We start from the raw sequence: 123,760 nt of genomic DNA on the forward strand, positions 1-123,760 counted from the left end.
TTTCTGAATATTTCACCGCAGTGATCTTGGTTTTCCCATTTGGGGGAGGGTAGACGACACACGAACACAGACATCACCTGTTCCCTCTGGGCTCCCACGTGTACTCTGCTGTTCCCCTCTCAAACTCTTTGTTTGGCCCATACATCCCCTTTTGCTTTGGTCTCTGTGTCCTCCTCCCGGCTCTGTTTCCTGCACTATGTGCAGAAGGATTTGTATCTGTCTTATTCAATTCTTTCTTATAACTAGACAACATTTCTGAGATTCCAAAGCCAAGAAAAAGGAGGAACAGAAACAGAACAACAACAAAGGCATTTTGTGCTTAATTGTGTCACTGCTTTTTGTTTTCCTTCAGTTTTTGTTTTGCCTTTTTTTTTTTAAGATGAGAATTCAGGAAATTCAGGAAAATGGTAAAAATCCATGTTCTTGGTTAGAAGACCCAACATGAAGTAACACCTCTGGTGTTCATCAGTTCTCTGGTGTGAAGAAACCCCCATCCCTAGTAGTCATGGTGTCCTTACAGGGCCAAACGTCCTAACACGTGTGTTTTTACTGAAAGGGTAACCGGGGTTTTAAGTCGTCTTGTGAATAGCCAAAAGGTACAGCTAGAACCTCTAGAATTTGGACTCTGCCACTCTTGCCTCTCTGACATTGGAAGTCTCTGTCCAGGTCCCACCCTTGGGTGTGGCCACTCCTATTAGAAATTGTTGCCAACTCTGTTACCAGTCGTGGGACTGTTCTTTCTTTTCACCCACATTTACTTTACTTGTAAATTACTCATAGCTTGGCATTTATGTGTTGGTTTTGTACGTTCTTCTTCTGTTTAGCCTGTTTTCAATGACTCCTCTATGAATTGGTACTCTTTCTTCTTTTCTATTCTTTGGTTTTTTAAGATTTGTGTCTTTATAAACTCTTCCTTTTGGTTATCTCTAAATTTTATATGACCACTTATTTTTTAAATCACCTTTATATGTTTTCCTTCTTTTTCCTTTTACTTGCAATGCACTAAAAACTCTTTTGATTTCAACTCCTTACATTTTTATCATTTAGTTTAATTTAACTTAAGAGTGTAATAGGATAAATACCCTTTTTTAAAGATTTTAAGTTTTTGGCTGTTACTTTTCCCTGTCATTTCTACCATTTATTGTAACCTGCTGTTTTGCAGGAAGAAACTGCTATTATATTTTATTTTTTTTTCACAGCCAGATTCCAAGCCAAGCTAAGCTCTTTCTTCTTCTTTCTTTCAGGAAGGTGGCTTGTATCCAATGAGCCTTTTTACTGACTCATTCCTTTTGCTGTTTGGGCTTCATTCAGGGGTCTCAGTTCTGATGACATCTCATGGAGCATAAGTCAAAAGCACTACCTCCTATCCTGTGCTGCCTTTAAAGACCAGTTCTTTGGGGTAGAAAAATCATCAGAGTTCCCGTAATAGCTGTAGTTTGGGATGATCGCTTGTATTTCCATCGACCTCCTAAGTTTTGGTCCCTCCTGATTTTTATCACTTTCTTATTAACTTGGCTGTACAGTGAAAACAATGTTATGCCTCACTACATTTTTTATTGAGGTGATATTCACACCTCATGAAATTAACCAGTTTGATGTGTCTGTTTGCATGCTGGGAATCCTCCCCCTGCACACGTACATGCGCTCTCTCTCTCTCTCTCTCTCCTTCTCACTAAAAAAAAAATGAAGTGTACAATTCAGTGACATTTAGCACATACACAATGTTTTGTAACCCCTCACCCCCTCTATCTACCACCAAAACATTTTCATCATCCCAAAGGGAAACCGGTACCCAATGAGCAGTTCATGCCCCTATTTTCCGCTCTGTCCAGCCCCTGGCAACCACCATTCTGCTTTATGTCTTTATGAATTTACCCATCCTGGGTACTTCATGTAAATAGTATCATACAGTATGCAAGCTTTTGTGACTGGCTTCTTTTATTTAATGTAATGTAATGTTTATTATATTTTATCTAGAGTTTTTAGCTGTTTTGTATCAGGAGAATTTTCAGGATATCTAGTATATATGTCATTTTGCTGGAAATAGAAGTCCCATATCTGATTATTACTTAATGTTACTATGAGTAGGAAATTAAGAGGTCTTACTGAAAATCCGTTTTGGCTGCTGTTTATTTTTCAAAGTTTCAAAATTTTCACACAATGCTTTACATTTAAAAAAAAAAAAGCAAGGAGGGGTGCCTGGGTAGCTCAGTGGGTTAAGCGTCTGGCTTTGGCTCAGGTCGTGATCCCAGGGTCATAGGATCGAGTCCCACATGAGGCTCTCTGCTCAGTGGAGAGCCTTGCTTCTCCCTCTTCCTCTGCCCCTGCTCCTGTGCTCTCTCTTGCACATACTTTCTCTCAAATAAATGAATAAAATCTTTTTTTAAAGGATAAGAAAGTTTTCTCTAATATTTAGTCAATAATTCCCCAAAACAATAGACATTCAAAATATAAATTCATTTCAGAGCACCTGTCCCAAGATCTAGCCCCATATCTGGCTCTCTGCTCAGCAGGGAGCTTACTTCTCCCTCTCCCTCTGTCTGCTGCTCCCCCTGCTTGTGTTCACTCTCTCTCTGTCAAATAAATAAAATCTTTAAAGATATATATATATATATATATATGTATATATATACACACACATACATATATATACATTCATTTTATCTTTATTTTGAATCCCGTGCTAAATTTTACTTAATAAATTACTAGAAAGATGATTTTTTTTTCTAACCTCACCGTAGGAAAAAACAATTTTTTGAATCAGGAAAAATACATTGTACATATATCTTATTGCTTTACTTTCCCATAGGGATCAATTCTTTTCTTTTCCGTAAGGACCAATTCTTAATGAGTTGGAAGTATCAAATGTTTCTCAAAGTGATAAAATAACGTCTCCAGGATAGGACAGCCAGAGGCAAACCGTATGGGACCTACCCCGTTTTGGTTAAGATGATCTTGAGTGCACAAATTTCCCAGGGGCTTTTGAACTGATAGAACACAGCCTTTGTCAACTGAGGACAGTTACTTCTTAGGAGGGACTCCAGATTGTCAAGGGTCTTTTTCCTTTCCATTTATCACGGGTAATTTTTCTTCTGCCCCAAATTGTAGCTGTAGAAGCATTTATTAAAGATAATCATCCCTGTGATTAGCCAGTAATGAGTTGCCTTTCATTGTCGGGTGTACTTACTTCAACAAGCGAGCCTGGCTGAGGTTGACCCAGGACCACTGAAGTCAGGATCTTTGAAGTGAACATGTGTGATCTCTATGGGGATAGTTCATCATTTGCCTTTTCATCATCCAGGACTCCTGTCTGAAAGCAGTTTTATTCATCTTAGAGACAAGCTTCTCAAATGCGTAGGCTTTATTTGTTCAAATTACCCCTTATTTGCCTCAGTCGGGTAGGAAAAAAATTACATAAGTGACTTCTTAGACATCCAATTCAACTGGTACAGTGTACTTTCATCGAGACTAATGGTACTCAACAGGGGGGTAATTTTTCCCTCTCAGGGGACATTCGGCAAGGTCTAGAGACATTTTTTGTTTGTCACAAGCAAATGGAGGGGGGCAGTGGTGGTCCTACTTGTATTCAGTGTGTGGAAGGCTGGTGTATTAGTTAGGGTTCTCCAAAGAAACAGAACCAGTAGGATGGAGAGATAGAGACAGGGTCAGAGATAGAGATAGAGAGATATATAATGAGGGATTGGCTCACACACCTGTGAAGGCTGAGGAGTTCCACCATCTGCTATCTGCAAGCTATAGACCCAGGGAAGCCAGTGGTGGAATTCTGTCCAAATCCAAAAGCCCAAGAGCCAGGGGAGCCCATGATTGAAATTCTAGTCTGAGGGGCCAGAGATGAGATGAGGTGTCCCAAAACAAGCAGGCAGGCAGGAAGCAAGAGGAGCAAAATCCTCCTTCTCTGTCTTTTGCTCTATTTAAATTCTCAGTGGATTGGATGAAGCCCACCCATGTTGGAGAGGGCAATCTGCGTTAGTAAATCCACCATCTCAAATGCTTATCTCCTCGGGCAACCCTCTCACAGATACAGAAATGTTTAATCTGGGCATTCTGTGGCCCATCAAGTTGACACACAAAACTGACCATCACATCAGGAGTGCTGCTAAGCACCCTACAGTGCACAGGACAGCCCCCATAACAAAGAATTTTTCTGTTCAAAAAGTCAACTGTGTAGAACTTGAGAAACTCTGATCTAGCCTGAAGCAATTTAAGAGTTTATTTTTTATTTTTTTAAAGATTTTATTTATTTGCCAGGAGAGAGTACACAGAAGCAGGCAGAGAGGCAGGCAGAGGCAGTGAGAGAAGCAGGCTCCCTGCCAAGCAAGGAGCCCAATGCGGGACTCGATCCCAGGCCCCCGGGATCATGACCTGAGCCGAAGGCAGCGGCTTAACCAACTGAGCCACCCAGGTGTCCCAATTTAAGAGTTTAAATCTTGTTCCTTCTTGGTCTCGGATGATTTTAACTGACTTAAAAAAAAAGATTTTATTTATTTTTGTGCACATGCGCATGCACGAAAGAGAGAGAGAGAGAGAATGAACACAAGGAAGGGGAAGGGGCAGAGGGAGAAGCAGACTCCCGGCTAAGCAAGGATCCTGATGCAGGATTCGATTCCAGGCCCTGGGATCATGACCTGAGCTGAAGGCAGAGGCTTAAACCACTGAGCCACCCAGGTACCCTTAAATGACTTTTAAAAGTGCATTTGAGGGGGCGCGTGGGTGGCTCAGTGGGTTAAGCCTCTGCTTTAGGTTCAGGTCATGATCTCAGGGTTCCGGGATCGAGTCCCACATCCAGCTCTCTGCTCTGCTGGAAGCCTGTTTCCCCCTCTCTCTCTGCCTACTTGTGATAGCTCTCTGTGACAAATAAATAAATAAATAAATAAATAATGTTTTAAGTGCACTTGAAGCCTGCCAGGCCAGAGAATAGCCTCTTGATTCTAACGCTTTCATATCAAAATATTAAAAATCAATCTGAGGGGTTTGAAGTGGCGGGGGAGTGGGAGGTTGGGGTACCAGGTGGTGGGTATTATAGAGGGCACGGATTGCATGGAGCACTGGGTGTGGTGAAAAAATAATGAATACTGTTTTTCTGAAAATAAATAAATTAATTAAAATTAATTAATTAATTTAAAAAAAACAAAGATTCAGCTTCTTACTTTTCATTTTCCCAGCTCAAGAAACTTTACTTATATCCTAGTTGAACATTTCTCAAAACACAGTCCTTGGGTCACTAACGGGTGAGAAGGGTTCCCCTGGAGAATTGTAAATAGACCTCCAAACGTGTTTCTAGAAACATTGCATGGAATTCTGTAGACTTTAATTTTGTTTCCCTAGTTCTTTTTCTGCGGGCAAGTACAACGACTAGCATCAGGGGCTGTGAAATCTTATGCTTTGCTTAAGTTGCTCTCAGTCACAAGAAGTTGGAGAACTACTGTTCTTGGAGCTCTTCTTTGTAATAGCTCCCCCTGGGCAGCCCCTGGTCAAGTTGGAAATGTTGCATTCTTTCTCATAGCAACCCCTTACCTACAGACCTGGGCCTTCCTTCAAGACCCATCTGAAATTCCCCTCCCACTGGTTGATGCATTCATTTCTTTGTTCGTTCATTACATACATTAAGCAAACATCACTACCACTGTGCTAAAGGCTGAGAACATAGGAGAACCCCGCAAAGAACGAGTCCCTTAAGTAGCTCATTGTTAGAGGAATTCTGGCCTCTGTTAACTTTGCCCTTTCCTTGTACCCCACAATTGAATACTTGTTCATATTCTACTATGCATTACTCTGAAATTGACTTCTTTGTGTTGATTTCTCCTCCTGAATCAGAACACAGTATCCTTTCTGGCTAGGGTTGTCAGAGAAAGTACAGAACATGCAGTTAAATTTGAATTTCAGATAAACAACTAATATTTTTTTTTAGTATGAGTATGTTGCACATGTTGTACACAACACATTTATATGAAGAAAGTTTACTTGCTGAAATTCAAATGTTAATTGGGCGGCCTGTATTTTTAATTGCCAAATATGGAGACCTTGTTTAGGGCGAAGGTTTGCTTAAATTTTCCTTATATCTCTGAGGACATATGAGAGAAGCCTGGATGTGCAGTCAGTTCTCAAATAAACACTCTTCTGAGCAACTGTTCATTACTTTGAGGCAGACAGAAAGGTAAAATATTCATCCTGCAAAGGTAGGGACAGTGAATGATGTCTTCTAGCTGGAACTCGCAGCATAGTTAAATCATTTGTGATCTGAAGCAGGAGCTGGCTTCCAAGAAATGGTGGAGTTTAGGATTTAACTTTTAAAATACCAAATCAGGACAGGAAAGAATCCAGGCCCTAGGAAAATATTTTTCCCCCAGGAGGATCAGGTGGGTGAGTTTGTCTTTTAGTCCTGAACATCTCAAGCCTGAATTTCACATGGGGCATTGGTCTATTGATAATGCCAGGGAATGACTTGTTTCCATCTCAATTATTTGGATAATTAACCATGGAAATTTAACCCTTAATAGTATTGCTTTATCATCTAGCATTTTGTTATCGATGAACCTTAACACTATTGTGGCAAGGTTACAGGGTTCTTGTGTTACGGAGTCGAAGAATGAATCTCGAGGTTATAGGGTGAAGTAAAGTGCAAGTTTATTATGGGAAGGTGAGGACAGAAAGGAAAGCTCTCTAGAGTGAAGGGGTCCCAAATGGGTAGCCATCAAGGGCTTTTATGGTCAGACTTTTAGAGAAAACTGACCAGGGAGCTTGGTAACCATGTATAATATTTAAGACAAGCAAGGTGCATTTGTAAAGGTTATGCAACGAGCTGGTCTGTATTTAAAACAAGCAAGGTGGACTTGTTATGCTCCCTTCTCTCTGGTTATTATGTTGTCTATAACATTTCTCCACATCTGGTATCTCTGTAAGCCTGGTTATGAAGCCCCCTCCCTGTCTCTCTCCCTACCTAGACTCGCTTGTCCCTTACTCGCTATCTCTGCAGCAAAGAGTGTGAGTGAATATACCAGGAGCTGCTCTGGACCAGCGCTGCTGAAACGATCTGACTTTAATGCCCAGACAACTTACACAGCTGTTGCCAGATGGCATTCATCGTGATCCCACTGGGTCAAAGTTTTCTATTTGCAACATCGGCTCCAAGTATTGCTTTTTTGGAGCCTGAAAATGCCCGGCTATGTGGACTTCATCAGTAAACTAACACACATAGCAGAATCTTCCACAAACAGGAATTGTAGTCGCACAGGATGCCATGGCAACTTCAAAACGTTTGAGCTTTTTCATACTTGCGTTTCATAACCAGGAGCCCTGTGTTCTAACCTCGCTGTAAAAAAAAAAAAGTGGGTGCTGTTGGTTGCAGAAGGAAGGGGTTTCCTATGCATGTGTAATAAATATTTGAATTACTATATTCAATATTTTGGTCAGAGATTTGCTCAGGTTTTCTACCTTTTATAATACACATCACGTTTGTGTGGTACATTGCCCGCTTTTTACTTCACTTATTTTTTTTTTGCATTTTTTATTTATTTAAGTCATCTCTACACCCAACATGGGGCTTGAACTCACGACCTTGAGATCAAACGTCACATGTTCCACCGACAGAGCCAGCCAGGTGCCCCTACTTCACTTATTTTTATAGTTGTCCATAGATGAAAGCCTTAAAATGTCTCAACATCCATAATGAAGAATAAATTTTGTTCTTAAACACCTTCATTTCAATCATGTCTATAAACTGGATTTCTGTTATTCGGAAGACTTCAAGTCAACTCAAGCCCCAGTTGTTAGCATCATTTTGTAATGTGTAAACCACTGGGAATCCTCACTGGGAATGTGCCTGCTGTGGCAGTCATTAGTAAGGGGATCCTTCTTCTCATCTGATTTCTCGGAGTCCCCAGATTCTTGATTGCGATCGTCATCTCTAATCTGTGGGACACAAATATTTATTTATAAGAAAACATGGAGAGATGATTTCACTCAGGACTACATAAAGATAATCAAAGGATTGATTCTGCATCAGTGACACCCTATGAAATTAGAATCATATACATAAGACTAATTAATTGAAAATAATGCTGTTCAACAATCCATAATTAGTATCCAGTGGGGCTCTAATAATAGTTTCTAATTTCCTCTTCCCAAAAGAATTTGTGAAAACCTCCACCCCGGTGTTCTTGGGAAATGTCTCTTCTGATTGTCTTTTCTTCCTGAACAGAATATTTTTGCTGTTCGCTCTTCCTCTGTGTGTCCTGCACGGTCCTCGCCATCATCTGTTCTAATATGTCAAACCTTATATAACAAAGGGTTTAGGAGCCCTATTACGATTTGTAGAGATATTCTTAGCCTCAGCAGCAGTCATTGTAAAAAAATCACTTTGGGTACACTGGGCTTAGCACTTCTGTTGCAAATAAGTTTTGTTTGTTTGTTTGTTTGTTTCAACGTGTTTTGCAATGTGTCTAGAGCTATGGCCTCTACTTTCCTGAAGTCTTGGAGTTTGGTGTCTCTGTCAAGATGTCTGTCCCCCTTTGTCCCTGCCTTGCCTGTGCTATGGAAATTAGGTCACTGGGGAAAGAGCCTTACTCTGGTTCTTTGGGCGGGAAGATTCATTTCCCTTCCATCTCAACCTTGACTCAATAAGGCAGCTTAGCACATCCTCAAAGCTATTGGTCTGTCAAGGCAAGTCATGAGCATCCACCTGTCACCTGGCTTGCTCCCCATGAACTCTACTCGAGCCAGTTCCTGACCGATCCCCTGGCCCTGGGACAGGTCTTTCCTTTGGCATCTTAAACCAGCCTCTGTACCTTGAGGTGGATCTCTAGCTTCAATCTCAATGTCTAGTGAAAGGCTCTGACTTCAGTTGAAGTCTTGGGCTGCTTGAGGCTGCCACTCCCCACCAAACAAGTCGTTGAGGTCAAAAGCAAGGTCTTGGCCTGCTGAAAGGGTGCGTCTTACCTTCTCATTGTCCCCAAAGAGGGGATTTGGGTGCTCTCTGATTAATACCCAAGCTGATGTCTGTTACTTCACTGGGCAGACCCAGAGACCCTGTAACATTTAACAATTGTTAAATTGCAATTTAACATGGTCAAAGAGCTGTCCTGGCTGCCATCATTTGATCCCTGGGTGTATGTTTTTAAAAAGAGTAACAAAGAAGTTGGGAAAAAGAAACCCGTAAGCTCTAGATCTCATTTTAAAACAAATTTTCTGACCCTTGTCAAACTCCCAGTGTTCAAAACCAGTGAAATGTACAATTCAGATAATATCTGGTGACTCTGTTCTGCACAGCCTGCTTCTTTATTGAAACCTCCTATGGCATCATAAGAAGCTCACCGAAATATCCGTTAATGAAAAGCTGGACAGCAAGAAAGAAGTAATAAGGACATTTTATCTCTTTGGCAGTCTTCTAATAAAAAAAATGAAAGGAAAGTAAGTTCCTTTTAATGGACGAAACACGGATAACATCAAGTTGGAAAGGCAAATAAACACTGCTTGGAGCCAGCGACACTCCTGTGTGCTTCTTGGGCTGAGGTGTTGAACTCGACTCCATTGTAGCACGACTTGGGTTCATTAAAATTGTCCGGTTTCATGGTTGTCTTTTCGATGATTAGCATCATTTCTTATTTCTAACGGCGTCCTTCCCGGTGATGAGCCTAGCGCCTGACACAGACTTGGTGCTCAATAAATCATTCTTGGATGGATGAATAAAGGAGAACGTAAAATCTCTCTTTCTGCAGGAATTTATTATCAATTTGGGAAGAGAAGACTCAAACAGGCGCAAAATTAGATGGCGCTTCCTATCATTTCATTGGTTTATTTTTAACCATTCCTTTCTTATTTTTCACCATTAATTTCGTGGTATGTGTAACAAGTCCGAAAGGTGATCAAAGATGGGCTTAGGACACTGGGCTGTGTCCAGTCCTCCCACTGCTCTGGTCTCCACTCTCCCTGGTGTGGTCAGCCTCAATAGCTGATTCACCCCGGTTAGTCCTTCAAGTCCCAGCGGGAAAGCCATTTCCTCCTGGAAGTCCTCCTTGATTGCCTGGGCTAGGTTACCTAGCCCTGCTATGTGTTCCAGAGCAATATTCAAAATCACACCTGTGATTACTCTTCTTGGATGTCTTCTCTGATGGTGTGTGAGCCCCGAGAGGGCAGAAGGCAGGGGCAGATCTTCTCTTGTTTATCCTGCCCCAGGCCTCAGCAGAGCAGGTAGGTATCCCATAAATTCTTGTCTAATGACAACCTCTTCCCCTTAGGACCACCTTGAGATAGGTCAGGCGCTCTGGACTGTGGAGCTGGTTCTGCAACCATCGGAGAGTAGAGGCCTGGAGTAGAGGACAACGTGCCCAAGGTGGGTGGTTCATGGCCCAACAGCGCTGGCATTCATTACTGGTTGTTGTCAGGGTGGGGCAGTGGGGAACCCATGTTCAGGCGAGGAGTTGGTTTATACCAAAGCAGGAGAGATGGGGGTTTCTAGAAATCAGGTCAGAGCAGGATCAAGACTTCTGCCACAGGTGACTTAGTCACAGACATGCCCCACCCATCTTCTAGTCTGATGACAGCAGAAGCTCAGAATGCTTTGGTAGCAGGTGGATACACAGATTGGGTGGGATGAGGTGGAGGTTTGCCTCAGAGTTCACCAGACCTGGAGCCAGCAACCCCTTCCCCTTCCCACCTCCAGTCCCACAGCTCCCCTACCCTGAACAGAAGCACTTCACACAATTACGTCCTGAAAAGCCACCCTACATTGCTCTTTTCCACTTTTTGAAAGGTGACTTTCCAAGTCTCCTGAAGAGATACACCTCCGTCTTCTTGGGCCATCTCAGCTTAAACACCTACAATATTGTTGAAACATCCCTATGTTTGGCAAAGCCAAGGTCCCCAGATCCACATCCTAGGGCCACAAATAACTCTGCTCGCTGCTTCACTCTTGCTGAGTTCATTGCGGGCCTGAGGGCAGGGGTGAGGGGTAGGGGAAGGTGGGTAACTGGAAGCACTATGAGAGGGGCTGGGAATCCTTCCCGGGATAGTGATAGCACCGCGGGGTGGATCAAAGTGGGTCTCAGAACCACCACGCCTTTTACTTTCTTTCCTTCTGGCTTTTTTTTTTTTTTAATCTTGCCTTCGCTCCTCACTGCTTTTATCTCGCTGTCCTCATCTGTAAAATGGGTTGTTGGAAGGATTAACCGGAATCATGCACGTAAAGCGCTTAATGTGGTGCCTGGGATCTGGAAAGCGCTAGGTGAATACCCGCTATTATTTGTATTGCTTTATTAGGGGACCAGGTAGGGGACTGGAGGAAGCCATCCCCACGAGCCACCCTCCCAGCGCCCCCCACCCCACCCCTGGAGTTCCAAAGCACACTAGGGAGGCTGATGCGGAAATACAGACTGTGCCGGAGGCTGGGGGCTGAGGGCCCCCCGGGAGGTCCCCCCCCCCGCACCCCCCTCCCCCATCCCACGTGCAGGCACAAGGTGATCTCTCCGCCCCCGGCGCCCGCCCTCCCCAGGTCTAGGCGGCGGAGCTGCGGGCGGGGGCGGGGCTCGGCGGCGGGGCCCGGGGCAGGCGATATAGCCGCTGGGCGGCGGCGCTACTGTGCTGGGGTAGCGGCGTGGCGGGCGGGGGCCGAGACCCAGACTGCCGAGCAGCGGGCACCCGGGAGGCCCGGAGCGAAGCGAGCGCCATGAGCCGCAAATGCGACGTGGTCGTTGTTGGGGGCGGCATCTCAGGTCAGTCGCGGCGGCGGCCCTCCTTCCTCCGCGCCCGGACAGGTGGCCGCCTGGGGGGCGGGGGGTGGCGCGCGGGCGGCTGACGCCCGAGGGCCTAGGGCCTTGGGGCGGAGGCTGGTCCCGGACCCTCACCCCAAGACTCCCCAAGACTCTCCACGCCCTGGCGGGCATTTCGCGGCTCCCGAGCTCCGCGCACGATCCTCCCTCGCCGGCGGGATATGGTGCGGTCCCAGACAGAAGCGGGGGCTGAAAGTCTGTGGAAAGGCTGGGGCCAGGCTTTGAACTTCTCCCTGCGAAGGCTGCCAGGCCTGCGCTTGGGGGAATTTTAGAGGCGAGGAGAAAGGGGGCCGGTAGATGAGAGATTTCTACAAGGGGGCGACGCCAAGGGCCGTCACTTTTAACAAGCAAAGGTCAATCCTTCGCTCCAACCTGACCTGGGCGCTCTGCACCTTCTCTGGAAGCAGGCGTGCGCCACAACGTGTTGTAGTTCTTGGTCGCGGGCAATCGCGCTTGAACATCTCCTGGGTTTGAAAGCAGGGGCCGGATGGACCCTGGGGCGAGCGATTGTCAAAAACAAACAAACAAACAAACAAACAACAAAACAAAAAACAAAAAAACAAAAAACAACCCCCCCACCCCAAAAACAACAAAACAAAACAAAATGATCCGGAGCCTGCTTCTTTGTGTTTCTGTGATTGTCATGGGTCTCCCTGGGGCAGCGGGGACTTTTGGGCAAAGAGCTCTTCTCCTCTCACCACCTCTTCCCCGCCACCCCCTTAGAGCAGGATTAAGAAGCGGGGTGAACAAGTCCAACAGGGCTGGAATGGAGAAACTGGACTCTGGCCTAGCCTATATGGAGGGTTGGGGACAGATACCACCCTCTCAGACACGGGGATGCGACAGTGCACAAAAGCTAGAGGGAGGGATGGGGTCAGTGGGGAAACTCACCTTCTGAGGACAGTAGACTATATGGGGTGGGGTTAGTGGGAATAAGCAGTACTCCTAGGACAGCCTAACAGATCCCTGCAGATAATTTGGCCCAAACCCCAGGGTCTCCTGGTGGCTGCGAAGTAATTAGGACACTTCCCCAAACCATGGATGTGTTGGGCAACATTCGCCCTGGCCAGGTCTCAGGAGCAGGCTTGGCCCTTGCTCCCCGGGGGTGGGCAGGATAGAGGTACCTGGTGAATAAACCAAGGCCTTGGATGCCGGGTGCTGCTCCCTCCACTCTACCCCTCCTCACCTCTGGGTCAGATCTCAGACTACCACTTCTGTTTGTGGGGCCCTCCTGAGCTCACTCATGCCAGGCATTGTGTCGGGTGCCGCACGCCCACAGATGCCTAGGCACAGTGGCGTGCTAAGGTGGGTCAAGCCTATATCGATTCTGTTTCCCTTCAGTATTTTTGGCATCTTTTCTCCTCTAGGAACATGGACTTTAAAAGCATATCTACCTAGGTGCTTTAGAAAATATTATTCAGTGCTTTTAGTTGCTGCCTTGCATAACATCCCATTTTACAGAAGCTGAAGGTTTTCTTGCCAGGCCCCCAAAGTCCTGTTTTTGCCCCACGTCTAATAGATTCAGATTTTTCTATTCTGCGCCTCCCCCCCTTATTTTGCCCTTTCTGATTCATACTCCAGACCTTCAAGATCACTCAGATTAATCATGTTGGACTCATTCGGGAAGAGTAGACAAGGGTTTGGCTTTTTTTTGCAAGCAGTGGTGAACCTCTGCCTTCTCCCTCAAACTCTCAAAAGAGGGGACAAGTGAATAGATCTGCGTTTTCTCAAGAACAGTGCATGGAACAGGCATTATTCTGGAAACCAAGAAAGCAGGGCTCCAAGGACTTCACTCAGTTGCTTTATCTGCTACGCGAGGGCAACACCGATTAGTCATAGCTAGATTACAGGGTCATCGCAAGAATGGATCACATTGCTTTTGCCCTGGAAGACTTGTCCATCTAGGAAGGGAGATGAGATACCCAAATAAAGACTATACAGGGTCGAAAATGGTATATGCCACAAGAGGAATCCGTTCGTTAATTCATTATTCATTCATGCAGTGACTTCTTACTTCCTGTTCCACATCCTATCCTGAAAGGAATAAAAGACGAATTAGACAGGGGTGTTGCCCCAGGGGCATTCAGTAGCTAACGTGGGAGACACGTGAGAAACATGTCCTGATCAGTGAATACTCATGACCTCTGATAAGATGCTTCAGTGCTGCAGGCACAAAGTCCCAGGGAAGGTGATTGGAGAGAATGTCAAACTCTGCCTGAGAAAAATCTGGGCAGACTTGACAGAGGAGGTGACATTTGAAGCAGGCCTGAAAGGATGAATAAGGGTTCAGCTGGAGACTAGCGGCAGGAAGCAGTTTGAGCTAAGGAACAGCTGATATAAAAACACAAATATGTGAAAGAATATGGTAGCGTGCTTAGGAAGCCTTGAGAACTTCAGTGTGGAGAGTTGCGGGGGTGGGGTCTGGTGGGATGAATTGTGGGGAGGCTGGTACCTCAAACCAAGCAAGTTTAGTTCTTTGTGTGGTCAGTGAACGGCCGCTGAGGGTTTTTCATTCACAGAGTGATGTGTGTCAAGTGAGAGGGATATGGTGACGGTCTTAGCAAGAAGAGGGGTGTGAAGGGGAAGAGCAGGTTTCAGAGGGGCCCGGAGGACACCGGGGAGAGATGTCTAGCAGGTGGGATGCAGGGAAGAAGTTGGGCTCACTGATGAGCACGGCGGTGAAGTTTTAACTGAAACCTGAAGCAAATGAAATGAATGGAACCAAGAGAGAAAAGGGAGGAAGTCCAGGACAGGCTGGAAGTGGGGTGGGGTGGAAGGGAGGAAAGTTTCAGTCGTTCTCTGTAGTTTGAGGAGGAAACAGATGCTGTAAGACAGTTAACCTCACATCCTGGCTGAGATATCATCTCCCAGGACTGCCTCCCCGGATCTCCCCAGATTGGATTAGATGCCTCTGTTTTACTCTCCCTTGCCCCCTTGTTCCTTTCCAGGAGTTTGTAATGGCTCACTTTCCCCTCCACTGGGGCTGTGAGCCCCTGGAGCCCAGGGAGGGGACCTTTACAGGACAAAGCCTCAATTGATTGGCCCCAAAACTCACGGGAAACTCACATTTACTGACTACCAAGCCTTTTTGCATTTCCCGCCAAATCTTATGGGAGGGCAGGAGAAGGGATCAAATCAGAATTTTAGAATTAGTAGGTGACTGCCATAGTGATGTATGTTTAGAAATGCCTGAATTTGACTCTGGGTTTTAAAATGTGTTAATTATTAAACTTGGGACTTTTTGCTAGCTCTCTGATAGTTTTTTAAGCCATCAGCAAGTTTTAATTGCTCCCTTTAGGATAAACACAGATGTATGGGAGAGGCAGCTGGTTAATGTGCAACTTTATTTTTTGATGTGTGAAAAATTCTAGGGCAGTTGTGGACTAGCTTCTTGAGAAACGTGCGTGGCCTAGAAAGGCACACCTCCTGAGATCTCCTTTGACCAAGGGGCACGTGATCTCTGGAGTTTTGACAGAATAACAGCGTTTCCCACATGGAGCTGGAGGGCAGCATACTGTTTCTTGTTCTGAGTCTCAGTTTCAGTGTTTGGGTTGGTGAAACCATGGAAACTTATCTTCTGCCATTCTGGAATGGCTCTTGCTCAATCCTCAAAATAAAAGCTGGGGAAAAAAAAAAGTAAGTTCTAAGTAGAAAGGAGGATGTCTTTGCCAGGCTTGAGAGAGGAGAGTCGGCCATCTGAGGTTGGTTGGTACTCGGCTGAGATCCTGCGATAGTCGGAGGAGCCTGGCTTGTGATCTTTTGTGGGCCAGGAGAGCAAGCCTGCTATGGGCTGGTGGGCCCGGCCTGGGCAGGGCCTATCAGAGTTGGCCCACGGGGGATCATAAGTCGAGGGACGCAGTAGGCAGATGCGGCATGTGTGTTCATGGTAAAACTTCATCTTTGCCTTTGTTGAAGAAAGGTGGAGGACATCGCTGGTCTCCTAGAACCCCTCTGAATGTTCTGAAAAGTAGTAATGATCTAGAAGTACTCGGCAAACTGTCAATCCCTGTCAAAGAGAGGCTCCAGAGAGAAAGCCAGTATGGCAGTGTGATAACAATAGCCACTTTAGGGTCAAACAGACCCATTACGGATCCTATTTCCTATCCTTCCCTACTGCGTCACCATAAAAGCCCCATCACTCCCCCTGCTCTCCCGCGGCCTCATCTTCTATATCAGACTCTTAATGCCTTTATCGGTAAGAGGAGGTTATTGCTAGGATTCAAAAGAATGTACCTGCTGGCCATTACGGCTTCAGTTTATGCTTTTTGGAAAATAGACCCTTGATGAGCCGCTAGGATTTTTCAGTCTGTGGGAGGAGAAGCAGGCATTTCGGTGTGATCACTTCCTCCTGTTCACACACTAATAATTTCTCCTGCTGTGCGGCTTTTATAAGATGGCAGCAGGGGTGGGCATCAGGAGGGGCCTTCCTGATTTCAGTTCCCTCCTGCCCCACCCCATCCCTTTACTCCCTCCAGTGAGGGGCCTCCAGAGCTCAGGCTCACATCGGGCTCTGGGACTCTCCGTATTCGTCATCAGGAGAAACTTCGGCAGCCCCAGATCTGGGTACCAGCCGCTGCCTAGTCTGGCTCTTATTCAGATTCTGACCTGGGCCTCATTTCCAGCCACCTGAGTCCTGTTTTCCTTATAATCACAAGTGTATGATTAATACATGCAAATACTATTGATTCACGAAAGGATTAATTGCTTATTAATAATAAATAAGGGGCGTCTGGATGGCTCAGTGGGTTAAAGCCTCTGCCTTCGGCTCAGGTCATGATCCCAGCGTCCTGGGATCGAGTCCCACATCGGGCTCCTTGCTCAGCAGGGAGCCTGCTTCTCCCTCTGCCTCTGCCTGCCACTCTGTCTGCCTGTGCTCACTCTCTCTGACAAATAAATAAATAAAATCTTTAAAAAAATAAATAATAACAAAGAGCTGGCATTCCGAGTGCCATCCTCATGCTGGGCAAGGCTTTAGGAGCTTGACTTTTTCAAGAAGCTCTGTGAGGGTTAAGAACACCAAAGCCTTGTACCTCCTGCTTGGTTCTAGTACATAGGGCACATCGCTGGGAGGGGCCTGCCGGGTGGGCCACGTGGGCAGAGCCAGGTGCCACGAGAAGCGTGATTTTTAAATCCTGTATCCTCCAGGTTTCAGGCTCGGCTTGGCCATTATCCGTGGCAGCAATTTCCTTTGTATCTGGCAGGACTCTGAGGTCTAGCCCATCCCCCCCAAAACCTGCCCTTGTTCTACAGGGCAGTGCTAGAGCCTAATGTTAAGAGCGTGGCGTCTGCCTTGGTTCCACCACGGGTTAGCTGTGCCACCTTGAGAGACATCGGTAACTTTCCCAGGTCTTGGTTTTCTCATGCAGAAGAGAGGGATAAGAATGGTATTCCCTTCGCAAAGCGGTGGAAAGGATTAATTGAGAAAATGCAGGCACAAGGCTTGGCATCTGGCAAGCACACAGTGAACACTGGCTACTATTGTTCATCAGGCTGACAAATGGTCACTGACCACAGATGGGTCTAAAATGGCACCGTGCCAGCTGACTCCACTGTCAAACTTCGGGTTGAGGAAACAGTTAGTGGCTGGGCGTGCAGTCACACACACACACACACGCACACATACACACACAGATTCATGGACTATCATCCCGTCTAGGGATGCTGCCTCCCGCCCTACTTTCTTGGCTTGTATATGATTTACTCACATAGATGATATAAGAAAGCCGGCAGCAAAATTTGAAGAAAAAGCTTAAACTCTAATTACTTTGAAAATATATTGAAGAGGAAAAAGCGTGAGAAATTCTGACTGCAGAACGCATGTCTGTTTTATGAACACTTCTCATGCATTTGGTGCCCGGCGGATGTTGATGTTAAGATCAGCCCCCTGTTGTTCATTTCGACATTTGTTTCCTTGTTTGATTTCTTCTGCTGCCGGGTGAAAATGTCCTTGCAGAAGCAGCTAGTTCTGGTCTGTTAACCTTCGCCCATCATCAGAGTGGTCCACTTCCTGTGTAACATGAACTTGGGATATGTTTCCACATCATTTGTTCATGCTCCTGTGGCTGCAGAGACATGCACACCGAGAGGATTTTAGCAATGCGGCTGATAACGAAGGTCATCCAAATTGGTTTTTAAAACACTACAGCTTGTAACTGAAAATCAGCTGCTTCGGTGATTCCTGCATTTTTTTTTTTTAAAAAGATTTCATTTATTTGGCAGAGTGAAAGAGAGAGAGCGCGCACAAGGAAGGGGAGCGGCAAGCGGAGGCAGAGGGAGAAGCAGGCTCCCCGCCAAGCAGGGAGCCCAATGTGGGGCTCAGTCCCAGGACCCTGGGATCATGACCTGAGCTGAAGGCAGCACCTTAACCGAGCCACCCAGGTGCCCCTCCTGCATTTTTAAAAAAGATTTTACTTATTTACTTATTTATTGATTTGAGAGAGAGAGAGAGAGAAGAGAGAAGAGAGAGAAGAGTAGAAAGAGCATGAGCAGGGAGGAGAGGGAGAAGCAGTTTTCCTGCAAGCAGGGAGCCCTGGGCTCGATCCCAGGACACTGGGATGGTCCCTCTGGTCTAATTTATCCTATGAGCGTGAAGAGCTCATTTAATTTTAACTTACTTATTTCTCTAACATTTGGACCCGACTCCCATTTCCCATGTTCCTTTGACACAGTAAAGCTCAGGAAATGTTTTCAGGCCAACTGCTACTTCTCCAGATATCCGTAATGATAAACTAGTATGTCATCGCCAAGTTTGAATATGCTAGTACCTTTCTTTATTCCCGTCAAGACTCACACTTTATATGCATATGTGCTTGACTGATTAATATGGAATTTGTACTTCTACAGTTTGAATAACATTTAAAATTAGTGACTCTTGGGGCACCTGGGTGGTTCAGTTGGTTATGCGTCTCGCTCAGTTTTGGCTTGGGTCATGATCTCAGGCTGGTGAGGTTGAGTCCCGTGTCGGGCTCTGTGCTTGGTGTGAAGCCTGCTTAAGATTCTCTCTCTTCCTTTCCCTCTGCCCAACCCCCCATGCTTTCTCTCTCTCTCTAAAAAATAAAAAAAGATTAGTGACCATTAAATTATTACAGGTGACAAGACCATAGTCTAATGGCAGATGTCATTCAGCCCCTGGGACAAATGAAATGTGTACAGTTGCTGGTGCCCCTGAATCAGAACTACCACTAACCAGGTTCATCTTTGGATTTAATGACTATTTTACTTAGAGTCTTATCAGTTTTAATTTCACTGACCTGTTTAAGCATCTGTGACCCCTCATCTGACCATAGGCTGCTCAAAATCCAGTACTTTGTGTGGTTTATGTTCCCATCTCTGGTATTTAGAAAGGAAGTATGCCCGTTCTAGCTCCCCGAAATGGAATCACATTGGGAGAATCCCTCCATCAGGCTCATGGGTCCTCCCAGGCTTTGGACCCAGAGAAGGTACACCCCACAGCTAGAAACCTACAGAAAAAAATGGAGTAAACCTTTCACCTTCTCGAGGAAGCGGGGTAACCCAGAAGTTAAATGCAAGGACTCTGGGGGCCTAGGGCTTAGGTTCAAATCCCCACCCCTTGTCCCTAACTGTGTAGCTTGGGTTATTACCTATTTCCCCAGAGGCTCCAGATCCTTGTTTATAAAGTGCAGTGAGGGCCCTGGGACTAACTCCTGGAAGGGTCAGTAAGTGTTAACTCCATTTTTACAAGTCAGTGGGTGGTGGTTTTTTTGTTTGTTTGTTTGTTTGTTTGTTTTGAAGAGATTTTATTTATTTTAGGGAGAGAGAGAGAACACGAGCAGGGGAGAAGCAGAGGGAGAGGGAAACAGTCTAGAAGACTCCACCTCAGAGTTTGTGCTGAGTGCCGAGCTGGTTGCTGGGCTTGATCCCAGGAAGTATCACAAAAATAGTAATTCATGTTTTCCCTCGGAGGTTTTATAACTGGAATTGAAGGACATGACCGTATTTAAAATTTCCCTCTTTTTCAGAAAAAAAAATTAAAGAGTTTTCTGCCCAAGGGCTGTGACCCCGCTTACTCAGTAACAAACACACACGTCTCAGGCAGTCTCAAAGTGAATAGTTCATCCTATTTGTTATGTCAAAGTAGTCACCAAAACCTACTGTTTTGTGAGAGAAAGGACAAAATCAGAATGTACCTTCAGGTAGGAATGACCTTTCAAATGTTAGTGATGTTACCATGGTCCCTGTTTAATGGTATCGTAAATGGCATGTTCTAGTTAATTTTCACATTGTGTCAGAAGGTTAAGCTCTTGACCTGGTGTTCGTCTTCTCTTCCGTAGGACGTTTCTTACTCTGGCCACAGCCTCCTCAACATTTATCAGAATTGCGCAATGAGGAAGGTATCCTGCTAGGTCCTTTTTAATTTGATTTGCTGTCCTGCCAGGGTGAATAACCACTCCCCTTTTGGTTTACAGCTCAAACATTTCCAATGATTCCTTGATGCTGAATTTGGAATTTTGACCTCATGCTTTGGAGTTGGAGCTACTTTTTTTTTTTTTAAGATTTTATTTATTTATTTGTCAGAGAGAGAGAGAGAGAATAAGCAGGCAGAGTGGCAGGCAGAGGTGGAGAGAGAGCAGGCTCCCTGCTAAGCAAGGAGCCTGATGTGGGACTCGATCCCAGGACCCTGGGATCATGACCTGAGCTGAAGGCAGTGGCTTAACTGACGGAGCCACCCAGGCGTCCCATGGAGCTACTTTTTTTATTCCTGTGATTCCAGTTGTGTTTCTGTCTTTAACTGTGTCTTTTTATAATTTTGTCTTTAATTCCATCTCACTGCTTTGGGTTGTTTTTTGGTTTTCTACATTAAAAACAGTGAGCTCTTGGGAAAAGCTTTTGTTGTTCAGCAGGGCCCTTTTTTTGTGTGTGATTTAAGATAAAGCAAAGAATTAATAAGCAAATAATTTAATAGCCAGAATATCCTCAAAAATGTTTTTGAGGGACGCCTGGGTGGCTCAGTTGGTTAAGCAGCTGCCTTTGGCTCAGGTCATGATCCCAGCGTCCTGGGATCGAGTCCCACATCGGGCTCCTTGCTCGGCAGGGAGCCTGCTTCTCCCTCTGCCTCTGCCTGCCTCTCTGTCTGCCTGTGCTCGCTCTCTCTCCCTCTCTCTCTGACAAATAAATAAAATCTTTAAAAAAAAGTTTTTAAAATTTTTTTTAAAGATTTCATTGATTTATTTGAGAGACAGAGAGAGCATGAGAGTGGGGTAAGGGGCAGAGGGAGAAGCAAACTCCCTGCTGAGCAGGGAGCATGGTGCAGGGCTTGATCCCAGGACTCTGGGATCATGACCTGAGTCGAAGGCAGACGCTTAACCAACTGAGCCATCCAGGAACGCCTCCCTCAAAAATTTTAAGAAGAAAGGCTATTGATGTAAATGAAAGATGAAATCACAGGGATGCCTCGGTGGTAGCTCAGTGAGTTGAGCATGACTCTTGATTCCGGCTCGGGTCATAATGCCAGGGTCCTGAGGTTGAGCCCCACTCAGCAGGGAGTCTGCTTGTCTCCCTCTCCCTCTGCCCCTCCCCTGCTTGCACATGCACACAGTCTATCTCTCTTAAATAAATAAATCTTAAAAAAAGAAGATTCTATCTCTCTCCCTTCTTCTTCTCCTCCCCTCCACTCAAGCATGAGGGCACATTCCCTATCCTTAAAAAACAAACAAACAAACAAACAAAAACAACAAAAAGGAAATCACAAAAAAAGGAAAAAAAAGAAAGACGAAATGACATTTTTTTCTTGGTGATTTATAGATTTAGGAATTTTTTTTTTGCGACATGGGAACATTTTTTAATAACACAGATTATAGAAATAGTACATATTTACTATGAACATCCATAAATTGCAGAAAAGGACAAAAAGAAAATGAAAATCACCCATAATTGATCCCCACCAGAAACACCACTGTTAACTAACGCCACCTATATATATGTTTTTTTCATGTCACCTATTGGATCTGTTTGTTTTTTAGTAAATAATAACACCACTGCTTAATCATGTCTTAACTGCTCTTTTCCCATAAGATCCTGGTTACTTTATTATATTTCTTCATAGGATTGTATTTATTTATGCAACTGTCCTATTGCTGAAGATTTACATTTCCAAACTTCTTTTGGAAACATCATTTTTGAAACTTCATTTCAAACAATGCTATTATGGACATCTTTATACCTAAACCATTGTGCGTAATTCTGATTATTTCTTTAGGAAGGTTCTAGAAATAAATGATGGGAATCCTTTGAGGGCCTTTAATAATTATTGCAAAATTGTCATTCCCAAGAAAATTTTACCAGTCTACTTTATGGTGGAATTGTAATAATGGACTTCTTAGTTACTTCAACAGGCAACCAACAATTCTCCCCATTCCAGCACAATACAGAGAAAACCTTCCCCAGTTCGTAGTTGTCACTTAATGAAGATGTAGGGACTAGAAAGTACAAATGTCTTCAGATTTGTAAAATTTCAGTAGTGGCAAGTAAATTTTACTCTCTGCAACTGTTTTTTGCAATGAGTACTTTATGCCCATCATTATTATGTTTTTTATAGTACTTCCAAGTTTTTTGGACACTATTTATCCCATGCATCTAGAAGTTTGTGCTTCAGTGCAGAAAAGGAAACAGCCCTGTAACAAATCATTTTCTATAATTTTCTATGATTATTTTTACCCATCTAGATAAGACATGGGTATAGCCTTTGTCCAGTTTTTTTTTTAAAGATTTTATTTATTTACTCATTTGACAGGTAGAGATCGCAAGTAGGCAGAGAGGCAGGCAGAGAGAGAGAGAGACAGGGAAGCAGGCTCCCCACTGAGCAGAGAGCCCGATGTGGGGCTCGATCCCAGGACCCCAAGATCATGACCTGAGCCGAAGGCAGCGGCCTAACCCACTGAGCCACCCAGGTGCCCCTGTCCAGTTTTTTATAAGAGGATCACACAGCTGTTTCGTGTTTTACATTTTAATGTCCTTTTTAGTTTGCCTTCCAATCTGTGCCAGATTTCAGTTTATTTGGAGGTCCTGTAAGATACAGTCAACTGTTTCAGAATAGCCCTTTCAGGCTATGCCAGTTAGTCAAAATCAAACAGGCCTTGTTAAGCACTGATGAGAAGTACAAAGGTGTACACACACACATGAGCTCCTCATTTCACCAAATGTGTTTTCCCATCCTATTGTTTCTGCCAGGGAGAAAAAGAAGTCAAATTTGCTCATTCCTTGATGAATTCATTTATTCAATAAATGCTTATCGAATGCCGTATTTACCAAGCATTGGGCTGGCGTGGGAATAGACAGATGGGTAATACAGGTTTCCATCTTTGAGGGGTACGCCGAGCAGAGGGAGACACATATAGCCCCACACAGGTGAATGCTCGGGGTGGGGGTGGTGGGTGCTGAGAAGGATAGGTTCATCTCCAGAGAGGAGAGGAGGATGAAAGCGTCACCTCAGGGCCTCAAAGAACCTGAACAAATATTTAGTGAGAGGATTTATTGGAGAGTTAATTGGCCAATTCAAATATTTTTCCTTAAAATATAGCTCTAAGTGGTTGAAATTTAAATCTGCACTCTAATATACACAGGCCATTGAAATTTCAGTTTCGCTCTTCTTGTTGTTGGCCCTAAAATGGCAGCGTGGTGGAGGCCATTTGGCTGCCTAAGCCCCCTTTAGGGCAGTTATTCCCCCACCTGCTGAGGAGGCTGGCCACCTGCTGGTTCACTGTGGAGTCCCTCTGTGGAAATTGCCCTTGACTGAGGGGAGCTGACTCACCCAAGAACATACCCCTTCCTTTGGGGGCACCCTGCAACAGATGCGGGGATACAGAGGCCTGGCCCCCTTGCCTCACTTCAGGACAACTCTGATGGGCCCTCTCAGCTCCGGAGCTCCCTATGGGATTGACTGAGGCCTACGTTGTGACTGCATCTCAGTTCAGCCCTCTGTCCTGCTCCCCTTGCTTCTTGACATCTATTGAACCCTGATAAAGCTCCTACGTGTAGATCTGCCTCAGAGGCTGCCGACTGTGGACCCTAACCTAGACAGACAAGAGCTGGACGTATTTTCATTCTGTCCATCACAAGGCTTTCTAACCATGAAGTTTGTGTCAGTTGGAGCAGAGGCCCAGGGAGAGTGCTGAGCCCCATCAGTTCTGGATCTTTTAGGTGCCCTGTGCCCCCAGAACAGGGTGGAGGGTGGAGGGTGACCTTTACGTTGGCCGCAACAAACTCCAGGGGATCTAATTCTCTTAACACTCTGGGCTGATTTAGAGCTGAGATTCATAACCTCTTATCTGGAATTGTTACAAACATAGTTCTCTTCCCTTATTGAAAACATCTGTGGCAGTGTAGCCAAGGGATAAATAAGGAACAAACAACCATAATCTGTGAGCACTAGACATACAAGGTCATGGACTGTCCATCTATCCCAGGCTACCATTTTGGGTCCAGCACAGATTCTGGGTTCTTTTTTTTTTTTTAAGATTTTATTTATTTATTTGACAGAAAGAGAGAGAGAGAGAGGGAACACAAGCAAGGGGAGTGGGAGAGGGAGAAGCAGGTGCCCTACTGAACAGGCAGCCCAATATGGGGCTCGATCCCAGGACCCTGGGATCATGACCTGAGCTGAAGGCAGACGCTTAATGACTAAGTCGCCCCGCCAGGCGCCCCTAGATTCTGGGTTCTTAGCAAAATAGTACTGTTGGTGCGTACCCCTCTTCTTTCCATAATCCTGCTACTGTTTTATGCAGCTTCCCACAGGATTTCTCACAGGGAACTGAAGATACTAAAAGTGGTTGTAAACATGGGCAACAGAATCCAAGATGGTTGAGGGAGAAAGTGAGGGAGCTGGTCGGTAGCGTTTGAATGGCGAGGTAAACAGGTTGGTGGGCTTTGGTCAAAGGACATTCGTTAATAGAGGGATCTGACAAATGAACTAGAAAAACAAATGAACTAGAAAGATCGTGATCGTGAAGGCGTGTGTTGAAGGATTTTGACAGGTAACCTTTTGACTATACTTCTTGGAAATAACTGCTGATAGCATTTAAATGAGTTATAATGTTTTGAGTTGGCATGTCCAAAGTTCTATCCTCTGTGCACTTGAACAGATGATTTAAGATGGAGAGAGAGAGAGAGAGATAAAGATCCTGTTCTTCCCATGCCCCACCAAGCCAAACTTTACAGAGCTAGAACGTATTACGATGATATTAACACTTTGAGGATTCTGTTCTCTGACTGAAAGACAAAACACCTTACTTATGGAGAGATCTATAAAAGGAAATGGTAGGCTAGTTTCTAATCCTGTGAGGGAGCCCCTTATATATATTGCTGTTTACCTCACATCCTGGCTGGTAGAAGGCCAAGCTCTTTCTGTGTGCCTGTTGTTAGCCTTTCATCTAGAAAACATGAATGAGTGCCTTCTACGTGCTAGGTGCCAGGAATGAACATCAAGAAAGAGTTCCAGCTTAAACACATGCACATACACAAGAAATGAGGTGAAATTACATTTCCTGTGCCTTTTCATTGTCGACTTGCGCATAAAAAAAAAAGTCCTTTTTAGATAAAGGATGCCTCCTGTGTACCTTTACAGAGCTCACCTTTGGGCCAAAGTCAGAATGGATGCTGAGATGACTCCGGTCTTGGTTTCTAGGTGCTGTGTCATCTGCTAATTTTTTTCAGGCTTATTCATAGGTGGTATGATCTTTTTGGCCTCCTGAGGGGTGAAATATCATACATGCCTTTTATTTCATCGGAAATCGGACTGCACGCAGCTGTGGTCAGAGTCTGAAAGGAAATCACATGGTCCTAGTTGATAAAACACAGAACATCCAAAGTACACTGCCTGTGATCTGCTTTTCTCCTCTTGTTCCTTTCTCTCTGTTATCGTGGAGAATGTGTCCAAGGGGAAAATGAGTTTTCTGTAGATAATTCAGTCTGCTGGTCCGCAATACTGAGCTTCCAGCAGACACGTCTGAGAAATGGGAAAAAGTACAAAGAGGTTAAGATGACTCTAAGGTGTGGCGGGGGAAGTAAAAACAGTTTGTGTGCAGAAGAAAAATCGTCTGGGACTTGGGCTTGCTTTATTCCTGGGTTTTAGTTGGCGAACAAAAACTCTGAAAACCTGGTGAAAATGACCATTTTTTTTCCTCCTCCCATGTTCTTTTAAAGGTGTGTTTCAGGAATCCTGCCTTTTAAATCTGGTTCCCTTCCTTCTGGATGAATTCCTTTGGAAGGAATTTGCGGGTTTCAAGATCGCTGGGGAATAAGTTTAAAACCAATCTTTAAAATTAAAAGCATTAGCGAATTTAAGCTTCCAGTGAAGATATATATGTGCGGGCTAAGATGTATGTATCCTTTTTCTTTGAAGACAGGGCTTGAAAAAAAAATGTGAGCACTTAGAATTTAAGCCTGTCCTCAGCCATGCGTTTTATATACAAACTCTTGGCATCAGTTTTAATATTTTTCAAATATAAGGAAAGCTATAGTGATGATGAGAAGGGACATCTGCAAATAACTTGCAAAAGTGGGATCTTATTCAATTGCTGCTAAAATAATTGCAGGTATGGGCGAAGAACAAACAAAAAACACAGATGCAAAGTGTAGTAATAATATTTGACCGGTATTTCTCAAGGTCCTTGGTTGCGTGTAATTCTTGTGCACATGAGGAAATCAATATTGGATTTTTTATTCTCAACAAATCCATGCTTCTTATAAGGTGATATGTGCAGTCCTTCGATCTGTGTAATTTTACATTAAGTGAAAGGTCGGAAAGAGATGAGGAAAGGAAACGTAGGTCGAGAGCTTCTATTTCTCTCACACTGTTATTTGTCTGGTTGGATATCATTCGCTACATCTTTGGTATCTGAGCTTTATGGTACAGAATAATTCAGGGTATTTGGCCCCTATAAACACTTATTCAACTAATAGTGTTTTCCAGAGTAGTGCCCACAGTCTAAGGCAAGATTTTTCAGCTTCTCGTGCTCTGTATTAACTGGACATTTGAAGATATCATTTATTTTCTTTTTTAAGAATTTATTTATTTATTTGAGAGAGAGAGAGAGAGGGAGAGAGACAGAGCACACAAGCAGGGGGAGAGGCAGAGGGAGAGGGAAAGCAGGCTCCCTGCTGAGCAAGGAGCCTGATACGGGGCTCGATCCTGTATCTTAAGTTTCTTTTCTTTTCTTTTCTTTTATTTATTTATTTGACAGACGGAGATCACAAGCAGGCAGAGAGGCAGGCAGAAGAGAGAGGCAGAGAGAGAGAGAAGGAAGCAGGCTCCCCGCCGAGCAGAGAGCCCGACTTGGGGATCGATCCCAGGACTCTGGGATCAGGACCTGAGCCGAAAGCAGCGGCCTAACCCACTGAGCCACCCAGGCTGTTCAGCCACATTAAGGACAGCCACACTGTTGTACAGCCATCACTGCCATCCCTTCCCAGAACTATTGTCATCACCCTAAACTGATGTCCTGTCCCCATTAAACATAGATTCCGCATTCCTTGCTCTTCTTAACCCCTGGCAGCCCTCATTCTGCTTTCTGCCCCCCGGCCTCCCGAATTGGACTACTTGGGGAACTTCATATGAATGGAATCATACAGTATTTGTCCTTTTACATCTGGCTCATTTCACTTAGCAAAATGTCTTCAGGGTGTATCTACCCAATCCATTCTTACACTAAAGGAAGAATAATTCAGTTTTAATGAGGAAAAAAAATTCAACTTTTAATATTTTTAAGCCACAAAAAGTGTTTATGGCCAGAAATGAGTCAAATTAAGTTGTTCAAAGACAAAGCTAATTCACCCCATCCTAACCCTCCTGAGGTGACTCTTACTAATATTTTGGCATATATCCTTCCAGACTGTTCTCCTGGCAGGGCAATCTTTCTAAAATATAAATCTCATGAGTTCCTCCTCTGGTTCAGACCCTTTAGTGGCTTCCAGGATTAAGTCCAGAATAATGGCTGTGGCGCAGACACCGGAGGCCTGACCCCCGCCTACCTCAGAGACCTCTTTGGCCACCAGTGTCTTGTCTTGGCTCTGCAACCACACTAGCCCACGTGTTGCAAATTCTCGAATAATCCACCTCAGGTTCCCCCCACCGGCCACTTTGGTGACTCTTGACCATCTTTCAGAACTTACTTTAAAACTCATTTTTGGTGACGCCTGGGTGGCTCCATCGGTTAAGCGTCTGCCTTTGACTCAGGTCACAATCCTGGGGTCCCGAGATGGAGCCCCCACATCAGTGTCCCTGCTCAGTGGGGTGTCTGCTTCTCCGTCTGCCCTCTCCCCTTCCCCGCACAACTCCGGTGCTCTCTCTCACTCTTTCTCAAATAAATAAAATCTTAAAAAAAAAACCAACCTCGTTTTTTTAAGATCTCCATATCTGACAACCTTGTGCAAACTACACTGGGCTCCCCAGTTCTACTCTCCCATGGCATCTGGTTTTACACCTTTCCTGTCTGTAAGGCCCGGGAGGGCAGGCACTCTGTCTCCCACACCACACTGGAAGGTGCTTCTACCTGATGGATTCACAGTCAGTATTAATTTGTTTATTGACTCTTTCCTTAAGAACTACATGAACAACTTTGGTTTTAAATTGCATTTGTATCTTTCTGTGTTACCCACCTCTTCTGAATTACTTCAGTACGATTTTTATGATGGTTGTCTACTCAACCCGTCATGCAAGTATTAAACCACCTCGTTGTAGGAAATTATCTTTTTCATGAAGGGGGTGTCCTTACTTGCCCTGAGTTTTCGTGTCTCGTTTTCGACATCCGGGTCCTCAGCACTTATCTGAAAGCAGCTAGTTCTCGAATCTACCATGCTTTAGCACATAGTTCCTTATCTGCGCTGCCCACATGCCCAGAACACTGAAAACTGAAACTGTTCTCTCGAGCTTTCAGCAAAACCTGGCCAGAACTGATGTGTTGTGTTTGCTTTTAGTCATATGTTTGACTGCGGACATAATCGGGTGATTTCAAAGCAGTTGTCCCAGCTGTCACTAGGACTTTCCCATAATATATATCTCTGTACTGGGTTGTCTCTCTAAAATCGGAAAATAATTGAAGTTCTGAAATGACTTTGTTTCCAAGGGTTTCAGATCAGGGAAGCCTTTTTTAAGGAATACATTTTTTTTTTAAAGATTTTATTTATTTATTTGACAGAGAGAGATCACAAGCAGGCAGAGAGGCAGGCAGAGAGAGAGGAGGAAGCAGGCTCCCTGCCGAGCAGAGAGCCCGATGCGGTCCTCGATCCCAGGACCCTGAGATCATGACCCGAGCCGAAGGCAGCGGCTTAACCCACTGAGCCACCCAGGTGCCCTCAGGGAAGCCTTTTTAAAATAGAAAGCATAAGGGTGGCATGCAGTCAAAACTGGAATACTGAAAATGAGGCGGCCATATACTGTTATGTTCATCATGAAGTTTTTGTTAGCTGGTTGGCAGGTTGTTGGTAATGCATGTGGCTCATTGTTCTCGGAAAAGAGACTGTTCTCTGACTATTCTCACTGAACTTTCAGCAAAAAGTTAATGCCTGGGAGTGCCAATAAATTTTCCCAGTTTTAAGCTTTTGGTACTTTTATGGCAACGTTTCCATGGTGTCTGCTTTTCTGCCCCTCTGAGTAGGGCCATCATGTAAACTGAACCCCAGGGATGCCTGGATGTTTCAGTCGGTTAAGCATCTGTCTTCGGCTCAGGTCACGATCTCAGGGTCCTGAGATCAAGTCCTGCATCTGGCTCCTTGCTTAGAAGGGAGTCTGCTTCTCCCTCTCCCTCTACCCCCCTGCTCATGCTCACTCACTCTTTCTCTCTCAAATAAATAAATAAAATCTTAAAAGAAATAAACTGAATCACAGAGAAAAAACTCCCTGTTTAAGATGGGCCACAGTTATTATGGCAATTTAGGGAGAAATTGGCATTATTTGTGAACACTTTTAGTCAACAAGATCTAAATTCTAAAGCCATCTCTCTGTGTTGGCTAAACATAACTGCAGAAATCTTCTTTTAATGACTTGACCAATTATCTTTTCAAAGCTTTCTAGTGGGGCAAGGTATGAATATTAGTTGAGAAGGGAAGTGTGAGGTGGCCCGTGAGCCTGGAGTTACGGATCAGGATGCCAAATTCAATCCCTTAATTGTTGAACAATAATTACATTGCATTCATCAGTTTAGAAAGCACAATATAAATAATGTTATTAACTTCCAAATTTCACGGAACAATTTAATAAAGATGTATTGGTGGTGTTGAAAGAAAAAGCAATTAAGGGAAACAGCTCCCAAGTCTTGAAAAAATAATGTACATCCTTCTCTCCCTTCCCCAATCTGATCACTCGGTTGTAATTGAAGTAAATTATATAAATAGCATGTAGTTCATTTTATTTTTATTTGGTTTGATATACAGTTGACCTTGCGAAAACAATTCTATCAATGGGCCTGCATAGAATTTTTTTTCTGAAATCCAGAGCGTTAGAGGCAATATGAAGGAAGATAGATGTGATTTATAGACAGTTTAGGCAATTGTGTGAGTCTGCTTTATTTTAGGTCTCTAAGAAGTATAAATTTATAACAAAAGTAAATCATTTATGCAGCGAATCCTGGAAATAGTCTAGTAAATAAAACTACTTGCATGAGTTCATGACTAAATAAGTTATTTTTTATACTACTTCTGGATGAATTGTCTGGATGAGTAATTTCATTTTTTAAGTCCTAGCACCCAAAGCAACCTCTCTCAGGACACCTGGGTGGCTCAGTCGGTTAAGTGTCCAACTCTTGATTTCAGCTCAGATCTTGATCTCATGGTCAGGCATTCAAGCCCCACACTGGGCTCCACACTGGGCATGGAACCTACTTAAAACAAAACAAAACAAAACAAAACAAAACAACTGCTCTTAGTAGTTTGGTGTATTTTCTTCCAGCCTTTTTTTGTGCATTTGTTTTCTCTATGTGTGTGTGTGCGCACACCTGTGCCACACATTTATATTGATTGTCATATTACAGACACAATTTTATATCTCACCTGATATAAAAACACAAGCATTTTTCACAATATTGCAGTCTTTCTGAACATAATTTAATTAATATCGAATAGGTGTGTCATAGCTTACTTAACCAATATGAGATTATTGGACATTACATATTACATGTGAGTTATTATAAATGACATGGTACTAAAAATCTGTGGAATAATAATTTTTCTATGTGTGGTATTATTTCTTAGAATTGAATCATGGAGTAACAGTTTCTGATTTAAAGAAATGGGCAGTTTCAGGCTTTTGCCAAATTGTTTTTCTCAACTGTTTTACTAATGATTATTTCAGCCAGAATTTCCCCATCACATTGTTGGTGGCATTTAATATCATAGCCTTCTTTTTTTTCAGTCTTGCAAACTGAGAGCAAAAATGGTATTTCTCAGTGTTTTAAACTGAGAGCTGAAAATGGTTGTTTTTCTTTTTTAATTACTAGTCAAGTTGAAAATTCTTCCTAGGTCTATTATTCAATTATATTTTCTGGAAGGGCTATCTTTAGTTCAAAGTTTTTTAAAGATTTTATTTATTTATTTGTTTATTTGACAGAGAGAGAGAGAGAGAGAACGAGTGCACAAGCAGGGGGAGCAGCAGAGGCGGAGGCAAAAGCAGGCTTCCCAGTGAGCAGGGAGCCCAAGGTGGGGTTGATCCCAGGATCCTGGGATCATGAGCTGAGCCGAAGACAGGTTTTTTCTCAAGATTTTATTTATTTATTTGACAGATAGAGATCACAAGTAGGCAGAGAGGCAGGCAGAGAGAGAGAGAGGGAAGCAGGCTCCCCGCTGAGCAGAGAGCCCGAAGTGGGGCTCGATCTCAAGACCCCGAGATCATGAACTGAGCTGAAGGCAGAGGCCTTAACCCACTGAGCAACCCAGGTGCCCCTCGAAGACAGATGCTTAACACACTGAGTCACCCAACCATTCCCAGTTCAGTTTTTTCTTGACTTGTGGTTACAATATGGGGTGGAATCCATTCTTCTTCTTTTTTTTTTTTTTAAAGATTTTATTTATTTATTTGAGAGAGAGAGACAGTGAGAGAGAGCATGAGCGAGGAGAAGGTCAGAGAGCGAAGCAGACTCCCCATGGAGCTGGGAGCCCGATGTGGGACTCGATCCCGGGACTCCAGGATCACGCCCTGAGCCGAAGGCAGTCGTCCAACCAACTGCGCCACCCAGGCGTCCCTCCATTCTTCTTTTTGAGTGAGCTGGTGTTTCTGTATCTGAACGGATAGGCAACTAATACTAGAGACATTTTAGCCAAGAGGTTGAAGTGCTCATGATGCCCTTGTAATGCATGTAGTCCTCTGTGAGCCCCTCAACCCCTTTTAGTGCAGAGATCTCACACCCAGGGCTACGGCCATTAGCACATGGTGATTCTGATATTGTAATTAAAATGGCCTAATCCAATAAGGAAACTTTCTTGAACATGCTTTCCTTGTGGTATTATTCTATGTAGAGTTTGTGTGGTGATTCAACAACTTTTAAAAAACTCTGGGGGAGGTCGTTGGTTTCAAAACTCACCTGTACTAAGGTCACATGCAAATCTCTGTACACTTTTGGCCACATCAACATACAGGAAGATAAATAAACACTGGCATTGTGTTTGGGTTCATTAGGAGAGACAGAAGGAATTGGTGTGGGGGGTGGATCATGGGCCTTGTAAGACGCAGAACTAAGAATGAATGTGGAAACACTGTCACAAAGATCAATACAGAGGAAAGGAACCCCGGAAGCTAGGACTCATGGAATCAAACAGAAATTCAGAGGAAAGAAAAGGTACAGAAAAGCATGACATGACAGCATAGCTTTCCAGATTTAAAATCTGCTACTAAAGGCTTTTATTTATTTGAAAGAGAGCAAGAGACAGAGAGAGTGAGAGAGCACGAGCAGGGAGGAGAGGGAGAAGCAGACTCTATGCTGAGCAGGGAGCCCAACTCAGGGCTCAATCCCAAGACGCTGGGATTGTGACCTGAGCTGGAGGCAGAGGCTTAGCCAACCGAGTCACCTAAGCATCCCTGTGCCACATCAGTTTTTGTGTAGAAATGCGTTCTGATGAAGCCACTGGAGTAAGTCCTTTGTGAAATGAGCCCTTCTTCATCCTTCGCCAATGAGCTCATTGACTTGTCTGAGTTCTTTCCCACCAGTAACCATTATTTCTTGAGGAGACCTACATGCAAGGGGTTCTCCCAGGTGCTGGGGATAAAACAGGAAACAATAGAAGTAAGATCCCCATCCTCACAGAGGTTATAATCCAATGAAGAAGGTCACACAATAATAGCAATGACTCAATCAAATAAATACTACCTACTTACATACATAATACATACATAATACATACCTACCCACATACATACATACAAAGTACCAGCAGGGGTAAGTAGTCCATGAAAAATAAGAGGGAGTGAAGGAGCAGAGTCAAGGAATGCCTCTGCCTTAGAGGTCAGGTAGAAGCCGAGACACGAGATGTTGAACATGTAAATATCTGGGGGAAGAATATTACAGGAGATGGGAACATCGGTGCAAAACCCCTATGTTAGGAACAAGTCTGACATGTTCAAAAAGTGGAAAGAAAATCAATATGGCTGGAGTGGCATGAGCAAAGGGTAGTACGACAAGATAGGTAGGCGGGGATGAGGTCCTCCAGGGTCTTGTAAGTAAAGTAATGCCAGGATCACCTCTTTGCAATATAAATCACTGGCAGTTTTGAAACAGGGAGGTGTCATGAATTTGATGTTGTTTTAAAAGATATTCTGTGGTTTGTAAATTGGGAAATCAGAGAAGTAGGAGTGGAAGCAGTTGCAAGGTTATCACAGTAGTCCAGAGGAGAAATGACATCATCTTACACCAAGGCGGTAGTAGGAGAGGTGCTAAGAAACAGTTGTATTCAGGTAGAATTGACCAGTGGGTGATCAGAGGGTGTGATGGTCAGGTAAAGAAAGATACGAGCCCGGTTCTTGAATTTGGGGCCCGAACAACTGAGGGCATTGTGGTACCATTACTGAAATGGAAAAGACTGGAAAAGAACCAGTTTGGGGGAGGGGACTTGAGCTCTGTTTGAGCTATGTTAAGTCTGAGATGATTACAAAATAGCTGAAGGCACTATGAAGTAGGAAATTTATATATCAAGCTTGATGGTTCAAGGGAGATGGTTAAGTGAGATCACCCGGGAATGCTTTTTTTTTTTTTAAAAGATGTTATTTATTTATTTGAGAGAGACAGAGATAGTAAGAAAGAGCGAGAGAGCATGAAAAGGGAGGAGAGGGAGAAGCAGACTCCCTGCTGAGCAAGAAGCCTGATGCGGGACTCGATCCAAGGATCTGGGGCTCAAGACCTGAGCCAAAGGCAGACGCTTAATCCACTGAGCCCCCTAGGTTTCCCTACCTAGCTATGTTAAAAAAAAAAAAAAAGATATCCAAGAACTGAGTTCTGGTGCTCTTCCAGCATTTAGAGGCTGAAAAGAGAAGGATCCAGCAAAAAGATCTGAACAGGAGTAATGAGTCAGAGAGAAAGAAACTCAAGGAAGTGTGTGGCCCGGATGCAAAGTGAAGACAGTGGGTCAAGAAGGATGAGATCAGAAGCTATAAAGAGAACCGGTGATTTGAGGACAGAGACTTGACCGATTGGATTTGGAAATATGAAAATCAGTGGTGGCCTTGACAAGAGCAGTCTAGGAGGAATGGTAGGGATGAGGGCCTGACCAGAGTCAGGTGCGTAAATAGAGACAATGCAAAGAACTCTTTGCAGAAGTGCAGAGGGGAGGGGCTATAGGCAAAAGGAAATGTTGGGTCACAGGTATTTTGAAGACGGGAGATGCCAGAGCAGGTTTGTGCCCTAATGACTGTGATCCAGGCTAGAGGGAGTGGGAGAAGTACAGGAGCAGCGGACCAAACCCAGGAGGGGACAGGATCCAGAGTGGGGGAGGGTAGGCTCCCTTAAAGAAGCTGCTCATTTAAGGCATAAGAGGTAAAGTAGCGCAGAGAGACACAGGCGAAAGTGTCTGCGCGCATTTATTGTGAAAAGATGAACGAGTTCAATACAAAATGAAACAGAGTCATCAGCTACAAAGGGCTGGAGTGGGTGGTGCCATGTAGGGAGTTAAAGAAAAGGTATGAAATAGCCATTTTGGACAGTGGGAAAGTGTACCCTGAAGTTCAAAGGCATCATTCATTGAGTTACACGAAGCGATCTGTCAGATCATTCATCGAATTGCAAGAAGGGATCTGTCAAATACAGCGGTCTTAATATTAGCCAAGAGATGTTCAAATATTATTTCTGGTGATGATTAATCAAAAGATACTGCTTAGATTGCACTAGGTGCGCGATAAAAATGTTATCAACAGAGAAAGAAAAATCGCTTTCCCTCCTCTCTGCTGCGGTCCGTGCACATTCATCCAGCTCCTGATATAATTTATCCAGTTGCTTTGTTACAGGTTGAAAAGAAGGTAGTTTAAGACCGGGTCATTTTGTGTGTGTGTGCTGCACAGTTTGAAGAAATATTAAAACCTAGGAGGTTATGCTAATATTGTAAGACATGGTTTATAGATAAATCATCTTTACTGAATCAGAAGTTGATGAGATGTTATAAAAAGCCTTCAGGGCCAGTCAGTGTTTGTAGGGCGATGGAAGGGAAGGAGAAATAGAGGCATAACCAGTTTCCAAGCCCAGCCTGCCTATCACCCCATAGCAACAGCAGGCCAAGGATATGCAAGTAATTTTGCCCACACCGTCTTTGCATCAACTCCTCCTGCAAGGTATCATCCTGTTTTGGAACCTGAAATTAGGAGGAATTCAGAAGTTCATTGCCCAAGACTACAATGTCTCAGAGACCAAGGGCTGGGGCTTAATTCTTCCAATTTCAAAGCCAAGTACTTCCCAAAGATGCTGGACTCATTGATTTCCTGAACAGACATTGTTGGGTATTTACCATGCAACAGGCGATGGGCTGAATACCTTACATATTTTGCCTTAATTTCTTTTCACAACTACTCAGTGAGGTAGGGGATAAATATTTTTATACCTTTTTACAGAGGAAGTTGAGGTTTGAAGAAGGGGATAAATTTGATCATCTTACTAATAGCAGATGCAGAATATGAGAGATGTTTAATTTTGCAGAAAGAGTAACATTTCCTTTTTTGAGGGTAATATGAAGCAATTTAACATAAGGAATTAAGGCAATTGGATTAGAAGGTGTTGGGGCGCACCCCTCAACATGGAATCTGGCTAAAAGTGCCTGAATTTGTTTTTGATTTGGGGTAGCTGAGCAGATGTCCTAAAATGAATGGGAAACTGGATCCCAGTTACAGACACCCCTGAAATAATTCTCCCAAAAAGCAACAGATATTTTGTTTTTCTGTAAATCTTTGCACCAGTGTTAATTTTTATGTGGCGGGTGCTCTTCTCATAGTGACTCTGACAATTGAATGCAGGATTTCTCACCGAGATTTAGACTGTAATTTTCCCTGAAAAGGATTGAATCTAATCGACATGTAAGTAATTTCATCTGCGTTCCTTCTGAGGCCTTATCTTCACAAACACTGCCAGCTTATTTTGGCTTTCTGTTAAGACTTTCATCAGGCCACAAGCTGGGTTTTGGCCGGACCTGAAGAGCTTTCAACCTATCTCTGATCTGTTGCTTTGCTGTAACAGAAAAAGCCTCTGGAATGGCGTCGATGGGATAAAGGGCCAGGAAAACTCAAGGATGAAGCCCTGGTTTTAGAGCTGACTCCTAGGTAGATGACTGGACCCAAGTTATAAGCCAGAAAAAAACCCTGGGAAAATGGGTAGATTTTGATCATTCATTAGTTTCAGGCTTGTCAATTATCCTTACATTGTAAATATGAGGAAAGCTAGGAATCTTCTTAGTGGCTTGTTGAAGAGCCCTGCTTTGGAACAGGGAGGGCCACCATCTTTGAAGCCATGCAAAGAGCTGAAGTACCAGTGAGGACCCAGGAAAATGGTGCCATCTGCTGAAACCACATCCTTGTTAATGAGGCGAGGCCCAGAAAGTAGCTTATAGCGAGGTCCTGAGCTGGTAGCCCTCAAGCCGAGTCTTCCACAGTTTGGGATGGCTTTCCAGTGTTTTAAAATTTGAGTTTTTTGCAGATTTTCACATAGATTTTTTTTCACATAGATTTTTATTTATTTATTTGAGGGAGAGCCAGATTTTTAAATTTTTATACATTTTTACTCGAGATTTTTTTAAAAAAAATTTATAGTTTTTTTTATTTACAGATTTTTATTTATTTGAGAGAGAGAGAGAGAGAGAGAGAGCGCCAGAGAGAGCATATGTATGTCAGAGAGAGAGAGAGAAAGAGAGAACGAGTGGGGGGAGCAGAGGGAGAGGTAGAAACAGAAGCAAACTCTCCCCTGAGCAGGAAGCAGAGGAAGAGGTAGAAACCGAAGCAAACTCTCCCCTGAGCAGGAAACTCTCTCCATCCCAGGACCCCGGGATCAGGACTTGAGCCGAAGGCAGATTTTTAACTGACTGAGCCACCCAGGTTCCCTTAAAATTTGATTTAAGTACTTTGATTCAACACACACAGTCTTTATCTCTCCACAACCCTTGGCCCTGTCTCTTATGTTACATCTTCCCACTCACACTTTGCCTACTCTGCCCTCTTCCCCCACTGCTTTTATATTTTCAATCCTTGACTTGGAATGAAAAGAAAAGGCAGGATCTTGCCAGAACCTCGGTATCCATAACTGAGAAGCCCAGGCAATGTAACTTCCAGGGGATAGCACTTGGGAGGTGTGAGGTAGAAGTAGTTTACCAGAGCATCTGGGAATGTGAAAGAAAATTCTCTGTAGCCACATCAGCAAGTACTTTTTCTTACTCAGGAAGGCAGAGGCCAGAGTGATACAGGACATGTTTTGGGAAAGTGCTTTTGGGCTGTTAGCTTTGCCTGGAGTTCAGTTTTATGTTGAGATAGTCACAGAATGGGCAGCCTGTTTTAAGATGCTGGCAGGAACTTTCTGATGGGGGGGATGCTGGTCGTAGGGGAAAGGCTCTGGATCCAATGCTTTCTATTTTAAAGGAAAAAACCCTCCACATAATTAAAATTTTAGTAAAATGAGACAAATAAGAGAAAATAGAGTGAAAGGACATAAAAGCTTGATGGAAAAGCTGCTATCATTGAATTTTTGAAACACCAGGATTTCAACAGGGTCTTTTATCAAAATTAAAATAGTTGAATTTTTTAAAGGATTTAAAGTACATTAAAAAATATCCTGTAGGGGTTTTTCTTTCCTCTTCTCCCTTCCCCTCCCCTTTCCTCTCCTCTTCCTTTTTTTTTTTTTTTTTTTTTTGAGGGCAAATTCCTGAACCCTAGGTGAGATTACCTACTCTTCCTGGTGATGGAAGATGTATTTTGTCTCCTCAGTTGTAGGCTGCTGCCAGAGAAGCCGACCTTGGGCTGATAAAGCAGGAAGGGTTAGCTTCAAGGCTAAAATGTGAAAACAGCTTCTAAGAAAACACGCCTTTGCCCTTTGCCCTTATTCCTTCCCACCGGCACCGATCAGCTCACACTCCCCACAGGACACCTACCTTAATGGTGCATGCCAGGAGAGCCATACCTTTTCGTTTTTCTCTATTACTCCCTGCTTACCGGTTTGGAATTCCAGATACAAGGACCGTTTGAGTTGAGTCCATTACAAAACAAAACAAAGAATGAGGACAGTAGCTGCGTGCTGTCTCCCTATTTTGGCAAGAAGAGTGACATGCAATTCCCAGTGACGGGCAGCTTGTGCCCCTCTTAGCTCTGTGTCCGCCTGGAACCCTAGCCTCACACTCCTGGTCACGTGTGCTGTGCAGGTCCAGTATGCATGGTCACGTGCGAAAATGCCGGATGCCGAGCACACATCTGCGTGCTCCGGTGTGGGTCTAGGTTTACACACTCTCAGGATACGACTTACAGTCTTTTTTTTTTCTTAAAGATTTTATTTATTTATTTGACAGAGAGAGATTACAAGTAGGCAGAGAGGCAGGCAGAGAGAGAGAGGAGGAAGCAGGCTCCCTACCGAGCAGAGAGCCCGATGCGGGACTCGATCCCAGGACCCTGAGATCATGACCTGAGCCGAAGGCAGCGGCTTAACCCACTGAGCCACCCAGGCGCCCCCGACTTACAGTCTTAACATGAGTTTTCCAGGTTGAAGTTAAAACAAAACAAAACAAAACCAAGAATAGGCACCTGGTGGCTCAGTGGGTTAGGCCTCTGCCTTCGGCTCAGGTCATGATCTCAGAGTCCTGGGATCGAGCCCCACCTCTGGCTCCCTGCTCAGCCGGGAGCCTGCTTCTTGCTCTGCCTGCCATTCCCCTGGCTTGTGCTCACTGTCGAATAAATAAATGAAATCTAAAACAAACCAACAACCCAGAACTTACTTGGCCTGTGACATTGAGGTCAATGTTTTAATGCTAGAACTGCTTTCTCCACCCCTCTGACTTCTGTTTGAAAGGGGTTGTAAAGACCTAAAAGGACACAGTTTCCCCCACACTCATTTCTGAATGGCCCATTTCTGGTTAAGTTCACACTCTTGGCTTGCCGCCATGTTTCCATCCCTCCTGGTCTGAGGGCCCAGAGACCAGGAGCACGTGATCGGGCAGGCGAAACTTCTCGTATCTGAGCCGTGGGCCATGGCTCTTCCTTGGCTCCGAGAAAAGCAATGAGATTCTGAAGGCAGAATTTTTCTCAGGAAGTTGAATCGTTTCATAAATGGCGTCGACCATCATTTAATTTTTGAGTAGAGTTTAATGACAGATTTAACATTTGGCATTCTAAAAATACTACGGAATTTGTATGAAGCGCAGAAATTGTTTAACCTTGGCAAAGCGAATTTCTTAACTCCTATCTCAGGAAGTTCCATTCATCGCCTCGGTTCTAGGTGATTGACACACCCGGATTATTATTTACTGCTCTGTGTTGAATGCGGCAAGGCCTGTTTTTTATTTTGCTGCTTACAGCTTAAAGGCTGAAACTCAGATCCTTAAGCTCTGTTACCAGGAGACTCACCCAGGGGCTGGTGCCCCATTTCCCAGGTCCTGAAATAGAGCGGCTGGCCAGCTTCCCTCCCTCTCCACCTAACCCCTGCCAAAACCCCAGGGCTCCTCAGCACGTAAGAAATGCCAGCCTGGCATGGCCATCTAGAGCTTTTATTGCCATGGTATCCCAAAGTAAGTTCAATGAGCAGTGATGTTACCTTAATATGGAAAAGAAAATTTCCTGTGTGTATTAGTTTGCTAATGCTGCTGTTACAAAGAACCACACACTGGGTGGCTTAAGACAACAGAAGGGTATTGCCTGCAAGTGAGAACCCAAAAATCAAAAAGTGTCAGCAGGGTTGTTCCTTCTGAGCCCTAGGAGGGATAATCTGCTCCATGTCTTTCTCCTAGCTTCTGATTGTTTATTGTGATCTGTGACAGTTTGCTGACCAGAAGTTTCACCTTGACCTCTAGCTTCATCCTCTCATGGTCTTCACTGTATGTGCTTGCCTGTCACCAATTTTCCCTTTTTATAAGGACGCCAGTCATACTGGATTAGGTCTTACCCAAATGACCTCATTATAACTCAACGATCTCTGTAACAACCCCATCTCCAAATGAGTTCCCATTCTGAGAAGTTCTGGGTGTTAAGACTTCAACATATGGATTTCGAGAAGGCGCAGTTCAACCCCTAACACCATACTGCCCCCAGATTCCCTCATCCCATTGTCCTTTGTCTAACTTACAAGACCTGAAAGGTGGCAGCCCACTTTCCCTCTTCTCCAAGACTCTAGCTGCAACCCTGCCCCCAGGCCTTCCAGATTCCTGGATTTCCCTTCTCTTTTTGGCCTGCTTTCACCTGGATGATCCTTCTGCACTGCATGTCCTAAGAGAAGAAGGAGGAGGGAAACTTCTATTTCCTATCTTGGTAGGATACTGTCTTTTTCCTTCTCTATTCCACCATTTTCCACTTTCCTATAACTTGGTTGAACCAAGTACATGCCCACCCTCCCCAAGAAGCTCCCTTTCCAAATACATTGTAGTCACCATCTTCCCACCCCACGTTGGTGTCTCTCCTGCTAAACCTTGCCCTCTTCTAGAAGCAAGTCCTACTTAGACATCAGCTCCTTGAAAACATGCAGCCCAAGGACAATGGTGTAGTTGAGAATATTTGATTTTTTGAGGGAAGAAGGGAGGAGCTTTATTTATTTTTTTATTTTGTTGTTTTTGAGAGGAGGATTTTCTGACAGACCTACCACCAATTGTAGCCACACTGACCAAGTGGACTAGTGGCTTTAAGTAGTGTCTCCAAAAATATGTAAGGAGACGTTTCTGCCCTTCTAGAAAATCACTTCCATCCACAGTCCCCCAATAAGTTATAGAGATGAAGAATTGACAGAAATAGTATCTCCTGATGGAGACATGCAGTACATTAATTAAAGTCTCTGACAAGTCCAGGTGAACAGAAACTGGTTTAACTTTGTGTGTGTGTGTGTGTGTGTGTGTGTTTATTTTTATTTTATTTTACAGCAGCTTCATAGCACATTGCTAACAACCATCATTGCTTATTACTGACAACCACTGTTGATACAAGAAAGGTCAGCAAACATTTGTACTTGAACAGTGTTTCATCCATCTTTAAACTGGGTAAACCTTAGTATTTTGCAATTAAAAATATATATAATCTAGGAAAATCCACACATATCCAATTTCAAATAACCAGCTTCATAATTTTGATTTTATTGGACAATGTTTTTTTAAAACATTGAGATGTAATTAACACATATTCGTTTCAGGTGTACAACCCAATGATTCAATGTTTGTATATATTACAAAATGCATCACAAATCTAGTTAACAGCCACCACATGTAGTTAGAAAAGCTTTTCTCTTGTGATGAGAACTTTTAAGATCTACTCTCTTAGTAAGTTTCAATATCAGTCTTGTATTATTAACTATAGTTGCCATGTTGTACCCTGGAACTTATTTATTTTATAACCGGAATTTGTACCTCCTGACCACTTGGCTTAAATTTCTTTTCCAGAATTTTCTTATTATGAAAATTTTCAGAGAATTATATAGTCAACACTCACATACCAACCAACTGGATTCTATAGTTAAAATTTTTCTATTTTTGCTTTTTTCCATTGTAACCATCTATCCATCTCTCTCTCTCTCTCTCTCTCTCAATCTGTCTTATATTTTGATGGTAGGTCACAGGTATCAGGACCTTTTCTCCAAAACTACCTTAGCACACCTATCCTTAACCAGCTTTGTTTATGAATTTGTGTGTCATCCCTGTGCAGGGACCATGCTAACCTCCTCTGTATCGTTCCAGTTTTAGTATAGGTGCTGCCAAAGCAAGCACTAATCAGCTTTGTTTAAATCAGCATTTCCTTGTCCCCCAGGAGCACAAAAGTCACATGTGGTTTTTTTTTTTTTTAAGATTTTGTTTATTTATTAGAGAGAGAGCACAAGCAGGTGGAGGGACAGAGGGCAGAGAGAGAAGCAGATTCTCCACTGAGCAGGAAGTGAGATGCAGGGCTCAATCCCAGGACTCTGAGATCATGACCTAAGCCCAAGACAGACGTTTAACCGACTGAGCCACCCAGGCGTCCCTAAAAGCCATGTGTTTGTTGTCACAGTAATATGATTAATCTCATCACCTCTTGACACCTGCTGATGTCACCCAAATTTCCGCAGGAAAGCCTTTGGACGCGATGCTTTGGGGTTATGAAATCTCAGCTTATTTCAAATCATTGTCTTGTCTCAGTTAGATTAATCACAGAATGGGAAGGACCAAATTTAATCACAGATGAGGAAAACGAGGCCCAGAAGGTGAGGACTCTTGTCCAAGGTCAGTCATACAGCCAGGCCGAGACCTATTAGCCTTAGAGCTTTTTCTACAGAATGGTGGTGTCCTGCCTTGTCCTTGAACCTGGCAGCATTCCACTTTGGTCATTGTAGACTGCTGTAGTTGACTTCATTCATCTTTGGGTCACTGGAGTGTTTCAGGGGCAGACAAAGTAAAGCTTCTGGGCCGGGCTCCACACTAGGCTCCCAGAAGATGAGGGGAGAACCAGACTTTGGCATAGATGAAGGAGTCCTTTGTAACTTCATTTCTTCCAATTACTTCTTACATCTCACCCCGATTTCTTTTCCCTGCCATGCCCACATTTTATCCTCTCCTTCCCAAATTCCTAAAATTCATCATCTCGTTTTTCATGAAAAAAGTTTTTTTTAATTTATCTTATTTTATTTTTTATTATGTTCAGTTAGCTAGCATATAGTATATGAAATATATCAAGGTAATCTACAGCAAGCCTCACCCTCTTCAGGGCATTTGTAACACCTATTTCTTTCAGAGACTAGGCTCTAGGGAGTGGGTGAGCCAAAGGGTTCTGAATGATAGCTCTCTGATTTTATATTCCACCTGAAAAAATGTTTGTGATTCTAAAACTCCATAGGAGGGCTACTATCACAGCAATGAGATATGTCCTCCTCAAGTTACATTTAAGGAAACTATCATGGTATTCTGTGATTACCCTCTAAATTTAAAAAACAAGGTCGTTGTTTTTTTTTAGTATTTAATTTCTAGCATACTGATTAGATATATCTCAAGAAAATTGCTCTTATCAGTCTAAGATTTCTAGTGGTAACTATTGGTTCCATAGTACTAATCTCCTAAATTTTTGAGGATAAGTACATTTAACTCCTTGTTTTCTGCTACTGTTTTCTGATACAAATAGTATGAAAACATTTCTGGGGCATCTGGCGGGATCAGTCAGCAGAGCACATGACTCTTGATCTCAGGGTTGTGAGTTCAAACCCCATGTTGGGCAGATAGATTACTTAGAAATTCTTCTTTAATTTCGTCTGAAAATTCTGTTCTTGATAATCATAACTGTTGGGATCTCAATGATCATAACATATTAAAGAACCCATAATTATTGAGTGGTTACTATTGATTGATTGATTTTAATTCCAGTATAATTAATGTATGGTGTTCTGTTAGTTTCAGTTGTACAATATAGTGATTCAAACACTTGTATACATTACGCAGTGCTCATCACGACAAGTGTACTTATCGTGATAAGTGATCTCCTTATTTATACATATTTCATGGAATTTCCAAAAGGATTCAAGGCAGGTGATTTAAAAGTTTAGTTTTCTATAACAAGTCTGTGTATTATATTCTTCATTTTAAAAGCTGCAATAGACAAAGCTTTAATTTCTGGTTTTGCTTTTTTTTTTATGGGCCTCCATACTGAGGTGAAGTGAAAACAAAGTTTGTCTACCCTGATTACAATACACAAAAGCTGTCCCACTCCTTTCCAGCAACAGACAGTAAAGACAAAAGCTTGCTTATAAAATAAGATTTATTCTGATTGCTGACATTTTAGGAGAATGTAATCATTTACATATAAAGCCATGATGAGGAAACAGTTTTTATGGCTTTAGACATATTCTGAAAGGCTTTGGAAGCAATCTCCTTCTGGTATCATCTGGAGAAAGGTTTCTATGGCAACCCACAAACGCTTGATGTTTTTTATTCTTTTCAAGAGCATTAATCATCCCATGGCCTGAGGCTTCGGCAAAGGTCCCCTTCATTTGAGAAGCGACTGTCACTTGGTTTTCTGTTATATATTTTGTTTGTCTTGGGGAAAGCAGAGCAAAGAGCTACCAAAAAGGCTTGGAATCTATCTTTCTCGTATTTGGCAGCAAGACGTGAATAGTATGGGCCTGGATGTTGTTTCTCAGTGATTGAAATGTTTGGTTTATGGGATGTTGTCTCTCTTTTCCCAAGAGTTGGGTTGATGTGTTCTCCGGAAGAAGTCAGTCCTTACTTAAGGAGGAAGAACCATTTGGCCAAAGCACTTAAGCAGTAGTTCAGGGGAGCTGACCTCAAAGACACTGCATGTGTTCCAGAAGCTTTCAGATCATCCTGTAATACGGGCTCAGAGCTTTGGACACGGACAGGCTGCAGGTGATTTTTATCCCTGTATTCTTTCCAAGAGAATGAATGAAGATATATTTTAATTTTAAAATTTGACATGCTTTGGAATTTTTTTTTTTTTAACACAGCCATTGTGTATTACAGGAAGTCATGCGACTAATGAAAAACACACAGGACCTAGAAACAGAACTGGATTTGAGATCTGGCTCTGATGTAGCTGGTTGTGTAAAGCTGAGCAACCCCCAACTCTCTCTGAGCCTCCAGTTCTTAACCTAAAGAATGGGAATAATAATGCCAGCCTCACAGGTCATGTTAAGGACTGAATGTGTGTGAATCTAGGAAACTACAATGCTATAAAGATTTTTTTTTTTTATTTATCAGAGAGAAAGAGGGGGAGAGAGCAAGCACAGGCAGACAGAATGGCAGGCAGAGTCAGAGGGAGGAGCAGGTTCCCCACCGAGCAAGGAGCCCGATGTGGGACTCGATCCCAGGACGCTGGGATCATGACCTGAGCCGAAGGCAGCTGCTTAACCCACTGAGTCACCCAGGCGTCCCAAACTACAATGCTATAAACTAGAAGGTGGTTAGTATCAGTAGGCTCTTTCTTTCCAACTCTTTCCCTTTGAAAAAGTCAAAGGGGGGCGGCGCCTGGGTGGCTCAGTGAGTTAAAGCCTCTGCATTCGGCTTGGCTCATGGTCTCAGGGTCCTGGGATGGAGCCCCGTGTCTGGCTCACTGCTCAGCAGGGAGCTGCTTCCCTTCCTCTCTCTCTTCTGCCTCTCTGCCTACTTGTGATCTCTGTCAAATGAATAAATAAAATCTTAAAAAAAAAAGAATGAAAAAGTCAGAAGTATCCTTTACCGTTTCTTTTTTAAAGACTTATTTATTGATTTGAGAGACAGAGAGAGTTGTGTGCAAGCGGGAGGAGAGAAAAAGAAAAGCAGGCTCCGCGCTGCCAGTGGAGCCCGACACGGGGCTCGATCCCATAACCTGCGATCACCACCTGAGCCAAAACCAAGAGTCAGACACTCAGCGGACTGTGCCACCCAGATGTCCCCCTTTACCATTTCTGGGGCGACTAGAGGAAATCAGTTTCAGTGTGTGCAAATATTTTAGTTTCTTATGCTAAATCAAATATACTATGTTTACATAGACACCCTTATGGCCGTTTATTTATTTATTGACTAAAGTAATTAAATGTCATCTTTGTTGAAGGATATTAAATGAATTCATTCCATAATCACCTAAGCGCCACTGTGTCCTAGCACTGAGGAGACAAAGAACGGATAATTAAATTCTTATCATCCAGGAAATAAGTTTTTTGAGTTTCAGGGCACAGCATGATCGGTTCAGGCAGGTGTCCTACACAAGGTTGCCTGGCTGATGGCAGTGACAGAGAGGGTGAGGTCCAGCGCACATTCCACCAGCCAATCCATTTGCATGGTTGTGTGCTGCATTCCCCCGAAAGGAAGGGCACCATTTTGAAATTTAGCTAAGGGGTGTGTGTGTGCATCGTTTTTGTAATTTACACAAGGGCAGAGAATGTGCCGACAGTGACCCTGTTGCTTGCATGGTCCGTGAGGTTTACTGCAAGGCCCCCAATGCTTCACCCTTTAGTATGAGGAAAGCTGCTGGGCATGTTTGTTATCTGGAGTCAGAGTGCCTGGATTTGAATACCGTCTCTGCCACTTTTTAGCTGTGTGACCTTGGACATGTGACTTGGCCTCTCTGCGCTTTACTTTTTACATCTACCCTCTTCACAGTGTTGTTGCAAGGATAAATTCTTATATGTAAAAGACTTCAAAAGAGAAGCTGCCATATGCTCAGTGCTCAAAATGTTAGCTGTTTTGCGACGTTTTTACCTGCCTCTCTACTCTCTGTTGAAAAGTTAACCATCGAATTCCATCTACAAATACCACTTTCCTTTAATGAATTTATTTCACACAGGGGATATTTTCATCTTACTCAGGTCCTTTGTGTGTGTGTGTGTGTGTGTGTGTGTGTGTGTGTGTGTGTTTGTGTTAAATAACTAAAAGGCATTCTCTTTGGAGACATCAAAGAATCCCAGTTCTTTGATCAGAAGGTCACTTGGTTGTTTCTAGAAATTTCTCATAAAACCATTGCTTTGTCAGAAGTGACAGAGGTGTCAAGGGCTATTTGCAGATTTTTGGCTTTCATCCTTCCTGGGGGAAGGCTTATATCTTTTACCAGGATTATAAGGTTAGAGATGCTTTGAGGTACAGTGAATTTCTTTGTCAGCCTTGGTTAACATGATACTTTTCTGGGGATGTGGGTAGCTTTAGACTAAGAAAAAAAGTCCTTAAGTGGTATTGAAGTACTGATGTTTCATAATGTTGTCAAAACAATTAACTTTGCATTTTAAAACTCTGAAAAATTTTGTTAAATCTCAGGTTTCAATAGGAAGGACATGAGCCAGAATTGACAAAGCAAAGCACGAGGTGAGACCCGTGGTGATAATGATTTTTCTCTTCCCTCCCTGTCCTAATCCCTCCATCAATCCTAAGATGCCTTGAAAAAAACAAAACAAAACAAAACAAAACGTTTTGTTTTCAGTACTTTACAGTCTTCCTGTCTCATCTAACTCTTGGGTCGTTTTCCATGACACGGCAACTTGGAAGTTTTGAATGCTAATAATTCGACACACCACTGATTTTTGGATATTTAAAATAATCTGGATGTCTTTTGCTGTGTGGGTTCCAAATCAAGATACTCATCACTTTGATGACATCTTTTTCCAGATAAACTGCCTGAGAAGACAGATGCAATATTTTTATGATTTCATGGCATTAGGCATTAGCCGATCATTATTCACATGTGCTGGACTCTGTCATTCATCCAAGGAAGGCTCTTTGAGCCAAAATACCATAGCCACTGTACCATCTGGAGTCAACAAATGAGATGATCTTATCAGGGACCTGTCAGGGCCAGAGAAGGGCTGTCCCTGAATGTGCCAAGATAATTCGGTTGTGAAATATTAATTGATCCTGCATGATCGGCTCCAGTTTAATTAACTTTTCTAAAGTACAAAGTGATTAGAAGCTCATTCCTCAGTTGCTTACCGAAGTTCAATATCCATCGAAGAGAACACCTGGCACTTGAAGGGTCCTGTGTTTAGATGGAGAGCAGAATGTTTTAAGATACTTTGCATCAATCAGGGTAATAGGGTTGCCGTATTTTTAATTTTTCCTCTTTGGTCCAAGGGTAGTGGCGAAGAGTTCAGGTTTGGGGTTAATCTGTGACCTGCCATTTACTGAGTGTGTAATCAATGGCAAGTCAGTGAATGTCTCCAAACCTCCGTTTTTGTTTTTTTTTTTCTTTTTAAAATGAGGATAATAATACCACTCTGCATGTTGGAGACCGGAGGAGCTTTGCTTGTAAAGTGCTTCTTGGTCCCAAAACAAGTGCTCATTGCTTTATGACGGCGGCTATTACTACTGTGAATGTTTTCTTTTTAAAAAACGGCTATTGTTTTTTCACTTGTGTCTGGAAATGATTGCCTAAGTGTTTAAACAGTACCAGTCACGTTACCTAGTGTTTTTCAGGCAAACGTATGTCTGCTACTTTCTGATTTGGGGTTGGTTCTTTTTCTTTTTTTCTTTTTTTTTTCACTCTACTATGGCATTTTAAAATTCCCAGACTTCCCAGAGAAGGCATCATCCTTCCTATTTTTGTTCTGTGACAAAATGAGGTAAAAGTTCCCAATAACTGGCAGAGGAACGGACTCTTGAGAAATTAACCCTGTTGTAAGCTGGGGCGGCTCTGTGGAGTCCAGTATATGCGTATTCTTCCATCGGTTAAACCATCATCCTTTCCCCAGTCATCAGTGACGAACCTCTGGTGAGCTACTTCTCAATCTTTTTTTTTTTTTTTGTTTAAGATTTTATTTATTGGGGCGCCTGGGTGGCTCAGTGGGTTAAAGCCTCTGCTTTCGGCTCGGGTCATGATCCCAGGGTCCTGGGATCGAGCCTGCTTCCTCCTCTCTCTCTGTCTGCCTCTCTGCCTACTTGTGATCTCTGTCTGTCAAATAAATAAATAAAAATCTTTTAAAAAAAGATTTTATTTATTTATTTTGAGAGAGAGAGCGAAAGAGAGAGAGAGAGATGAGTGGTGGGGGAGGCATAGGGAGAAGGAGAAGCAGACTCCCCACTGAGCAGGGACAACCCCCGCCCCGACGCGTTGCTTGATCCCAGGATCCTGGGGTCCTATGACCTGAGCCAAATTCAGATGCTTGATCCACTGAACCACCCAGGCGCCCCTTAATTTTAATCACGTCCCGACCAGACTCCAAGTACTCAGTTTCTTAGGTTCTCTGAAACTCCTTCCTCCTAAAACTGCAGTGACTTTCTTAAGCCCCCATATATGGACCGGTTATCTTTCAAATCAGTTTTTGCCCCTTGATGTCCAACAAGCCTTTGAACACTGCTCCCCACACCCCACCCTGTGAACAGTAGACCAATTGTAGGATATGTCCAACCACATGGTCTCATTTTGCCCCATTTAAGGCTATTTTTGTAATTTTCTGTGTATGATCTTATAAGGCACCTGGGCATGGAGAAGTCTCTATTGAATGGTTTAATAAGATCCTGGCTTGTTTTAATAACTGTTCATGTTTGGCATCAGATACTGTTGGGTAACTGTGCAGAAGAAAAGACAGTGCCTTTTGTGGACTACAAAATGCTAGTGTGCATGAGCGATGTCGTATTTCATTCTGAACCCCCTTTGTTTAAGCCTCAGCGTGCTTAGCAGGTCTGTCTGAGTTCCACGATAACAGCAGTTACTACGGCTGCATGTTATTTCATATTTCATTTGTCAAACTGATGCTTGATAAGAGAAATGGCATTGAGTTGTCTACAATTTTGAATCTAAATAGAAATGTTTAAAAAATAGATGAACGTAAAATTTTTCTTTTTTTTTTTCCTCATGGAGGTAAAATTAGCACTGGAGTTAAAAATCCAAACCTTATCTTTCCAAATGATCGGTTGTGCAATGCTGTGTACACCATGTGTGGGTGGCCAGGGGCTCTGGGACCCTTACCCTGCCACCAGCTGAAAGTCCCCTGCCCAGCCTCTAAGGACAGGGCTCGGAGAGACAGATGAACTTAAATAATGAAATGTCAGATCCGGCTCTTTTAAAAAATGGGTTTCCTCGGTTAGGATCGCTGATAGAACAGTGAACGAAGCCTGGGCTTTTCGCTATATCTTTTGCGGTGGGCTCCTGTTTTCTGTTAGACGGGTGCTTATCAAACTGCAAGATACAAGTGTATTTTCAAAACACGCTGAACCAAATAAAGTGCAGATGATCTTCTGAAGTGTAATTTCCCCCTGTAGTAGAACGTGAGAGATGTGATCTATGAAGATGATGGTTCCGAGTCCCTGTGGAAAGCAATATGTGTGGTTTATGAACTCTGAACCTGGACTGAGGCTGCCTGGCTCTTGTGAGAGCTTCTGTGTTTCATTCTCCTCGACCATAAAATGGCAGGATCAATAGTACCCTTTCTCAATGGGTTGTGGCGAGATCTCACTGAATTAGTATATTAAAACAGAAGAGCATCTCAAATGTAGTGAGCACTGAATGAGTATTAGCTCTTTTTATAGGAATCTCTCTTTTCTTTTACTTTTTTTTTTTTTTTTGGACTTGGGGGAGAGCGTCTAAAAATCCCAGAACTATTATTTTTTAAAGACTAAGCTAGAAGCTGTTTCATTTGTCTGTAAGGCCCAGGGTCTTGGCATTCCTTGATTTTATTTGATCCCATCAGGCAAATGATAAAGGTAATTAGAATGGAGGAAATTCGGTTATCATGGTGAGAGTTCCAGAGATTTCCTGTCTGAGAACCATCTTACGCAACTCTGTAAGAGTGGTTTTGAAGATATAGAATTTTAAGATCTCTGAGATCAAAAACGTCACCTAGGATGCTTTTATACCCAAAACGACACATACAGATTCTATAGTAAGCTTTATACCTTGTCAAAACTCATTGAACTCATTGAGTAAAATTTACCATATGTAAATTCACCATATGTAAATTTTCCTCAATAAAACTTTTTTTTTAAACTACATTCAGGGTGGTGAGAATGTTCAGGCATTCGTTAAATATTTTTGACTACATTCATAATTAAATAAATGAATGCACAGGGTCATTTCATTCTTCGGTGATGGGTCACATGGAGAACTAGGACACAGGGTGGGGTTGAATTTCATGTCCTTGGTTTTGAAACTTTACAACAACTTCCAAAAGTTCATGTTGACAAAGAATTTAACAATTAATTCTAGGTCCTCTCAATTGCTTTGAAGGCATACTCTCCCTCTGACTTACTGAGATTTTTTTTTTCAGATTTACTGGAGAATAAAGTCAATTGGCTATGTTTGGTCTGGTGCCTAGTGGGGCTTATACATTTCTCTGAAGTGTGGCCTTTTGTTTTCATTTGTGTTGTCCAGACACATAGTCATGCAACTTAGACCTTAAAGATAGACATGCTGATATAGTAACCAAAGATATTTTAAAGGTTTGGAACATTTATCAGAAATGAAATCCCTTGGGGCTCCTGCGTGGCTCAGTCGGTTGAGCGGCGCCTTCAGCTCAGGTCATGATCGCTGGCTCCTGGGATCGGGCTCCCTGCTCAGTGGGGGAGCCTGCTTCTCCCTCTCCCTCTGCCTGCTACTCTGCCTAGTTGTGGTCTCTCTCCATCTCTCTAATAAATAAATAAAATATCTTAAAAAAAGAAATGAAATCCTTCTTGTTCTTGCTAGAAATAGCAGCTGGTTTCCCAGACTTGGAATCTGGGCCTCTACTGAGAAACCCTAGGTATGTGTAGGGTGAAGGTAGCAGTAGGCCATGGGAGTGAGCCAACGTGGACCTTTCTCATTGGGGTTAACGTGAGGGGCTTACCTGGAGTCCCTGTGCAGTGTCTGATTGTGGTCTCTTATTGTATTTTCCCCCCAGGCATGGCGGCGGCCAAGCTTCTGCATGACTCTGGCCTGAATGTGGTTGTTCTGGAAGCCCGGGACCGGGTGGGAGGCAGGACTTACACCATCAGGGTAAGACATGAAGGATGGGGATGAAGAAATGGGAGGCTGAAGCGGAGTATTTTTTTTTTTCTTTTCTAAAAGTCTTGAATTTTGTTTGACTCTTAAGAGAGTAGAAATTACTTTGAAATAGGCTCTCTTTCAATTTGCTACCCTTTCCAACATTTTCTTCTGTCTCTTTGTTTACCTAATGGTGTTTGGCACTTGCCTGATGAATTATTGCACCAATTAAGAGGTGTTTAGAATACATCAGTGAATAGAATAAAGATTCCCACCTATGCAAAACTTTGGTTATCTTTGGGGGACAGAGGAGCTAGATGACAAACAAAAAACAGCAGAAAATGACGGACCCCTGACTAATAGGTATCTGGTTATGCTTGGACACCTTCAGGCATAAGGAGCTTTTCTAGTCCCTTCTTCAAAGATCGGTCCTTAGTTACTGGAAGTGAAGCCTATTTGTAAGCATATAGAAAACTTGCTCATGAACATATAAGAACAATTTCAAAGATTCAGATTATGGCCCAATGTTCCCTAATGCTATCTTTCAAATGTCTGGATTAACCATATAGAAGTGATCATTTCCTTTCTTGGTTTTCTCTAGCATTAAGCATTTTAAAATTAGCCTGAAGTACCAAGTAAAGAGAAATTCATCAATTCAGAGCTTACAAAAAAAAAAACCATGATGTGAAAGATGTTGTAAGCGATAGGGTTCAGAAGTCTGTTGCCTATTTAAAGTGCAGTCCAATTTGCTTTAAAGAATGGTTTAATAACTAAGTCACATGAGGGAAGTACCATTGAAAACAGAATCCCATTTTCCATGGATACACCTTAAGGTGTGTCTATAACCCGTGAAATGACAATTTGCTTATTGTTACTATCGTTATTATTATCTTATTTCAGAGCTCTTTATATTTATCTTAGGAAGAACATTTTCACAAATATTTTTATTTTTTTCTGTGGGAAAACAGAACCAAAAGGTTAAGTACGTGGACCTTGGAGGATCTTACGTTGGGCCAACTCAGAATCGTATTTTAAGATTAGCCAAGGAGCTAGGATTGGAGACCTACAAAGTGAATGAGGTAGAGCGTCTCATCCACCATGTAAAGGTAAGCCTGGGCCAGCCTTTGGAGTATTTGAAGACTTCTTTCTCGGTCTTTCCATATATGAAGTCCACCTCTTGCCCTCAGAGAATTTATTGCATTACTGAATATCGCATATGCATTTCATACGTGTATTTCAACCATTCTTAGAATGTTTTCACTGTCATTACAGGAGAGCTAAGTGAGAATTCTAACCTCTTTGGGAAGGTTTTTGACGAAGTGGTATTGCCCATTTGGCAAAAAGTTGAACAAAACCAATAGAGAAAAAGATGTTTGTGACTAATTTATTAAATACCTCTATTTGAATAGCTGGGCACTTTTATGTGACACAGAAGCAGGTGTACAGTTTTATAAATACTTCCCTAGACTTCATATTATGAAGGTATTTGTAATATGCCTAACAGTATTTTGAAATTTTGTTATTGTATCCTGTATATCATCTAAGGTTACTGTTCTTTGGAGAGTAACATGAAAGTGGCTCAAGCCCTACATTCCATTTTTTGTGGGGAAGCTCCATTGATCTCCCCAAAATTTCTTTGAGTTTACTGGGTCTGCCATTCCCACGATCATTTGTGGCTCATGGTTCCTGCTTCCATGACACCTATGCTCATTCACATCTTATAGACTGTGACCCTTGTCTTCCCTTTGATCCATGCCAACCTGTGTTCATATTCACCTCTTTATCTTGATTATCTTCAGACCATCCCAAGCGTTTGTGAGCCATAGACTTGACTGAAGTTTTGAGCAATATGGGTGTGGGGGGGTTTAATTGCAGAAACACAAATAGCTTAGAACTGAATACTGGACATTCTTACTCTAATAAGCATTTATTTATTTATTTATTTTTAATATTTTATTTATTTGACAGAGAGAAATCACAAGTAGGCAGAGAGGCAGGCAGAGAGAGAGGAGGAAACAGGCTTCCCGCTGAGCAGAGAGCCCGATGTGGGGCTCGATCCCAGGACCCTGGGATCATGACCTGAGCTGAAGGCAGAGGCTTTAACCCACTGAGCCACCCAGGCGCCCCTCTAATAAGCATTTAGATCAATGAGCCCCCTGGGGATTTCTCACTGGCCACACTTCTCCGTGGATCCAAGTCACCCACCATGTTGCTGTCTTCAGGCTCCTCTCATATCTCCCTGATCCTTGTTTTCCGAGCAGCATTGTCTTGGTCCAAAAAGTTACTGTTGTGCTCTGAGAAGCAAAGAGTCACCTACTCTGGGTCCAACCCTGGAGTCCCAGAGAGAACTGGCAGAGGTTTTGAACTTGAGCTTTTCCTCTCTTCCATACTTGCCTTTTTTGCAAATGGAAGTGAGCAGTATAAAGACATACTTCTCATTGGTAGAAAGCATCCCTTTTTAAAAATTTTTATTTATTTATTTGAGACAGAGAACATGAGAGGGGGAAGGTCAGAGGGAGAAGCAGACTCCCCGCTGAGCAGGGATCCTGATGGGGAACCCGATCCTGGGATTCCAAGGTCATGACCTGAGCCGAAGGCAGTCATTTACCCAACTGAACCGCTCAGGCGCCTTTGAAATCATCCCTTTAAGGAAGACAGAAGAAAGTAGCAGTAGTCTGTTTTGATTTATGTTAACAATGTTGACACCCTTATGTTATTTGTGAGTGATAATATCCAGAAGGACATATAACAAACTGTACATTATGAGTCATTTAATAAAACAGGAAATAAACATCTATCTAATTTGATACAATAAGGTTAATAGATTTCCTTAATTTATACATAAATGTTTTGGTTGACCGTCAGATTTTGCTTTCTAAGCCTTTCTACCTTGCTTCCACCTGTGTCTAGCAGAAAAAGAGACAAACGAATTAGAAATGAAAGTGTCGCATGGCGATAGTGCAATGTCTTGCACATCAATCATCAGGCTTAGTAAACATCCTTCATTGGATTCCTTGTTTTAAATGTAGGTCACGTTGACCTATTTCTTTGTCTTCCCTGTCCTAATATGGAAGACTTGCAGAGAATGATCCAGAACACTGGGCTCTCTTGTAGGTTTTTCCAGACAAAGGATATGACTAGAGATTATATTCATGTCTCTGTCTTTGTGTGTGCCGGGTTTCTTGGCCGTCAGAAGCTATGCCCAGGATGCTTTGTTCCTCTGGTAATCTTATGGCTGACATTAACTTCCTTGTGAAAGCGACTATTTGCAGTCATCAATTGTGGAAATGATGTTATACTGGCTACCTCTGCCGCTTTCTTAGACAATTTCAAATAATCTATGTGCAGCTAAGAAAAAAATACAGATAATTAAACATTGTCTCTGACTTGATACCGGGTAAATACATTATGCCGACAGTGCTCCTTATAAAATATCAGATAAATGTCATTGCTTTTTAAGGAATACAAAAGGAAAAATAGAATTAGAAAATGTGGTTAAAGAAAAACAATTTAAAGACCCTTCCATAACCCTAGCTAGAGAAAATCACTGGAAAATACTTTGGGTTGGTAGATTTTCCTATTTCTCTGTTGCTATTCTCTGACCTCTACTGGAGGAAATGAGAACTATCAGTGCAGTTAAAAATAACAGGTAGAGGGGCGCCTGGGTGGCTCAGTGGGTTAAAGCCTCTGCCTTCAGCTCAGGTCATGATCCCAGGGTCCTGGGATCGAGCCCCACATCGGGCTCTCTGCTCAGCAGGAAGCCTGCTTCCTCCTCTCTCTCTCTGCCTGCCTCTCTGTCTACTTGTGATCTCTGTCAAATAAACAAATGAATCTTTAAAAAAAATAACAGGTACATACATATATACAGATATATATTTGATATACTGACTTACTCTGTAATTAATTCCTACTACCAAGACAACTGAAACACTAATGAGTCTATGAAATAAATGCCTGTTGCAGTCTCGACAGAGGGGTTAATTTGACCTCCCATGGTCAGATCCGCATAATAAATAGCGACAAAGACACGATGCCTAAGAAGTCCTCCCCTAACCAAACACTTCTCCTCCGCTCTCACTGCCTGCATGTGTTCTGCTCATATTTTCTTTGGTTTTAACCTGTGAAAAGCATTTGGGATAGCTGCATCCGTTTCTGGAATTAACGATAACAGCTCTAGCTTTCTGTCTCCTTCTACATGCCCAAGAATGCAGTTCGTAAGTTTTTTCCTCTGTCGTGGTAGGCAGTCTTGTAGGCATTTGGCCATTACTCTGTATTGCCTGTTTCTTTTCTTTTCTTTTTTTTTTAGATTGTAAGTATTTATTTGACAGAGAGAGAGAGAGATCGCAAGTAGGCAGAGAGGCAGGCAGAGAGAGAGGAGGAAGCAGGCTCCCCGCTGAGCAGAGAGCCCGATGCTGGGCTCGATCCCAGGACCCTGGGATCATGACCTGAGCCAAAGGCAGAGACTTAACCCACTGAACCACTCAGGCGTCCTCTATTGCCCATTTCAATAACTACTGCTAAGCACAAAATGTAGTTCATGCAAATCTATGATATATTCATGCCTTGTTTCAACAGGAGCCCAACGTGTATTTTTTTTTAAGATTTTAAGATTTTATTTATCTGTTTGGAAGAGAGAGAGAGCACAGAGGGAGAAGCAGATCCCCCACTGCAGGGCTCGATCCCAGGACCCTGGGATCATGACCTGAACTGAAGGCAGACACTTACTGAGCGCCCCAAAGGCTGTGTTTCTTAAGAAATGATGTCTCCCAGTATCACCAGTGTCCTGGCAGTTGTAGAAGGAACAGTTGGCTGATAGATGGGATGTGTTCATGCCGGCCCCGTAACTAGCATCCAGAAATCCTTGCTGTGTGCTGTGATACATGGAGCCTCTTTCCTCTTTGCCTGTAGTGTGTCAGAAATGGTTATCACGACTCAGTGACATTCATTTTTAGAGCTAAGGATGATCTGTCTTAGGTTGCTACAGTGTGGTTTTCCAAAGCCTCATTCCGGAATAAAAGATGCGATACCAAGCTACATTGGGGTTTCATTGTTGGTGGGGAAAGTGATCACTTCAGCTCAAATCTTTATTAGTTCAGAAGGTGTATTCCTCATTTCTGAAATCCGTGATACCTCCCTTAGAGCTTCACAGTCCTGAAATTTTTCATCTGTCTTGCAAATAATCATGCTAATTTCTGCTAGTAGAGTACAGAAGGCAGCTGTTTAGGTACCTTGAAAGTGACTTAGAAGCAGTGTTCTCTTTTAAGGACTGTCTCATAATTAAAGACGGAAAGTCAAAACTTCCTAAGGAACTTCACTACATTTTGATTTACACCTCTTTCTCTTCCATCTAATTGTGTGTGTGTGTGTGTGTGTGTGTGTGTATGTGTGATCTCTCATTTATTTTTTACTCTCTTGAAGAAAGTGGAGAACATTTTTGAAGTCTGGTACAATTTAGGCTGTTGGCAAATAGAGTTTCTCTGTTTCGGAAGCTTTTATGAGTCTGGAGTATGGAACTCGAGTCTAGTCAAACATGAAACTGCTTTAGCCCAACTTCACACTGATAATTATTTACCAACTTCAGCTATCTGGAGAAACTGAGGGGGAAAAAAAAAAAGAGTTCCTCTGGTCTTAGTCGGCTTCCTGGCGGTTAGAAGCCAAGCTCATTGTTAAAGCCCCTCGTGTGTCTCGATGTGGTCAGTGCTTGAAGAGGCCTACGAATGAGGAGACCTGTCTCAAATATATTGGCTGCCCGTTGCTGCTACAACGTCCTTTGCTCACACAACCTCTTGAAGGAGGTACTGTTTGGCTCACCACCTCCGTTCGTTGAGAACTCCAAAATCAGCTGAAAATCCAGTATACCGAAAGCCTGTAAAAGGGAGCGGAAACGAGGTCTCTTGCAACAAGAGCTGTTGGTGAATTTTGAGAAAGAGATCACAGGTGCTTAATTCACTCTCTGGATTAGGGAACAGCAACAGAATGAGAGCCCAGATATCAAGACATAAAATATTCAAATTACAATTGCATTTGTCACGCAGGACCTCAGCGTCCCCCAGAAATGAGCAAATCAGTGATATCCAGTCTTCTTCAGGCTCTTAATATCCTCTAATATCCTCTTCCCCACACCTCTGCCTCCAGTCCTGTTAATCCAGGGAAACTGCTGTTGAAGTCCAGGTTGCTCTTGCTTCTCTCTTGATGACAGAGGTCCCCCAGGAACAGGTTAGGCAGACTCTTGCATTGGGCCCAGGAGCAGCTGCCAGTTTCACATGAATGTCACATGGGCCACACAGAGCTCACTGGCTCCGGGAGTCTGCCCTAGCCCAGATGAGCTTCGTGAACCTTCTCTTCCCCTCCCACCCACATTCCACGACATTTTGTATTTGTTGGAAACAATTATCTCTTATCATTACAATTGGTTTTGTTTGTTTGTTTGTTTGTTTTTGTTTTTGTTTTTTTTAGTGTGGGGAATAGTAATTTCCTCTTCAGAAGTGAAACCCATTTGTCTAGGGATCATTCTAGAAACGGAAGTGCTCATTTGTGTTCTTTAGAAAACACAGGCAGCTTTCGGGCATGTAATAATTTGCCAAAAGTTATGCCTTCAATGGCTGGATTTGGAGCAATGTTTTGAGCTAGGAGATGAATTTATTCTCGGCCTTTGAGTTTTCCATTTGGAACTTAATTTATGATAAAATTAGGAAGCCTCTCCTGTATGTGCGAACACACACATACACACATCTGGATAAACTCGACAGTCGCTAGAATTGCGGGCAGCACAGAGTCAGTTTTAAATCACGCTGAAGGCGGAGGGCAGAGACTGTATAGAATTCGGTTACAATGAAGAAAAAAAGAATTCAGTTACAATGGTGATGTTCACTAAAGGAAATAGGCCTTCAGCTTCGGTCTTGTGCCAGATTTGACAGGTCCTGTAACATGTCATCGTGGGATTCGGCCAAGTAGTCCAAAGAAGATGCAGTGAAAGGGGCGCTTGGGTGGCTCAGTTGGGTAAGTGTCTGCCTTTGGCTCACATCCTGATCTCAGGGTCCTGGGATCGAACCCCGAGTGGGGCTCCCCACCCAGAGTGAAGTCTGCTTTTCCCTCTCCTTCCGCTCCTCCCCCCTGCTCATGCACTCTCTCTCTCACACACACATAAATAAATAAAATCCTTAAAAATAGAAGAAGCAGTGACAGGCTCCCAGCTCACCAGAGGCTAATAAGGGCAACCAGGTAACAGTTGGTCAGAGAATGTTAGCAGCCTGCGGTTACTACCAGGGCATTGTCAGGAAGTACAAGAGGGCCTGGAATGTGTTGGCCCACCTTGCCACCCTCTCGGCAGCAGCCCCCGGAAAGGCCGACATGTGGATTCCGAGTCTGTTGCTCACGGAGTCCTTGCCTTTCTCCTGGCCTTTGCAACATCTGGCAAATGATAGCAAAAGTGACACTCCTGTGGCATGGACATCAGGATCCTACCAAGCAAGCGCTTTTCCACATAACATCTTACTTGTGAGTTACTTGGTTGTGAGCTAGAAGTTTTAGCCCCATTTCACAGGTGAGAACATAAAGGCTATGGAGAGATTGATTGCAGAGGGCAGGAAGCGATGGGGTCAGAGCATGATCCAAGGTTTGGGGTGTCAAGAATACATGGAGACCATGCTGTCCCCTAGATGAGACGCTTTGCGTCACTTCCTTCTGAGCCCCAGCACTTGGCTTGACTGCTCTCCTTCCTTCCAAACTTACAAGGTTGTGTCTTGGAAAACTCCAGCCCAAGATTCTCCTTTTTGTTAAAATGTTCTGCAGTTGGAGTGCCTGGGTGGCTCAGTTGTTAAGCGTCTGTCTTCAGCTCAGGTCTAGATCCCAGGGTCCTGGGATTGAGCACCATATCTGGCTCTCTGCTCAGCAGGGAGCCTGCTTCTCCTCCCACTCCCCCTGCGTGTGTTCCCTGTCACTGTGTCTCTGTCAAATAAACACATAAAATCTTTTAAAAAATGTTCTGCAGTTGACTACAGTTATCATCCTGGCTCCTTCCCAAGCCCTGTATCCTCCCCACTTTCCTGACGATACCTTGTCAAACCTCGTCTGAAAGTAGGATGAATGGTGTTCCATTATGTGTACTTCAAGATCACACACACACACACACACACACACACACGCATGCACACACAGCATATTTTGTTTATATTTAACATTCTTGGATTCCTATTTTTATACTTTCACAATTAAAGGTTTTTTAGGTCTGCTTTTTCACACATGACTATTTCATAGATACTCTCCAATGTCATTAAAAGTACTTTGTTTAAAAAAAAAAGGTTCTTTATAGATCCCATTTTAAACAAGTATATAAAATTCTGTTGTAAGAACACTCCATAATATAGAGGACATTTTGCCAATCAGTTACTTTCAATAAGGTATCTATACTCTGTTCAAACAATCTGACATTTATTAAGCATCGAACATAGGTCACTAGCATACAAGGTGGTAGGCTACATAATTGAATTTGAGACAGTTTGGGCTCTAGCCAGTGTCAGATTTGTGAGATCAAAGTTCCCCTCGTCAGTATAAAAGGAGATTAACCCCCACACCCAAAAAAGAAAAAAATGTCTAAGTAAAATACAGCAAACAAAAAAGCAAAACAAAGATTTCCACGCCCCAGTCAAACCAGAAAAGATAGCAGCCTCCGATCATAAAATTTGAGAATTGATGGCAAGGAAAACTTTTTAGATTTCTAATACTGGCTGCTCAAACCCTGAGCTCAACTGTTGCTGAAAGCAGACGTATTACACGTGAAAGCCAGCGATCAGGAGCTCTTCAACAATTTCCCTCAGCGTGCCAAGACTGGTAAGCACTCGGTGTGCCTTTCAGATTATCCAGACAGCAGTCTGGCCAATGCATTCCTACTTTCTCTGCCTCTTAATCCTGTGACATCTCCTTCCTGGCTACCTGCATGCTGTCCGCTAAGCCAGTGGCACCCTATTTATTTATTTAAAAGGTTTTATTTTCATTCTGGTTAGTTAACATGCAGTGTTCTGTTAGCTTCAAGTGTACAACAGAGTGGTTCAACACTTCCGTACATCACCCAGTGCTCAACACGACAAGTGCCTTCTTTAATCCCCATCCCCTGTTTCATCCAATGGCACCCAGTGTAAAATTTGGTCATAACAGCACTCCACTTCAGAGTGTCGTCAGATGGGGACTCCAAGAACTCGGGAATCGAGAAGCCTTGGTAAAACTGTTTTTAAACAGTAAACACATTTAAATAAAGATTTAAATGTAAAGAATAGGAAGAATTATGTTTGGTACTACAGAACCAAATACAGAATGTATTTTTTTAAATTTTTATTTACTTATTTAGAAGAGAGAGCACGCGAGTGGGGAAGGGACAGAGGCAGAGAATCTTAAGCAGCTTCTGTGCTGAACACAGAACCCACGCGGGAGGCAGTCTCATGACCCCAGGATCATGACCTGAGCTGAAAACAGGAGTCAGACGTTTAACCGACTTTGCCCCTCAGGCGTCCCCGGACTATATTTCTAAAACAACCTTTATAGGGTTAAAAAAAGAAAAAGAGAAGAAAAGAAAGAATGTCATCTATAAAATCAGAGTGTGAGGAAGGTGAGAAGAGAAGAAATGTAAGCAAATTGAGTACTAGTGACATCTTCTTTCATAGCATAGAAGCATTCTATACCAAGATTAGACTTGGAGCCAATAAAAAAACCACAGACTCAGATTACTTCATGGTTTTATGAATTTTTTTCACTTTTTTTGCTACAGGGATCTTTCAGGAACCAATATTTCTTGGGGTCATGCAACATTTATTTGAAATTTAAAACTTCTTCAGTTCACTTCAGTGTGTGTTTCTTCCATTAAATTCAAGTAAATTTAGGTCATTAAAAATAGCAAATATAGTGTGATTTGAGTCTCAGATACTTGCATTTCTTTTCTTTGCCCCTTTTTCCCTCCCTACCTTCTCCTTTCCTTCCCTCCTCCTTACTTTCTTTTTTGTTTCCTTTCTCCCTCTGTCAGTCATCCATTGTGCATTTATCCATCCATCCATCCATCCATCCACCTACCCACCCACCCACCCATCCATCCATCTTTCTGTCTTTCAGATGCTTGTAAAGGGGTCTGGAATGTCAGGCACCAAATGCTATAGATGTTTTTTAACCTGAATGGTGTAATTTGAGATAATTTGCTTTCTGCTTCTTTGAATGTTTTAATACTGCCAGAACTTTTTTGTAAAGAGCTCCTCTTGTTTTTATTTTTAAAAATATAATTAGACTCAAACTCTACCTTTTGGGAGCTCATGAGAAGAGGTTCGACTCTGTAACTCACACCTGCCCAGCAGCGATCTCCTGGGTTATATATCCGTTAACAAAGACCAGACTGCTAACAGCTGGGCTTAGTGACTGAGCTTCAGCGCTTTGAGTTTAGACAGTTTAGATCCCAAAGCAACTGTCAGAGAATGCAGAATGTCAAAGCCTCTTATCCTATTATCAGTGGGTTGCAGAGTTTTCCCAGTGTCTGATACACACACACACACACACACACACACACTTCATTGTTGACCCTTTGTGCCACCTTGGCAATGGTCTTTATGCTTTTGTGCCCTGATGTCTCCATTTGCAAAAGAAAGGTATTTGTCTTGCTTAGTGCTTTGAGCTTTGAAAGAGAAAAGAGGCTAACAGAAAATAACTGGTTAACCTTATCTTTGCCAAAGAGGCTGCTCTGACGAACTGAAGTTACTAAGAATGTTTTGATAGGAAGGTGAGAGTCTATTGACTTTTGCTTTTGAAAAACTTCTCTAACGATTGTGTGGATTCGTAATACTAAGTAAGAATTTGAATGGCAAGGGCACCAAGGAGGATGAAGCTTCTTCGTCTTCTTTTTTTAAAGATTTTTATTTATTTATTTGACAGAGATCACAAGTAGGCAGAGAGGCAGACAGAGGGGAAAGGGGAAGCAGGCTCCCTGCTGAGCAGAGAGCCCAATGTGGGGCTCGATCCCAGTACCCTGGGATCATGACCTGAGCCGAAGGCAGAGGTTTAACCCACTGAGCCACCCAGGCACCCCGAAGCTGTACAGATTCTTACCTAAAGAGAACCAGGCCAGTATACTCATCCTGAAAATATTTTTACAGGCTCCTTATACATTGAACTGTAACTCTTCCTTTTAAACCCAGGCTTTTCTCCTTTTTTAAAATTATTTTAATTTTTAATATTTTATTTTGTTTTTATTAACATTACCATATAATATATTATTTGTTTCAGGGGTACAGGTCTGTGAATCATCAGGCTTACACAATTCACAGCACTCACCATAGCACATATCCTCCCTAATGTCCATAACCCAGTCACCCCATCCCTTCCCCCAACCCCCCCAGCAGCCCTCAGTTTGTTTCCTGAGATTTAGAGTCTCTGATGGTTTGTCTTCCTCCCCTTCTTTATTTGTGTCTCATATTATTAATAGGCTAGGCCATCAGCATTTGGCTACAGCTAAACTTACATGCCCAGACCAACAAGAGAAAATAGATAATAGAAGACAGAAAATAAAATCTTTCCTGGTTCTGTTTACCTTCTACGTTTCCTTCAGCTCTCCTCTGCGACAATGTCCATACGCGACAATGTTATTGCTAGACCCAGCGAGGCCCTTGCTTCAGGTTACCGAGTGGCAATGCTAGTATTCTTCTAGAATTGTCAGGAGATAGTAGGCATGTCAGAGTTTACTAACCTTTAAATAACCCAAGGTCAGAGAACCAAAATACATTAATATTTTTTGTCTTTTTTTTGACATGTATGTGAAATCTGGGAATACTCACCAAAATAGCTTAAAACAGCACTGCACAATAGAAACAGATGTGCCACATATGTCATTTAAACTTTCTAGTAACTAGGGACACCTTGGCGGCTCAGTTGTTTGGTTAAGCATGTGCCTTCGGCTCAGGTCATGATCCCAGGGTCCTGGGATCCAGTCCTGCATCGGGCTTCATGCTCTGCGGGGAGCCTGCTTCTCCCTCTGCCTGTTGCCCCCCCCCCCCAGCTTGTGCTCTCTCTCTGACAAATAAATAGATAAAATCTTTTAAAAACATTTAAGAAAATAAATTTTTTAGTAACCGTATCAAAAAGTAACAAGAAAGAGCTGAAATCAATTTTAATAATATATTTTACTTAACCCAATATATTCAAAATAGTGTCCTCTCAGCATGTAGTCAGTATAAAACATAATAAATGTGGTGTTTTACATTCTTTGTACCGAGCCTCTGACATCTGGTGTGTATCTTGTACTTGTAGCTCATCTCAACTCAGGCTCGCCACATACGAAATGCTCAATAGCCACGTACAGCTCGTGGCTACCGTACTGGGCAGCACAGACCTCATAGGTCTGTGTATACAGGGTCCATGTATATGTGCCGCCATTTCTCAGACATCTTCAATTAAAAAAAAAAAAAACCTGTACCAAACTTACGCCTGGATCCTACATTATCAATCCTTTATCATGCAACAGGTTACCTTCCCTTATGCAACTTCAGATATCTGGCATCACAAAAAACTCGGAAGTAAAACAGAATGATATTCCCTCTATGCATTTTGCTTCCTCATGGCAAACCAGCTTTGAATCACATTGGAAAAACTTCTACTAGGGATGCCTGGGTGGGTCAGTCTCCGTTAAGCGTCTGCCTCGGGCTCAGGTCGTGATCCCAGGGTCCTGGGATTGAGTCCCGCATCGGGCTCCCTGCTCAGCAGAAGTCTCCTCCTCCCTCTCTTTTCTCTCCCTTTGCCTCCCCATCTCTTGTGTTCTCTTTCTTTCTCTCTCACTTGCTTTCAAATACATCAATGAAATCTTTAAAAAATAAAAATAAAAATTCTCTTAGGTGCACAGGGAGGTGTCACGTGTCTGATGTTTTTATGTGTGAGGCAGTAAGCAAATTGGAACTCAGTGAGGTCAAGGTGGTCAGAGATGCTGCCACGGAAAACTTTTTGAACGCTTCTCAAAACCTTGAAGGACATCGCCGAATAAATTCAAGGGAATAACTTCATGGAGCGTGTAAAGCCTTTTTGTAGAGCGTCATTATTACAGTAAAATTGTCAGATGATCCCTAACTCTGACTAACTCTGGAGCAACCATGGAACTGGCCCAAAGTCCTAGAAGTGATTATTGTCTTCAAACACATTTAGAGAAGATTCCCACAAGCTCGGAGCTCTGGAGAAGGGTGCAGTTTGGTGGGACAACTTACTTATCTATGTGTTTCAGCTTTGAGTACAAAGGCTCCCCGCAAAACTCGGAGCAGAGACGCTGCCGAGTGGCCTGGCGCCTTTTACTGCTGACATTTACTGTTTCCTCTGTTTATTTGGGTTTTTTTTTGTTTGTTTTTTTAAGATTTTTATTTATTTGACAGAGATCGCAAGTAGGCAGAGAGGCAGGCAGAGAGAGAGGGGGAAGCAGGCTCCCCGCTGAGCAGAGAGCCCGATGTGGGGCTCGATCCCACGACCCAGGGATCATGACCTGAGCCGGAGGCAGAGGCTTTAACCCACTGAACCACCCAGGCGCCCCTGTTTCCTCTGTTTTTAAGTTGGCATATATTAAGGGCCGCTGCCACAGACAGTGTCTGGTCACGTGCAAACCAAGAAAAAATCGTAATTCATAGTCCCCGATAGTTTAGGCTCTCATGTTGAACCAGACACACATGGGCCTTGTGGCCTCTGGCGGTTCAGTTAAAGAGTGAATTTAATAATGACAATAGCCAACGTCTTTTGAGATTTCTCGATGTACCAAGCACTACCCTAAGCATTTGCTATGCGTTATCTCACTGATAACTCAGAGAAGCCTGATGGTTATGATTCTCCCTTATTTACAAATGAGGTCATGGAAGCACAAAGCCTCTGGGTGATTTGCTCAAGGTCCCCCAGGTGGCAGGTGATGGAGTGTGGGGTCTGCAACCCTGATCCATCTCACTCCAGAGTCATAGCCAAGGTGCTGACATGGGCAGAAATCCTACAGAAGGGTGGGGAACGTCCAAAGAAAAGAAGAGAAGAGGGTAAGGGTGCCAAGAACTGAACTCTCCTCTTCTTTGTGATCAGGTTCTTGCTCTCTCCTGCTGCTCTCTTCTGTCTTGCGCCCCACTGCTGATGTTCGTTTAATCCTCTCTTGACCTCCTGGGACCTACCTGATATCCTAGTGGTATTAGGAGCTCATGGAGGCCACTGAGGTGAACTGTCCTTTTGGTTAAATCAAGGGCTATTGGGAGACATCGAGTCATTCTAGTTCATTCTTAATCCAAACATCTTAAAGTGTATTAAAGGTGCTCATTCTGGGGAAACTGCTAGAACTCTGTGCCATACGAAATAAATATGAGAGTAGACAGCCATACACATATCTCAGGTTCATTTCATTTTTCCATTGCAAAGTGTAATCATAGTAAGGTTTTAAGAAGCATTGCTTTCTATACAGCTTCAACCTTAGGCAGGAAAGAGAAAACTCTATATTTAAGGGTGGCCTACGTAGAGTAGTTGTCTGGCGGTCGAGTGATATTCTTATGATACTTGATGACATTGATCCTTTGGATTAAAAAGGATGGAGTCTCTCTAAAGTCAACAGGTTGTTTTAAGCTACTACTGCTCTTTCTGAGGCTGGGCTGGTTGTGCCACTGCTATTTTAGGGGCCTTGTATCTTCCCTTCCTGGTTCCAGGCATTTCTCCCAGATCACTGTTGACCTCTTGTCTACGTATCTAGGCTGGAGCCAAGGTTTCTTGACTGTAGAACCATAGGACCAAAAATTTTTAAAAAGGCAACAAAAAGCAATTGAAAGAAGGAATAACTAATGTTTTATCACAGCCTCCAAGCACCTATATGATCTACCCCTACCACCCTCGTCAAGCAACACTTTAGTCTTGCCACTCAGGATTCTAGTATGTCCAGTACATTTCTACCCCAGGGCTTTTGCACATGGAGACAGATTAAAGATGGCCACAAATTCTCTGATGTTCCTTCCATGAAGAGGCAGAAGTGGGTTCTGTGCTTCCCTTTGAATCTAGGAGGGCCCTATCATTGCTTTGACCAGCAGAGCATGATTGAAGTGATGCTCTTCCAGCCTGGGAGGTCAGGCCTTAAGAAGCTCTCATGCTCCACTTCTTTCCTGGAAAACTCACCCTTGGAAACTTGAGTGACACTGTGGAGAGACCCTGAGAGTACCCCGCTGGAGAGGACACAGAGAAGCCCACTGGTTACCTGGCCCAGTTGATTCCAGCCTTCAGGCCATCCCTCCCAAGGCACTAAACTAGGGAGCAGAGCTGTCTCGGATTTAGCATAGTCCAACCTTCAAATGACTCCAGCCCCAGCTGCTGCACGAGTGACCTCCAGCAAGCACTGCCCAGCTGAGCCCGGTCAACCCACAGAACTATGAGAGATGAGATGAGATTAATGTTTTAAGCCGTGAAATTGTGGGGTTAGGTCTTTCTGCAGCTAAAGATAACCAAAACACACGTGCTATTTCCTCCACTTGGGATGCTCTTTCTCTGGTCTCAACTCAGACACCTCCTCCTCAGGGAGGCCTTCCCTGATTACTCGATCTTAAGGAGTAGCCTCTCCCCTCCCTCCCCCCCACCCCTCGAACTTGTATTCTCTATCCTGAGTTTGTCCCCTCCCTGCTTCATTGTTCTCTCACAGCACTTACAAATGCTTGACGTCACATCATACATGTGTATGTTTTTTTTTTTTTTTTTACCTGCTTTCTCCTGGTAGGTTGCAAGCTCCATATGGGCAGAAATTTTTTTTTCTATTTTGTCTACTGCTGTATCTCTGGCACTTGGATTGGGACCCAGCATACAGTAAGCTTTAGATAAATGTTTTTGCATGCATTATTGAAAGAATGGGTCTTTGCCCCTATGTGAGCCTGTCCTTTTTAGAGCCCAATTGAGCAGACCTAGATCTGGTGTTGCTTTTAAGGCAAAAGTAAGGACTGTGCTAGTCCTATAGAAAAATAAGTGCCTGGGATGCCTGGGTGCGTCAGTTGTTTGGGGCCTGCCTTTGGCTCCAGTTGTGATCCTCAGGTCCTGGGATTGAGTCCTATGTAGGTTTCCTTGCTTGGCAGGGAGTCTGCTTCTCCCTCTGTCTGCTGCTTCCCCTGCTTGTGCGCTCTCTCTCTGAGAAAGAAAGAAGGAAAGAAAGAAAGAAACGAAGGAAGGAAGGAGGGAGGGAAGGCAGGGAGGAAGGGAAAAGAAAGGGAGAGAGGGAGGGAGGGAGGAAAGGAGAGGAGAGGAAAGGAAGGAAGAAAAGAAAAGAAAGGAAAAGAAAAGAAAAAGGAAAAATAAATGCTTACCTGGTACGATGTCAAGAGACATGGAGTGCCTCCCATCTCAATACACCCACCATCAGCTCCCACCAAAATTCCACAGCTGACGATTACTTTCTTTGTCCACAAGGTTAAATGACAAACTTACAAATACAGAGGCAAACAACACAGAAAAATCCTCATCCTCATGTAACTTACATGTTAGCTGGAGAGGACAGGCAATAAACAAACAAATAAAATACACAGAAAAAAACAACTTTTATACCTAAGAGAGAATTAGAATTAACCATGTTTGATTTTATATTGCTTTTCACTTCCACTAACAGATACAATGAAGAAAGATGGTAAAGTGCGAAATTAAAAAATGGATGCTTAAGATGAAGTTAATTCAGATGTACCAAAAATTCATAATGCTTTCTCTGAAACTTTTAAAATGTTTTTGTTTTACCCTCTCAACTCTAATAGGTATATGAGTTCATTTTCAAATGTATTTTAGAGTTAAAATTCAGTTAACCAGAATTATGCGAAAAGCTTTGGGTCTTAAAGTCTGTTACTTTTTCCATGTCAAGGTTTAATAATTTCTACAAGGGGTTGAAACTTTTTAGCCAGATCTGTTAAATCCCTCATATACATTAAAAATGTGCAGTAAAATATCCACTCAGCCACTTTTGAAAAAAATATATACGGTTGACCCTTGAATAACACAGGCTTGAACCATGTGGGTCCACTTATATGTGGATTTTTTACAGTGCAGTGCTGCAAATGTATTTCTTTTCCTTATGATTTTCTTTCTTCCTTTAAGAGAGAGAGTTTACAAGGTTGGGGGGTAGAAAATCTTAAGCAGGCTTAAGATAAATATATTCAGCATGGGGCTTGATCTCACAACCCTGAGATCATGACCTGAGCCCAAATCAAGAGTTGAACACTTAGGGACACCCTGGTGGCTCAGTTGGTTAAGCCGCTGCCTTCAGATCAGGTCATGATCCCAGGGTCCTGGGATCGAGTCCCCCATCGGGCTCCTTGCTCAGCGGAGAGCCTGCTTCTCTCTCCACCTCTGCCTACCACTCTGCCTGCTTGTGTGCTCTCTCTCTCTCTCTCTCTCTGACAAATAAATAAATAATTAACAAAATCTTAAAAAAAAAGGAGTCAGACACTTAACTGGCTGAGCCACCCAGGCTCTCTCCATTTAAGATTTTCTTTTTGTTGTTGTTAAGATTTTATTTATTTGACAGAGACAGATCACAAGTAGGCAGAGAGGCAGGCAGAGAGAGAGAGGGAAGCAGGCTCCCTGCTGAGCAGAGAACCCAATGTGGGGCTCCATCCCAGGACCCTGAGATTGTGACCTGATTCGAAGGCAGAGGCTTTAACCCACTGAGCCACCCAGGTGCCCCCACGTATGATTTTCTTAATAACATTTTCTTTTCCCTAGCTTATTTTATTGTAAGAACATAGTATATAATACATAGGACATACAAAATATGTGTTCATCAACTGTTTACATTATCTACTTCCAGGAGACAGTAGGCCATTAGTAGTTAAGTTTTTGGAGTCAAAAGTTATATGCAGATTTTCAGTTGTGTGGTGGTTGGCACCCTAACCTCCACATCATTATATAAAACCAGAAGGTCATGTGTGCTTTGGCGAATGGGGGGGCTTTGGGAGTGGTGTGAGAAACTGGGATCCTGTTTCAAATAGAGTAGTCAGAGAAGAGGTGACATCTCAACAAAAAACTCTCTTCAGTGGGGTTTGCTTGGTGTACACACCAACTTCCTGTCACTGGATGGAGAGCTGAGGGATGAGCACAGCTGGTTCTCCTGAGCCAGAATGCACAGGCCCCAACACAACACGGGAAGGTCAGGTAGTTGGCATCCAACACTAAATGGTAGAGGGTGTGTAGACAATTACAAGAACATTGGCTTATATGCTAAGTGATAGGAGAAGCCATTGGAAGGTATTAAGTTTGCTCAGGAGCAAATAAATATGGGGGTGTGTGTGCATGCACACACACACGTGCCTGCACACACATGGAAATGTGTGTGTGTATTTCGTCTTCAATGTTTTACTTCACTCCAGCCACCATTCTGCTCTTTTTTGGGGGTAGACACCCAAGAAGAATGTACATCCTTCCGTTTGAAGAGCTGATCCTCTTTCTTCATTCATGCCTTTCTCTAAGAACCCACTAAAATAAAAACACCATATGTAATCATGGTTTTTAAGACTCTGTGGCTTATTCAACTTGGAGCTTTTCATAAAAGTGAGGTTCAGCACATGTTGGGAAGGCTTACATTGTCATCTCAGTTCGTATATAATACTTCATCTCATTAGTTGGTGATAGAAGTATTCTTAGGATCCTTCTCTGAAGCTCATAACATTCTATTCAAACTGGTGTGTATGCATTTAGGAAACTTTAGGGTTTTCGACAGATCATAATTTTGAAGAGGAACATTTTGAAACTATGCTTAGACCACCCTGTATTTTTCATTGCCATGGTCAGCATTTAAACCAACTGTAAGTCACCGTAAGGTAACTAGCACCCTGTGGCCTACCCTGGAATTTGAAGGGATCATATGATACAGTATCCCTGAACAACATTTTAAAATTGAAGTTGTGCATTAGCATGGCGTTGGAGTTCTTTTAGGAAACTTCTTTTTTTTTTAATTTATTTTTTATTTCAGCGTAACAGTATTCATTATTTTTGCACCACACCCAGTGCTCCATGCAATCCGTGCCCTCTATAATACCCACCACCTGGTACCCCGACCTCCCACCCCCCACCCCTTCAAAACCCTCAGATTGTTTTTCAGAGTCCATAGTCTCTCATGGTTCACCTCCCCTTCCAATTTACCCCAACCCCCTTCTCTCTAACTCCCCATGTCCTCCATGCTTTTTGTTATGCTCCACAAATAAGTGAAACCATATGATAATTGACTCTCTCTGCTTGACTTATTTCACTCAGCATAGTCTCTTCCAGTCCTGTCCATATTGCTACAAAAGTTGGGTATTCACCCTTTCTGATGGAGGCATAATACTCCTTAGTGTTTATGGACCACATCTTCCTTATCCATTCGTCCGTTGAAGGGCATCTTGGTTCTTTCCACAGTTTGGCAACTGTGGCCGTTGCTGCTATAAACACTGGGGTACAGATGGCCCTTCTTTTCACTTCATCTGTATCTTTGGGGTAAATACCCAGTAGTTCAATGGCAGGGTCATAGGGAAGTTCTATTTTTAATTTCTTGAGGAATCTCCACACTGTTCTCCAAAGAGGCTGCACCAACTTGCATTCCCACCAACAGTGTAAGAGGGTTCTCCTTTCTCCACATCCCTTCCAACCGAATCGCTAAGGAAATGTTGAAAAACAAAAATAAAATGGGGGGCATCACGTTACCTGATTTCAAGCTTTACTACAAAGCTGTGATCACCAATACAGCATGGTACTGGCATAAAAACAGACACATAGACCAGTGGAACAGAGTAGAGAGCCCAGATATGGACCCTCAGCTCTATGGTGAAATAATCTTCGACAAAACAGGAAAAAATATACAGTGGAAAAAAGACAGTCTATTCAATAAATGGTGCTGGGAAAACTGGGCAGCTATATGTAGAAGAATGAAACTCGACCATTCTCTTACACCGTACACAAAGATCAACTCAAAATGGATAAAAGACCTCAACGTGAGACAGGAATCCATCAGAATCCTAGAGGAGAACATAGGCAGTTATCTCTTCGATATCAGCCACAGCAACTTCTTTCAAGATACGTCTCCAAAGGCAAAGGAAACAAAAGCGAAAATGAACTTTTGGGACTTCATCAAAATCAAAAGCTTCTGCACAGCAAAGGAAACAGTCAAGAAAACAAAGAGGCAACCCACAGAATGGGAGAAGGTATTTGCAAATGACAGTACAGACAGAAAGTTGATATCCAGGATCTATCAAGAACTCCTCAAACTCAACACACACAAAACAGACAATCGTATCAAAAAATGGGCGGAAGATATGAACAGACACTTCTCCAATGAAGACATACAAATGTCTATCAGACACATGAAAAAATGTTCATCATCACTAGCCATCAGGGATATTCAAATTAAAACCACATTGAGATATCACCTTACACCAGTTAGAATGACCAAAATTAGGAAACTTCTAAGTTAATTGCTTAATTTGAGAAAGTCTAAACGATACAGATCAAAGAAAAACAAAATACAGGTACAGTGACAGACTTCCTGAGCATAAATACATAGGGTTGCATATGGAAAAGGCGAGATAGTTGAAAAGAATTTCAGGAAGGAGAAAGAGGTAAGTGCTTATAAATTTAACAGAAGCCTTGAATTATATCTTAAAGAGCATCTCTCCCAGCTATGAAAGAGATAGCCTTTTTTCCAGTAGTGTTTGCTGATATCTTCCAGCAGCGCCAACATATGTTGGAATGATCATATCAAAGCATCAAAGCTTCTCATAGCCTTAAAAAAAAACTATATATATATATATATATATTTTTTATACATATATATATGTTATCAAGTGTATTTGGGGGGGCAGTCAAAAGGCAAAACTACTAGTCCATCTTTAATAGTATAGAGATTGAGATCATAGGCTTAGAACCCAGAGGCCTGGATTGAAATTTCCGACTCACTACTTTATTAACTGTGTAATTGGAGGCAAGTTTCATAAACTGTACCTTTTTTCTTCTTAATCTAAGAAAATGAAGATAATAATAACAACACCGTCTTCGTACAGTCATTGAGAGAGAGAAATGAGTTAAATTTGTAAAATCTTGAAAGATTCCCTAGTACCTTGCAAGTATTCAGAAAGTGTTAGCCATGATGATGATGGGGGTAGTGGGGGTAATTACAGAGCTTCCCTATCACAATCCTTATTTTTTTTACTCACTTTCTTCTAGCTCATGACTTATCTTTTGCAATGCTCTTTTTTCAAGAACATAAAATATAATGGGGCGCCTGGATGCCTCAGTTACTTAAGCATCTGCCTTAAGCTCGGGTCATGATCCCAGGGTCCTGGGGCTGAGCCCTGCTTTGGGCTCCCTGTTCATCAGGGAGCCTTCTTCTCTCTCTCCCTCTGCCCTCCCCCTACCGCCGCCAACACTTGCACTCTCTGGCTGTCTTTATCTCTCTGTCAAATAAGAAAATAAAATCTTTTAAAAAATAATATAATATATAAAATAAATAAATATTTTTAAAAAAGAATATGGAAGTCAATCAAAAGTACCATTTCAGTGAATTTCTTTGAAAATGCTTTCTTCCTGAAAATAATAGTCTCAAATAGGCAGATGCTTCTGGGATAATCCTTTCATCTCAGTACAGTTCATCACGTTTGAATTCCTCAGTGGTCTCTTGCGTGTCTTCCACATACAGCTCACAAGTTGCCCCTTTGCCAGACCTGTCTCTTCCTTTATCTGAATCTCACTCCAGATTTCTCCTGCCACATCATCTCTTTACTAGACCTCAAATGTCCTCTAACAGATCTGCCCAGCGTCCTCCTCACTGTCTCAATAAGGGATTCTCCCTTAAATCAACACAGTTTCACTGCAAGGGATTAATGTTCATGGAAGCAAAACTCCTCTGGGGGCCAAGGAAACCCTTCTATCTGTGCATGGAGTCTCTTTCAATGTATTTCAAAATGGAGTTCTTCCCTCAAAGCGTTGAATTTCTCTTGGGGGAATTTTCTGACTCATCTAAGCGAATCATCATTTTGGTTTGTACCATTAGAGAAAGTAAACATTTTCCTCAAATAATGTATGGAGTGAAAGGTTGGTATGTGTGCCAGTATTGATCAGAGGCTGACTTTGTAACTGTGTGAGTTACGCATTGGAGAGGACAGAGCAGGTTGTAGAGACAGTCAAGGATCTGAAGTTCCATCTTGTGAGAACCTCTCCGTAGAGAAATACAGACTAAGCCTGGAGTCACAGGCCTCTGTCAGAGTTCTGGGCTTTTAGGAAATTCACCATGGACCCTTGCCATGTGTAGTTTACTGCTTCCTAGAAACCTCAGTTCTTAGCGTATAATGTGGAACGATTAGTTCCTACCTCCAAATCTGGTCATGAAAAGTGAATATGATAATATATAAAATGACTTCCTATATATATGATTTTCTATACACACACACACACGTGTGTGTGTGTGTCTTATGTGGCAGAGAAACTCTTTCGGAGGGGATTTTTTTTTTATCTAATTTGCTTTTTAGACACAATTTTTCCAGACTTAGATCATCACATATCTTCAGATTACAAAATGATAGTCTAATAACCCAAAGATGATATTTGACTTCTGAGAAATAACCCATTTTGAGAAAAATCATTTGTTTTAAAGCCCTAATTTCTCTTTCTTCTTCCTTCCCTTCCTTCCTTCTCTCTCTCTCTTTCTGTCCCTCTCTCTCTTTCCCTCCCCCCTCAACCCTTCCTCCCTCCCTCCCTCCCTCCCTCTCTCTCTCTCTTTTTCTATTGTACTATGTCTGGACCAGGTTACAAAAAGCTTTTTCATCTTCTCATTACTCTATACAGTTTAGGGACATCAAAAGCATTTGGATAATGTCTTTGAAAGACCAGGGGTGCACCCGTCGTCTAACACCTGTGACCCCAGGAAAGCTATAGTTGGGCTAGGAAAGCGATGCAGTTGTTGGGGATTGGTGGAGCTGCTCTCTGAGGCTGGGGTTCAGGAGCCAGTCCTGGAGGTTCAGAGAAAACTTGACAGAGAAGGTGACTGGATGAGCACCTTCCCTGACAGGAGGGTGCTGGGATGAGCAGTCAGAGCCTGATTTTTCTGCGAGTAATTCCCAACATGCTGAGTGATGCTGTAAGGGTGGGAAGCTTTGTGCTTCCTCCTCCAAGGTCATCTGCCACTCTCACAGTGGGATTCCTGCGGAGTCTGGAGAGCCTCCCTTCATGGGAGGCTCAAGATAACGATATCTGGCAATACCTTTTGTGGAATGAAAGTGTAGGGACAGTAGTGATGATATTCATTCGTATTTCCACATTTACTATGTGCAGGGCACTCAGGTAAGAGATGCATACATATCGTCTCACTCATTGCTGACCATGACACCATGACATTGGTTCTCTTTACATTCACATTATAGAAGGATGTGTTGGAGGGTGCCTGGGTGGCTCAGTGGGTTAAAGCTTCTGCCTTCGGCTCAGGTCATGGACTCAGGGTCCTGGAATCGAGCCCCGCATTGGGCTCTCTGCTCGGCAGGGAGCCTGCTTCCTCTCCCTCTCTCTGTCTGTGTCTCTGCCTACTTGTGATCTCTGTCAAATAAATAAATTAGATTTTTTTTTGATGTGTTGGGAACGAAGAATTTTCTCTGCCCTTCACGGTCCTTTTAGCTGAACTAAGAATCAAATTGACATGAGACAGATTAACAGCAGAAAATCAAAGCTGATAGCATATGTACTTATGGGGAATCCACACAGATGTGGAAATTCCAAAACCAGCAAGGCAGCATGAAGCTTCTGTGAGCTAAAGAGAGGGGTAATGGTCTGAGGATACACACGGGAGAAAGACCATTAGGAAGAAGGTGAAAGGAGATGTTTGGAAAAACAAGGTTGCCCTGTAATGCAGCTAAGTTTCTTAGGTAAAAGGGAGTCTCTGTTAATAGTTCCCTACCTCTGGTAAGGCAGGCAGCTGAGGGGGGAGGTAAATAGCTTTTCCTGAATCAGCTGGGTTTGGATTGCTTTTAACTCAAAATAATGTTCATGCCAAAGTGGTCCATCTCAGCATGGCCTGCCCTTGGCTCCTCCAGGTGAGTATGATTGAAGTCACTTGTCTGAATTCATGTGGTTACCTCGTGGCCTGGTGAACATCCCAGGCTGTGCTCTTACCTCTAAGGACATGTATGTAGGGACAGAAATGGATCTTTTTCAAGTGATTTCTGGTGTTTGAATATTATAAAATAAGGCTTTGCAGTTATCATGGTTAAGCCAAATATCCATTTTTTTAAGAATTTATTTATTCATTTGACAGAGAGAGATCACAAGTAGGCAGAGAGAGAGAGAAAGAGAGAGAGAGAGAGAGAGAAGCAGGCTCCCTGCCGAGCAGAGAGCCTGATGGGGGACTCGATCCCAGGACCCTGAGATAATGACCTGAGCTGAAGACAGCAGCTTAACCCACTGAGCCACCCAATATATGCCCCCAATATCCCTTTTTGCTAAGGCTTTTGTATTTGATTTTATTTCTTTACTGCCCTATAATTCAATTACTGAAAAATCATATTACCTTCTACTATGAGCTAATTTTTACTCATGACGCTTCTGACACCAGATATGTGGGGATTTTTCCTTTTTTCACACACCTACCAATTCTTAACTCTCCAGAAACCAACTGGGTGTACTACAATTCAATTTAATTCTAACACTAATTACCCAGAGGTGGCATAGAACCCCAAATTAAGGGCTCAACCCCATAAAATCACCCCCACTTCAGAGGCCAGTGGTTAAGTCCCAGGCCTTCTGGTACATCAGTCAAGGTCCGGAAGGGTTGCGAGTACTGGAGCTTCCGTTCCCATGGAGTTTGGGGTGGGCCAGCCTCCCAGTACATGGATGTGCCTTTGGTCACCAAACTGGAAGCTCTCTGAACTCCATTGTTTAGAGATTTTTATGGAGGCTTCATTACATAGGCACGATTGACTCAATTGTTGACCAATGGTGACTAGATCAATCTGCAGACTCTTTCCACTCCCCAGAGGTCCAGGGACACAAATTTCCAAGTGTCTAATGACATGGTTGGTTCCTCTGGCAACGAGCTCCCTTCCAGAAGCTCTAGGAGCCCACCAAGAGTCACTTCCTTAGCATAACCTCAGATATGCTTTAAAAGGGGCTTATAAATAACCCTTTTCTCACCCATATCACTCAGGAAATTCCAAAGGTCTTATAGGCCAGACATTAAGGACAAAGACCAAATATATATTATCACAGTACCATACTTTTGTAGTAAAATTTTCCAAACCATAACATAGCCATCCAGATGGAATTTTACAACTCTTGAATGTTGGCTATTTTTACAAGCACTTTATGTTTTTGTCTGTGAAAAAAAAACACATTAGATTTCTTATTTAAACTAGAACATTAGGGTTGGGAAAACTGCCTTTTATGTAAATGATTTATGGAGGATATATGAAGTCTTTCAGTGAGACTAAAAGTGATCTTTTGTCTAAGATTACGGGTAAGATAATGCAGTTAGCAGAGCATGTTAAAAATACATAGAAGAGAAAATCTCAATATTAAGACTTGTTTAAGATTCATTGGAATTTGGAGGTCATGTGGATTTTAACTCCAAGGTTCTTTCTTATTACTCAAAACATGTCATAGGAGCTTTCTTAGTTTTTTTTTTTTTTTTTTTTTTTAATTCCTTACAAACATTTTTAAGATGGCAAATTAACTCTGGCTCCCGGCATAAAACTTCACATGAACATTAATGGGATTTTTAAACTATGACCTACGATGTAGAAGTGAGCTTTGCTTTGTTACAAACTTTCTGCTCCTAGTTTCTCCCTTTCGGTCCGTAAACCTATCTGAGTACATTTGTGGCCGCTATTGCTATATTTCCCATTTCCTGCAACAAGTCACTGGTGAGGATCATGGGGAAAAAGATTGAGATCTCCCTACTAATCCTACTTCTAGAAAACTCCTATTCTCAAATGAGGTCCCACTGTGCTCGATTTTAGATGTTTTTCATGAGATTAGCCTGTAGGAAGTAATATGAGGGGGTGCCTTGGGGATCAACAGCTTGGATAGGAGGGCAAGAGCCACTGAGGAAGTCAGACTGTGATGTAGTTTCAGTGGAAGCCTCAAGGGACGCCTGGGTGGCTCAGTCAGTTAAGCATCTGCTTTTGGCTCAGGTCATGATCCCAGGGTCCTGGGATTGAGCGCCCCATTGGGCTCCCTGCTCAGCGTGTCCTCGCTTTGCGCTCTCTCTCTCTCTCTCTCAATGGAAGCCTCAGCCAACCCTGCAAGGAATTCCAAAGATGGGACAACCCTCCAGAGCTGTCCTGAGTGGGGCAGAAGGACAAGAATGATACCCTCATATCATTCAGTTGTTGGAAGTGAGTTCCCCAGCAAAGGTGGTGTAACCTTGGACGAAGTGGGTTTTTTGCAGCTGGGGTAATCCCTGAAGGGGGCTAAGAACCAAGGGCTGCCTGCCAGTAATAACGCTAGCAGCTGAAGAAATAACTCCCTTGCTTCTGAATGAGGATATGGGCAAGCTTATCACAACATCCACCCCATGTGCTACTGGGTAGAGCACTCTTATCTTCAGTAATTCTAGGCCATGCTTCATTTATTGGGACTTCTGTAGACCTTGCCATTTGGCTAACAGAATGGACCTGGGCAGAGACTCAGGGTTCCATCTGTGGCCTTTGCCAGATGCAGCCATTTATCCAAGTGACACCATGAGGCTAGCCACGTGCCACGTTATAATCATGGTACAGTAATTCTCTGCTTCCGTGACCCCGCCTCTCCAACTAGACTTTGGATTTCCCTGAGACTGTGTCTTATTTCATTTCTTTCTCTTCAGAGCACTACGCAGTGGCTGTTTCATACCTTGTAGTGAATACATTTTTACCGAGTAAAAGAAGAAATTGCCCAAGTGTCACTAGCCCTTAAAATTACGATGCTTAGAGATTTTTCTTGGACCCGTCCAAGCCTATCAGTAAGAGGATTTTGATTCTCTTCATCATTTGGCTAAATATAATGTTAGTTCTAATTTGGTAGTTATCCTTTGCTTTGTCTCACTGCCTAGGGCTTTTAAAGTTAAATTACATGTAAGCTAGCAGAGTGGAATGGCGATGAGGTGGGGCATGTTGGTGCCTGCCATTGCCTGTGCACTGGGGACCATCTGGATCTTGGGTCTCCTATTGCATGAGCAGTAGCATGAGCAGGGGAACTAGCTTGACTTTAAGCATACCTCATTAACTCTGTGATCCTGGGAAGGTCATTTATCCTAAGACTCACTCTCCTTATCTCTAAAATGGATCAATACACAAATGTTCCTAGAGCATTCCTCTAATAGCCAAAAAGTGAAAACAACCCAAATGTCCATCAGCAGATGAATGGATAAATAAGATGTGGTCTGTCCATACAATGGGCTGGTATAGGACCTTGCCACCTGACTCACAGAAGTGGCTCTTTAAAAAGAGCCTTAAAAAGGAAGGAAATTCTGATACACGCTACAACATGGATGAACCTGGAAGACACTGTGCTACCTAAAATAAATTAAGACACAAAATCCACTTATGGAGTTATCTAGAATAGGCACATTCATAAAAACAGAAAGTGGAATAGAGGCTACTAGAACCCAATGGGAGGGGAAAATGAAGAGTTAGTATTCAGTGGGTATGAAGTTTCTGTTTGGGATGGAGAAAATGTTCTGAAAATGGGTAGTGGGGTTGGTTGCATAACACTGTGAGTGTCCTTAACGGCACTGAACTGTATGCTTAAAGAAAGTTAAAATTGTAATTTTGTGTTACGTATATTTTACCACAATAAAAAAGATTAATTTTAGGATAGGTGAATGAAAGCTGTTATTCAAAAATAGGGCTGCAGAGACTGGGTGGCTCAGTTGGTAGAGCACCCGACTTGATTTCTGGAACAGGTCATGATCTCAGGGTCACAAGATTCAGCCCCACCTCAGGCTCTGTGTTGAGTGTGGAACCTGCTTAAGATTCTCTCTCTCCCTCTCTCTCTGACCCTCCCCTCAGTTCGCATGTACTCTCTCTCTCTCTCTCTCCCCCACCCAAATAAATAAATAAAGTTAATAACAGTACCTATCTCACAAAATATTTGTAAGGATTAAGAATGAGATACATGAAATACCACACACATGGTGAGTGCTCACCAAAAGGGAGTTGTTCCTGGGCATGTCTAATTAAATCAAGCAGTTGCTTCATGCAAAGGAGCACATGATTGTAAAAGGCACTGTGCTTAAGGAGTAGGGTGTATGGCTCTTTCTTGGGCCTGGAGATGATGTAGGAGTCTTCTCTAATAATGACCCATACCTACACTTGGGTGAGAGCTGTTCTTTCCCAAAGCACTTCTGCTTCCCCACTGTACCTCACACCATCCTAACAGAATAGGAGCAGTGGTTTACACCTGCCCCTTCCCTCTACTACCCCGAACCTTCCTGTGGTCAGTGGTGATCGTTATGAAGACAGACTGGGTGGCAATCACCATGGGCCTTGATCTGACTTCATCAATGAAGAACTCATCACAAAAACCTTCCAGACACAGGATCAAGGCACAGCTACCCTCTCGGCATCATCACTATTTGCTGTGACTCTCCTCTAGCCTCTAAAAGTGGCTTCAGGTGAACCTAGCATCAGATTTTTATTTATTTGTTCATCATCTATTTATTGAATGAGTAACATTATAGGTACCAAGAATACACCAGTGAAAGAGACAAAATTTCTACCTTGCGGGGTTTAAATTCCAGAGGTAGAGGCATTAAACACATATATGAATAATTCTATCAATCTCATTTGCTAGGAAGACTAATAAAGAAAGGGTGCTGAGAAAAACATCTCTGAGGAAGGAACTTTTGAGTTGTGATTTGAACACAACGAGGGAGGAGACATGTGAGTATCTGACAGAAAGCTTTGTGTGTTTAAAGACCAGCAAAGAAGCCAGTGTGATCTGAATAAAGGGAGGAAGGTGGTAGATGAGGAAATAGAAGTATGCAATTCTTGTTGACCACGGTAAGGACCTTGGCTTTCTGGTAAGCATGATGGAAAGCCATTGGAAGAATTTGGTCAGGAGAGACATGCTCTAGTTATATGTTTTAAAGCTCATTCTTGCTGCTAGGAGACCCTGGGGGCCAAAAGTGGAAAGCAGGGAGAGAATTTGGTAAGATAATGCAGTAATCAGGGCCAGGGCTGATAGTGGCTTGGACCAGGGAGGTAACAGTGAAGGAGGTGAGACATGGACGGATTTTAGATACATCTTGATGTATAACTGGAAGTGTTGATGACTGATTCTATATGGCTGGGAGAAAAAGAGGAGTCGAGGGTGATATTTACTCTAAGCAACTGACTTTAGGCACTCTGGTTTCACAGATGAATGGATTATTGGTCTCTGACCACTAGCAATGATGGGGAGGCAGGTAGAGAAAAACAATGGAATGAATCAGGAAATTTCACTGGACTCCCTGAAGGGCCATTTCAGCCAGTAGTGAAAACACAGAAATGTAGCAAACAACGATATTGTACAAGAGGATGGTCGTGCTGTCTATGGAGGATCTCAGGCTCTTGGTGAAGACCATTGGAGATAGCATGGGAGGCTCTGGAAGCCCATGTGCTGAAGAAAGATGGACCTTCCGTTGGGAGACATTGAACATGGGCTCAGCCACTCTGCACTCCGAGCACCACGAATTCCCATCTTCGGGGAGGACTAGCAACTGCCCGCCTGACACAAGACGTTGGCAAGGTCTAGGTTACAGATGATGCCGACCACACTGAACGCAACAACTGTACTCCAGAAAAGGAACTTGCTTTTGAAACTACTTCCTCTTGTTTCGCTCCCTGCAGAAATCAGTCGGCTACCATCAGTACAGATACTGAACACTTCTTTCCAAGGAGGGGACCTTAGATAGTGATCTGGAGGTCACTTCCATGCAGCAGCTTGGGCAGGAAACTTCTCTCCGTGATAGTAGGTCCGTGCTGACTGGGCCGAGATTAAAACCTGAAGTTCCTTTCTACTCAAGTAGTCAATGAATTTATGTTTCTTAAGACATTCCGGGGCTGGGTGGCTCAGTCAGTTAAGTGTCTGCCTTCCAGTCCTGGGATCGAACCCTAAGTCAGGTTCTCTGCTCAGTGGGGAGCCTGCTTCTCCCTCTCCCTCAGCTGCTCCCCCTGCTTATGCTCTCTCTCTCTGCTAAATAACTATATCAAAGCTTAAAAAAACAAACAAACAAAAGACCTTCCAGGTCTCCTTCTTCACCCTGAATTCAGAAGTTACATCAGCCATCAGTTTTTTTAAAAACAGACTTCTGTCTCAGACCCTAAAGAAGTCCTCTTATTTTTACATGATTTGCCTTAGGTCAGGCTGCTATCACAGAATACCAGAGACTGCGTGGCTTATAAGCAACAGAAGCTTATTTCTTACAGTTCTAAAGGCTGGAAAGTCCCAAGATCAAGGTGCCAGCAGATTCCATATGTCTCAAGCTCTCCAGAGTCTCTTTTATAAGGGCCTTGTGCTCACCCATGAGGGCAGAACCCACCTGGCCCCATGACTTCCCAAAGGCCCCATCTCCTCATACCATCACACATGGGAGGGTAGGCTCCAACCTATGAATCTTGGGAGGGCCTGGGGGGGTACACAAACATTCAGTCTACAGCTCTGTTCGTCTGGTCTGGTCTGTTCATCCATCCAATCCTTCAAAGCTTGTCAAACACTGATCGAATAGATTACACTCTTACACATTGTGGGAGGATGGAAATGATTGATTCCTTCCCCAAAGGGGCTGGAAAGAGAAGAGATACTCATGTGGAACACTTAGAGAATGCTATCAAGATAATATGGGCAGGTCCAAGCTAATATGGCAGAGGCTCAAAATGGAGTGAACTTTATATTTAGTGCACTGACTGGGAGTGGGGTGAATCTTGGAAGGCTTCTCGAAACAAGTGACTGGAGCCTGGCATTAAGCTTTGCCCTGATGGAGATCTGAAGGGAAAGGACCTTCAGGGAAGCAGTAGCAATAATGCAGTGGTGACCGATGGGCCACTGAGATAAGGGTAACTTGTCCCCCTGACCAGAGCACAGAGGCCATCTCCTTGGCAGCCACCTTGAGAAATGGGCTCAGGAGCCCGAATTTCATCCAGTGAGCAAGGGCACACACCTGTAGAAGGGAGAGGATGGAGCTGGCCTCCTTCCTGTTCCTTGTGAAGTTCATTCATACACCCACCCCAGGATGCTTGCTGGGGCCTCTGCTGGAAGCACCATCCCCCGCCTAGACAATCTCATGGTTCCCTCTCTGTCCTTTCTTATCCTTTCCCTCAAATGTCACCTTCTCAGGGAGGCCTTCTTTGACTGCCTTATTTAAAATTGCAGTTAATCCCAGCGGTGCCTGGATTGCTCAGTGGGTTAAGCATCTGCCTTTGGCTCAGGCCGTGATCCCAGGATCCTGGGATCAAGCCCGGCATTGGGCTCCCTGCTTAATCAGGAGTGTGCTTCTCTCTCTCCCTTGCCTCCTCCCACCCCCAGCTCATGTTCTCTCTTTATCTCTCAAATAAATAAATAAATAAAGTCTTTTTAAAAAATCAACCCCCAACCACCAACACTTCCTCTTTGTCTTTCCAGCTCTCTTTCTTCCTAGCTCTTATCACCTTCTAATACACTATGCGATTGTCTTCTTTCTTTTGTTTAATGCCTGGTTTTTTGTTAGTTTACTTTGCTTTCACCTATTAGAAGGTAAGTTCCCAGGAGAGCAGACACTGTTTGTTGTGGCTCACTTGGCTCACAAATCTGCCCCAGGAGGGGGAAAAGAGTGACAGGCACGTGGGAGGTGCTCGGGGACTACTTGAATGAATGAGGGAATGGGCTGACATGGCAGCCATTTGTGGATGGGCTGGCCTGCTCCTTGCCTGGGAACGGGAGGGACAGCCACAGGAAAGATATGGCTGATCATTGAGTGCATCATTAGCTTCTACGTGGTTTGAGAATCTCAGGTAGTTTCCAGATTGAAATGGCCTTCCAGAGACCTTCTTTATTTTTTTATAGATTTCATTTATTTATTTTTCAGAGAGACAGAGAGAGAGCACAAGCAGGGAGACAGGCAGGCAGAGGGAGAAGCAGGCTCCCCGCTGAGCTGGGAGCCTGATGTGGAGGTGCATCCCAGGACCCTGGGATCATGACCTGAGCCAAAGGCAAAGGCTTAACTGACTCACCCGCCCAGGCACCCCTGGAGACCTTCTTTAAATCAACTGGGCAGTGGCTCCTAGAGCAGAGACCTAAGTAAGAGCTTGAGCCCCAAATACACAAACCTGAGGTTAAATTCTCTTTCCACTGCATACAAGCTGTGTGATGTTGAACAAGTTACTCAGCTTCTCTATGCTTCAGAACTCATTGGTAAAATGAAACCTATAATTAGCAGTTTACTCACTGGATTGTTGTGAGAATTAAATTAAATAACTTCATGAAAACTTTTAGCCCCGTGATGTTTCATAGGTACTGTTAAGAGGCTAGGGGCGCCTGGGTGGCTCAGTGGGTTAAAGCCTCTGCCTTTGGCTCGGGTCATGATCTCAGGGTCCTGGTATCAGGCCCCACATCGGGGTCTCTTCTCAGTGGGGAGCCTGTTTCCCCCTTTCGCTCTGCCTGCCTCTCTGCCTACTTGTGGTCTCTGTCAAATTAGTAAAACTTAAAAAAGGAAAAGTGGCTGGGAAGCTTCCTGATCCAGAGTACTGGCCTTTGTGTGCCTGAATTTAAATCCTGCTGCCACTTATTATGAGACCTTAATTAAGTCTTAAGTTATGAGACCTTAAGCAGATGATCGTTATTTCATCTGCCTCAGTTTCACCAACTGAAAGGGTTGTCGTGCAGATCAAGGAATCCACACATGTAAAGTGCACCAAACAAATCCTAAACAGAGTACACATTCTGTGTTAGCCGTCGCCTTGTTTGTTATTATTATTCCTGTGGGTCTTTGCCTAATATCTTGGCCGTCACAGCCCCCATCTTCCCCATTTCTCCCTACATGGACAATTCCAAGCCTTTCCTGTGCTCCTGGGCGGCAGGCTGGTTCCAAAACCTTTGCCACTGTCTGCCCCTCCCTCCAGCTTCACCATGCGGCGATGCAGTCAGAAGACTGTGTCCATGCCGACTCATGGTGCTTAGAAATGTGAATGGGCCCCCCCCCCCGCTCCGGGTGGCTCAGTCGGCTAAGCATCTGACTTACGAATTTCTGCTCAGGTCATGATCTCAAGGTCATGACATTGAGCAGAGCATTGGGCTCTGCTAGGCGTGGAGCCTGCTTACAATTCTCTCTGCCTTCCCCTACACTGCTCTCTCCTTGTCAAAAAAAAAAAAAAAAAAAAAAAAGTGAACACATGAACAGAGGAAGAAAGCCCTTTGCTACATAGTTGACAGGACTTCCTTCCTTTCTCCCCCATGGGTGAGATTTTATGTGTTTTCTTCCAAACTGAAAATAGGGATTGAAAGTAAAGCTTGGTCCTCCACAAATTTGTTTATGCCCTAAGCATCGTCCTTGTCAATAGCCATAAAAATGACTGAGTTCTAGAGGGCTGGGTGGTCTGCTCTGACTCCCCACAGGGAGGAAGGGCAAGATTCCCATGAACAGCAGAGAAGACTTCATGAGAGGGAAAGGTCGCTCTCGAGGAGCTGGATCTAAGGAGGGCCACGCCACCTGTCTCCTGGCAGACACCAGGAATAAAATGCCAAAGGGACTTCCTAGATGGGACAGAGATCAGGATGTGGGGTCTCTGCCTCCAGAGAACCAGAGTCAGGAGGAGAGCAGGCCATCTGGAGCATTGGAGGTGATGGGAGTGAGGGGGGCGTCCCCCAGCCAGCCGGCTTCTGAGAGCCGCTCACCTGCTCACTAACTGCGGCATCCAGCAGGCAGATTTCCGATGTCTTTTCTGAGTCCGCCGAGGCTCATGGGCTACAAAATGAGGTCATGTGACCATCGGGTCCATTGCTGGTGTTCAACAAGTCTGCTTTATGTAGCCAAACATAAGCTGCTTACAAGAGACTCATTTTGGACACAAAGCCTCCTGCAGATTGAAAGTGAGGGGGTGGAGAAACATTCTTCATGCAGAAGGAGGTCAAAAGACTATCCAAGTAGCAATACTTACATGGGACAAACTAGACTTTCTTATCTTTCTTTTTATCTGGCTTTGGTATCAGGGTAATACGGGCCTCCTAGAATGATTCTGAATGTGTTCCCTCTATTCCATTATCTGTAAGATGCTGGTAAAGATTGTCATTATTATTATTTTTTTTTAATGTTTGGTGGAATTCACCAATAAGACCATGGGGTCTTAGGCTTTTCTGGGCTGGAAGATTTTGAATCCTCATTCAACTTTCATTCTCATTACCAGTCTAAGATTTCCTATTTCTTGAATTCAAAATTGATGATGATCCAGTCTTAGGACCTTGTATAGTTTTAGGAATGATCTTGTTTTCTAAGTGATCTGATTTTTGAGCATATAATTGTTGCTAGTAATCTATTATCGAATTTTTTTTTTTTTTGCTTAGTAGTTAAAGCATTGCCATTTTTTGTTTACTTATTTATTTATTTTTTGAAAAATAATAAATTTTTTGGTCATGACTTTCAATGTTATGCTGCTGTTTAGTCTGCTCTCTATTTTATTTACTTCTGATCTTTTTTTGTTATTTCCTTCCTCTGAAATTTCAGCTAAGTTTCTTCTTTTTCTAGTTCCTTGTGGTGTCATGTTAAGGTGTTTATTTGAACTCTTTTCCTTTAAAAAAAAAAGCATATGTAGCATAGATTTCACTCAAACATCTGCTTTTGCTTCATCCCATAGGTTTTGGAATATCATGTGTTCTTTATCTTTTGCTCTGAGACATATTTTGATTACCTCTTTGATTTCTTATTTGGCCCATTGCTTGAGCAGTAGTGTGCTGTTTAATTTTTACATATTAAATACTTAATATTTATGTTGTAGATTTTCCAGTTCTGTTTTAGTGTTGGGCTTTAGTTTTGTATCATTGTGGTTGGACAATATACTTGGTTGAATTTCCGTCTTCTTTAATTTGTAGTACCAGTCTTGTCTTTTTTTATGTGATTTAACCAGGGGATTCTTCTGTGTGTATTTGAGGAAAATGTGTGTTTTATTTTTCTTGGATAGGATGTTTTATTATATATCTTTTAGAGCCATGAATTTTTTTTAATTTTTAAAAATATAAAAGAAAACAAAAAAATCAAACATAAATCTTCAGGCCAAGAATTTTGATTCTGAGAATTTATCCAAAGATAATTAATTGAAAATGTGGGTGTGGATTTATAGGTAAGAAGTAGTTGTGTAAATAAAAGGACATTTATCATGATCACCAAACGGTTAGCAATGTCTATTTAATGAGCACGTCCGGTTTGCTATGTATAAAAGCCCTTTCACATTCTTCAAAAAATTATTGAGAACCTCAAGTAGCCTTTGCTCGTGTGACTTTATCTGTATTTTCCACCTTAGAGATTGAAATTGAGAATTTCTCTTGCAAATAAATAAGTTTTCGCTCACAAATAAATGTAAATCTTTAATAAATAATAAATAAATAAAACATGTAAGTGTATATCATATATTAAAGAGTAACATCATTTTGCTTGCAGACATTTAACTATTTTTACATTGTAATAAGTGTCCCCTTTTAAAAAATACTCTTGTGTTGGGGCACCTGCGTGGCTCAGTTGGTTGATCATCCAACTCTGGGTTTTGGCTTGGATCGTGGTCTTGGGGTCATGGGCTCGAGCCCCAGGTCAGGCTCCACCCTCAGCAGCGAGTCTCCTTGAGATTCTCTCTTTCTTCCCTCTGCCCCTTCACTCAAGTTGTCTCTTTCTCTCAAATAAATAAAATCTTAATAAGTAAATAAATAAACAAATGAAAATACCTTGTATTTCACAGGGCAAATCATACCCCTTCAGCGGCCCCTTCCCACCTGTGTGGAACCCAATTGTGTACCTGGATCATAACAACCTCTGGAGGACAATGGATGCCATGGGGCGAGAGGTAAAGCTTAATAATGCTTCTTTGACTACATTTGTGTTTTTCATAATAAGTTTAGTCCTTCAGAGAAAGAAGGGACTGGGTATCAGCAATGCCTAGCATGTTGTCTGGTACATAATATCTCTTAGTAAAGATTTAGGAAATGAGCAAATGAACCGGTTTTTAACTGCTCAAGGAATGAGATGTCCAGCAGTCCACTAGTCTTACACCACTGGTGGTGGGGATAGCGGGGTGGGGAGAAGATCACAGATCACTCAGCCTTCCTGGAATGATGTTTCTAATTTAGAAAATCCTCACAACAGAGCAGAATAAGACTTCTAAGGTCTTTGTGTCGCCATCTTGCTCAACCCTGCAGCCCATAAGTAAGCACACACAGAACTTGACCTGAAAGACCCATTTAGGCAGCATTTGGTGCAGCTGTCTGACCCGTGTTAAAGAGCTGAATTTATGAATGTTCTCTCTAAATGAGAGTGATCGATATTTGGAAATAGCCCCATTTCATCATAGCCTCCATTTATTGTGCAGGAAGTACTACCGTAAATTCAATATGGATGCAGTGATATACATCTATAATGGGAAAACTACACCGACAACTTGTGTTGTGAAAATCATGAATGGGGGAATTTGGAAAGCTTACATTTTCCTTCTTCAACTGGAGTTTCTGGTACTCTTGAAATAGTTATTTGAAATGGAAAATTACATTCATTTTTCTTCTCTGAATCCCTGTCGGACTGTAGATACCCAGTGACGCCCCGTGGAAGGCACCCCTTGCGGAGGAGTGGGACCACATGACAATGAAGGAGCTGTTGGACAAGATCTGCTGGACAGAGTAAGACCCACTAAGCACAGGCATTTACTGTGACGATCTCTCAGGTTTATTTAGCGGTGCCATTCAGCGGGTTCAGAACTGCTTTGTGTCTAAAACCATACCATTTGGCCAGGTGGAATGCTAAAAACAATTGAAACCGTATTCTGGCCCAATGATGTCTATACATCTTTGGAAGAGCGATGCATCACAAAGGTAGTATTGCCCCCATCAAGTCCTCAAAACAAACTCAAACGTGCCATCATCTTATGTAGAACAACTTAAAGATTGCCAGCCTCCCCGGTGGTCAAGTGTAGAGATGGTGCATTAGTGTATGCATTTGAAACATGTTATGGGATGGTGGGTAACTCTTCAAGGGCTTGAACAGGAACTGCTAGAGAAGTTCTCTCGATAATTCACAGTCGTAGAGGAAACAAACATGGCTGGACTAACCGCTCCCCTTCGGCGAAAAACATGTAGCTTTGAGAGCAGGTGTTCATGAGTCATGCATTAAATTCTGGTTGGCAGAGCTGGGAACTGGCTACAAATTGTGGAGGAGACAGAGACAAGATGACATAGAGAGGCTTCACTGCTCTTGGACAGCAGGAAAAAAGGAAAGGATTGTAAGGGTCCCAGTGCATAGTGAATTTGTGGTAAACAGAGCAAGAGAAATGGAAGCCAAGTTCAAGGAGATGGTCCTATGATGCTAAACAGCATTAGTTGAGAATATGTCTAGCTCTGGGATTGATGAATTCATTCTTTAGGCATTAGGGAGGGAAGGTGGACACTGAGAACTAAGAATAAGAATAAGTTTTTAGGAATCTCTGAATTTGAGATAATGGAAACAGTCAAAAGACACAATATTTACAGGTTGTCCAGGTGGCACAGTCGGTTAAGAGTCTGACTCTTAGGTTTCGACTCAAGTCATGATCTCAGGGTGTTGAGAAGGAGCCCCGCGTCAGGCTCCATACTTAGCAGAGAGTCTGCTTGAGATTCTCTCCATTTCCCACTGCCTCTCCCCCTGCTCACTCTCTCTCTAAGATAAATAAATCTTAAAAACATGAAATTTACATACTTCATGATATTTAAATTCAAATTTTTAGAACTTAGCTTAAGAAGGAGAAAGAAAGGAAGAGAAAGAAAGGCAACCAGGGAGAGGGGAGGGAGAGAAAAGGAAAGAAGGAAATTCAAAGCACTCTTTTTAAAAAGGAAAATCTAAATGTCCGAAATTAAAAGATAGATTAAATAATGAGGCACCAAAAAATGGAATGCTCTACAGGTTTTTAAAATCATGTTATAGGGCGCCTGGGTGGCTCAGTGGGTTAAAGCCTCTGCCTTCGACTCAGGTCATGATCTCAGAGTCCTGGGATCGAGTTTCACATCGGGCTCTCTGCTCAGCAGGGAGCCTGCTTCCTCCTCTCTCTCTGCCTGCCTCTCTACCTACTTGTGATCTGTCAAATAAATAAATAAATAAATAAAAATCTTTTTAAAAAATTAAAATTAAAATTAAAAAATAAAATCATGTTATAAAGGGTGTCTGGGTGGCTCAGTTGGTTAAGCATCTGCCTTTGGCTCAGGTCATGATCCTGGTGTCCTAGGATTGAGCCCCACATCAGGTTCCCTGTTCAGCAGGAAGTCTGCTTCTTCCTCTCCCTCTGTCTCTCACCCATTCATGCTTTCTCTCTCTCTTCCTCTCAAATAAATAAATAAAATTTTTGAAAAATCATGTTGTAGAGAAATATTTAATAGCTTAAAAAATTCATAATGTTTAACACATAGAATAGCAGGCTGTCATTGAGTATATACAGGATGATACACGATCTCCTTTTTAAAAAGGAAACTTTATATAGTGCAAAAACAATGGACATTCATCACAATGTTTTTTAACACTTAATATTACAATGCAAACATTTATTCATATCATCAAAAATGCATCATCAAATATTATTATTTTATAGTTGCAGGACATTCCATGGAAAGTGACTACTGTGTGGACATTCTGGTTACTTCCTGGTTTTGTAATTATCATTATTATATAATACTCTGATAAACATCTTTGTGCTTTTCCCAGGACTTTAACTTTTGAAAGCAACCTATTCTGGAAGAGTAAAAGCATATTACTATCATAAAATTAATGCCTGTTATTAATTATATCTTTTTAAATACTTTAGCTATTTACCACCTTTTTTGAGAGTGCAGTTTGTAATTATAACTTATTTTATTATAATACAATTTCAGTATTTTAAATTCTATACATTAGATTTTATAAACATAGTAAGTATTTAATTATCTGCATTTGCTTTAGAACTTCCATTATGAAAAGCTTTTTATAAATTCAGGGAACTCTTTTCAGAGAGTTTTGAATCCCCTTGAAGCTAGGACTAATTATATTACTTCGGGGTTTATAGAGATCTGAATTTTTCTACCGTAGTTCTTGGCCTAGGCCCACCCACCCCCCGCGCCCTTAGTGAATATTCTAGGTTGTTGGCTGACAAAATAAAACATTCTGAGATATTAAGATTATATGAACACAAGGTTAATTTTTAACTTTCCCTATGCAAGATCTACATGCTCTCATTTTCTGGTTTTAAAGAAGTAACCCCCAAAATATCCAACCTATAGTTACTGAAACTGAAGCACAATCATACATTCAAAGAACAACGTTGACCAGTCTTTCAGTTACCATCATTGAAAAAGTGTTTTTCAAAATACAATAAAATAAAACAAATGACAAATAAAACATGTTTTTCAGAAACAGGATACATTTACAGTGTGGTCAAGGCTATGTAAATACCCTTTTCAAAACCTATAACCAAAAAAGAAAAGTCCCAAAAAGAAACCAGTGATTATCTTTGGGGGGTGGGGTGGGGCAGGAAAATGGAAGATACTCATCCTGTCACCTTTTTACTTTATGAATTTTCCAACTTTTATATAATGTGTATGTATTTTTCATGTAGAAAAAGATAATAACATTTATCTTTTAAAAAGTCAACAGGGCAAAGAACATGAAAATATTATTGCACTAGCTTCCTTGACCTTCCATCCATCAAATGTTGTTCTTCTCATTTCTTTTCTCACTAAAGCTCCCAGAACAAGTCAAATAAAGGATTAGGAAGGGCCTGGCCCTCCAGAGAGAATTGCTTTGAGATCTCCCTCTATTTCAAGCCAGGGTGATTTCTTCCCCACCCAGTTGGCAACAATAACAACTAGAATCACAGCAGTATTTTTGTGCTTAATCTTGGCTGTCTTAGCTGGGCCAGTGTTGAATTTTAGTTATTGATTACTTGACCTTATGACCCCCAAATTCCCTTACAAATTAAGGAAAAAAGGAATAGGACATTGGGAAACAGCAAAGGATGTTTTCCACTTTGAAGTAATATTTTGAATTCATGTCTGGGTGTTTGCTTTAGAGTGATGCCGCAAACCGCCTTTGTGAAGAAAACGTGAGTCAGCAATTTCCCGCCCTTCGGTTACCGTGAAGAATCTTACAAAACTCACTCTAAGTCTCTTAACATATGTATTACACTAGTTTCAGGCTAAATGATGGGACTGTTACAAACACACTATCAGGTTGTTCTGCAAACATTGACAGGACCTGGTATGTGTGTTGGGCCTGATTCTGGAAACTTCCAGAGTCAAGGTACTCTAGCATAGAGATGTGGTCCTTGGTGACTATTTGTACTTTTGAACTTCTCAGCTGCCTAATAAGAAAGCATTTCTAGGTAGTAAAAGCATGAGATTTGAATCAGGTATGATCTGGTTTGACATTGTATCATTTAGTAGACTGTGCACGACATACTAACTTCCCTGAGATGCAGTTTTCAGGCTTGTGAACTGGGGGGAAATTGCTGTTTTATAGAGCTGTTGTGACATTTCAATAGAGTAGGTTTACTAACCACGGAGAATGAAAGAGTTCAATAACGGAAGGCAGTATCATTTATCCTACCCTCCCACCCACTGTCAGCATGACTAGGCGGTAAATTCTGTGTCAGATATAAGCAGATTAACAAAATTTATGTTGAAGTCAAAGGGGGGGATTGGCTCTTAGTAAATATGTCCCAGAGTACACAATCCTACTGGTGAATTTCAGAAATGTTAGATAAGGGCGCCTGACTGGCTCGGTTGGTAGAACATGGAACTCTTGATCTCAGGGTTGTGGGTTTGAGCCCCATGTTGGGTGTAGAGATGACTTAAAAATAAAATCTTAAACAAAAAGGTGTTAGATATAACTGAATTGTTGGAATTGCAAGATATCACTCACTTTGTGATATGCCTCAAGATAGGATATAACTTTTTGCTGTTGATCTGCCAACCCCAAGCAAAAGTTGACCTATCTATGCTCTATTAATTGCTTTCCCCCTTATCCATCCTTTGAGCTTGTCTTACCTTAGACAATAAAATAATGGAATAAGCTACTGGGACTGGGGTTGCCTGGGTGGCTCAGTCATTTGAGTGTCTAACTCTTGATTTCAGCTTAGATCATGATCTCTCTCCCTGTGTCACACTTTGCACTCAGCACAGATCCTGCTTGCTTCTCTGCCTCTGCTACCCCCCCTGCTCTCTCTTTCTCTAAAATAAATAAATAAAATCTTTTAAAAAATAACTGGGGCTAATTCTGTACTGGGGACAACACCTAGCATATCCTTTGCACATTATGGATAATTTATTTAATTTTTCAAATGATTTTATTTATTTGAAAGAGAGAGAGAGAACAAGCACAAGTGGAAAGGAAGGACAGATGGAGAAGGAGAAGCTCCCAGGACAGCTGGGAGCCCGATGAGGGACTCCAACCCAGGATCCCAGGATCATGACCTGGGCCAAAGGCAGACGCTTAACCGACAGAGCCACCCAGGTGCCCCCATTGTGGATACTTTAAAAATAATGTTTAACTGATAACCATGTATGCATTCAGTCATCCAACAAGTAATTATTGAGTGCTTACTATGTGCCAGACACTAGTTTATTAAAGGGGACACAGGTGAACAAGAAGGTTAAAGATTCCTGTTCTCATTGGTTAATATTGTAGTAGGGGAGACAGGAGTAGAAAAGAGCAAACCAGAAATAAAGATAATTTAAGACAACAAGAAGAGTTTTAAAGATACTATACTATGGTAAGATGATAGCGAATGCCAGGGTACTGGGTAAATGGAAGCTGGTGTTCATTTTCAAGAGATAGAAGAGTTTGTCTTTCTGAGGAGACATCAGAAGAAGAGAATGTACAGAATGAGGTAGAAAAAGTGGGCCTTGGCTAGATCACTTGGGGCTTTGCAGGCAAAAGTGTAAGATCCAAATCCCATTCTGGTTTCGGTAGGATGCCTCTGGTGGGTTTAAAGCAAGAGAATGGCATGACTTGATTTATACTATAGAAAAAGCACCACAGTGGGGAGGGCTTAAGAAGCTTCTGGCTTTGAGCACAGTGAATGGACACCAAGGAATGAAGAGTGGAGGTAGAGAGACCAATCTGGAAGAAATAGTTGCAGTACTCCTAACAAAAGATGATGCTACGTTGGTGATGGTAGTGTTGGTGTGATGTGGTGAGAGACAATGGGACTTCCTAGTGGATTGGGCTGGGGGGAGAGTGAGGGAAAGAGAGAAATGAAAGTTGATTTCCAGGGGCACCTGGGTGGCTCAGTGGGTTAAAGCCGCTGCCTTGGGCTCAGGTCATGATCTCAGGGTCCTGGGGTCCAGTCCCGCATTGGGCTCTCTGCTCAGCAGGGAGCCTGCTTCCTCCTCTCTCTCTGCCTGTCTCTCTGCCTACTTGTGATCTCTGTCTGTCAAATAAATAAATAAAATTAAAAAAAAAAAAGAAAGTTGATTTCCAGAGTGTTGGCCTTAGCAGTCGGGAGAATGGTGATGCCTTTTACTGAGGCGGGGATCACAGGAGGAGGAGCAGGCCTGTGGAGAGAAATCATTATACCACAGAATACAGAATACAGGATGATCCTTAATAAGCTGTTTGGGTGAAGTGGAACATAAATCTTCTTCTCACAGGCTCTGATGTCATGTAGTCTAATACTGGATTCTAGGGACAGTTTTCTGTCACCTGCCAAACCGTGCTCAAGTTAGCCAAGGAAATGTATTGCTAGAACAACATCCAGAGTATGAAGATGTCCTCCCCCATTTGCTAATTGTGCTCTCGTTTCTTCCTGAGCAGATCTGCCAAGCAGCTGGCCACTCTCTTTGTGAACCTGTGTGTCACTGCAGAGACTCATGAGGTCTCTGCGCTCTGGTTCCTGTGGTATGTGAAGCAGTGTGGGGGCACAACCAGGATCATCTCCACAACCAATGGAGGGCAGGTACTCTCGCATTCTCCCCACTGTTCCAACAGAGGACCACCATGTCTAAATAAAAAGATTGCCATCCTCCTTCGGCCGTAAACAGATGAAGCAAGAGGCAGGCGTGTGGACTTCAGAACTTTATGATGGCAGCTTTAAGGGGCTTGTGTGAGGGGCAGTCAGTTGTTAGGGACGCAACGTGAGAACCCGGCAGCCAATGGGGCTTTACAATTACCTCGCTACCTTGCTACACTCTTTTGCAATTTTCCATTTGGATATGCATCTGATTATTTTTCAGAAAGTTTGTAGGAGACCATCCAATGAACATAGCTTGAGCATTTCTTGGGAAGCTCAGAATGGAAAGTCAGAAACAAATGCACTTTCAGTGTCAAACACACACATACCACACAAAATCCATTCTCTCGTGCATTCGTTCATTCATTCATTCATTCCCTGTTTCCTGAGCCCCAGCATTTTATAAAGCTCTGTGGTAGGCCTACTAGGAATTGAAGTTGAGATCTTAAATAATCTGCTTGCTGGTCATTTCCTTTCCTTTTGCCTTTCTCATTCCCCTCCCCACTCCTCCCTGTCCCCCCTCTTTCTCCTTGTCTTTCTCTTCTTTGTCTTTCTCTCCTTCTCCTTCTTCTCAGACCTAATTGAAATATCTTTTACAAAATTACCTGGACTGAAAATTTAAGAGAAGGCAGTCAGCACAACCATGCAGAACATTCAGAAGCAACAGGCATGACCCAGGATTAGACAGGCAGCCTGCAACAGAGTAGGGTGGCCTGGGGGTGGGTATGCCGGGGAGGTTCTCAGCCTGAGTAGCAAGGGATGGAAAAACAGACTTAGGTGCGTTCAGGCAAATGGTGGTCTAGCGGCTGGTGGGACTTCACCAGACCCAGCAGCCCAACAGAGGAATCTAGATGGGACACAAAACAGGTGTAGTGGCCAGGCAGCTGGGACACGGGGGTCAGGCCGAGGACATACAGCCGAGGGTAGAGTGTGGGAATCCATAAGAGCGTGGCATAACAGGCATTTGGTTACAAAGTCCCTAATTTTGTCAAAAGCCAGCAATCACTAGTCAGAGAACAAGGGTTGAAGACACGATTCGCAACAGCAAAATGCAATTTACACATCTCACAGAGAGATATGTGAGAAAAACTCACAGCTGAATCTTTGAAACCCATTCCTATATTGTCTACCCATCTCTTGAGTCCTCTTTTCCTTCCAGGAGAGGAAATTTGTGGGCGGATCTGGACAAGTGAGTGAGCGAATAATGGACCTCCTTGGAGACCAAGTGAAGCTGGAGAGGCCCGTGACCCACATTGACCAGACTGGAGAAAATGTCCTTGTGGAGACCCTCAACCATGAGGTGTATGAGGTAACCAAGAGTCTTAAACTAGAGGAAGGGGCCTGAATCCTGTAGATAACCAAAGCTTAAATAAAGCCAAAAATTTCCCAGACTTCATAGACAGTCCCTTTGCCGAAGAAGAAAAAGCTACCTCTGTCTAAAAGAAGGGAAAAGAGAACCAGAATATTTGGGGAGAGGGCAGATTTATAAAATCATATGGTATCAACCCTTTGTATTGGGCGCCTATGTAATTAGATACCAAAGAAAATATTTATTTGATAAATATCAAGTGCTCTCTGTGTGTCTGGCATTATTCTAGGAGTTGGGAACACAGCAGGGAACAAAACAGATAAAATTGTTAGCCTTCATTTGGCTTACATTCTAGTGAAGGAGAAAGGCCATAATCAAATATGTGGTTAAGATATAAAGTATCCCAGATGGTGATAAGTACTGTAGGAAAAATCAATCAGGAAAGAGGGAGAGGGTGTGCCAGAAGAGGGGGGTGAGGGGATCGGTCATGTGATTTTAAATCACTCAGAAGGGGGGATTTTTGCACAGAACCCAAAAAGATGAGGGGTTGAGCCATGTGGTCCTTCCAGGGAAGAACATTCCAAGTAGAATAGCCAATGCAAAGTCCCTGTAGTAGAAGCAGGCCCAGCACGATGAAGAAACAGCAAGGTGGTCAAATGGCAGAATTAAAGGAGTGAGGGGAAGAGTAACAGAAGATGACATCAGAGCTGTAGCAAGGGTCCATTTCTATATATGGCCTTGAAGGTAAGTGTAAGGAACTTGGCTTTGACTCCAATGTGATGAAAAGTCATAGGAGGGTTTGAACCAGGGATCAATAAGGGCTAATTTTGGTTTTAACATGATTCTTTCAGTTTTTCTGTTAAGAAAACACCCGAGGGGCACCTGGCCGGCTCAGTCAGTGGAGTGTGTGACCCTTGACCTCGGGGTTGTGGGTTCGAGACCCATGTTGGGTGTAGAGATTACTTAAAAATAAAATCTTTAACAACAACAACAAAAAAGACATTCTAAAGGGCCAAGGGTAAAATGAAGGAGAAACATTAGGGAGAAACAAAAACAAAAACAGCCCACAAGCAACGTTTAAGCCTGTTGTTTTTCTTCCAGGCTAAGTATGTGATTAGCGCTGTTCCTCCTGTTCTGGGCATGAAGATTCATTTCGATCCCCCCCTGCCAATGATGAGAAACCAGCTGATCACTCGTGTGCCTTTGGGTTCAGTCATCAAGTGTATGGTTTATTATAAGGAGCCTTTCTGGAGGAAGAAGGGTGAGTATGATCAGAAGGTCCAAGAAACTTGGTGCAAAGACATGCATTTGCGTGTAACTGGTTTTATTAGGACGCTGGACATAAAACCTTCCCAGTCCAGCCAGGTACTGAGTACCATTCTAGCCAATTAAATATATTGGCACAAATTCATGGAACTAACTTCCCTTGAACTATGACTCTTTTCATAATCTACTTGTTTTATTGTGCCACAAAATCTCGTAAAAATAGTCATTGTCACTTTCTTTTTAAAGTTATCATCACGGGGTGCCTGGGTGGCTCAGTGGGTTAAGCCTCTGCCTTCGGCTCAGGTCATGATCTCAGGGTCCTGGTGTCGGGTCCCACATTGGGCTCTCTGCTCAGCGGGGAGCCTGCTTCCCCCCCCCCCCCCGCTTTCTCTCTGCCTGTTCTCTGCCTACTCGTGATCTCTGGCTGTCAAATAAATAAATAAAATCTTTAAAAAAAATAAAAGTTACCATCACTTTCTAAAACCATTTTTTGAAGCATGAGTTTATAAAGCCTTTCACAAAAGTAGGGATTCTGAAATTTTTCCGGCAATCTCTCATTCGTGTCGAGATTGTACTATATTAAGTTAAGGTGATTCTTTCATTCATGTATATTCAACAGGCGTGCTGTTGTGCCTGGTGGATAGCTATAGGGATGCCCATGAAAGTGCTAGATTCCACAACAGTGGAAGTGTTCTAGAGATACTCTGTCCACACAACAGCCACTAGCCACATGTGGGTATCGAAAAACTTCAGCATGGCTAGCGGGGGCACCTGGCTAGCTTAAGCGGCTACCTTTGGCTCAGGTCATGGTCCCAGGGTCCTGTGATCGAGCCCCGCATCAGGCTCCCTGCTCGGTGGGGAGTCTGCTTCTCCTCCTTCCTTCCACTCCCCCTGCTTGTACTCTCCCTCTCAAATAAATAAAATCTTTAAAGTTTTTTTAAATAAGGAAAAAAATAAAAATTAAAAAGACCAAAGGAATACCTGCTTTAAAAAAAAATTACAGAAGTAAATGTATTCCCTGTAAAATGTACAAGAAAAAAAGTGAAAATTATCCCTCTCCCTTCGGAGAGTGTCCTGGCATGTCCTCCCCTTAGGGAACAACTACTAAAAATTTAAGTTGTTTTTCTTTAGAAATTGATCATATACAGGGCACCTGGATGGCTCAGTCCATTAAGTGTCTGACTCTTGGTTTCAGTTCAGGTCATGATCTCAGGGTTCTGGAATCAAGCCCATGTTGGGCTCCACACTCAACAGAGAGTCTGCTTGAGATTCTCTCTTCCTCCGGCCCTCCCCTCTTTCTCAAATAAATAAATCTTTAAAAAAAAAAAGAAATTTATCACATACATAGGTAATATTTAAACATATGTATATGTTGAAATATATATACACTTTGAATATAAATTAAAGAATGTGTGTAACATTTATATGCAAATATAATTTTAAGTAAATCTGTATTTTTCTAAAAACATTTAAAAAAAGATACATACTATACTGAAATTCACTTTTTTTTGGTTAACCATGCACGAAAGACATGTCTCCACATCTGTGAATTTAAATGTCCCTCATTTCAGCAAGAGAATAAAGACTATTTCACTGTGGGCCTTCATCAAAATTTACCACATAGGTCTGCTGTTAATAGGCATTTCGATTATTTCCAAGCTTTTGCCATTACACACAATGCTGCAGTAAATGGCATTCTTCATATAGCTTGGCAAATCCATATAATCAAAAATCAAAATCAAAAGTGGAGTTTTGAAAGCAATTGACATGGGTAGATGTTTAGAAATTTTAAAATTTTATTTATTTGATAGAGATAAAGATCACAAGTAGGCAGAAGCAGCAGAGAGAGAGGGGGAAGCAGGCTCCCTGCTGAGCAGAGAGCCTGATGTGGGTCTCGATCCCAGGACCCAGAGATCATGACCTGGGCTGAAGGTGGAGGCTTAACCCTCTGAGCCACACAGGTGCCCCTAGATGTTTGAAATTTTTGTTTGCATTCCTGTCCTCCCAACATCCTTGCCAACTAATAATATTTTACTACTAATATTTTAAACTTTACCAATCAGCAGAGGAAAATATCTGACTTATCTAGAATGTGTTAATTTTAACCATTAAGAGGCCTTGAGACTATATTAAATTATTTCGTAAATCACCTATTTATCCTTCACTTGTTCATTTTTTTTATGTGTTGCAAGTATTTAGCAAGTATTTTCTGTATGTGTTGCAGTCCTTAACTGTTGTCAGTTTATTTCTGCTTTTGTCACTGTGTCTCTTGTTAAAGGACTTTGTTAAATGTCTAGCAGTCCTTGACTGTCCCTTTCTTTTAAGAGGGAGGCCTGACCAAGCTGACCGGAAGTCAGGTGTGCATGGGCGGGACTCCTGAGTGGTCGGACCACAAGTGATAGAAATGTTACCGATGTCACATAGTTTGTCCCAGCACGAACGTGACTTCTCTCTCTGCTCCTTTTTCCTTCACTGCTGCCCAGTGTGACTGCATGGCTCCAAGGCCAGCTTTGTTCTGGGAAGGAAGTGTCTAAGGAGCCACTCCATCCAGAAAGCAAGGCCTCCATTGAGGACAGCCTGGTGTCCTCCACTCGCTCTCTGTCCAGTCTAGCTGACCCCACACCATCAGTGCTCATGCTCTTTTCATCTCGTCTTTCGTGTCTTCTTATAACAGATGATTCCTTGGCTATTTCTCTTGTATCCTTAAGTGTTCTCGAGTTCTTTGATGGACTTAAGACCTTTCTTCTTCCCCTACTTCAGTTTCTCCCAACATTTCTCCTGTCCCTGCACACTTGGGGAGGCATGCAAACCCCCCTCAATGCAGTGGCTGACTGGGACATTGATTCCTATGGGTGCATAGTGAGGGAATGTGGAAGAGAGAGAGAGAGACAAGCAAGGTCAAGTAAAACAAAACAAAACAAAACACCCTTCAAGTGTGTCTTCTCACACACAGTTTGAAGGGGGAGAAACACCCTCAAAGTTCCCTGTTCTTTCTTCCTCCTTTTGAAACCTTCTCATCGGATTTTCTAGACAACATTTGTTCCAGAGTCCTGCATCATAACTTTGTTCATACAACCTCAAATTTGCCTGAAAATGATGGAGGGGAATGAGAGAAGCACTTTGGACCAGAATGAGCTGATGTTGTTTCCAGAGCTGCTCTGGAGATCATGTAACAAATGAGGGTTTGGGAGTCTGTGGAGGCTAGTTATCCCTGTCCTCTCTGCCCTGTCTCCTGAAAACCGAGAACTAGTTGGCTTAGTCTAAGTGATTCCTCATAAAAAGTGAACATTCAGTCCCTTCTGTTTTACAATAATGGAGTAGTATTTTTTTTACACATCTTTGGTTTTATCTGATTTTTAAAAAAAGATTTCATGCATTTATTTGACAGAGAGAGATCACAAGCAGGCAGAGAGGCAGGCGGAGAGACAAGGGGAAGCAAACTCCCTGATGATCAGAGAGCCCGATGCGGGGCTCGATCCCAGGACCCTGGGGATCACCTGAGCTGAAGGCAGATGCCTAACAAGTTGTGCCACCCAGGTGTCCTGGGACACAAGTCTTAATGACAGAGAAGACAAGATTTTATTGAATCGTGGCCTGGATTAATTCATAACATCACGTTGATTTATTCTGCACCAAGAGGCCTCTACAGTTTGATTTTTTCACAAAATGTTGGCTACTCAGCCTTTCTTTTGACATCAGTTTGGTCTGCCTTCGTTATTTAGAGTGTATCATCTTGTATTTGGCCTCTGCGCTTCCTACATTGAAAACATGTGCTTCGCAGTAACTATTATGGGTAGTTTGATACGGTGATGAATATTTTTCCATTTTGCTGTTTTCCAAGATTACTGTGGAACCATGATTATTGAAGGAGAGGAAGCTCCAATTGCCTACACGTTGGATGATACCAAACCCGATGGCAGCTATGCCGCCATAATGGGGTAAGGCGCACTGATAGTGATGCGGGCGCTATTTGGTGTTGACAAAATATTGCGTGCTATTAATAAATGTGCCACAAGGTTTGTTAAGACATTTTTTTACCCAATGGATAAACATCTCCAAAACTGACAGTAGAAAAATTCTTAATGCCTTTAAAAATGTGTTGTGTTCCAATGGATAATTACTTAGCAAAGACGTAGACTACCAATAACATTTTGAAGTTTGTTATATCCATTTTCTGCTTCATATTTAGTGCTTGGGGTAGATCTATTTTGGTAGCTATCTTTTGTGATGACTTAGGGTGTTCTACGAAAAGGGCTTCCTGTGGATCCTGTGTGGACATCAGTGGTCATTGTGTGGGGTGCTGAGATTTTCTGAGTCCCACTAGAGAGGCGCCAAGGCCAGCCGGGTCCTCACCTAGGCAGGGAAAACCAACACAGACTGGGGATATCTTGGGGATCAGAACCTGGCCCAGATGGGTGGTTACCTAAAGCAGCCAAAATTGAGATGGGCCCTAAGATATATACAGACTTATTTCCAAGAGAGCCCCCTGGGTAATGACAGGGAGTTAAAAATCAGTTGTCAAGTTGAAGGCAATCAAAGAGCTAGAAACGGAGGCAGATTTTAGAAGGCTGGACTCTAGAGCAAGGGCTGGATGAACTTGGGTGAACATTTGAGACCAAAGGCTCATTCTTGTTGGCCATCACCCACGTGGGGGGAGGTAGCCAATCATTGTATTATCTTAGGCAGAAATTATAGACAGTTATGTGTGTTTTGTCCCTCAAATCCCTGAAGCTGAAGGTGCTTGTCAGTGTTAAGAAAGAACAGAATAAACTAGGATATAATTTGTTTCCTCTGGTTGACTTTTCATTTGTTCTCTAGGCATGTGTGTAGTCATAGAGATGGGGGGTGCGCAGGGTAAAAGCAGCCATTAATTTCCCCCTTTCTCTATTTGTATGTTTTAGATTTATCCTTGCCCACAAAGCCAGAAAACTGGCACGTCTTACCAAAGAGGAAAGGTATGAAACCAAGTGCCTCTTCTCTCTTTCCTTCTTTTCTGCCTACTCGCCTGCCTTTCCATTTTGTTAACTTTTAATTTGAAGACTGCCTCATACCGTGTGTAGTGCTAATGCTACGTGTCTGTGATATTAATTATGAAGGTCTTGTAGGAAGGCACAGGGCCAATGACTTAAGAACTAAGTGTTCAAATTAATATTTATTGAGTTTATTGTACATAAGATACCATGCAAGGAGCTAGCTGGAATACAAAAATGGACATAGCCCAGGGGCTGAGAACGTACTGGGGAAGGAGATAACCAGGTAGACAAGTAACTGCAAGGCCGGCCGTCCCTCCATAGCTTGCATGAGTGATGTGTAACCATTAGATTATAAGTGCGGAGGGACACGTTTCTCTGGAGGTGACAATTTCTTCCACAGGTCAATATTCACCCAATTATTTATTCCCTCCCTAATGCATATTTACCAACTATGAGCCTCTGAATTACTTTATGGTACATTTCTTCCCTGCTTTATCCTGCTTCTCTGTGACAATGGACACCGCTGCTCTTGGCCGGGTGTATGGATGGGACCATTCACCTAAAAAAAAAAAAAAGTCACCACTGGAATATTAAGATCCATCAACGTAGGAGGTTTTGTCTGGCTTGTCTACTGCTGGGTCTCCAGTGCCTGGAACAGTGTCTGCAGCAAATCTTTTCCCAGCTTATCTTTTGACCGTATTTATGGTTTATAAGAAAACATTGACTTTTTATGAAGTTAAATTTATCAGTTTTTATTTTTTTTATTTTTTTAAAGCTTTTATTTATTTATTTGACAGAGATCACAAGTAGGCAAAGAGGCAGGCAGAGAGAGATGGAGAGGGAAGCAGGCTCCCTGCTGAGCTGAGAGCCCAATGTGGGACTTGATCCCAGGACCCTGAGATCATGACCTGAGCTGAAGGCAGAGGCTTTAACCCACTGAGCCACCCAGGCGCCCCAAATTTATCAGTTTTTAAAATCATGCCTTCAGAATGGCCTCGCATACATTGAAAAGACTTTGCCATTCCAAGATTATGTTAAAAACCGCTCACTTTCGGAATACTTTTCTGATTTCTTCTGTTACATTGAAGACCTTTGATCCTCAGAAATGCATGCTGGTGTAAGAAGTCACAGAGGAGGTGAACTTTGTTTCCTTCATGGGGAGCTCTTTGTCCCAGTGCTATTTTATTGAATAATCTGTCTTTTCTTCGTAGGTTTTAATAATACTTTTGGAAAATCATTGCATGACTCTACATCATCTCTAAGATTCCCTTTAGCATTCTGTAAACATCAGACTTGAAATAACTGTACTCTCACACCTTATCTGACTAATAACTATTGGCTAATGTTCCCAGTCTCCCATGAAACTAAATTTCTCAAGGGCTACCATTTATTGAACAGCTATTATGTCCCACTTCTTCACTGATCCTCTGTTATGTCCCAGTTACTACAAAGCATAACTTTCTATGCCATGTACCAGTGGTTCTCAAACCTGAGAATCACTCAGAAGCTTTCTGAGTCAGCAGGTCTGGGGTGGGGCCTGAGAATATGCATTCCTAACCAGTTCTACAGGAGACGCTGCTGCTGCTGATGGTCTGAGGACCACACTGTTTTATACCACGGAAGAAAAACAAAATCATGCCTGTTTGTTCAGGAAACTAAAGCTCAGATAGCTTAAGTGACCTGTTCAAGATCTCGTAGTCTTTGAGGGGCAGAAGCAGAATTCAAAGCTGTTCTTGCCCCTTCCTCTTTCCACTCGGCCCATTGCCTGGCGGCGGGGCAGTAGGAGGAAGAAGGGAAACAAGGATCATGTCTGGATCCCCACCCGCTCCCAGAGTCTCTGGCACTTTGCACACTGACACTTAAGAGGTACACAAGGTCATCTTGAAAGAATGACCAAATTGTTGTGTGCCCCTGGCGATGTGAGCCATATATGACTTTCTCTTCCTTCATATTGTTGGTGACCACGTAGACTTTAGACGTTTGAAAAAGAACAAAGTGTCCTGTCGAAAAATTAAAATGAAATGGCAAACAGAAGGAATAGCTCATGGGGTCTTTGAATGAAGGGATGGGTGTCTCTTTTACTTCTTTCTTTCTTCATTTGCCCTTTTGTCTTTTTCTCTCCCCCCACCCATAGGTTGAAGAAACTGTGTGAGCTCTATGCAAAAGTTCTGGGCTCCCAAGAAGCTTTGCAAGTAAGACCATGTTTCATCACTTTCCTCAGAGAGAGACCCCTGATTTTGTCCTCAGGGGGCTACCAGGAATTGGCTCATGCAAGTAGGGTTCTAGAGGGCTCCTGTGTTCTCTGATAGTTCAAGAATCCCACAACACTGTTGTGTTGTGGGCGATGCCACACTTGTTCCTGAGTTCAGTGTTCTTCCTGGAGCGGAACACTGGGCCACACCACTCCCACCTCTGTCAGAAGGTTAGAAGATCAGAGCTTGTGCTACTCCTCGGGAGATCTAGGGTCCTAGCAGCTGGGATGGGAATGCAAACAGTTTCTTTCTCTCTCTCCAATCCTACAAAAAGATGGGGTTCTCATTTGTTTACATGAACTAGCATATAAGCATTCCCCAACGTGTCCCCCCACCCTTCTCTGTCTCAGAGGTACAAATCGGGTGGCCTGTCCCTTTCCTGCACATCCCCTTTTCTCTTGTTTTACCCTTGAATATTAGGGGTGCAGAGAAGATATGCCAATTGACTTAGGATGAACCTTGCCGGCCAAGTTTCACAGACCCCTTTGGAAGTAGTCTTAGAATAAGGACCTTTCGATCTTCAAGTTACACAAAGACTAGCCCTACCCGGCCCGGGCTGGATAGGGTGAGATCACAAGGCCACCGGTGTGATAGGGGCATTTGGTGACCTCCAGAGAGCACACTGTGCCCCTAACCAGTAGATAGGTCACCTCCCTCATCCATATTTAAAGCAATGAATTGGTGTTCTCGTGACATGCACCAGACCGTGGGGGTTTTTAATGTTTGAACATGGATTAAATCACCTTTTGAAAGTGATTATTAGGGGGCGCCTGGGTGGCTCAGTGGGTTAAAGCCTCTGCCTTCAGCTCAGGTCATGATCTCAGGGTCCTGGGATCGAGCCCTGCATCGGGCTCTCTGCTCAGCAGGGAGCCTGCTTCTCCCTCTCTCTCTGCCTGCCTCTGCCTACTGTGATGTCTGTCTGTCAAATAAATAAAATCTTTTTAAAAAAGTGATTATTAGGGCGCCTGGGTGGCTCAGTGGGTTAAGCCGCTGCATTTGGCTCAGGTCATGATCTCAGGGTCCTGGGATCGAGTCCCGCATCCGGCTCTCTGCTCAGCGGGGAGCCTGCTTCCTCCTCTCTCTCTCTGCCTGCCTCTCTGCCTACTTGTGATCTCTGTCGAATAAATAAATTAAAAAAAGTGATTATTAAATATGGTTATCCATGAAGCATTTGAAGACAATGGAGACCCATGTACAAATGAGCAGTTAAAGCATGAGAAAAAGCTAATGAGGAGGCTAAGAATGTTTACCTTGTTAAGCCTCTTAAATCCAAGTCTCTGCAGTGCTCGCTGTGACTCAGTTGAGTAGCTACATGGCTTAATCTTCTTACTTCCACACTCATCTTGCTCAACTTCAAGGCGACTCATTCCCTCCACTCAGGCTGGTGTAGCTTTCCAATCTGTCATTTTTGTTCATTCTTTTAAAGCACAATTTTTTACATCCCTACCCCCCGCTCCCACACACATAATGTAGGTGAAACTCATGCTCTTAAGGATTTGGGGAGTTCCTTTGAATGAGACTGATTGATTGATTTGAAGAGAAACATAATAATAACGAAGAATGTGTTCTGTTTCTTTTGTGTGTGTGTGTGCTTCCATAGGCCACTTAAGTTTATTTTATTTATTTGAGAGAGAGAGTACGAGGGAGGGGAGAAAAGCAGACTCCTCACTGAGCAAGGAGTCCAATGTGAGGCTCGATCTCTGGACCCCAGGATCATGATGTGAGCCGAAGGCAGACACTTGACCAACTGAGCAACCCAGGCAGCCCTAAAGAGTTTAAATATAACCGTAGCCTCTAGGCTCTAGGCTTGCGAATGTAATAGCAAGACCATCAATATACACACGCTAGAAAAAAAATCATTTCATGTCTGTTAAAAACGACAGGTTTTTCCGTTTTAAAATGCTGTTCCAGATACTTCCCCTGGGTAGATCCTCAAGCTTTCTTGAGGTTAACGTTCTGAGATGTGCTCAGGCTGAGGTGGTGTGTCACTGAGAATCCCTCTAATGACCTGTGAGATGGTTGTTTGGGGAACCCCAGTTGGAAGGGAAAGCAGTTGCTCCCAAATTTAATGTGGGAAAGTCTCTTTTTTCAAAGAAGAATGTGGATGATTCATTGTGGCTGATAAAAATGAGCTGGTCCTGTCCTTGTTTGCTCTTGGCACAAAGAGGAGCACTTGCTTTTGTCTTGCGTTGGTGTTCATTGTGTGGAAGGAAGCAAGCCCGGGAGCAGGGAAAGGGGAAAGAGAAAGTCCACCCTCTCTCCTGAGTGGCTGGAAACAGCCAGAGAAGAGTGCTCCTGAGGTGGTGGTTGCCCTCAGATGTAGAGAGGGCACAGGATGTGGCAAGGCCACTAATGACCTGGACCCAGGGACAGCCCTCAACGGCGGCCTTGTGTTCTGTAAACAGGATACATTACACACGACTATCCAACATGCCCTAGGTGACTGCATATTTCTTAGGCAAAACATTTTTTCAAAATTTACTTTCAAGCTGACATTTTTCTCTTAAAACTTGCTGGTGATTTTCATGTCAAAATAACACTTAATGATAAAGCTTATTTTAGTTATTTTAATAAAGAGCTCAAGCTTTGCAGAATATTCGCTACTGTTTTGTCTGTTTGTGGCAAAACATGTTCTTCAGGCCAATAGTTGTTTGCAAGAGCCCAGATCCATAGATGTGTCTTCAGCCCGTGAAAAACACTCATTTTTGTCTACCTAGCTTCCCCCCACAAAAGCTCACTTCCACCAAAGTCATGAGTCTGGGCCTCCTTTTTCTTTGACAGACATGTTTTTCTGCTGTTCTCTCTGCTCCAACCACTCCAGTAAGCATAAATCCTTTTTTTTTAAAGATTTTATTTATTTGACAGAGAGAGATCACAAGCAGGCAGAGAGAGAGGAAGGGAAGCAGGCTCCCCGCTGAGCAGAGAGCCCGATGTGGGGCTCGATCGCAGGACCCTGAGATCATGACCTGAGCCAAAGGTAGAGGCTTTAACCCACTGAGCCACCCAGGTGCCCAGCATAAATCCTTTTTTAAACTTGTCTTGAAACCATTAGGCACTAACAACTTTTTGAAAGGTAAGACCAATTGAAACGTGGAATGAGACCATAGCAGTTCATGAACGTTTCCTGAGACATGAATGAACTTTCTCCAGTCAGAATGTCTTCCAAGTTTATTACCAAGGGCATTTACCTGCCTGAAGACATATCTCTTGAGAACATCAGGCTAGTAATAAGGCTCTCTTTCAGACGAATATTGGTTCTTCAATATGATGCGCACCGGGCTGTGTTCGATTTATTCTAGAGTAGATAACTTGGTCTGAGTCTCCTCTGAACCCTTGTCTTTCTCTCTTGCAGCCCGTGCACTATGAAGAGAAGAACTGGTGTGAGGAACAGTACTCCGGGGGCTGCTACACCACCTATTTCCCCCCTGGGATCATGACTCAATATGGAAGGTAGAGTAAAAGTGTGCTAAGCTCTCACTGAAATTCCCCGAGCCTGAATCCAAACTCTAAATGGGTTTATGGACCCTTTCTCCCTTTTGATCTTGTAAATGCTAAAAAAGAAGGGAGGGAGAGAGGGAGGAAGGAAAGAAGGGATTCCCAATTTCCTTTGCATCTTGTGAATCTCCTGGGTAAAGTCATTACAACTCTGCCCCACGGAGGTGCCTTCATTTCTGGAGTCTTCGGAAAGAGCAGTCCCAATCAATACAACCAATGAAGGTGGCCACACAAGAATGGGAGTTTAGATATTCAGCAGGTTCGCTTACATTGTCAGAAGAATTATCTTTATACTGAGGTTAGAGCTCAGTAAAATTTCCTTCAAATGGAACTGTCGGGGAGCTTGGATGGTTCAGTCTGTGAAGCGCTGGACTCTTGTTTTCGGCTCAGGTCATGATCTCATGGGTGGTGGGATCGAGCTCCCCATTCGGCTCCAAGCTCAGTGCAGAGTCAGCTTGAGATTCTCTCTCTCCCTCTGCCCCTCTCCCCACTCGTGTGAGTGTGCTCATGCTCTCTCTCTCTTTCTCTCACTCTGTCTCTCCAATAAATAAATAAGTCTTTAAGAAAATGGAACTGTAGAAGTACCTGCATGGGTACAGCATTCATAAAAGCAATCATCAAGTCGGAATTTCTTAGAAGTTTATCACGAAGGACGCTGACCTGCCCAAAGACATATCTCTGAATGTATCAGGATAATAAGGCTCTACTTCTGACCTATACTGGTTCTTCGATATGAATTCTAGACTGGAAGTGCAGGGACTTAGGTACAGTCCTGACTCTGCCCATAACTAACTTTGTCATCCTGGACAGTTCACTTCTCTCTGGACCTTGCTTCCCTTGGCAGGTGTATGAGAAAGTGCAAGATAGCATACAAGGAATAATAATCAGTATGTTAATGACAACATAAGAGATTTTTTTAAAAAGACTGGTTTTATTTATTTATTTATAGAGCGTGATTTGGCAAAAGGGGCAGAGGGAGAGGGGGAATCTCAAGCGGCCTCCAGCTAAGCTCAGAGCCTGACACGGAACTCTATCTCACCACCCAGAGATCATGACCTGAGCCAAAAGCAGGAGTCAGACATTTAATCATTGAGCCAGCTGGGTGCCCCAAGAGTTACTTTTTTTTAACACATTTTCTGAGATATAATTCACATACCATACAATTTACCCAAAGCACACGATTCATTGGCGTTTAGTATTAACAGTGCATGCGTCCAAGTAGGACGCACTGGTGTTTAGATAATTGTGTTTGATGACAATGACATGGTATGGATTGATAATCTACCAGTAACTTTTATGACCATTATAGTAATATTAAGCAAAACAATAATTTAAAGGCAAGAGCTCAATCTCAAAAAGATAAGAAATGTAGGGTAGTGTGAGGAAAAGCCTGTTGGCAGTATGCAGTAAAAAGAGGGTAAGAGTGAATGTGAACAGATGATCGATCTGTCCACCTAAATCAGTCAAAGAAGGATTAAAACCTGCTTGTGCGAAGATACACAATGACTTTGGTGAACACTTTCCTTATCTCCCTGAAGATGGCAAAGTGTCACATATGAGAACATTCTGGGGCCAAAGAGTACCACCTGATTAGCTACTGGGTCATTTAGTTCATTTTTGAATATGCTAAGTATAGAATGTGTCCATAGTAATTGCTTCATTCAAGGCGTATTGGCTAAGTGCCAACCGCTTGCCAGCTCCTGTGCTGGAAATGTCCATACCAAGAAAATTCCTCCGCACTGTGAAGGAGCTGACCCTGTTTGGGGCTGGGGAGGGGGTGGGGAGAAGAGAGGAGAGAAAACTTTGACTCTAATGTGCTGTGGTAAGTACTCTAATAGATGGGTATACAGATGTCTTGGGTATCCAGGGAGAGATGGGCTAGCCTTACCAAGAGAAATAGAAGAAAGCTTCATAATACACACACCGCCTGAGGAGCGTGGAAGGCGGAGAAGGGTATTGAATGATGCACCCTGGGCAGATGGACACTTACGAGCAAACACTTGGACTCCTTCAAGTTTGTGGGAGGTCTGGGAAGAAGTTCTGTGTGCCTGGGCTCTGAGTCATACTGGGGATTGAATGGAGAATCAGAAAAGTAAATAGGATCCTTTGCCTCATACAACAGATTCTGGAAGACAAACTTCCCCTTTAAACAAAGAAAGGCCAACCCGAGCAGGACTTTTGGTTTGGGTTTTGTAATGTGATTAGATTTCTGACGGCGGAATGGCAAACTTCATACTCAGTCCCCTAAGATGTTGGAAGACAATGTCTGTCAGGCCACCGGGTGGCGGGGAGCTAAGATTCACCTGCACTGGCTTGACCCTGGCCACACGACAGAAGCAGTATAAACCCCATCATGTCAGGCATTCATGGTGACGGGCCAATGCCCTGTTCTCATCTTGATTTCTTCCCAAGGACATGTATCAGGCTTCATATCACCAGCTTCAATTTGGAGGGTAGAGACTAAGGCTCAGCATATCTTGGTGACCTAGCTCCCAGACCAAGCAAGGACTACCTGCCAAAGGGCTTCCCGTGACCCATCAGGTTCATGACATTTGAGGTAGTGCTGTGAGTGAGCTCTTCATGGCCCTGGAAGTATACAGAAAACACTCCCTTTGCATTTCTAAAGGGTAGACAGAAAAAGGAATTGTAGTGATGAAGCAATAAAAACATGTAAGGAAAATATTTTACTCCACCAAGCCATGAGAAATATACATGGAAATAATCCCTTTTTGTGCATATATACTGCCTGCTCACTCACCTGCAAAAGAAGAGACAGGATTTTTTTTTTTTTAAGAGGCAGAGACAGGGATTTTTGCTTCTCTAGCTACTGGATTTCCCCCCCAACCCCCGCCCCACCGGCACAAGGGAAGATTCGCACCAAACAAATACAGGAAAAATATCTCTTTGTTTGAAATTAATTCTTAGTTTTTACATTCCAATGGTTTGCATGACTAGTTCTCTAAGAGTTTATTCTCTCATCTAATATTTAATTCTAGGATTTGGCCAGGCCTTCCAGAAGTTTCCAATTTGTTGTTTGTTCCCTCGATTTGAAAAAAGTGAACATGCACGGGGACCTCAGTGGCTCAAGGAGTTAAGTGCCAAATCTTCATGTTGGCTCAGGTCATGGTCTCAGGGTCGTGAGATCAAGCCCCACATAAGACTCCATGCTGGGTGCAGAGTCTGCTTGAGATTCTCTCTCTTCCTCTCCCTTTGTAAAATCTTACTAAAAAACAAGAAAAAAGTGAACATATATAATGTTGATGTTGATACCTGAGGCAAAGTATAGAGGATAAAAACAGAGACCTTGACATTCCTCCTGTGTAAAAAGCAACATTGTTTAATGAACTTGGAAAAAAGGAATTCACCTTCTCTTGCAGGGAATCCTTCCTGAGTACCTTTAGGTTCTCCAGGCCCTTCTGGCTGTGGGTCGTTCCAGATTATTCCATGTATTACTGGCAGCATTTAATATTCTATAATATCTTCTCTTCTTCTTTCTCCCCTTTTTTTATTCTTAATGGCTTCAGCGAGGAACAGTGAAGGAAAATCCACCAATTCAAGAAAACCCATTTGGTTTTCTGATAAAAGGCTTGATGGTGTACAGTGTTGACCAGGATAGAGCTTGGGTGTCCACTCTGGACAGCCACATCCCTTCCTTGATGTAAAGGAAACTTGAGATAGGATGAATAACGACGGGGCAACAGTGTCCATGTCCCTTATGGTATTTTTGTCAGGGTAACAACAAAGCACCCCTCTTAGAAGCCAAATTCGGTACACTCTGTCCCTTTGTATAGCATATGGCCTCTCTTTGCTAACTGGTGTTGATGATACACAAGGCAAAGCACAGAGGGGGAAAAAAAAACTGACACCAGAGACCTTGACATCTGGTAGACCTAGTTCCAATACTAGGTCTGCTATTTTCTAGCACTTTGACTCTTGGCAAATTAGTGCATATTTCTTCAAGCCTATTTCTCATGTGTAAAATGGGATGATGATAATAGTAGGTATGTCACGGAACTCTTTAAAAAGATTAAATAATTCAATAGAGGGAGGAAATGTAACTAGGTGACTAAGACTGTGGGTGCTCAGGGTCCCTGGGTGGCACAGTCAGTTAAGCAAGCATCCAACTCTTGGTTTTGGCTCAGGTCCTGATTTCATGGGTTGTGGGGTCGAGCCCCATGTAGGGTTCTGCACTCATTTGGAAGTCTGCTTGAGGATTCTATCCCTCTGCCCCTCTACTCTCTCTCTCAGATAAATAAGTAAAACTTAAAAAAAAAAAAAGACTGTGGGGGCTGGAGTCAAACAGCCTGGGTTCAGATATCAGCTCTGCCACCAACTAGCCATAACCTAGAGCCTTACTAGCCATGACCTAGAGTGAATGACTGTCTTTGTTGCTGATTAGATTCCCCACGAGGCAGACTCTGAAACACAGATTCACATACAGGATATATTCTCGAGACAGCCCTTGAGGTCAGTACTTGCAGAAGTGAGAGGAAGGAAGCAAGAGTGGGCAGAGGGAGAAGTTGTACTGTGGTACAACTTCTTGGAAGCTCTGGAGCTAGGATGGCCCTTAAGAGTTGTTTCAAGTTGGAGCGAAGAGGTAGAGAAGTCCTTATCACCCCATGGTGCTTAGTCATTGAATGCTCCTGGTTCTAGAAGAAGCATGACCTTGAGGTGATGCAGTTCTCTTCAGCAGAGCCAATCCCTGGAGAGGATTGACATCCGAAGACATCTTCTGGCAGCACTCCCAGCAGCTGGGAATAAATCCTTCATTCCTGAAGCACGGGGGGTGGTCTTGGTAGTGTATCACAGTGTCACAGTTCGTATAACTTAGTATTCTCATCTGCAAAATGGGGATAATCTTAACACTTAAACTTAATGCTGTGGCGAGGATTAATGCACTTTGAAGAGGGCTTGGGACCCAATAAATCTTAACTGTTATTAACACAAGTAGCAGTAAGCTCTCAGTGAGTCACAGGGTTTGTTTGTTTGTTTTGTTTTCAAGATACATTGAGAGAGAGAGAGAGTGAACAGGGGGAGGGGACAGAGGGAGAGGGAGACAAGAAGACTCCCTGCTGAGTGCAGAGCCCAGCACAGGGCTCGATCTCATGACCCTGAGATCATGACCTGAGCCAAAACCAAGAGTCAGATGCTTAACCAACTGAACCACCCAGACGACCCTAATGAGTGGTAGTTTATGGCCATAGTCAGGCTCACAGATTTGTTACCTGTCACTGATGGAGATCATTGTTCTGTAGTTTATGGCCATAGTCAAGCTCACAGATTTGTTACCTGTCACTGATGGAGATCATTGTACTGTGTCCTCTAAGTGATGGGGAATCCAGAGCTTAATGAGAGGAATTGATTTGCCGAGTCCATTGGTGGACTCCCCAACCAGTAGGGAACTGAGGCAGGTGTCACCTTGCTTGGACCTGGTGAGCCATAAAAGCATCGGGCCCTAATAGTCCCTCATTTCATGTAGGAGAAGCAAATACATACTCCATTGACATCATCCCCTATACCTGTAGGCTCTTGGTGCAGGAGCAGCCTTCAGCTTTTACTCCTGGTCTGTGACAAGGATCATGCAGTAGCCGGAGGCACCTGTGAACGTCATCCCAGAATTACCCATGAACTTCCAATGCTTAGTATCAGAGGAAAGCATCCGGATTTGGTCTTTGTGGGAGGGCTCTTCTCTGTCTCTCTGAGACTGACCACTTTTACCTCTTTGCTTTTGTTTCAAGGGTTCTACGACAGCCCGTGGGCAAGATTTATTTCGCTGGCACTGAGACAGCCACGCACTGGAGTGGTTACATGGAGGGGGCCGTGGAAGCTGGGGAGAGAGCAGCCCGGGAGGTAGGGCCTTGGGTCATGGACTGTGGGAAAGGGGGTAATGCATGGGTCTTATAAGCAGGTCAAAGATGTCTGAGATCCTGGAGGCCAATTCCCCAGTGACCTCCATCTGAAGACCCATGAAACACCATTTTAACAGTATCCTCAAGTGCAACGAACACCTTAACCCAAAAGTAATGAAAATATCGATCACGTCGTCCAAAGTGAAAAGACCCCATGGGGCAAAAGATCCCGATGGTTATACTTGAGAAATCACCCAGGACTAATGTTATAGAACTCAAAATGTTTTTTTATGATGACTCAGAATTCATTTATATATTTCCTGACAATCCCTATGTCTCATTCCTATCAAGGTATGTTCATAACTACTCAAATCTATGGTAAGCCCCATGGTTGGGGCTTCTTATGTCATAGCTGAAAGACCTTTCAGAGCCTTTCAAAGATTGAATGGACTATGTTGGCTTTTATCCTGGTGTTTTGGATGGATATCCTGAGAGACAATCAGTTAGTCTTTTATTTAAAGAGGAGATTAGCAGCAGAAAGGTGGTGTCAGCTCTGTTACTCACCAAAATCCTCTTTTCAGATCCTGCATGCCATGGGGAAGATCCCTGAGGATGAAATCTGGCAGTCAGAACCAGAGTCGGTGGTAGGTTATTTTTTATTTCATGAATTTTTAAATCCCTCTTCTCTAAAAGCAATTATTTACCAAAAGAATCACTTGTAATGGTCATATACCTTTCCCTAAGTGATTTAACCCATGCATGTTTGAAAAGATACCATAAAGGTGTGCTTGGGTGGCTCAGTCAGTTGAGCCTCTGACTCTTGATTTTGGCTCAGGTCAAGATGAATCTGGGAACCCTGAAAAAAATAAGATAAAATTAAGACATTTTAAAAAAATTTTAAAAATAAAAAGTACATTAAAAAGAAAACTGAAGGGATCCACGAACTCCCCAAATTGTTTATAGATTTTTGTATATATGTATTAAAGGGGTAAAAGGGGTCTTCTCAAAATTCATGGAAACCACCAAAATTATTTTTAATCAATCTATATTTTAATTTAACTTAATTTCATTAACAATTTTATAAAAAAAAAAGATCTCAGGATTGTGAGATCGAGCCCTGGGTGGAGCTCATGCTGGGTATGGAGTCTGCTTAAGATTCTCTTTCTCCCTCTCTCTCTACCCCCCACCCCGCCGAAAAAGGGAAGAATTTAAAAAGATACCATGAGCTAGGGTAGATGAGAGATTTAATAGAAATTGATAAACTTATAGCCTGCCACATCCATTGCAGATTATTAGGAAAAAATACAGTTTCTTTTGGTCAGAGAGTTCTTGAACATTTTAAGAACTCAATAAATGCCTCCTGAATAAATGTCTAACAGTGAGTAGGAAATAAAAGGAAAATAAGTCAGCATCCACTATCTAGGGACCAAGGAGTGGAATGAAAAAGAGCAGATGTAGATTAGCAAATTATTTTCAATATATGCACTGTCATTTTTGTAATAAAACCCCAGGAAGTTTTCCTGACTTGAAGGAAGGACACAGAGGATAGACTGAAATGCATTACAGAGGACAAGGGTCAAAAAGGACAAAGTTATTCCTTGATCAGTGTGAAGTCCAAAAGAACAGCCATGCCTGTCCAAGTCATTGCCTCAGTGCTTTTATCAAAGATGGGACTGGGGGCTGAGTGGACCACAGATCCATTCAACTCAACAAATATTTATCGTGTACCGACTTGGCATCAGCTACCATGCTAAGGGTAGAGCAGTGCTTTCACAGAGCAACAACATGTGGGGAAAACACATGATAACCAGAAAGTATAAATGTCTCGGAGCAGACTTCTCAAGGGTGGAAAAAGTGGAGGCCATTTTAGCCTGGGGTCACAGGAAAGGCTCCACTAGGAGCCTGTAAAGTAAGACTTGAAGGATGAGTCCGAATTAGCCAAATAAAGGGCCTAGTGGGGAATGAGGACGAGTGCCATGAGCAGCAGGAACATTGTATTTCCTGGCGTAGAGGTGGGCAGGAGTAGGTCATGTTCAAAGAACTGGAGGAAACAAAGAATTTCTGAAGCAAAGTGCGTAAGCCCTGTGCTGACACTGAATGTTCTCTGATCCCAGGATGTCCCTGCACAGCCCATCACCACGACCTTCTTGGAGAGAAATTTGCCCTCCGTGCCAGGCCTGCTGAAGCTCATTGGGTTGACCGCCATCTTTTCAGCAACCGCCCTTGGCTTCCTGGCCCACAAAAGGGGTCTACTGCTGCGGGTCTAACCAGTGTGTGGGTTTGGGGCAGGGGTTGTAGTGAGGTTCCAAAAAGACATAAAGACTGTAGAATGACGTGGCTCGGAGCATGAAGATAAGTCAAACTTCCGACCATAAGAAACACGGTATGTCCATTTCCAGTGGACCCCTGCATATACTCCCTTACCTGGCTTCATGCTCTTTCTTGCCCATTTCCAAGTTTACTGCGCTCAGAATCTTTCTAGTAGTTAAACAGGCTTCTTAAAATCCTCACTGTGCCACGACGCACCTTGCCCATGCACAAAAAAAACCTACTTTTTTCCCCATCTCTGTGGCTTTGTGCTGGTCCTTTCTCTTAGGTGTAACATCCTTGTACTTGTCCTTTGAATCCTGTATTGTTATAGCTGGGCCTTAGAGACTATCTAGTCTTCACTTTCTTTTGTAGTGTTGATCAAGCTAAGGCCAGGAGAGATGGAACTTAAATCGCCCAAGTTTCACAATAAGCCACTTGTATCTGGGGGATAAGCCACTTGTATCTGGGGGACTAGAACACAAGTCCATTGCTTCTCCCATCCCCCCAGGTGTATGCCCCAATCACCCTCTTCCACTCCCTGCCATGGTCATCGATGGTGTCCCTTTGTGTGGGTTTATGCCATACTAAGTTGTTAGGCGCTCCTCAGTGCTACTCAGTATACATCTTTAAAGCATTACTGTCTTGTGCAGTGTGTCTTCAGCTGATTTCAATTTCTTTGAGGATAGGAATCTTGCGTTTTCTTCCTTTTGTATCCTCCCATTACGTCTGGATACAAAGGTCAGTATGTATTTGTTCAATTAAAATAAACTTGATTGACCAGATGTCTGTTGTCTTTTCTTTTTGGGTAATGACTTTCAGGGTTTTGACGGATCAGATCAAGACCCAGTATTAGGCATATAATTGTGGCTTTAAACCCTTTGGCCAAAATTTCCTTGAAGCCCAGATGATGATGTGTGTGTGAGCACTTGGTAAATGATTTATAATGATAAAATAAGAATGCTAAAAGACAGCACTCCTTCCTTTCACCCCCCCTCAAAAGACCTGTCAAAATAATTGACATATTAATAAGATCCGTTAACTATTAAGATAATTATAATATTTCAGTTACCCTTTCATATTCTTTATCAGTGCAAAGCTTTTTACTAGGTACACTCATTAATTTAAAACTACAGTTTCACAGTCCATTAAATCCTATTTAAACTACTTTTTAAACGCTATCATTTCAAAGTATTCATACCTCTCAACTCCCAAGGTCACTTTTTGCCAGAATAGATTTTAAATCCATAAATGACCATTTTCCTACTCTCCTTTAGAAAATGAAATTTATTATTCTTAGCATAAATGCAGTGTGAGAAATCTCCACAATTAACCAATAATAGCATAGATTTGCTGATTTTACAGTGACATTTACATTCGTAAATTTATAAGAACTTTAGAGACTAAATGAGGAAGTTAAAGAACCCACTGAGACTATGGGGCACCTGGGCGGCTCAGTCATTAAGTGTCTGCCTTCAGCTCAGTTCATGATCCCAGGGTCCTGGGATCGAGCCCCACATGGGGGTCCCTGGTCAGCGGAAAGCCCACTGCTCCCTCTCCCACTCCCCGTGCTTGTGTTCCCTCTCTCACTGTGTCTCTGTCAAATAAAGTCTTCAAAAAAAAAAAGAACCTACTAAGACTTTGTATGTAAACAGTGTGATTTTTTTGAATCTCTAAAAATGTAATGTACTTGGGCTAGAGATGTCTTCTTGAGCATGTTTCCCTTCAAAAAAAAATTTCCCCCCAAATTTGTAACATTAATAACTCCCAACACATCCATTAAGAAAGAGTCAAATAGGGGAATGCAAATCAAAACCACAGTGAGATACCACCTCATGTCTGTTAGAATGACTTACCATAAAAAAGACAAAGAGATGGCATGCCTGGATGCCTCGATTGGTTAAGTGTCCAGCTCTTGATTCCAGCTCAGATCATGATCTCAAGGGCCTGGAATGGAGCCCCACATCAGGCTCTGCACTGAGTGTGGAATCTGCTTGAGACTATCTCCCTCTACTTCCCCCCACCCTGCCACTACTAGGAATAAAGAAAAATGTAACATATGTGGGTCGCCTGGGTGGCTCAGTTGTTAAGCATCTACCTTCAGCTCAGGTCATGCTCCCAGGGTCCTGGGATCGAGCCCTGTATCGGGCTCTCTGCTCCATGGGAAGGCTGCTTCTCCCTCTCCCACTTCCCCTGCTGTGTTCCCTCTCTCGCTGTGTCTCTCTCTGTCAAATAAATAAAACCTCACAAGTGTCCCCACAAGAGTTGGTTCTCATGACAGTCCCAAAGCGTATAAATCCATCATACAAGAGGGCCAGCCAAGTAGGAGGACTCACTGAGCCCCCTTGCCTCATCCTTTTCCACACATACCTCTAAAGTCCCAGAATGTACAGTGGGCAAGCTAAGCAAGGTATACAGAAGGAAAAGAAAAGTTAGCCATAGGCTTCTGTGAGTTGGCATGACAGGCCCTGAAATGGGTCCTAACTGGAGGAGAAAAGAAAATCAAACTCTAAATCAAGCTCAAAGTAAAATTTAAAAAAATAAAAAACCAAGTTCAGAGATTTAGTTTTTCTATAATACTGGACATTCAAATTATTGAATTGAAACTTGTTTGTGACTTAAGCCTCAGGACTGCCTCTAATTTAAGAGTGACTGGTAGAGTCACAGACTACTAGAGTGTTTGAATGCAAGAAGGGGAGGAACATCTCTCCCTGTGCACAGTGGAAGAGAAAGAAAGTTGTAATTTCTTTACAACCCATTTCATGTATTGGTGTCCTTATCCTCTATTCTTTAGAGCAGAGACTGTTTACCTATTCATCTTTTCAGCCTTTGTATATCTTATGGTGCCTAAGCCACCATAGTGTCTCAAAAATGGATTCCTGTAATTTTCATTGTAGTTCTGCTTTTTATAATTCTGACCATCCGGTTACACCTGCTTACACTTTGTAAAGAGGATGTTCCCGTGCCTTCTTTTGCAGAGAGCTCATTTTTATTTTTTCTCAGACTCGTTGTGAAAGTACTATCTTCTCGACTGTATGCGAGTCGGCATAGCACTGATAATGTTTGGATCCAGTTTCCTTTTTGAGTCAATGGAGTCTAAGCAGTGATTCTCAACGGAGGGTGCATAGCAGAATTACTGGGGTGCTTTGGAAAGAACCACATGCCTAAGCTTTACATGGAGAGTTTAATGTAGCAGGTTGGGTAGAGAAAGGGCAAGTGTCTTCATGGACCTTCTCTGTCAAGGTCTGAAACTGAGCCTTTCTCACAGGACAGCTGCTCTGTCCAGGTATATCAGGGTGAAAAGAAAGTGCTTATAAAACACTTGGAATGGGGCACCTGGGTGGCTCAGTGGGTTAAGCCTCTGCCTTTGGCTCAGGTCATGATCTCAGGATTGGGATCGAGCCCCACATCCGGCTCTCTGCTCAGTGGGGAGTCTGCCTCCCCCTCTCCCTCTGCCTGCCTCTCTGCCTACTTGTGATCTCTCTCTCTTTCTGTCAAGTAAATAAAATCTTTAAAAAAAAAAACACACACTTGGAATAGAAGGGAACAGTGTCGCCCACTGAAAGCCAAGCATTAAATCCATCAAGATAAAGAGTGAGACCTATTTCCTGGATCATAGGAACTACTTGAATCAAGAAGGGCTATCTTTCTATTGGAAAGCATGGTTGTCTTTAGCTGGGTCCCAAAGGCTCTCCCAAAGGCCGAGCCTGAAGCAATGGCTTAAGCAGATCATTTGCTCTAGGAAGTGATCTCAGGGAGCCAAAGGGGGACAAGGAAGAACAAAAACAGGGAAGGAGGGAATGCCAGTCCCAGGGGTTGCAGTATCGAATTGGCCATTGCTGTGGGCTTTTGGGGCTCGGTCCTCCTGGGGAGCCTCTGAGGAGCCACACAAAATTCACCTCATACTAGATCACCAGAGGGCGTTGAGGGAGTTAAGGGAGTATTCATCTCCCATCGGCCAAAGTTTTCCGTAAAACGCTTAACTTGCTTCCACTTCCAGGATTGCCCGTGTACCAGAATGGCTGCTGACGGTGCTGTCAGTAACTTGCGCAGCTGGTTGCTGGTTGCTATAGCAACGGCTGGAGTAAAAAGACAGGCTGAGGGGACATGGTGGTGTCCAAGAGGCGCCCTATAGAAGCTCCTGCATGGATCAGTTGGTTAAGCGTCTGCCTTCAGTTCAGGTCATGATCCTGGGGTCCCATCGAACTCCTTGCTCAGCGGGGAGCCTGCTTCTCCCTCATCCTCTGCTCCTCTGCCTGTTTGTGCTTGCTTTCTCTCTCAAATAAATAAAATCTTTAAAAAAGGGTTCCCTATATATAGGGGGCAATATACAAATTAAAAGAGAAGTGTGGCTTGGGGTGCCTGGGTGGCTCAGTGGGTTAAGCCGCTGCCTTCGGCTCAGGTCATGATCTCAGGGTCCTGGGATCGAGTCCCGCATCAGGCTCTCTGCTCAGCAGGGAGCCTGCTTCCTCCTCTCTCTCTCTCTGCCTGCCTCTCTGCCTACTTGTGATCTCTCTGTGTCAAATAAATAAAAAAATAAAAATAAATTAAAAAAAAGAGAAGCGTGGCTTTTTGGGAAGAGCTTCTGAATCTTAGGACTAAATCTGTTTATGTGACATTCTTGTGGGTATTTTAGTTATACAAGTACATTCCAATTTGAGACCTTCGAGACTGCCCATCGGGGGTAAATCCAATGACTGGTAAGGTCTCATGCAAGAAAGGTGTCTATGAAACACAGTGCTTACCATGCCTATGGTCTCTTTCAATAAGAGTGGTCAGAGGTGGATCCTTGCAACCAGGTCACCTGCTTGTGTGATCTACTACCCTGATGACGACTGACTGGACCACGGCTGATTCCTGAGTCAAAGATAGCTCTCTGTGAGTGCTCAATGGCCCATACATTGACTGGCCCAAAGACTTTCTGTGGCACTGGTGAAGATAAAGGACACAGGTGGCGGGGAGCCTAAGCCACAGGAATGAGGTGTAATGGTGCCTGATCCTGACACGTGACTTTAGAGTGGCTGCTGTGTCACTTGACCTACTGACACATCTCAACAATGATGGACATTCCAGGACATAGTGAGCTGATTTTCAATGGAAACAGAGTGTACTCTGCCAATATTCCTCCCTCCTACCTGCTTTCTTCCAAACTTCAACTCTACTTGTCCTCAGTTTCCTAGCCTTCGGTCCTTTACGCATTTGTCTCCTGGACAATCTGTCAGGATAGGATCCCTTTATTTCCATCTTAGCCTAGGCCCAGAACTAAAAGGACAAGTCCTCATTTCAACAATAGACTAAACCGGGACACCTGGGTGACTCAGTCGGTGAAACATCTGCCTTTGTTTCAGGCCATGATCCTGGGGTCCTGGGATTGAGTCCTGCGTCTGGCTCCCTGCTGAGCAGGAAGAAGCCACATGCTTCTCCCTCTGCCCTTCTCCCTCTGCCCAACCCCCCCTGCCCCGTTCATGCTCTCCCTCTCTCTCTCAAATAAATAAAATAAATAAAATCTTTTAAAAAACAAAACAGAAAACCCAATAGATTTAAACCTTTAAACCAAACAAAATAGTCTAGAATGTTCTGGACTCTAGGGGACTGTGTAGACAAACGGGTGTACTGTGGTGGTGAGCTTGCTGTTATTGTTTGTTTCCTGCCAGTTTGTTTTTTAAGTGCTGAGAAGACTCATTTGAGCTGGAAATTCTCCTGGAGAGTGACCTTAATGACATTTCGGTCTATGAACACTAGAAGCCAAGCTCCCGTATTGGAAATAACTAATCTAATCAGACCTTGCACTAACCCCTGGCTCCTCCTTTCTGATGTGATTGCTCTTGTCATTTCTGCTGAGACCATGCAGTGAGTCACTGATATATCATATACCAGTCCAGCAGAATGAACTTTAGGCTCTGACCCCCATCCATGATCCCTACGACCTCTTCTTTCACCTTTCTTTACCTCTCTAATCCCCAACCATTTCTTCCTTAAGCATTCTAGTCCAGTTGATTCTCCTTGAATATTTACTTTTCTGCAAGGCAAAAGGCTGAGTGGCACTGAGTTTTTGTACTTGACGTTGACATATCCAATTGCCTTCCCTCTAGGCCATTTCATTGTATTATATTTTCTTTTCCCTAGCTTGCTGTCAAGAGCTTTTCAATACCAGAATCTTCCCTGGGTTATAGAAAAGCAGGGAGAAAGTCCTGGAGTTATGGTGGAGGATTGGGGGGTGGGGGACACTGAGAAAAAGACCAATCACTGTTTCAGAAGAGGGTGAGAGGTGGCTTGGGCCATAAGCCCCTCATCCCCATGACCTATCCCTCTTCTCTGACCTAGTGTTGTCCTCTATCTGCTCTTCTCTTCATCTGCTTAAACTCCAAGGCTGCCACGTGCTCGGGCCCTAGTCCCCTGGTCAAGGCTAGGCTTAGATAAACAGAACTCCTTCTAGAGTCCAAGGCTCACTGGTGGTAATGCTGGCCCTTCGGACTAGGCCTCTCTGTGTTTTAGAAGTACTCCAAGGACAAAACTGTTTTCAAAATCTCATTTTTCTAAAAGCTTCTAGGCATGTTAAAATCAGGAAATAAATGGTGTCCTTAGGTAACAGAAGAGCCTCCCTGCCAACCCCCGCCTCCTTGAGCCCCATTTATTTTAGGTGCCCAATGCCAAAGTTACCACTGAAGCAAAGGACAGGGTAAGCGATAAAAACCCACTGTAGAAAAGAGCAGTATAGGAACCGCACTCACAGAAGGGGTTCTAGACTTACAGGCTATTCCCATTGGCAATGGCCATGTCTTTTGAGCCACAGATTAGGGCAGAATGTTGGGTATTAGACTTACTCCATATGCATCCTTCCACTCTCTTCCTAAAGGAGTCTTGGTTTTGCTCAGCTATTCACCTACTGCTCTGCTGCCACACGCTCAGCCCCAAGATGTGGGTACTGTTTAGTCTAAGTCAATGGTGGGGCGTCTGTTTCCTTTGTCAATGATTGACTTAAGCCTCACCATGTTATGTGATTGTGGCTCATGGAACAAAAGAAGTGTTCTTAGGGGTAGGCTGGAGCCTCCAGGAGAGTAAGTTTTTTTAAGATTTTATTTTTAAGTAACCTCTACATCCAATATGGGGCTTGAACTTGAATTTACAACCTCGAGATCAAGAGTCCCATGCCTTACCAACCAAAACCATCAGGTGCCCCAGGGTCCCTCACTCTTAGAAACAGACCCATGAAATAAAAAGTCCCATCCCATCCTTCCCAGGGACACTGCAAGTGTCTGGATAAGATATTTGTAGTTGTTACAGCCATCTAGCTTTCAAGCGTAGGACGAGTCCTAGCACAGATCAGGTCAGGGCCACAAAAGTCTCAGAGGTATGGAGCTGTATCCCTGATGTACCCTACTTACAGCCTAGCCTGTCTCAGGATGGCTGCCATGTGAGAAATAAG

At 43.1% G+C, this 123,760-nt stretch overlaps 1 protein-coding gene and 1 non-coding gene across 3 annotated transcripts; one reads left to right on the forward strand and one right to left on the reverse strand.

The window, feature by feature from the left end:
- The first annotated feature begins 11,615 nt into the window (after window positions 1-11,615).
- Window positions 11,616-116,640, forward strand: MAOB (monoamine oxidase B). Of its 2 annotated transcripts, none has more exons than XM_044235444.1 (15): window positions 11,616-11,726; window positions 51,677-51,771; window positions 52,728-52,865; window positions 87,627-87,731; window positions 88,466-88,557; window positions 94,688-94,829; window positions 96,043-96,192; window positions 97,294-97,453; window positions 101,300-101,396; window positions 102,360-102,413; window positions 104,566-104,623; window positions 108,036-108,133; window positions 113,917-114,028; window positions 114,609-114,671; window positions 116,142-116,640. In XM_044235444.1, exons 1-15 carry the CDS (start codon window positions 11,681-11,683, stop codon window positions 116,292-116,294), a joined length of 1,563 nt encoding a protein of 520 aa, XP_044091379.1. In that variant the 5' UTR covers window positions 11,616-11,680; the 3' UTR covers window positions 116,295-116,640. The 2 variants fall into 2 exon arrangements, with proteins under 2 accessions (XP_044091379.1, XP_044091380.1); XM_044235445.1 differs by lacking the exon at window positions 11,616-11,726 and adding an exon at window positions 48,301-48,573.
- On the reverse strand, window positions 42,023-42,128 carry LOC122897810. The gene has a single exon (XR_006382650.1). It is a non-coding gene; the product is annotated as a U6 spliceosomal RNA (small nuclear RNA).
- Window positions 116,641-123,760: the final 7,120 nt, after the last annotated feature.

This window comes from Neovison vison, chromosome X (assembly GCF_020171115.1).
Source record: "Neovison vison isolate M4711 chromosome X, ASM_NN_V1, whole genome shotgun sequence".
Taxonomy (NCBI): domain Eukaryota; kingdom Metazoa; phylum Chordata; class Mammalia; order Carnivora; family Mustelidae; genus Neogale; species Neogale vison.

Bases quoted from the DNA above. Each gene is read 5' to 3' on its own strand.
- MAOB (XM_044235444.1), top strand. From the start codon at position 11,681: ATGAGCCGCAAATGCGACGTGGTCGTTGTTGGGGGCGGCATCTCAG. The intron at 88,558-94,687 runs GTAAGACCCACT...CTTCCTGAGCAG, and splicing joins GACAAGATCTGCTGGACAGA to ATCTGCCAAGCAGCTGGCCA. The intron at 114,029-114,608 runs GTAGGGCCTTGG...TCCTCTTTTCAG, and splicing joins GGGAGAGAGCAGCCCGGGAG to ATCCTGCATGCCATGGGGAA.